The sequence below is a fragment of the Hypomesus nipponensis genome, chromosome 2 (assembly GCF_054491055.1).
Source record: "Hypomesus nipponensis isolate SF chromosome 2, ASM5449105v1, whole genome shotgun sequence".
Lineage (NCBI taxonomy): Eukaryota > Metazoa > Chordata > Actinopteri > Osmeriformes > Osmeridae > Hypomesus > Hypomesus nipponensis.
Window position 1 is genome coordinate 6,164,330 of NC_140362.1, and position 118,949 is coordinate 6,283,278.

The 118,949-nt window shown below is 40.8% G+C and overlaps 3 protein-coding genes, 1 long non-coding RNA gene and 2 pseudogenes across 5 annotated transcripts; 3 read left to right on the forward strand and 3 right to left on the reverse strand.

The window, feature by feature from the left end:
- The first annotated feature begins 959 nt into the window (after positions 1-959).
- LOC146300583 (uncharacterized) lies at positions 960-3,649 on the forward strand (annotated as a pseudogene).
- Positions 3,650-3,730: 81 nt separating this feature from the next.
- Positions 3,731-12,397, reverse strand: LOC146300584 (uncharacterized; annotated as a pseudogene). Its single transcript, XR_014766406.1, has 15 exons — positions 11,299-12,397; positions 10,604-11,202; positions 8,176-8,279; positions 7,980-8,075; positions 7,661-7,892; positions 7,350-7,425; positions 6,803-6,967; positions 6,560-6,644; positions 6,335-6,424; positions 6,026-6,223; positions 5,620-5,765; positions 4,915-5,507; positions 4,649-4,789; positions 4,259-4,373; positions 3,731-4,135 (listed from the first exon to the last, which is right to left on the reverse strand). The product of XR_014766406.1 is annotated as an uncharacterized LOC146300584 (transcript).
- Positions 12,398-15,665: 3,268 nt separating this feature from the next.
- On the reverse strand, positions 15,666-18,004 carry kiaa1143 (KIAA1143 ortholog). Its single transcript, XM_084703917.1, has 3 exons — positions 17,781-18,004; positions 16,785-16,926; positions 15,666-16,630 (listed from the first exon to the last, which is right to left on the reverse strand). Exons 1-3 carry the CDS (start codon positions 17,886-17,888, stop codon positions 16,437-16,439), a joined length of 444 nt encoding a protein of 147 aa, XP_084560043.1. The 5' UTR covers positions 17,889-18,004; the 3' UTR covers positions 15,666-16,436.
- A 2,499-nt stretch (positions 18,005-20,503) lies between these two features.
- On the forward strand, positions 20,504-39,399 carry LOC146300586 (transmembrane protein 42-like). Its single transcript, XM_084703916.1, has 3 exons — positions 20,504-20,875; positions 38,288-38,434; positions 38,512-39,399. The coding sequence occupies exons 1-3, from the start codon at positions 20,654-20,656 to the stop codon at positions 38,647-38,649; spliced, it is 507 nt and encodes a 168-aa protein (XP_084560042.1). The 5' UTR covers positions 20,504-20,653; the 3' UTR covers positions 38,650-39,399.
- A 2,945-nt stretch (positions 39,400-42,344) lies between these two features.
- LOC146300587 (uncharacterized) lies at positions 42,345-85,926 on the reverse strand. Its single transcript, XR_014766407.1, has 2 exons — positions 85,852-85,926; positions 42,345-43,061 (listed from the first exon to the last, which is right to left on the reverse strand). It is a non-coding gene; the product is annotated as an uncharacterized LOC146300587 (long non-coding RNA).
- mc2r (melanocortin 2 receptor) lies at positions 62,021-91,840 on the forward strand. The gene is made up of 3 exons (XM_084703915.1): positions 62,021-62,115; positions 90,536-90,615; positions 90,719-91,840. The coding sequence occupies exon 3, from the start codon at positions 90,780-90,782 to the stop codon at positions 91,704-91,706; it is 927 nt and encodes a 308-aa protein (XP_084560041.1). The 5' UTR covers positions 62,021-62,115; positions 90,536-90,615; positions 90,719-90,779; the 3' UTR covers positions 91,707-91,840.
- The last annotated feature ends 27,109 nt before the right edge of the window (positions 91,841-118,949 follow it).

A 118,949-nucleotide genomic window follows, 5' to 3' on the forward strand; every position in this document is an offset into this window, starting at 1 on the left:
CAAGGCGGTCAGTGCCGAGACGCACCTCTGCTGCAGAGACTCGGGCATCTCTGGCATGCACCTACTCTTGCAGTAGATGAAATTGGTGTTCTATGGCCTACCACCGCTGTTCCTGCTTTTCCGCCTGCACCTGCTGTGCCTCCATACTCTTCCGGACTACTTCCACCAAACTGTCAAATGACAGTGCAGGTTGTGGGGTCTGACTGTGTACAGCATCACCCCCAGAGGCTCCGTACTCCTCCCCTGTTCCGTCATCGCCAGGTTGGTCCTTTGGCCCGGCCCTGGTTTTCTGTCGTGTAGACATCTTGTGTCAAGCAAGCCTTTTTTGTGTCTCTCCTTGGGTTGTCTTCGGACATTTGACCACTTCAGCCAAGCAGGAAAAGAGAGAACCTACTCAGTGTCTTCTACTGGCCATCCCACCGCTGCCACCATATGTGAGGGCATGACCAAGAAGGCATACGAGAACTGAGTAGGGTGCCAAATTTTGAGGTTTATTACTTACATTTGAAAGGATTGAACACATGGACAAAGTAAATACAACTGAGTAGTAAAGTTAAAACAATACATGACGAACCAACCAATGCCTCATACGCACAGAGGTCTTCCTTCTAGGTTGGTTTTCCTTCTCCTCTCCTTGCGGTTGTTCTGTCGGGAAAATCGTAGCATATGGGTTTTGTTTTGTAATTGTAGACTACTGTTAACAACTATATATCAATGATAATCATACTCTGATTAATTTAGATTGAGATAGGCCTATGTCTGATGCCTAAACATTTGAAATCACAAACTAGGCCATATAGCCATACGTTTAACGTGGCGTGTATCAAATCATTGTTCATCCTCGTTTAATGCATTAGGATAAATGTGGTAGCCTATGTAGGCTATTTAAGTAGATTTTCTATCAATGTTGAACATTGATAGACTGATGAGAATAAGAAAATGAGAGCAATCGAGCCTCAATGCAATCGAACCAACTTCTGACCTATCAGAGCACAGACCTTCACTCAAGCACTCCGAGGAAGAGGGAAACCTTCAAGCTCAAGTCGAAGAGGATAAGTACGATGGCTACCCGTGACAGCAACCAGGCTTCGGTGAGTCAAATTTCGATGTGATCACATTTTATTTCATTTATATAGACCATTTCATACTAAAAGAAAACGCAAAGCGCTTGAAGCACGGTGGCCAAGTACTGTATGGAACCCCACATGCTAGCCAGTTGATCACTTTTGGGCCAGTACTAGTACTGTATGATCTGACTGGCCAAGGCAATGCTGGCGACCGTTTGAAAATACCTGTTCATTATTCAGTTTATATTATATTTCTTAACAACTTTCCTAAGATTTAACTATTTTTCTATGAAGAGAATTTAGAAAAGTATAGTCAAACTAAGTAAACTTTGGGCAAGACATACTACTAATTCAAGGCCAGTTGAATTTATAAGTGATGACCTGGAGTCAATAATAAACGTCTAGCTAAATGTCGAGCCCTAAGTGCATTATAACCCCTTGAGGGAAAATAATGGAAGTCGTTGCTTATTTATTAAAATCTTTTTGACACATTTTCTCTTTCTTAGGAAGCGCTGCTTGACCATATTTTGGGAAGACTCCGCTCTCGTTTAAAACATATTATTAGCCAAATGCCTTTGGATTTGGACTACTTAGAGTTCACTGTCACACAAGAGTATGTGTTTTTAAATGCTGTATCCAGTCGGGTGACTGCTTCTCCAGCAATTGTAGATGCCCTGACATCACTACACAGGCTTATAAACCTGGAAAAGGAACAAGTTGAACAGCCAATTTCAATGGTGCAATTTGAGCAAGGACTAGTTGGACGACCACGAATGGTCCTCTCTCCGGAGTACCTTAGCAGTCTTTTGGACCTTAACTTGTCCATCCCATGCATAGCTGCACTTTTGGGGGTGTCAAAACGAACAGTACATCGACGTATGGCTGAGGCTGATATTTCAGTCAGGATACTGTACAGCACTCTTACATATGAGGAATTGGATCGGTGTGTGAGAGACATCAAATCCAGGCAGCCTCACTCAGGTTATCGGATGATGAAAGCCCTTTTGCAAGCTCAAGGACTGCGGGTACAGTATGACCGTGTCAGAGTTTCCATGCACCGCATTGACACCGTTGGAGTCATATCACGTATGACCAACTTAGGTTGCATTGTCCGAAGAACCTACTCAGTTCCAGGCCCCCAGTCCTTGATGCACATCGACACAAATCATAAAATCATCCGGTAAATTACTTTCACAAAGAGCAGATTCATTCATTATTTTACCTAAATATAATGATGGGCTTATTCAGAATAACATCTTGACACATTTTCCTGCAGCTACAACATTGTCATCTTTGGTGGCATGGATGGCTTTTCACGGAAGGTAAATACAGTTTTCAGGAATAAATGTGTACATGTTTATCCTGCTTATATGTGTTTGCCTAAAACAAAAATGGTGTGTATGGTATTACAGATAATGTATCTTGGTGCAGCCTCCAATAACCTTGCATCAACCACCCTGGCCTTCTTCCAAGAATCTGTGAAGTTTGGTTTCCCTCTTAGGTAAATATGATTTTAAAACTTTGTCGGCCCCTCCATATAACAGCTTAAACACATGCATCATGTTTTGCAGTATTTGTAAATTTGATGTAAGATGCTTCAAACATTCCTATGCTGATTTCATAGCCAACCAACACTTAATATGGTCTTTGTTGTAAATGTTTGTTTTAGGGTACGGTCTGATCAAGGGGTGGAGAATGTGGATGTTGCACGCCTCATGTTTACAGTCCGTGGCACTGGAAGAGGCAGCTTCATTGCTGGGAAGAGTGTTCACAATCAACAGTTAGAAAAAAAGTGCAGATAAAGCTAGTTGAAATAGGGCACTCTACTGCTGCCATGCATCTAAACTTTTTTTTCAGAATTGAGAGGCTATGGAGAGACCTATGGACAGCTGTAACAAACATCTACTATAATGTCCTTCACTACCTCGAAGAAGAGGGCTTCCTCAATATCGCCAATAGTACACACCTCTTCTGTTGCCATTATGTGTTCCTACCACGTCTACAAGATGACCTGGACAATTTTCGCAATGGTTGGGACCATCATCCATTAAGAACGGAAGGCAATATGACCCCTAATCAGCTGTGGGCACTTGGCAGTATGTCTAAATATTCAACACTTTTGTGTTAACAATTGTTAAAAACAACCCCCCCCCCCACACACACACAATTATTAACGTTAGAAACAGTCTAATAGACCATATTTTGCTAAATAGGGATGTGCGTTTACTATGTAATATGTTGAAGCATTTGCTCAATGACCAATCCTTAGTTTTATGCTAATTTTACACATACTCTATAAATATACATATATAACTATGTTGCCTGTATAGATAATCAACACTGCATACAAGTGACATTTTCTTTTTTCCAATTTGTAGGGTATAGATATGCCTGTCATTGAGTGGGAGAACAGTGGACTTACTCCAGACTGCCACTCCAGCATCGTTGTCCCAGACATCAAAAGCCCACTGATTGATGAACAAATGGCAGCTTTAAGAGAGGCTGTTGACCCAAGAGCTTTATCCCAGGCTTATGGCTGTGAAACCTACATTGCAGCAGTTCACTTTTGTGAGAACATTTAAATAATGTTTTGAGCATTTTCATAAGAACTGGATCAACGATATAATAATACATCATATACATCATTAGATTCTTCACATCTCTCCTGAGTCAAATATTATTTTTTATTTCATAGAGATAATGGAACAAGCACTTTGCAATGTGACCCAGGCATCTTAACTCACTGGCTCATGCATCAAAGAAACATGCAGACATGCATAACACAAACTGTGTGGTGTAAACGTATTGTGTGTGTACGTCTCTAACTGTACGAGTGTGTATATCTGTTTGTATCAGCATATTAGATGAGACCAAATCCTGTTTGGCAACTGCCAATACAGGCTTAAAAGATGCATAGTCTTTGTAATGCCCTGGGATTCGCAGAGTTTCGTAACAGGTGGAGGCGGTGGGGAAGCTGCCTTTGACCATCTCAAGGGACAGATTCGTCCTTGGCAGAATCTCCCATCCAGTCCAGAATTTCACCAGATCTTGCAATTCATTCGGTGATGCTGTGCTGTAAACATATTAAATTATTTTACAAGTTACATGAAAAGTTGCTGTGGAGAGGTAATGATAACTAGATGACCCAACTGGTTCACGGTTTCTCGCATATGTTTACTCTGTCAACATACCATTTTCAATGAACTGTCGAAGATAACCTGATACGTGGCACATGGTGTCAACTGAAAAATCATTGTCATCTTCTTCTTCATCATGATGAGGCCAGGTAATGCGCTTCAGAAGTACCTACATTGAAAGCAAAAAAACCAACATGGGATAGACTTTCATAGTTTTTATTATGGCTTCTTACATTATATTTGGTGTGATTTCTTCAGGCTTTTGAACCACACACTTCAAAAACGCCACTGGTGGGTACTTGGGAAGCACGTTCCAAATCCTAAGAGCGCTAAATCAAGCACACAGACTAATGGGCACAATTAAAGATGCTGGATACAGATATGAAACCTCCACCCTATAGTAGTATTCAACAAACGCCTGGATTTGAAATAGTGTTAAGTTACCTCAGGGCTATAATCCACTGCTCCCTCTTTAGGGAAAAGCAGGGCCACTGTGTCAGGTCGTTAGGTCAGCACGGTCCACATTTGTGTCTCCTTAAGGCCACGTCTCTGCTGTTTCATTTGTCTTGTGACACGTCCAATGACCTGTTAATAACAACAGAGAGAGAAGGTGGAATACATTGTCATTCTTAATCCCCCCCCCCCCCCAAATGATTAGTAATGAGAAATTAGGTTTTGCAAACACAAACACATCCTAAGATTTTACTCACAGCATGAAGCAACATTATTTCGAAAAGCCATCTCCTGTTATTATTAGACAGGCAAGGGAGGTCCCAGGCATAGGCCAAGTCCTGTACTCTTTTTGCCTCTTCCTCAGAGAGTTCGGATTCACCGTGAAGCTTCAATACACAGAGGAAAACAAGAGGAAATAGAACATGTAATGACACTACATATCCAAGCGGGTCTATAAAGTCTCCTCTCCCTATTTGCCATTAAGTAAAACAAACTTTAAAACAAATGGTTGGGAAGGGACTTTTTATATCCACAAAAAAATATAAAAAGGGAAGAAATAGCAAGACTTTGAAAATGATTGAGGATGGAAAGCATAAAAGCCTGATTGTTTCCCGGATGTCCAGGTCTGGACAGTCTTCTAGGGCTACAGTTGCAGTTTCGGGACTCTTTCCAAGCAGGACATGAGCAAAGGCAGGGCTGAGCCCAGACAGGCACGGTCCACCATTAAGGAAGGAGTGGCCCATCATTCTCCCTGCCATGACGAACATATCACTTTCAACTAGGAAGTGAGAGGCTGACGGCACCAAATGGCCTGTCTCTCCATCAAACAGCCGTGTCACATCAGTATTTGCTGTTAAAGAAAATTCGTTTTAGAGAAAAGCCATTTAAAATATATTATACACAACCATTTAGTAAGTTTACATTTAGTCATTTAGCAGATGCTTTTATCCAGAGCGACTTACAGTAAGAACAGGGACATTCCCCCGAGGCAAGTAGGGTGAAGCCCAAGGACACAACGTCATTTGGCTCAGCCGGGAATCAAACTGGCAACCTTCATATTACTAGCCCGATTCCCTAACCGCTCAGCCATCTGACTCCCTGTATCAAACTGTAACAGATCGACATAATATAAAAAATATATTCAACCATACCTATTTAATAAGTCATCTTACACATAACTGCACTCCACTTTCCAAAGTTGATGCAAAACCCAGACTTCAACTTCTCAATGCAAGTTGAGAGGAAGAAGCGAGTTACACCCTTTCCAATGGCAACATCACCTGTAACACAATGCAAGGTTTGATATAGTAATGTCATACTTTTTGCAGTCCTTTGTCCTTGACCATTAGGACATGTGGCTGAAGCTACCTTCAAGTCTGCAATGCAAGGGTCGTGCCCATTCCACATTAGGTCGCTTGTAGAAGGAGAGGAGTGCCATGTCTTGTTCGGCAAGGGTTTCTCTAGTATCCATGCTGAGAACCAAAGCACTCTCCTTTTCATAAATGTGGAATAGGGAATCCCAAAACTGAGACATGGCCTTGGTAGGGTCTTGGATGGTGAGCCAGTCTAGTAAGAGGAAAAGATACAAATGTGACCAATTAGGCTTTAATCTAACACTTGACAGCAACCTCTAGATATGTTTTAAATGTAGATTGAAGCCGTATGTGGTGTTCATACCGTCTGTAACTGCTGCACTGCTTCTGGATGGTCCAGGCATTACTGCTTGCTCTTCTTCCATCACAGTACTACACTCAATTGCCTAATTTCCTGCAATGTACACAGTCACAACATACTTATAATGGTAATCTGTAAAACAGTTTTTATGTTGTAATAGCTCAAAGAACAAGGCATCTGCTGGTGAGTGAAACGAGTACGGTACAAGCAATAGAAAATTGGTGTTACCTTTCCCTGCATGAAGCAGCATGTGCCTCAATAATGTGACAGGGAAATATGTCCATGCACAAAGGAAAGGATTGCTGAACTGCTGCTGAGAATATGAAGTTAGCAAAGACAACAAAACAAACTGAAATAGGAACCACCAAAAAATGATTTAAAATCTGCTCTCATCAGGCATTTTGATTGCAGCATATTCATGTTCAATGTTATTAATTATATATTGAAAATGCTCCAATAATTCATTCTTACATGTTACGTCTTCCTGCGCTCGGTTTTCCTCCACATTAGCCGGGCAATTATCACTGTCAACATCAATGATGTTGCAAGATTTTAAGTGTTCGGTCAGGAGCGGCAGTGGAATAGCTGCTCCACATTTCTGACACCCTGCTTTTGGCATGCCACTGAATGCATTGTCTGTTAGTTGCAAAGGAGTTGTGCTTAGTTCTTCTTCAATTGGTGCAATGAAAAGAGTTGTTTTACCCCCCTGGCTTGCAAGCTTCATTATTTTGCCTGTGTAGCCAGTATCATCAGGTGTCACAAGAGACACAAAAAACCATTTCTGAGCATAATGGGAAATAAAACTATATATGACATAAGCACCCTTGTATAGACATGGATTACATTAAGCCTAGTCTTTAAGTAAGAGAAAAATGTAATGAAGATCTCCATTGAAAACCTTTTTTCTTCTGCCACTGTACCTATTACAGATGACCTATACACTGTTTGGATGAGCACTAACAGAGTCATCGTTGTTCCATATCTCAACACTAATAAATACAAACGTATACGTGCCTACCTGCTGATTTGTAAAGCAGCCAACCACCAGACACCGCCTCCAATTGTGGAAATACAACCTTGAGTGTATCACATAACTGTAAACCAAAAAGACTTAACATTAATTATTATTATTATACATTTATGTATTATTATGAATGCTGAAAAGGGTTGAGGTTAAACTTTTTGAAAAACCATGTCTTGCTAAAATGCATTAAAGCATTATATGTTTTAAGTAGTTGGTTTGGTTTGAAATTTCAGCAGAACATCAACACTAAAGCCAAAAGATTCAAATTTTCCAACTTTGTCATGCAGACTAAGACTAGTGCTTACCTCATCATGTTGTGCTCTCATCTAAATTGTGCTCTCATCTAAATAGGCAGTCCTGCGACCCAACCCTGCCTGCATGTGAACTAGTTGCTCTAGCTCAGTGGGAGATTTTTGATATTGTTTAGGTAACAGATGGAAAGCCACTTGAAGCGGTTTAGCTCTTTTAGCAGGAACAACATTTACTGCAGGAAAACGCCTCTTTCCTTTTGCCTTTGTAAACGTACCTGGAAAGGACCTTTGAGAAAAAATACAGTCTATTTAAACCTAAATACCATCAGACCATCAAGCTGTTCAAGTTAATGTATATAATCTAATGCTGAACCTTGTCATTTCAATTTGAACTGAAGGTCTTTGTGACTGATGGCTTCCCTGCTCATTCTGTCCTCCCTGCCCATTCTGTCCTCCCTGCCTCTGTTCCCTGCAGGGTTGTAACCAAAAATAGTTATTAGTGAGTCTGAAATTATTAATTAGATGGAAAACATAATTTTCATGTGTACAGTATTAAAAGTGTACTGAACCTTATATCCTGACTTGTACAAGGGACATCACCACTGCTTGCACCTCGTGATGTCAGTAAAGACAATAAGTTCCTGACAGATTTTACAACCTCAGCGTGATTACCCTTTCAACACAATAATAGAAGTGTAATTTAGAAAACACACCAAAGTTCAATTATTTTTTGATAGCTAGACCGTTTATAGTTAATTGCTACAATACATTCTCAATACATATGTAAAAAATAGTTAAATTTTCGGAAATGTCATTCATTCATGATATATAATCGTCGTCATATAATATAAACTGTAAATAAAGAACCTTTTAAAAACTGACTTTTCACGAGTGGCCCACATATATATATATAAAGGCCGAATAATACTACTGCGTTATCCTCGACACAGGGAACGCCCTCCGTCAAGGAACGCCCTCTCCGAGGGGCTCGGAGAGCTCTGTGTACACCTGATTTTCTCAACTGTCCATGCGCTAGTCCGTCAATTTACGGATACCCCTTGGCTGTGATTGGTCCGTATTGGAACCATAGATATATATAAATCTATACATATATATATATATATATATTAGTGCTGTCAGTTTAACGCGTTATTAACGGCGTTAACGCAAACCCAAATTAACGGCGTCAATTATTTTATCGCGCGATTAACGCTCTTTTTGGCCTAGCAAACTTTTTAGTTTTTTTCACATGCTGTTGCAACAACTACCGACGTTAGAAAAACTACAACACCACACCGGATCTAGCTAGACCGGAAACAAAACAACAGGCACGCCAAACACTCGTTTGGCTTGCGAGCTGGCTAAAGAGTAGTAGCAGAGCCCGTTTACGGATATTAGACATTCTCTGGTAGTAGGCTAACGTTACGTTTTGAGTGGATGACGAGCGCTAGATGCCGAAATGGATGCCAATAAGATTCTGAATGGAAAGTTTGCTTTTAAAAAGTTGCCAAATGGTTCTATTGACAAGACCAGTGATCTGTGTGTTTTGTCGTTGTAAACTGAGCTATCATCGCAGCACGTCCAGTCTGAAATACCACTTGATGGCCAAGCACACAGCTGATGCGAATTCTCTGCCCCCTCGTCAAAGCCAGGCGATTGCAATGTTGTTTTCAATAAAAAAAATATTTGCACAAAGCAATCCGAACCACTTTTCTATGTTGATAAGAGCATTAAAATTTGAAAAAAAGATTGGGACAAAAAGAAATCAGGGACATTTAGAATAGATAAAAATGTGCGATTAATTGTGATTAATCGCGAGTTAACTATGACATTAATGCGATTAATCGCGATTAAATATTTTAATCGTTTGACAGCACTAATATATATATATATATAGATTTATCATATATATATATATATATACACATGTATATATATATGATTGGAATCGCTTGCGTCAGGATCGGTCGCTAGCATTGCCTTAGCCAGTCGGATCATACAGTACTAGCAGAGAATGTCTAATATAGAGAGAACTGCCACTCTCGGGAAACTTCCGGGTTCTGAACTGGTTGAAGTTCCATGTGAGGGCGCTAACGAGCGAGTGCAGAATGAATGGAGGTCTATGGAGCGGTACCCCTCAAAATCCACTTTTCTCAGGATATGATTTTTTGTCTAGTAATTTGAATTCTAAATTCAAAAGGGGAGGCAAAAAAAATACACACTGCTGGCTGTTAGATTGTTTTAAAGTCACCTTTCTGTTCTAAAAAGCTTTTGAAAATGTCATTGACGTCATACACATTGTACGACCAGAGCTACTGCTTTATGGCAAGCTCTGGTCACTTACTTTTTTCTCTCAGGGCATCGACAACACAGCTGACAGGTTAGGCTCTCCCTGTCAATACACATGCTAGAAAGAGTTTTGGCTTGCTAATGTTGTTGCTAATGTTGCTAATGCTCTGACATTCTGATTCCGCTTCGGATGCCATCAAGCGTGAGCTCTGGTCGTATCAGTCCTTCACTAACCAATCAGCATTAATTTGCAGAATGCTAGCGTGTTATGGGCAACAACGACTCACCCTGTAAGAAATCAAAAGGACATAAGTACTCGTTCATTCAACTTTCGACCTATAATCTATGTTAAACATGCAAAAACTACAATCAAATCGGAGATTTCTCAACGACAATCAGGCAAAAGAGACAAATTTAGCCGTTTAGCTCCACAGACTGCCATTCAACATGCACTCGCTCGCGACCACCCCCACTGGAATTCTGGTGGAACTGCAGCCAAAGTCGGTACAATGGGGCTTTATAGGGAATGGCAAGGCTCTCCTTAAACAGGCTCTGGTACTAGTACTGGCCCAAAAGTGATCAACTGGCTAGCATGTGGGGTTCCATACAGTACTAGGCCACCGTGCTTCAAGTGCTTTGCGTTTTCTTTTAGTATGAAATGGTCTATATAAATAAAATAAAATGTGATCACATCGAAATTTGACTCACCGAAGCCTGGTTGCTGTCACAGGTAGCCATCGTACTTATCCTCTTCGACTTGAGCCTGAAGGTTTCCCGCTTCCTCGGAGTGCTTGACTGAAGGTCTGTGCTCTGATAGGTCAGAAGTTGGTTCGAATGCATTGAGGCTCGATTGCTCTACCTGTCCTCGATATCCCGGATGTTAAAAATTTTCAGCTCGAAATTCTTCGGGTCGAATTTGATAGGCTCAAATTTTTTCAGCTCGAAAATTTTGGGATCGTATTTGATAGGGTCAAGTTTTTTATGTTTGAATTTTTAAGATCTAATTTTTTAGGCTCGAATTTGAGCAACCTGAATTTTATTTCACATTGAAATATATTCAGATGAGAATTCAGTGTTGTTTAAATTTAAATATTAAGTATTCGATGCCTTTTAAAATTCAAAACATTATGGCACTGATTTGCTTCCATAGAACAGCAGCATGTTTAAAACAAGCAGGGACAACGCCATGATCCAGAGACAAATTGACTATATGCCACGGTGAGCTGACGTACTTCCGCCTAAAACTCTCAGTCACCGCGTTTACTTCCGCTGCAATGGCATCCATCGTCGATATTGATTGTCCAAAGCTAGTCAAGAGAAAAGAATCAACGAAAAAGTTCAAATAACACTTGTGTGCCTTTATGCCAGAACTCAAGTACAACGGTGTGCTTAGTTTTTTTTACCTTTCCTGTGGATGCGGAGCTCAGACGCAAATGGGTAGTCGTCATCCGCAGGGATCACTTCGTTATTACACCTCACACCCGGGTGTGTAGTCGGCATTTTAAAGAGGAGGATATACGAGAGCCTACATCAGAGAACGGGCGGCGATTACTTAAAAAGGGAGCTGTTCCAGCATTATTTGAGAGGAACAACTTCTCCCTTCCCCCTCCAAGACCGGAGGTCTGGGAGAGAAGACCGAGACCGCCATTTAAGGAAAGCCTTCCAGAAAGCACAGACGCATCAGGCCAAGATGACCATGACTACGTAGTTACGGTTAAATACATTATACCAATAAGACACTGGACAAAATACAACAGTAATAAGGATGATTAGTGCAACTGAGCGTTACAGTAACGTCGTTAGCTATTCTCGCTAACATGTACGCTAGGCAAACACTTAATTTTAACCTTACCTTCATAATTATGGACATAATTCAAAACGTAGAGTTTAAATCCTTTGTACTTTCTTGTGGTGGCTGTGGATGAATTAGCTTGGATAATTCTCCTCACATCTGTCAGGGATATTGTTGGGAGATCCAGGAGTGAGCGGGTGAAAAATGTAGCCATTGTTGTTGCGTTGACAGAGAGACAGGAAGTGAACGTGGTGGCTGGGACCGTGGAGTGGATGTACGTGGCATATAGGCAATTTATAATTGACTGGATACTAAGTCCAAGTGATGTAAAAGATTATTTCAAAACTATCGCTGGGACAATATCATGAGGACAGGAGGACGGCCTCATACCACTAATCATGTCACTAAGAGCAGAAAGGGAAACATGTTGGAAACTGGAAAGAACAGTAGAAACAGCAACCAAAGGCCGAACATTAACCACAGGGGATTAATCAAGAGAAGAGCGAATGGTTTAATTTTGTCCAGGAAAAAACACAGAAATGTGTCACAAATTTCACCAGAAGGAGCTACTTTATAATGACAGCTTGGATTAATTGCAGAGTTAAAGGTAGCCAATATAATCTTAGGTCTATTAGTGTGTGTATTAATTAATTCTATTATCTTATTGTAGCCATCTTAGATGCACTCTGAAAGCTCCTCAGACAGTCATTAAAAATGGGCTGTGACTATGGGGCGTGTTTCAACCAAACTCTTAAAACAAATGCCTCTACGCTCCATTGGATAGACCTACAACCAATCAGAGCAACGTAATATGTTGTTTGTTGAAAACAAATTCAACCCAAGGGCTCTTTCGTGACGTTGTTTATTACGTTACTGTTGATCATCTGTCCATCATCGTATAAAGCCCGCCCTGGCAATTTCATTGGTCCACCCAGATCCTGGTTTTATGTAGTTGTTCCCAATACGAGACCCTCCAGACCCAACTTCCCGACCACATTTTCTTGTGGACAGGGAGAAGTTGGGCTGGCAGCCAGGCTAACTGACCAGTGGACCTAACAGTAGATAAATGGCCATGCGTAAAAATATTAAAAACAATAGGCAAATGATCTGAGAAACTAGCACCCTTAATTTCAATACCTTCAATGGGGAAACCATAAGACATAATCAGGTCGAGTGTGCGACCAGGAACATGTGTAGACCTGCAATATGCTGAGTGAAACCACAAGAACTCAAAACATTATTAAAAAAGAGACCAAAGGTTTACCAGGACAACACACATGAATATAAAAATCCCCCAACAGCAGCAAGCGGTCATACAGCAGGACCACCAGAGATAAGAATTCCGAGAATTCTACAATAAAATGTTGTCACTCTTAGGTCTGTAGACCAGCGCACATAAAGTCGTTGTGGAAGCAGACTCAATCAGCACACACTGCAGTTCGAATGTTGAGTATGAGCCAACAGAAATAGTTTGAAGCTTATACAAGCTCTTGAAGACCATAGCTACACCTCCACCTTTCCCAGTGCTCCTCGGGGAGCTAATGAAACAACAGTCAGGTGGGCAGAGTTCACTGAACATTGTAGACTCCCTGACCTTAGCCCACATCTCTGTCAGGAATAGAAAATCCAGGTCATGACTGGTGAAAAAGTCATTTAAAATAGAGGTCTGATTCAGCGCTGATCTGGCGTTTACTAAAGCAATTTTAAGACAGGAATGCGGTACCTAAGCCTGAATTCGACCAACATACTCGAGAAGCTGAATGTTTGACAGGTTTATTCCCCCGCCTAGCAGACGCGGTCGTGGGGGGGCAATGAACACAGGTGAACAAGTCATGTCAGATGTAACAAGCACATGACAGGAATAACTAGGATCCAGAGAACGACGAGACAAAGATGGAGTGATATTCCATGGGAATTTAAAGGGTTGCAAAAAGGAGGTATTAACTGCCCTCATGATCCTCACGCGAATACCAGGGCGATTCCCCCTTTTCCTACGGCGCTTCCTATGGCGTGGAATCCAGCAAGGAAAGCGATTAGAGGTACTCACGGGAGATTGAAAGTGGTGAAACTCATAAAGAGTAGGGCATCCAGGTAGACGGGATTCCATCAAATGCTTTATCCAGATTAAAGTTTGTCTGTCATATGTCAACAGAGTATCCACACCAATTGGTAGTGACCACACACAGACTACAAACAGATAAAAGGCAAATAAAAATCAAGCAGACAGAAATGTTAGAGACAAATTAGGTAGACGGCGTGCCGACAAACACACTGGCGCCATCTTGGAATAAAAAGAAGCTGTGTTTGTTTCTGTGGTGTTACCAGGCTCTTACCATATCCTTTTCAACTGTTCATTCCCTTTTCCATACAATAAACACAAACTTGGATTATGTCACTCAGAAAAACATGACACATCACTCTGTAAAATGTAGCTAACATTATTCTAACCCTAACCCGGCCACCACAGCTGCCCTGCCATGCTAATGCATGCACATTCTGAGTCATGCCTGGGTGATTGTTCCTTTCTGACCTAGTCAAGTCATTACAATAGAGTTTAAATGGCTAAATGATACTGTTGCTGTTTTAAAAGTGTGCTATATAAATGAATATGAAAAAAACGAAATTGAATCAACTACACCAAGAAATGCGCTGTTAGCTCGGCCTACTAAGGTAGTGCTAACTGCTAAACAAAAACAGAGACATTTCTCTTATCTGAATCTGTTATGGAACCAAATTGCCAATATGCATCTTTTTCAATGGGTCTGCGGCCCAGCAACTCAACTTTCATAACACTTTGTTCAGGAAGCGTCGACCCCAATGCTAAACCTTAAAACGATAACTGTATTATGATGCTCGTTTTTCGTCGCTGGCGCTGTATCAGACGCTGGCGTAGTGATTTGTGACTGACTGGTGAACTGTGGAAATATCCTTGATTGAAAAAATGCACTGCCAGATGTCAAAAGAAACGCTTCTTTTAACAAGATAAATTAAATGTAAAATCAGCATACAATTGCCAGGGATAGCAAATTCCATTTTGGGGTGGCACCTGGGGTGGCCAGTCCGATATCAGGGGGGTCCAGTGCCACCCCTTTGGCTCCGCGACGGATATTCATGTACTTGTACGTACTATACTGGAACAATATTTCTGACAAAATCAAGCAGGTTATATTATTAGAAAAGAATAGTTAGCGTAAAAGTGTTTAAAATTTTGCAATACAGTGTGTAACTGGTTCAAACAGAGTCCAATTTTATGAACCATGTGTGTCGCATACGGTGACAGAAATTGGTTTTTATACACGATTGTATAGTTTTGAACAAAGTGTTTAATTTAGCAAAAGATTGGAGGTGTTCTGCTACTTGTGTGTCTAGTTGTGTGAATCGTCTGTTGTGTTTTGACAAAGTGAGCCCTGTTTTCAAAATTGTGCTTCAGCAATTGGAAAAAACTGTAAACTGCATACAGTTCCTGGTTCGTGAGATAATTGAGCCACAGATGCAGACACATACAGAGATAACTGGGGAGTCAGATGGCTGAGCAGTTAGAGACTTGGGCTGATAATCAGAAGGTTGTCGGTTCGTTTCCCAGCTGTGCCAAATGACGTTGTGTTCTTGGGCAATTGGCACTTCACCCTACTTGCCTTGGAGGAAATGTCCCTGTATTTACTGCAAGTCGCTCTGGATAAGACCGTCTGCTAAATGACTACATGTAAATGTAGATAACTGAGATTATACTTTGATCGCACATTATTATTACTGATTATTAGTTGTTAAGGTGATAGTGTCATATTTCTATTGTTAGTTCAATTGCTCTACCAGTATGGGCCAGCAACCTTTTCAAGACCTGTGAAGAAAGTTATAGCTTTTCCTTTTGGTTTAGAACATTTCGTTTTTTACCTTTCATGAAAGTTATTCATATTTCAGTATTATTATTACAGTTGTATTACATTGCACATTTCATGTCAGATAAAATTGCATAATAACTTCAGATTAATAAACCTGTCCATATTTTAATAAACTTTCCTTGAAAATAGTCTGTAGTCTTGGTGTAATAATATTATGTGTAGTCTGTAGGCAACAACCCTGGGCCTCATCTTTTATATTGTTTGTTTTCATTGTAATACAATCATGTTGCAACACAGAGCCAGAAAATGTTATCATGAACAGTCATTAGTCTATCATTGGTGTTGAAATGGCTAACATTGCAATTTGATGTCTGTATGAACCAGTGACATTCTTTTCCTCAAATTGTAACACATCTAACCATTATAATATTAAAAGTACAACACAAAACGCTGGTAAGTGATTTGATGATGGATTTAAACAGGTATAACATTTGTCTGTCACATTATTGATCTTAGGAAACTTCTAAGGATCTTAGAAAAAATCTATTCAACAAAAATGCATTAAATAAAAATGTGGCAATTCAATAATGCCTTATTTAATTCTAAATGCTGCTGTCACAGCTCAAACCTATACATCTAATGCCTTACTGAATGCAACTTATAACATGATTATTGTTTACATATCCTATAATGTTTTCCTGTATTTCTTTGATATAGAACTCAACTATCTGGCTTATCTTTATAACATTTGTAGTTCTAGAGTTATATTTCAGTTATTACAAACCAGATACTAAATGCCTAGCAAAGAGGACTGGCTAGTGATGTGTACATTGAGACCAACAGAAAGGACTATCAGTTCTATTCCCGATGAGATGTCACTCGTCTGAAATCTTCCATTGATCAATACCATCTAGTCCTCTTCCTCATCGTCTCCCCCAAAAGACAAAAGACTGTTGTTCTTTACTTTCTTTCCTGACTTCTCCTTCTTATCCTGTCCACTCTTTCTCTTCTTGTTAGAGCTTGCAGTGATGCCCTGGAACTTTTCAGAGAGGTTGTTTGTTGGCTTCTTGAACACTATCTTCCCGTCTGCTGCAGGCTCCTCCTCTGTGGAAAGGTGGACCAATCAAATTTTACTGTTAAACTCATACTGTTTCATCAATACTCAAAACTACAATATATCTTAAGGATCATATTAAAATAGCTTTGACATGAAGGCCCTGTACATATGATACTGTGAATCCTGATCCATTTATCTTACGTTTTGTGACACTTGCAGTGCCATTCTTTATCTTTTTTACTTCGTCAGCACTGAGATCTCCTGTTTTTAAGACAACGACTTGTGGCAATTCATCCTCATGATCACTCCCACTGTCATCATCCAGTACTGGCATCTCTTGGCGCTGATGAGAAAGAGTAAATTATTTGCAATATAATATTTTGACTATATGGCAACATATAGATTACAATGGCTCAACATCAACTAATATTTAATAATCACTGCAAGAGTCACGAATGTGTCACAATAAATAGCATGTCAATACAATATGCCAGGGGTTCCCAATCCTGATTCCAATGAATGGGTCGTAATCTAGTTATGCAGAAACATGCTAACGACCACTCATTTGAATCAAGTGTGTTGGAACAAGGAAACATCCAAAACATGCAGGGCAGGGAGGCCCGAGGACCAGGATTGGGAACCCCTGCTATATGCAAAAAAATCCAGGATGACCTAGCTACTATGCGGTAATTTGATTGCTCCATAAACTGTTTGCACAAAGACACTCGTATGCATTTCGTAGAAACGCACTTCAGTCAATACAAATACGCAAGTGTAAGCACACGTTTCCTTACACTTATACAAACCAACACAAAACAAGCCAACACACTTATCTTGGAGAGTACAGCGATGCAGCTAGTTGCTAGCTAGCTAGTTATATCGATTATGCAATGGTAAATACCAGTATGCAGCTTTTATATTAAATAAAAGTCTAAGTTTTGTTGGGCTACTTGCATACAACACAAAACTCTGCGGTAGATAGTCTATAGTTGTGATCATTTGAATTTGAAACCAAAATGTAGCCTCTGTCGTTTTTTGTTTTTAATAACATGATTTTTTCTTTCATATCGCAGCCATTCCCAAATGCTTTGGATTAATGTCGGATATGTTTTCCAACAGTCAGTCTAAAGCCGATAATCTGAGCAAATTAATACCTGAAATTTCGAAGAACAATGTAGTTTGCTTGGGTGCCACTACCTTGGCATCAATTGTGGGTCCTTCCTGGAAACCAACATCATCCTTGAACTTCTTCAAAAAGGTTGGCTCAGCTGGCTTAACCCATGTAACGTTGCTTTTCTTGTTCATCGTTAGCTTTATAAAATATACGGACCACAATATACTTTGTTGTCTTGACTGTTTATTTCACCTCGATGACAGACTAAAACAGCGTCAATTAGGAAACTCTTTTCCGGTAGATTGAAAAAGAGAATTTCTAAATAAAGGTCACGAGACAAAATCTTCTTTGTATGATTGGAAAGTGAAAAGTAAACTTTCGTTCCGAATCTTTTACTAAATACACAATATATATTTACAATGATCAACTAAATAAAACACTGTTAAAGATAATATATTTCAGATCAGTAACTCTTAAAATATATTGTTAAAAACTAGATTGTGTGCCCCATTAATATTGGTCTGACAGGATTTCCGGAAGGTGAATAATTAATGCTATTGGAAAGCTTATAGGCCTATATAGCAGGGGTTTTACTACAGCATACATTGATACTGAGTGGTGCATTGATACTGAGTGGTGGAAAAATTGGTGTCTGGACTAGTGTTGCTTTCGTCAACGAAAATTATGACTAAATATCGTCGTCAACTAACCTTTATCACGTGACGAAAATGAGACGAGACGCAATGCAAATAAAAACGGGACGAAATGTGGTTTACAAAATAAAAGAAAAACAAGACAAAATGTTACATTATTTTGTCTTGTTTAGTTGCGTTATTATTATTAGCCATCTCATGAGGCTGTGGTTAATGTGTCTCATTTTATCGTTAGCTTTAGACGTTAGCTTTAAACGCTAGCCACTGGACCCAAAAACGACTGAGACAAACATGTGTGACTATGGTGTGTGTGTTTGTTTGTGAGAGTGTAAAGTGGGTTAACATGTGACTAGTGTGTGTACTGTGTGTGTGTGTATTTGTTTGCATGAGAGAGTGTAAAGTGGGTTCTTAGTTCCTACCTGACTGACTGCATGTGTACTGTCCCTTGTTGGCCAAATACTGTAGCTAGTTTTGTCATTCACAATCACACTGAACTGAATTTGGCATCAACAACATGACTTTGAATAACTTATTGTAGATCAATACATACATTTAAACCAATGGTTTTGGCATTAACTGTCCAAGCACTCCACCCAGCTGTTCGCCCAAGCACTTGTCCTCTCCAAGTTGGACTACTACAACTTGCTGCTGGCCGGTCTCCCAGCATACGCAACCCGTCCTCTTCAGAGGATTCAGAACGCAGCGGCACGCCTGGTCTACAATCTACCCAGACGCCCCCATGTTACCCCGCTCCTCATCTCATTCTACTGGTTACCCATCACGGCCCGCATCAGATTAAAAACCCTGGTACTGACCTTCCGAGCAGTGTACGGGACTGCACCCAACTACATCAAGTCTCTCCTCCAGCCTTACACTCCCACCGGCCACTTACGGTCTTCTTCAGACAACCGGCCTGATGGTCCCACCGCTCAAGACCGCCCGGTCCCAACACAAGCTCTTCTCCTGTCTGGCCCCCCAGTGGTGGAATCAACTCCCCACCTCCATCAGAGACACTGACTGTCTCCCCACCTTCAAGAAAAGGCTCAAGATGCACTTGTTCCGGGAGTACAACGTTGTACTCCGGTGGTACTTCTGGTGGTACTCGGAATGGTTTGCTGGACCCGATGTTAGTTTCCTTAAGGATAGCAATGACTCTTGCTTAGAGACATGTTGCTATTGTTGGTTAGTGGTAACGGATTTCAATTGTTGTACTCACTGTGAAGTATTTTAGTTACTGTTACTTGCTTTTCCACAGGTACACTTGCACTTATAGCGATTCATGTTGTTTAATTATAACTTGTTTAACTACATGCTCTTATGGTTCTTCCCTTTGGCACTTATTTTGGTTGTTCACAATGTGTGCTTCATGTTTTGGCTACCTGTTTTGGGGGCTATCTTGTTGTTATTATCAGTGACCTATGCCCTTTGTAAAGCTCTATCTTGGAAGTCGCTTTGGATAAAAGCGTCTGCTAAATGAATAAATGTAAATGTAAAATTAACATGCCTCCCGAGAATACTACTTAGACTACTTCTGTTTTGATTAAAAAGAGACAAAAATAAAATTTTCATTGACTTAACTAGACTAAATGTCATCAGTTTTCATCGACTAAAACAACACTAAATGTTATCAGTTTTCGTTGACTAAAACTAGATGAAAATATACATGGATAAGTCTGACTAAAATAAGACTCAAATGCTCAGACTTTTAGTCGACTGAAACTTGACTAAAAAGAGTATGAACGTGACTAAAACTAATAAAAACTAAAATGATAGCTTGACACAAAGACTACACTAAAACAAAAAATCTAACAGGCCGCCAAAAAACAACAGTTTTGGACCTTCAGGACAGTGACACTGAAAATAGTACACATGTGCACCCAACATGGGTCTCCCACACCTGTGTAGATGTTAAAGAAGGTCGTCTCCCCACCTACCCCCACTTTGGAAATGCCAAGTGTCTTATTTTACATATCGCTAGTTTAAATAACCAGTCTGAAATGTCTTTTTTATAACATTCTACAAATTTTTATCACGATAACTTACAACTTATTAGTGGCATGCCATCCAAATTCATATTCTGGCACATTTTAGGCTACGCTCTTATTTTGAAGGCAACTTTGCAAAACCGGAAAAGACAGACGCCATTGCCTACGAGCACTGAGTTCGTCATCATTAACTGCCCGCTGTAGTGTACCTTCATCATGTAACGAATCCATACCTGCATGGGAGGTAGAACGACTGGAAATACTTGATATGATTCATGTGGAGAATTCATGCTGTAATCGGGCTGTAGGCTTTGGGTTATGAGAGAGCAGAGGTCAGACACAAGCACCGATTGGAATATTACTTACTCTACATCTCTAAACATGACCTCAGGAACATTCTACGCATTACTGGCTGGCTTCCTTGGTGCCTTTGCCTCCTCATCAGCAAAGCTATCCCTTGGGGCAGATTACCTCAGAGAGATATGTGAAACAGGAGTGAAAAATTGGCCTAATCAGAGTGACACAACTCTCTGTGAAAGGGTGAGATCATTTACTACTTCGTTCAACTGACGGAGAAGAATATTGGGGGAGCTTTTCAGAACTCGTGTCAGAACTCTGAAACTTTGAAAGACACAATTTGAATCCCCATAATGTAGAAAGAACAGATTTGCAAACTGGCAATACAAATTTGCAAGCTAGTAATACACATTTGAAAGCTTTAGACATGTGAGTTGACATGTTAACATGTTTTAACGTTTGTAAGCATAATAATTCAGTAACGAGTGTTCAAAACGTGTTTCTGCTGAGTTTCTGAGAGTTCTGATCAGGGTCGACAGTGTGGCATGTTGCCACGCCGTTAAAGATGTGAAACTCTGAAAACGGAGACAGATTAACCATGCTGGGTTAGGCACATTTTATGAAGCTAGCTATTTTAGTTTGTTTGACACGATTCAAACCAAATATCCCACCCCCTCCCGCCTCTCCCACAAACCCACTGTAACGCGCATTGATACCACTCTTGGTCTGTGTTGCCTACTTTGTATGGAAGCAAATCGTGACCAAAATTGAAATGAAAATGCATTTCCAGAAATGGGTCCGTGTACTTTGAGGCCAATGGATTTTCGTTTTAACATTAGAAAACCAAAATCGGGAAACAAGGTGTTCCCCGATTACCATTTAGAAATAGGAAAACAACCCGTTATCTGATTTTCTTTGATGTGCTTAAACATGAAAATCGGGAAGTAAAATAGTGTATGGAAATATTATTTCTCAATTTTGCATAGATTTTTGTGTAGTGACCCGGAAGTTGCTCCCACTAGCTTGAGTCATTCTGGTCCACATATTCAGGATGTCAGCAGAGGGCGCGCTGCCATTTGTACGAAAGCAAATCAGTGACATCATGTTTTGAATTTTAAAAAGGCATTGAATACTTAATATTGAAATCTAAACAACACCGAAATTCATATCTGAATATACATTTGAATGAAAGAAAAAAAATCTGACCCAAAAATTCAAGACTCGGAAATTCAGGTTGCTCAAATTTGAGCCCCCTAAAAAATTGGACCTTAAAAATTTCAGAGCCTATTAAGGGTGCTTTCACACCTATTAGTCCGTTTGCTTGGTCCGAATCAGTGGATGAGTTGCTACTTTGTTGCATTTTTCATTAGGTCCGGTTAGTGTTCACACGGTCCTGTTTTAAGCGAACCAATGTTTGAAAAAAAACCTGACATTTAAAAAAAGCTATGACACGCGGTCATACAGGTTGTTAATCTATTGGACAGAAAATGTGTGAGGGAAAATCACTTCCTTGTCACGAACAACAATGGAGCAACAGCAGCGTATTGCGATCGCAATACTATCTTTAATTGTTATTTGGTGTTGCACGACCACGTTTTTTGGGTTGCTCGTTGGTCTTTTACTCAGGATTATATCCAGGTTATCAAACCATGGGAATGATATGTTTTCGTCTGACGAGCTACCACTTTTCCATAGAACATCACGCACTTTTAGCTGTCTAAATTTGTAACTTTCAACCAACATTGGTCCACTGTGCAATATTGACGCTTTATTTCAGTACCTAGGCCTATATCAATAAATCATTTAAATACCTCGCTACTCTGTCTCCACAAGTATCTCTGCAATATGATCATCAGACCATATTTGCCGTTGCTTCACTTCATCATTGCCCCACTTTCCCTCAACTAATTTCGCTGCTAATGAACGGCTGTCTCCGCCAAGTGTAAATTCCTTTTTCAACCCACAATGCACTACATTTTGGTTTGCTTCCTGGAATAGGTCAATATTAAGTCCAATTACGTTCACACCTAAAGCGAACCGAACCATGGTTCACTTGGAACCGGACCGAGTCCGATCTTTTTAGCGGGACCATGGTTCGGTTGTTTGGTCCGCACTAGAGTTCGAATGCGTGTTCTCACCTTTCCAAACGAACCGTACTTTCAGAGAAAACGGACCATGGTCCGATTGAAACGGACCAAACATGTCAGGTGTGAAAGCACCCTAACTTTGAGCCTAAAAATGTATATCTTAAAAAATGTAAGTGTTATGGAACAATAAGTTCATTGTAATCAATAGGAAATCATTGTTTAAATAAGCTATGATTGGTATGATTTGTGTTTAGTTATGCATTGTGTTTGTGAATGATGTTATAATTGAGATGTCTGGTAAACCTTTTGAATATAAAGCTTTCTTCAATTAAAACTGTACTTATAGAGAATACAACAAGATCTGTAAAGCAATACCGGTACCATTATTGAAATGAGTTCAAAGCACATTGTGATATGTAAGAATAAGACCAAATGTTTTTATTAATAATGGTACTTTATTTGACAGTAAATGTAATAATACATATATTAGTGATGCTTTGAAATCTAAGCTTTTTTTATAACAGAGGATTATGCGTACGGGTTCCGAATATGGTTGCATTGTACATAAAAAAAAAAAACGTTTCAAATTCATTAAATGGCCCATTTCCCCAAAAGTCAAAGAAACTCACTTTAAAATAATTTATAAAATATATCCGGTCGCTGACTTTCTTAGAAAAATATTCAAATTTGGTGTAGAACCACAGAATGTTTAATATAATATGTCTAATATATATACATTTTAAACAGGCTTTGGTAGAACCTTCTTTATTTTGTGAGGTGGCTGATGAGACTCTGGAAACATGCTTCAGTCCGATGTAATCAAATTTTGCATTGAGGCATTTATCGTTCATCTGCTCTCCAATGTGCCCTCTGCTGACATCCTGAATATGTGACTGTCAAGCTGTGTCAAGATTTCCACACACTATATTACTTCCCGACTTCCATGTTTAAGCACATTAAATCAGATAACGGGTCGTTTTTTCGTTTTCCGTTTTTGTTTTCCTATTTCTAAATGGTAATCGGGGAACAGCTCGTTTCCCGATTTTGGTTTCTAATTTTAAAATGAAAATCCATTGGCCGCAAAATACACAGACTTTTTCATTTTAAGAATGTGGCTGCATTATTTGACTCATAAATAAAATTAGTAATCAATCATCCTATTTGCATTTTTATTTTCTTCTTTAAGACTGCTCATTCTTTCACTTAATTAAAATGAAAACGAAAAAGACATTTGAAATTTAATTTTCAAAATATGCCCCAGCAAGTAGATACCAAAATTCAATTTGAAATTTAAAATTCAAAAATGAAAATGCATTTCCAGAAGTGCGTTTTCATTTTAACCCTTGTGCTGCCTTCGGGTCACATGACCAAAAGGTTCATAACGAACCATTGTTGTGTTTACCCAATTTTACCCAATACAAAGGCAAATAAAAATAATTTTCTTTTAACCTTCGCAATGTGGGGGGTCTGAGACAGCCCAACAGTTAAAAGAAAATGCTTCACTTTGTTTTTGTATGTGGTAAAATTGTCGCAAACGAAGGTGGGTCACAATGACTGATGGGTCAGAATGACCCGAGGAGAACACAAGGGTTAAGAACGTGGCTGCAAAATCGTGACCACAATTCAAATGCATTTTCAGAAATGCATTTTCAAGAACATGGCTGCAAAATCGTGACCACAATTCAAATTCAAATGCATTTCCAGAAATGCTTTTTCGTTTTCGTGTTCTGCCTGCAAAGAACTGCCCATAATTCGAAAACGAAAATGCATTCTGAGCGGCGCGGCAGAGTGACGTCAGTAGCCTCTCTTCTTCAGCTCCCTGCTGACCGAGCTACCCATCTTGTTCGGTAGGGGGCGGTGTGCACATACGCATTGCATTACATGACAAAATTTGCCGGGAAATTGACTGAATTGCTGGGTCTTTAGAGGACGCATCACAGAGCATTGCGCTCCCTCAAATTGTGCAGACACTGATAGAATTACCTGAGCTGGTAGAAACTAATAATATATCTGAGTCTGATGCCCGTGACCGAGTAGAATAAACTGAGTTGCTAGTTGTTTGAAGAAGACCCAGATCATCTGGGATAGCACACATACGTCTTGCCGACGTCGGCCCGATGTGTAGAAGATACGTCGGCAAGATGTAGTATGGAGATAGTTGGTATTTGATCGAAACTGACTTCCAGACGATGTGTGGACGATGAATCAAATCACATCTGACCGCACTACAGATATATTCTGATAGATAACTCCTTATATGCTGTTAAATACTAGGCTATACTATGTCCGATCTCTCAGAAAGCAAATATTTCACTATCCATAACCGATATGAAATGTCACTTAGCAAATGAACATAGCCTATAAGCTGAACATTGACTTTGATAGGAATAAGGAGACAATGAAAAATATGCTTGACCATCCAAAATTGGCTATTAGCAATACAGTAGCTAGCTAGCGTGACTTGATTCAACCTGGATTTTCTGTGTGGGTATTATAATTAAGAGGCACAATTGAAGTTAATGATTTTATATCAGGCTGGATGTTGATGGCATCAAGCTCTTAAAAGAACTCCAACACAGAAAAGAAAACAACGAAACATAAATATATAGTCTATAGCTTTGCCAGTTGTTCCACGTCTTCCATCGGTCTCCGCCGCCCTCCGAGTCTGTCTTGACTCACTTGGTAACAGTAACTGCCGATTTAGGCAAAGGACAAGACACAAGTTTTTACAAGTTTCATAAGCACTTGCTCCATACTGTTCCTCCATCGAGCAACTGAGCTTTTGTTCTGAGGTAAAGTTTGGTCGTTCTGAAATCGTCTACTTGTCCCTGTGAAAGCAAGCTGTTTCACCTTTGGCCTATTTCAGACAAAATCTGAATTTCCGCAATCTGAATCTGAATTTCAAGAATCAGAATTCCTGCAATCTGAATTTCAAGAATCTGAATTTCTGCAATATGAATTTTTGAAATGTGTATTTTTGGATACAAATATTTCAGTTTTATGAAATTCGACACACAAATATTTCAGATCTTTCATATTCAAATCCAGATACTTTTGTCAGCTTTCTAACTCCATAAATCCGTTGCTTTGCATCCTCCGACGGATGGTCTGGTGGCCTACGCCGAACAGCTTTGTCCTTTATTTTTAAACCATTTAATAAATAGTTTTCGATGGACTCGAACGGGATGTGGATGGTTGGTCGTCCCCGTCCCATTCGAGGCTCCACAGCATCCAGCCGTTCCAGGACTGAAGAGAGGTTTACTATGGCAACCTCATTAATGTGTACGTCTGTGACCATAGACATATATATGTCTATGTCTGTGACAGCAGAGTATGCAGCCAAGCTCTCTGTGACTTGTTCTACTAGGTCACGGGCATCAGACTCAGATATATTATTAGTTTCTACCAGCTCAGCTAATTCTATCAGTAGCCGACTGTTTGGGTTCGTTTATGTTGCATTTATCATTAGAGACCAACATGGTCTTCGGGCACACTTTACTGTATCTCCCCCACACATAGCATTTCACTCCACTCACTTTCTTCCAACATCAGAACCACACACCCCTGTCACAATAAAATCCCTCAAGAAAATACCTTACAAGTATCTGCACAATTTGAGGGAGCGCCATGATCTGTGATGCGTCCTCTAAAGACCCGGCAATTCAGTCAATTTACCGGCAAATTTTGTAATGCAATGCGTATGTGCACACCGCCCCCTACCGGACAAGACGGGTAGCTCGGTCAGCAGGGAGCTGAAGAAGAGAGGCTACTGACGTCACTCTGCTGGGCCGCTCAGAATGCATTTTCGTTTTCGAATTATGGGCAGTTCTTTGCGGGCAGAACACGAAAACGAAAATGCATTTCTGGAATTGAATTTGAATTGTGGTCACAATTTTGCAGCCACGTTCTTAAAATGAAAACGCATTTCTGGAAATGCATTTTCATTTTCGAATTTTACATTTCAAATTGAATTTTGGTATCTATTTGCTGGGGCATGTTTTGAAAATTAAATTTCAAATGTCTTTCTCGTTTTCATTTTAATTAAGTGAAAGAATGAGCAGTCTTAAAGAAGAAAATTAAAATGCAAATAGGATGATTGATTACAAATTTTATTTATGAGTCAAATAATGCAGCCACATTCTTAAAATGAAAAAGCATTTCTGGAAATGCATTTTCATTTGAATTTTGGTCATGATTTGCTTCCATAACTTTGCGGCCAATGGATTTTTGTTTTGAAATTAGAAAACCAAATTCGGGAAACGAGCTGTGACAGGCTCTGATACAATTGCTAAAGAGCAATCGATCCTCGATGCAAAATTTGATTACATCGGACTCACTGAAGCATGGTTCCAGAGTGTCATCCAGAGCCTGTTTAAGGAGAGCCTGCCTACTCCCTATTAAGCCCCATTGGACCGAATTTTGTTGCAGTTCCACCAGAGTTCCACTGGGAGCGATTGCGATCGAGTGCAAAATGAATGGGAGTGAAACGAAAATCCGTTGGCCGCATAATACACGGACCCCTTTTCCACCGACACGTTTTGGGTGCTGGTTCAGAGCCGGTGCTAATCTCAATCCAGTTCTTTCTCTTTCGACAGCCTGAGAACCGGTGTTGGGCCGAAATCTCACTCCCCCCCAGAATTCCACTCCCCTACGCGTGAATGTGTGCACTGCCTTCCCAGCGTATTGCTATGCGTAGATTGGCGAACCAAAGCAAGTAAAATGTTAAGCCTAGGTTCCCTCGTTTTAGGCTTTGAGGAAACTGTCAGTAGGCTATTTTATTCATGTGTCATTAAATTATAAGTTATGTTGCGCTGCACTTGAGAGCCTATCCGATTTGAGTGAGGGGAAGTTATTTTCATATTCCACATTCGTCTCTCATTCGGAAGACGCTACTTTGCAACGTCGAGTTAGGGACCGGGTGAAAATTGCCCATACATTTGAAAATAATTATGACTTTTATAATATTTTTATGAATATAAAACCTCAAACAAACAGCAGAGTATTCCAACAATGTCTGGTACACTTCCACAGCCTTTACTTTCAAACTTTTTTTTTTTTGTTTTTTTTTCTTTTTTTATAGAAAATCGCTAACCTCAAAAATAGCATGAAATCCTCGCTAATCTCAATATCTTTTTCGAAATTATGTCAAAAAATCTCAGATATACACCATATTATCATAATAATGTTTGATCTACTTCCACACCCTTTACTTTTTCAATAATGTTTTGAATACAATTCCAATTAATCGCTAATCTCTGAAAATAGCATGAAATCTTCACTAATCTCAATATCTTTTTCAAACTTCTGTCAAAATATCTCAGATATACACCACATTATCCTAATAATGTCTGACCCACTTCCATACCCTTTACTTTTTCAATAAAACTTTTTTTTAAATGATAGAAAAACTGCTCATCTCTCAAAATAGCATGAAATCCTCGATAATCATAATTGGTGTTTATTCGCCATGAAAGTTTGCACAGACAAGGAATTTACTTTGGCAGGAGAGCCTACCGAGGCAGCCATTTTCGGCGCCAACTAGAAAGGTTACAGCATAACATGAGGAGAGAGGAGGAGAGAAAAAGGCAACCCCCAGACAATGCTCCTAGAGGAGTACAGTGTGGGAACAGGCAAAAACCTCAGCACATAAGCCCAATAACATTTACAAAGACACATGCAATGGGGAGTGGGGGGGGGTAGACAAGCAGCATCTGGACCTGCAGCCATGGTAGGCGCAGGACACAGACCCGCCAGCCACCCAGGGGAAACACGCCCTCGACCTAGGCCACAATCAGTCCGAGTCACCCTATGCAGGCAAGGAGACATCCTTGGTCATGACCCAGGTAGATTTGAGCCACTGCTCAAAGACCAATCTTTAAAACCTTTTCAGAAATGTACTGAAAAATGTCAAATATACACCAGATTATTCTGTCTGGTCTACTTCCTCACCCTTTACTTTTTCAACCTTTTTTTAAAATAAATACATTGCTAATTTCTGAAAACAGCATTAAAGTTGTGCTAAACTAAATTCTGACCAATGGTCACACAGCTGCATTTACAACCAGGAGCTAGCCTGTGGTTTTATTGTGACAGCATAACCAACGTGTATTTGGACCAATATGCTTTCCACCAAATGCATCAGTGGACAGCCAGGAAGATGGACATGAAGGGACCAGGAACTCTGTGTGGTCCTTCATAGGAGATCAAAGTCCACTTGGGGACCAGGTCCAACATTGTCACACCAGCATCCAGGTTGAAGACTCTGGACAGACCTGGTAAACCCAAGCGAGTAGTGCGGGTGAGATTGGACTGTTTGGAGGAGGCCCCTCAGGGCTACAGACTGCGACCAAATGGTTGCATTTTGCGACCAGTTTTTGAGACAGTGCGAGCATTTTTTACAAGCACTCGCGCATGTGCGACCTACAAATTTTGAATTTATTGGGTGTGCACAATGTCAGCACACGTTAGCAACAACGCATAGATCGACGTTCTAGTAAGACAGCGATATCAGCATTCCTTCTGCATTAGTACCGTTGCTAAAAGTCCAGGAAAGTTGAGGCTATTTTTTACTAGCTTCCTACGAACAGTGGGTTCCCCTTCGTTATTTTGGTGAGCAGTTTCACTAGCCCTTCTTACCCGGCATCATGGAGCCTAGCAGCTAAATACTTATTTAGCACTAGCGTTGCTACTGTATCCCTGGCTGTGTTTGAGTTGTTGCGCTGTTAAACTCAGGAAGTATCGTGTTGTGGTGTTGGAGGACTGATCGAAAGGTGCATCTTACATTTAAGTCATACTTGCATGTACAGTACGTAATGTCACATTAAATAATGTATTAAACTCAAGCTTATGGTGCGTCGCTGTAGATCAGTTGTAAAAATGACAGTAAAAAACGGATCCATCTGCAACCGACGCAGGCACACCCCACAATTTCCCCAGAAATTGTACCAGGGGCGATTCTAGGATCAGACCTTTAGGTGTGCTCAGCCCCCAATGACAGTGACATGAATAAAGTGCCTTGCAAAAGTGCTAAACGTAAACCCCCTTGCTAATATAAATCCCTAATTTCAATGGATAACAATTAATACATTTGTGTATTATTATGCAAAATATTGAATGAATTAAAAAACTAAGGATGTCCCTTTCTTCATGAACTACCAGCATCAATTTATAATAAACAATATAAAAATATATATTAATATTTTTAGAGATAAAATTTAAGGGTGCTTGAGCACTCCTAAAAAGGGTCTAAAATTGCCACTGAATTGTACCCTCTCTAGTTACATTAATTAATGCATTGCAGGTCAATGCATTGCAGATGACCGTGGCGTTATAATTAATCTGCAGAAGCCACAATGCAGAAGATGCTACCGTGTTCTTCAGATCAAGGGAGGTAATACTTCCAATTTAGCTAAGCAACTGAAAGATCGTCATCCAGATTTGTTTAAAGAATTCAAGGTGAGCGGTTCCAGAAGAGGCGCAGCACCGATGCTAACATTTGGCATCATACAAAATAAATCAATGTTCCTTGTGGTCGAAGTGTCAAGTTCAAGTACATGGAATCTTTGAAAATCCTCTTTTTTTTACCATGGTATCGAAATTGGCATCGAGAATTGTGTTATTTTACTGGTATCAGCACCGACTACTGAATTTTTTGTATCGTGACACTCTTTTTCGACCCATATTTGAATGGTCTGGCAGGAAAAGGTTAAGTTGGTTTGGGCATCTGGTAAGGATACCGTTAAGTAAAGGGTGTGGAAGCAGGCAAAGCATTATTAGAATAATCTGGTTTATATTTGAGATTTTTCAGTAACATTTTGAAAAGATTATTAAGATTAGGAAGTATTTCATGCTATTTTCAGAGATTAGCAATTTTCTATCATTCTTTAAAAAATATTATTGGAAAAGTAAAGGGCGTGGAAGTAGGCCAGACATTATTAAAATAATCTGGTCTATATTTTTTGACACAAGTTTGAAAAAAATATTGAGATTAGCGTTGATTTCATGCTATTTTCAGAGATTAGCGATTTTCTATCACTCTTTTAAAAACATTATTGAAAAAGTAAAGGGTATGGAAGTAGGCCAGACATTATTAGAAATATAGCTGCAAGCAGCGATGGGGGTTCCCCCGCAAAATGGCAAAAAAAATTACAATGTAGAAGGTCAAGAGTTGGACAACAAGAGAGCAACATGACTTCATGTTTGGCCAACAACAATAGGCTGAATGGGAATTTGAACTCACAAGCTTAAGGTTACAAGTCAGTCTCTCTTTCCTGTCTGCTACACACCAACTGTTGAGATTTCATGAATAAAAAGGGCAGAGTATTACCTTTGGTTAGCTTTGAGACAAAGGTTAAGAAACGGTCGACATTTCAATGTCAAATTGCACATGCTTCAGAATGATGTCTTTTCAAAGCCAATAAGGTTTGAAAAACCATCAATCAAAATGATTGCCCTGACATTTTAGGAGTAGAATTATTATTATACAATATTGTTTACACACTGCCAGTGAGCGAGCCGAGTCTGTCTCTGAGGCTAAGTCAAAACAATGTACCCCTGGGACGCAGTCTCACTCCACTTGCAAGTTTTCCACAAAGCACAAAAATAATCTGAGCATGTGGCTAAAAGCACAATTCCAACATCTCCTAAAGGCTGCCCTTCTCGTAATTTTTGGTGTCGACCAAACTGTAAAATGGTTAACTTATGAACACGACCAAAACATGGCTGCCGTCTAAGCCTATGCAGTCTCCCTGGCGCATAGGCTTATTACTGACTTTCAGGGCCCAAATCAAAATTCTGAGCCAACAGGTCTGTGGGGAATCGCTTGTTCTCCTAAAAGCTGCCCTCCTCTACCTTTCTGATGAATTTGCCGAGATGCTACATGATTCACTAATTACACAGACAGAAAAAAGCTAGCTACTTTTCGAGTTTGGTTTTCCGTCACTCCAAACTCATGATCTAAAGGTCTCAAAGTGCTCAAACCTTCACCATAATTCAAGAGTAGTGTACTTTCACGAACCCAATCATTGATTCTAGCAAAAAACAACAACGGCCGCAGAAAAAAAAAAATATATATATTCGTAACGGCGAGCTGCGATTCGAAGCTAAATGAAACAGGAGCTAAAGACCAAGGGTGGGGGCTTGGTCAGCACACCATTTCTAAAAAGGATGTGTGTGTGTCTCGCCAAGCTCACGCGTGTGTCAAGTACGGTGACCTCCTGTCCCACTTTGCGCTGTATCGAACAGCATTTTCAATATGCGACGTGCAGGACAAGGGGTGAAAATGCTGTGCAACACAACGCAAAGCGGGAAAGGTGTCAAGAAGCAGGATGAGCCTGTGAGAATTTGGAGCATGCGCTGTGGAGCAATTCAATTGAATTCAATCATATATTGACATACCAAGTCCAAATTATATTAGATGTATTGACACAAAGATATTGAGGCAATGTGGACATTTACATAATTACACCCCTTTCAGCCATTTTGTATTGCATTTCTTATTCCATGTCACCCGATGTAAAGATATGTATTCTACACACATGTAACACATTTCAAGTCGATTTGATCTATGGTTCATGAGGAGAAGGGTTCTGAAGGTTGTACCAAATGTGGACAGTACAAGAAAATTCATAAGTCTGACAATATGGGTCCTTGAGGCTTTTTTGTTCCCCATGAGAAATAAGGCATGTTTACCAATTTCCAGGCATTTTAGAGCAATGGGGCGCTGGGGAAATCACATAGACTTTGGGCGTACATGGGTTACTAGCCGTCTGGGAGTAATGAGTGACCTGTTGTATCATTGGGCCAAATTGGAAAAAATCGGTTCCAGGACTTTTGGAGCTATTGGGCCATTTAGCGGAGAAATATAATAATAAGAATACTAACAAAAACAATACCCTAATAAGAAGAATACTAACAAAAACAATAGGTTTCCTCCTTCCGGAGGAACCCTAATAAGAATACTAACAAAAACAATTGGTTTCCTCCTACCGGAGGAACCCTAAATATAGCTGCAGGCAGCAATGGCGGGTTCCTCCTTAACATTGCAAACCATTACCAAATTGACATGACACAGACACGTATTTCATACATGTACACAACATTTCAAGACAATTGGATCAATGGCTGATTTTAAGTCATTTTCTGAAATTCTTCACAAATTGTCACTGTAGAGAAATATCCATGCTGCCGACGTTCTTGATACTCTTTTGCTCCCCATGAGCAATATAAGCGTACCAACTTTTAGACATTTTGGACAACCAGGGTTAAAATGCCACCCTTTTGAAAGTGACAACTTTGAAGCGTGTTCTGTCAGGCCACCTGTGCTCTGGTCAGGCCCATCATGCAGAGATCCATTCTTTAAAAGCTTTGATTACAACAATAACTTTATGAAAGGGAAGATACACTTTAGTAAAGGACGTGTATGTAATGTAAGGACGACAATTACATTAAGGCCTATAGTTATAATTATATCAGTGTTTCCCCTAGGATTTTTTTTAGCAGTGGGGGCAGGTCTGTCCGACCCCTCCCCCCCCTCCCCTTCGGCCGAAATAAAGTTCTAACCCTATATTTTGGAGTAGGTTAGTGTAATAGTCTAATAACAAATGTAATATTGCATATTTTTTTGTCCTATTTTCCGTAAAGCAATACAGTTAGGCTACTTAAAGTATGTTCTAACTGGCAGAGATATGCTGCCAACTAATAATTGACGTAACCACTTGTAAATGTATTGTAAATGGTCAGTAGCCCAGCCTATCGATCAAGGTACTCGAAAGCATGTACACTGTCGGCTTCATTTGATCTTGATAGGCTAAGCATTCTTTAGCAAATAATAACAATATACCCACTATTAATTAAAACTACTTCAGCATAATAATGCACCTAAAATGCAAACGTGAGCAAGGGCAGCAATCGCTATCGAATCAACAGGCATGCAATTATGCTAGCAGGGGAAGAATACAAACAACGAAAATCACCAGTTAACTTAAATTTGCAATAACTGTAGACTAATACAATAACAGGGTTTAATGAACTGAAAACATAAGTTATACGACTTACAGTTCTCAAAGATGCACACACGCAATCTCAACTGCGCTGTGAAGCACGGGTCCTTGCTATTCTCCGACATGCACTCTAACAATCACTGCATAGACGGCCTGTCTTGTACAGCCCTATTTCTGATACCGTGGCGGCAGAAATTTAGCCGTGGCGGGCCACCACGACAAAATCAACATAGGGGAAACACTGTATATACTAATATTGTATACAATATAGCGATAATAATTCACCAACATTTTGAACAATTTTATGCTCAAAAACTTTGTGGGAACAGTTTGGAGATGGCCCCTTCCTGTTCTAACATGACTGTGCATCAGTGCACAAAGCAGGGCCCATAAACAGTCTGGTGTGGACGAACTTGAGTGGCCTGACCTCAACCCAATACAACACCTTTGGGATGAATTACAGCAGAGACTGCGAGCCAGGCGCTTGTTCGACATCAGTGTTGAAATTCACAAATACACTTCTGGAATAATGGTAAAACATGTCCATAAAACTCTTAAACCTTGTGGAAAGCCTTCGTAGACGGGTTGAAGCTATTATAGCTGCAAAAGGTGGGCCTATATCATATTAAATCCTATGGTTTAAGAATGGGATGTCACTCACGTTCATGAGCGTGTAAAGGCAACCGAGCAAATACTTTGGCAATTTAGTGTACAAAATAGATACAAATATAAAATGTTATCAAGAGATATATATACTATTTGATATAAGAACTATTTGACAACAATAATGTTTAATGTAACTGGCCTTTCTAACAGTACAACTGGGCCCAGCTTGGCACCCCAATGGTCTAGAACATCCCATAGTTGCATTGCGAATCAAAACAAGAGCCTTTTCATTAGTCCCAGTGGCAGACTCGTGCTGTTTGAGGTTGTCAAATATCACCAGACATGGACTTCTACCTAAATTGACATGCACTAACTCAGAGCAATGAGTTTCAACAACCATTAGCACAGTTATTCAATTTGTTGACTCTGCTCTTAATGCAAGACTATGTTTAAGTTATTGTCTGAAATTCTTTGTCGGCAACTGTTTATGGAGGAACCCTCCCTAACCAAATTGCTTCGGTCATGCTTTCTTAAAAGTCTAGTCCTTAGTTTAGATGTGCCAAAGAAGATGATAACATGACCAAGCTGTGTTTGGTTGATTCAACTCTATAGTTCTGAAGACTTTCTGTTTTTTTTTTTACAGTAGAATTAGCTGTGGCCAAACTAACCACAGAATGCCTACTAGTCTAAAATGGCTACTAGACTAAGGAGTAAAGGTGGGAGCTTGGTACTGTTGGGGGCATGTACTGTTATGGTTTTTGAGTCAAACAACTTGCTTTAAAGTTGCAATTCCAACTTTAAATGGTTAAAAGAGAGAATTAAACCTAGAGGTTTAAAAGGCTACGTTTGTCTAAACAAACTACAGACAGGATTTGGGGAAAAAGCTCTAGAAATTAGCCAAGCATACATATTTTAAATATTCACAATGAATCCACTTTTCATCTTACATTGAACTATTTTTCAGATTTGTGGGGCTGGTCGTTATAGGTTCTAGAGGCTTTTTTGTTCCTCATGAGAAATAAGGCATATGTAATGAATTTCAGAATTTTGGGACAAATGGGATGCAAATGGCATCACTTTGAAAATGGACAATTGGGGGGTGGCCGTAGCGCCACCTATGGATAATGGTGGGTCATTTGTGGTGTGGTAGTTACTCATGGCCTATACTATCAATGTTTCAGGAATTTTAGAACTTTTTACCATTGCATACAAAATCAGAAATGCAATACCATCAAGATCCACAAGGCCTTTGCTAGAGACTAAGGAATGAGTGGGGGCTTGGTCAGCCCACACTGTCCTGAAATGTTGCTTGTGCGTCTTGTCAAGCCCGCGCGTGTGTCAAGGGAAGGCTGAGTGTGTGAGGATTTGGATCATACGCGGGCAGGAGAGGGAGAGAGGATTTAGCAAAAAAGCTCTGAAATTAGCCAAGCATGTATATTTAAAATATTCACTAAAACCATCTTACATTCAACTTTTTTTCAGATTTGAATACTAAACATTCTCAAGAGTCTTCATATGAACTAGTGATAGTATCACAGTATCCGTTTTAGACCGGTGGATGTGTAAAGCATTATTTTAGCGTTGGCAATCAATTTGATTTGCTTTATATCAGTCATTTTTTAAGATATTAAGTCAATTTTTCACATGGGAACATGTTGTAGTGTCCTCCACCGATATACCAAGTTTGGTGTTGATACCTCAAAGATTTGCTGAGATTTTACCCAACTTCCTGTTTGGTTCCTTTGTTGATGATTTTGATTGGCTGTACCGGACAAACGATTTTGAAAATTAAAATTCCAGTGATAACTTTTGTGAGGCTCAGTCTGAAGATCATGTCTGGCAATTGTGAAAAAGATTTGACCAAAAATGTAGGAGGAGTAGCGAAAAAACGTGTTTCCTTAATCTTTATTGTACAGAAAAATAACCGAATTCGTGAAGAGAGAGAGTATGCAATGGAAGATTTCTTATATAAGTATATCTATTACTTCAAATTGAAAACGGAGAAGATATTTAGAGTAAAGACAAGTTACTTTACATCTGTGTTCAATATCGTCAATTAGAAGTAAAAACTTTCCAGTTACGAAGCTTTTGTTCTTAGGATTAACGCCAGCTGCAGCAAACACTTACCCCAGACCTGGTTTGGCTGTTCGTGACGGTCAGTTATGACAGTCGCGCCTCGATTTTTGCAGATTTCTCTAAAACTTGCAAAAATAAAAACGATCTAGCTAGATTATGTACACTTTAAGCTCAATGTAGCTACATACCTTCTTTGGCTGATTTGGTCGATTGTGGAAAAAAAGTCAAACCGTTATTAGTTATGGAGAGCCATCACGCTAGCTCGATTATGAGAAATGTAGCTAGAATCCACACCTCAAACAAGTTAACCTAGACGCAAAACTGCACGTCCAATCCAAAAAATAAGGATATTTTCCAAGACCCAAGACTCTGCCGAAACCATTGTTATCCTTTATGTGTCTGTGCGGTTAGAAATACAACTCTTAACAGTTTCCAAGACGTCACCCAATTCTGCTTTCACGGTGCGTGTCTGTTTGGTTGCCACGGTGATGGCGTAGCTGTGATTGCTAATGAGCTGGGCAGAGAGAAGCACGAATTTAGCTGGAATCCACACCTCAAACAAGTTAACCTACACGCAAAACTATACGTCCAATCCAAAAAGTGATTTTCCGAGACCCAAGACTCTGCCAAAACCAGAGATGTCCTTTATATGTCTGCCCGGTCAGAAATACGACTCTACCGGCAGTTTTAAAATTGTCTTCCGTTCGGAACCCTAATAATGTGGTCTATATTTGAGATCTTTTGACACAAGTTTAAAAAAGATTGAGTTTAGTAAAGATTTCTGGCTATTTTCAGAGATTAACCATTAATTGGATTTGTATTAAAAACTTAATTGAAAACGTAAAGGGTGTGGAAGTAGGCTGGTGGAAAAAAAGGGGCTGCTGTGTGCAAAAAATCTTCACAGAATTGAGAAGAATTTCCAAACAATCCGTGTACCCTTCGTTCTTTAATTTTTCCATTTCAAAACCAAACCAGACTTTGGTGATTTTGGCAGAAAAAATGTGACAATGTGTTTTTTATGTGACAATTATTTACCTCGGCAACTGCTGTCGACACATCTACTTCCAACTGCGCATCAGATTTTCCCTGCTTGAGTTTGTGACCATCACAAAATCTTTGCACACTCATCTCTGAGCACCCACGTCCCACGCCAATGTTTGTAAGGTGCTGTGAAATGTCAGCATGAGTCAAATGTCGTCTCAACATATCACTAATTATATCAGTTTATGCCTCAAGAGAAGCCATGCTAGTCATTCAAATCACCCCGTCAGATAATTCAAAAAGATTACCCGCCAGGTCATTGCCTAGGTTTTCCAGGTCAACAGCATGACCAGGTGGCCCATCCTTAAGAATTCATTTGAATGATGTTCTCTCATTATTGCATTTTCCCTTTTTTTATGAATCCAAATAAATATGCATTTGATACATAGAAACATGAAAAGGGTCAATATTTTTTTTATTTATCCTAAATTATATTTAAAAAACTATCTACTTTTCATTCAATTAGTGAGTGATTTTTGGAAAATCAAATACCACTTGTTTTTTGTTTTTCATTTCACTTTCAAAAATAGAATAATGAATGAACGCAAAAGTACACGGATTCCAAACCCGTATTATAATTCCCGATTTCTATTTACACGAGCATCAATGAAAAACGTTTTTTTGTTTTCAGTTTTTACTCGTTTTTCTCATTTTAAAAGGAAAATCCATTGGCTGTGAAGTACATGGTACCCGAATCGGAATCATTTCTTCATTCCTTTTTCAATTGAGAAACCAAAACCAAAAAACGAAACTGGGTGTGAGAGAATGGTGTGTAAAACATCTGTATGTTTTACCTCAAGTATATTATGACCATGAGTGAATAACAATGCAGCTCTGTGTTCCAGCTTCATATCCCACTACACCTGCTGTGTGGAGGTTTTCTGTTCATATGCAACACAGTGATGTGGACCTTCTTTTCCAAGGCCCTCAGACACTCCTTTTCCTCAGCCAGGGCCACTGTTGCTACTACTGCCTCCAACTTCATTTCTTCTGTAAGTAACACACAGTGTACTAAATGCAGAGGACAGCCATTTGAACAAAACTTACACTGTGTATGTGTTTTATTCAGACTTTCCTAGGTAAACTTCTCTTTGGAGAAACCCATACAGCACTTTGGTGGGTGGGCCTCTCACTCACCTTATCAGGGTTACTGGTTCTCCATGGTTGCCAAGCTGAAATTCAGCAAAAGGACAGGAAGGACCAATAATGGATGGCTTTCTACGCGTCCAGAGGAACCATAGCCTGGATAAAGAGACTGACTACACTCCTAAGAAAATGTTTTTGAAGTGGATTACAATGTGAGATTGCAAAGATAAGATGGTTGGTCTACTTGGAACCAAAAGCCATTGTCTTCATGAAGCAACTATGCTGAAAGTTGTCGCCATTACACCTGTTCCAATAGGGCCTAGGTGTAACTCGGTTTGGCCTGTAATGCTGGGTGTCACCATGCCCCCATCTCTCATATGCTAAAATCTGGAGTTTCTGGAGGTAGTCTCTGTTTGATGGGTCTCACACCTCATTGTGTAACGTACTGTCGCATTGCTAGTCATATGTTGATAAGTAAGGGTCAAGATGTGGTCTGATTGTTTTTTCTTGGGTGTAAAAGGAATTGTGAAGCATTGTTCTGTGGATTCTTAATTTCCTGAAGCCTGGCTTGTCCTTCTCCTTCTTCACCTCATGCTTTCTCTCTCTGATTTACAATAATCATTGTAGAGTTGGTAAGATTTAAAGCCTTCATTTTGTAACATGTTTGCCTTGTAATTGATTTCATTCATTTGCAATGTTATTAAATATATGTTCCCCCTACTTTGACTATTCTTGCTCTGATTTAACCCATAGAGTCAAAGAACTGTAATTATACTGGTATTGTTTTGGTTGTTTGGCCAATATTAAACCCCCTATAGGCCCCTAAATGTCCCCACTGAGGATTAATAAAGTTATCAATCTAATTAACTAACTGACTGACTACAGGCCTATTTCTAACTTCTGAAGTCTCATTTATAAAACTGTGCGTGGGATTCTTACTAAAAGTGTACGTACGCCCAAAAGCCTTAAAATGGCGTACGCACACAAAAATTCAGATTTAGAAAACCGTGCGTACGCACATCTGTACGTAATGTTCCCTTTATAAATCACAGATTACCCACAAGTATGCGTACGTGAAGCAGCATTGTACCCCGCCCTGAACACGCCCATTTTTAAACAAATGGTCAATGCAAAGCACCTCATGAATGCTAATCTAGTATCTCATCCTGACCCTGGCATGCAATTGTTCTTTACGGTGAATCATGGCACATGACAACTTCTCAGACACTGTTAGCCTATCGGTGGAGCCCGAAAACTCTGAAATATTGGTGGTAGATCACCAATTTAAAAAACAGTGTGGGTGATACCGCGAGTCGAGATACAATTTGAAAACAAAAGCTTTTTGTTATGAACAGTAGTCTATTTAAGTCTGGACTGATAATGAGGACGTAGAGTGAAGCGATTGCGCGGGATCTTAACGACTGTATTTCCAGTTTTTGACATATGATGGATGATATATGCACATTAAATACATATATTTAGTTATACACTGCGTTCTGCAGTTATTTAAAGGTAGGATATGTGATGTTATCTGCATTCCATGCAGTCGGGAATTTCCCCCTCCTGCACTCCGGTAGTGGACAATATGATGGTGAGACAGCGCTGAAATTTGATTTAAAATTGGAGTTAGATTGAACAAGGTGTTTATGGAACAATTATCACTCAGTACAAGCTCAAATAATACTGCTGGATTAAATCATCATGATAATGATGAAATTTAGTGAAAAAAACGTGTGTGAGGAAAACAAAATATATAAATATTACGAGTAATCGTTCTTTCCGCATTTACTTTCTGCAGTCTGACTACAATACGGTAATCCGCGTCGCCAATTCCAACTGTTTCCAAAATGTGCGTAGGCCTACGGGAGGGTCAGAGTTTGCGTGGAGGACTGCACATTGTCCCGTCAAGTTTGTTTTTTATAAATCACAACCTTTGCGTGGAAAGTGGCGTACGCACATTTTCAGCCCCGTTTTGTGCGTATAAGCTGTATAAATGAGACCCCTGCTTTCTTGGCCAAAGTCCTTGAATGTGTCATTTCCTCCCAGCTTCAAGACTACACAAATTCCTTGAGCCATTTCAAACTGGCTTTAGGGCTGGACACAGAGTGAGAGTAAGTAATGAACTCAGGTCAGCTGATACTAGAGTCAACAATATTCTCATACTCTTGGACCTCAGTGCTGCTTTTAAATACTGTCAGGGTGACAAAGACGTTGCTCTAGTGCCCCACTGCTGTGGAATGCCTTGCTAGAGGTACTGAGAAATGCCCCTATCCTTGACAGTTTGAACAAAATACTTATTACATTTTGCATGTACAGCTGTTTTGTTGTGGTCCCTGTGTTTTTATTCAGTGACCTAACTGTAGTGCCTGACCTTTTGGGGGTATTGTAGTTTTATGGTGTTCCCTGAGTTTTTTTTTACACTGACTTTTTCAAACAGTTTTGAAATCTTGACAACACATATAAGTTTGTGTTTTAATAGGCTTACACTTAGTGGAACGATTCCTGGAACGGCAAGAACTTATTACAGGTTTGGTTTTGGGGGTTTTGATTTAAATAGTTTAGAACATTAAACATTAACACTCTTGAATACTGATAAGAAGACACTCGGTATGTTTCATTAATAGTGTACATATTTTGTGTACATACATACATATTTTCTTTTTGCAGCAACTACACAGACCTGTATGCGCCTATCGTCATTGATGACGATGATGACAAAGATTCTAACTAGTTCTGTAAGTTCTGTCAAAGAAACAAATAAGGCATCTTCTAAAGAGCCTATGTGAGTCATGAGTGCATTCCTTGCACAGAGTAAGAGTAGTCATTAAATGAAAAACATCACTGTATTAAGAAACTCCAATGTCAGTTACTGTGGCAAGAAAAACTGTTGTTGAAAAATAGGTCCAGTAGAACGGTCTTTTTGAAAGGCCTTTTTGAATGTATTAAATGTAGCTTATTGTTTTACTAACTGCCTAGAGTGTGTCCTAAGGACTCAAAATCAAGTGTTATGAATACAATTTATGAATATGGCTGCAAGCAGCAAGGCGGGTTCCTCCGCAAAATGGCAAAATATAAAAAAAATGTACAATGTGGAAGCCAAACGACTTCATGTTTGGCCAACAACAATAGGCTGAATGGGGATTTGAACTCATGAGCAAAAGGTTACGAGTTAGTCTCTATCCTCTCTGCTACATAACACCTGTTGAGATTTTATGAATAGAAAGGGCAGAGTATTACCTATGGTCAGCTTTGGGACAAAGGTTAAGAAACTGTCTACAATCTCAAATTGCATGAAATTGCACATGGTACTACTTCAGAATGATGTCATCTCAAAACCAATAAGGTTTGAAAACCCATCAGTCAAAATGGTATTGTATATATTGACAACGATATTGAGGCAATGAGGACATTTACATAAATACAACCCTTTCTGCCATTTTGTATTGCATTTCTTATTCCATTTCACCCTTTACAAAGACACATCTGCCTACACACAACTTCCATCCATGCTGTTTCCCTCTCTCCCAGCACAGGTCATGTCAAAGGAGAAATGCTGCGGTGGCCACATGAGGTTTAGGGTAGTCCAAAAACTAACCTCCCACAATTGACACATTTTTCCCAAGATGGCTGAAAACAGCAGATATTGTAACTCTTCTTGAGTTTATCTCTTTCCAGAATCTCAGTCAATGCACAATTAACAATAGTCATATGGGCAACCGGGCTACAGCAGAACTCATGCTCAGCTCCTTGTGAGAATAGTCTATGGCCATATAGCAGCAGACTCTCTGGTCCTATTAAAATACACAACATGCACAATCAGGGTGACCAACAATATTATATTAACTGATAAACAATAATATTACAAACATCTAACTGAACACACACAACAACTGCAATCCCTCACACGGCTGTTGTAACCGCACTATTTTCCTAGTCTTTGCCTATTTGACAAACCGCACTGCATGCTGGGTACCAAAGACGCGCTGACGCTGATTATCTAGCTGTGCTCCAACTGTGATTTGAGTATTAGCTTTGGTCAGCTTTGGGACAAAGGTAAAGAAACGGTTGACATTTCAAGGTGAAATTGAACATGGTATATCAGAATTATGTTATCCTGTTTAACAGATAATCAAAATTATGACTGGCCAAAAGACTGCGGCTGGATTTGAACCTGTGACCTTGCAGTACACTGTCTTAGCCTACTGAGCTATACTCAGTGTTGACAACCATTGTGGTCAGTAACTTTACAGAAAAGTAAGCTATTTGTTCTGTGGCAAGCTTTATAAAATTTGGCTGAAGTTTAAACAGCTGTAATTTTGTGATCTTCTGAGATATCAAGGCAGGGGCAGGCAGGCAGGCAGGGCAGGCCAGCTGGATGAAGCTGTCTTGGGGGCAGAGCTGAAGAGAAGCTGTCCAGGTAGAGAGGGGTAGTCCAGCAAGGGGTCTGTGTTGCCCTCAGCATTCTCTATTGCATCCTCTCTTGTTTCTCTCATTATGCTCTGTTGCACTCTGTTGAGCAGGCCTCTGCATGAACTGTAAAAGTGAAAAAAGGGTCCATGTCAGTGGTGAAAAATAAAACTTTCCCCATCTACACTTGACACAAACTTCAGTTTTGACTGTGAAATGCAGTGGCATTACTTGAACTTGAATCCAAATGTGTTGACCTGATGGAGACCCGGCCATTCAAAGTCACTCAAAACATTTGTCTCTATTCCAGGTTCTGGCAAGAGTATTTAGCTCTAAACTGGTCAATAAATACACATCTGACCAAAGACCAGCTCAACCTTTGCCTGTAAACAGTGATTCTGACTGTCAGAGACCTTTAAATAGGCTGACCGAATGAAACTAGCCTTGCTAACGTAGGTCGCTTTCTCAGGCAAATTACAAATGAAATGGCTTGTTTTGAAAGATCCTATATACTGGCTGTCTTCAGCAAGCTCTTGTCTACAATAAGCAGCCCTTCCTGACGTTTTAGGAGTTGAACTGAGTGAAAGACAATATTGTTTACACACTGCCAGTGAGCGAGTAGTCTGTCTATGAGGCTAAGTCAAAATAATGTACCCCCGGGACGCAGTTGAGCAGAAAAATAATCACAAAAATAATCGGAGCATCTGGCTAAAAGCACAATTCCCACATCTCCAGAAGGCTGGCCTACTCAACATTTTTGGTGTCGACCGAACTGTAAAATGGTGAACTTATGAACATAAGTTGTGGCTGCCGCCTAAGCCTATGCGGTCTCCCTGGCGCATAGGCTTATGACACGACCAAAACATGGCTGCCGCCTAAGCCTATGCGGTCTCCCTGGCGCATAGGCCTCTTACAAAGACTTTCACGACCCAAATCAAAATTCTGAGCCGACAGGTCTGTGTGGAATCGCTTGTTCTCCTTAAAGCTGCCCTCCTCTACCTTTTTGATGAATTCGCCGAGATGCTAAATGATTCAGTAATTACACAGAGGGAAAAAGCTAGCTACTTTTCGACTTCGGTTTTCCGTCACTTCAAACTCATGATCTAAAGGTCTCAAAGTGCTCAAACCGTCACCACAATTCAAGAGTAGTGTACTTTCACGAACCCAATCATTGATTCTAGCTTAAAATGTGTAGAAATAGGACTTGCTGAACGTGGCTGCCTCCAACACGGCTACCAGGCGATTCCAGTTGAAAACAACAATGGCCAGGGAAAATAATTTATATTCGTAACGGCGTGCTGCGATTGGAAGCAAATGAAACAGGAGCCAAAGACCAAGGGTGGGGGCTTGGTCAGCACACCATTTCCAGAAAGGATGTGTGTATGTCTCGCCAAGCTCGCGTGTGTCAAGTAGGTTGACCACCTGTTCCTCTTTGCGCTGTATCGCACAAGTCTGACAATATGGGTTCTTGAGGCTTTTTTGTTCCCCATGAGAAATGAGGCATGCCTACCCATTTTTGAATAATGGGGTGCTGGGCAAATCACGTAGACCAGGGGTTCCCAATCCTGGTCCTCGGGCCTCCCTGCTCTGCATGTTTTAGATGTTTCCTTGTTCCAACACACCTGATTCAAATGAATGGTTGTTAGCAGGTTTCTGCAAAACTAGATAACGACTCATTCATTGGAACATGAACATGTTCAAAGCCTTCCAAGACAATGGCAACTTCTCTGGAGACTTTTTGGATAAAATCCAGTTCTGCTTCCTTGACCTCGTTCAGGTAACATGATTAATACAAAACTCAATTCAAGTGCAATGTTAAAATACCCTATGGCCTTATCTATTTGTGATTGGCGATAATGCAATACCCAATAGGCTACACCACATCAAGTGTAATAGTGGTTGTCCTGTAACTCTTGCAGAAAGAATTTGATGAAGTGGTGCGAACCTGGAATACCCATAAGATCAGAACCAGGCCAGGCCAAGATGTGCATGGAGGTCGTCCAGTCCCAGATGTACACAGTCCCAGAAGTGTACAGTGCTGAGGACAAGCTCAAAACGGTGGCGCTTGAGGAGGTGTCTGTGTGCAAGGACGAGTGCACACCCAAGAGTCAGTTCCCTTGTGATAAGACTGTTTTCGAGCTCTGTGTACTTCTAATGCAGGAAAATGGATGGGATGCTCCTGCAGATCCTTTTGATGCTGCAGAACTGTACACCTCACTTGGAACAGTGAAATTGCAAAATATCTAAAGATGGGCTTTACTTGTCCCCATATAAGCTACTGTGTTGCATTAATTATTATATGGTGTTACTCGTGGCTTAAACAATGTCTTGAGGCCAATGCAGTTAAAGCCTACTCACTAGTTCCTTTTTACTAAAGTCTTAATGTTATGGTATTCACAAAGTAATAATGCTTACTAAATCTTCCATTTATTCAACAACTTATGCAAACTAGTTTTAGTATGAACAACTTATTCAAATTAGTCTGATGATAAAAAGTATGATAAAAAAACATGGGTAGTTTATTTTGGAAAATATATGTATTAAACAAAGCTGCCGTGGCTTAAGTGTTCATGTTCACATTCATTTTGTACTCGAAAATACAGCAACACATATGCATATATTTCAACCAGGTGAAGAACATGCTGTTGAAAACAGCAAAGGTTAACAGAACAATACATATATATGTAGTACAATGTAGTTTATTTGGAGAAGAAAAGAGTATTAAAGATACCTGCCGTGGCTTAAGTGTTCATGTTCACATTCATTTTGTACTAAAGAATACAGCAACACATATGCATATATTTCAACCAGGTGAAGAACATGCTGTTGAAAACAGCACAGGTTAACAGAACAAGATAAAATGTTGTGGTTTGGCAATATCAGCCATAAGATGTCTGCCATCTGCCCAAAACAATGGAGGTCAATGGGCCTTCTTTTGTGGCGCTCCGAGCACCAAAATATTTGACAAAAAAAACAGTGCAACTGTGCAAAACACAGTTGAGCATGAGCTACACAATGTCCATAATCCAGATGTTGCTGTCCAACACTGCATTGAATTCGGATCGGAAGTCTGGGAAGATCTTATAGCAGTCAGCTAGTTCTAGAACCCTTCCACATGTTTGCCCAATAGGCCTTCTTGTGAATTCTGACATGTTTGAAAACAGAATCTCAATTATGCTACATGTGATCAGGGGTCTCATTTATAAAGCTTGCGTACGCACAAAACGGGGCTGAAAATGTGCGTACGCCACTTTCCACGTTGTGATTTATAAAAAACGAACTTGACGGGAGAATGTGCGGTCTTCCACGCAAACTCTGACCCTCCTGTAGGCCTACGCACATTTTGAAAACAGTTGGAATTGGCGACACAGATGACCGTACTCTAGTCAGACTGCAGAAATGGAATGTGGGAAGAACATTACTCGTAATAATTATATATTTTGTTTTCCTCACACACGTTTTTTTATTCAATTTCATGATTATCATGAAGATTACATCCAGCAGTGTTATTTGCGCTTGTACTGAGTGATTCTTGTTCCATAAACACCTTGTACAATCCAACTCAATTTTTTTTTTTTTTAATCAGCGCTTCCCCACCATCAGATGGAGTTCAGGAGGGGGAGATTCCCCGACTGCATGGAATACAGGATAACATCACATATCCTACCTTTAGATAACTGCAGAACACAGTGTATAACTAAATATATTTATTTAATACTGTGCAAATATCATCATATCAAATACTGGAAATACAGTCGTCAAGCTCCCGTGCAATCGCTACACTCTACGTCCTCGTTATCAGTCCAGACTTAAATAGATTACTGTTCATAACAAAACGCTTTTGTTTTCAAATTGTATCTCGACTCGCAGTATCACTGCCACAGTTGATGCCACTCGCACAGTTTTTTTAAATTGGTGATCTACCGGCCACCACATTTTCGGAGTTTTCTGGCTCCACCAATAGGCTAACAGTGTCTGAGAAGTTGTCATGCGCTATGATTCACCGTAAAGAACAATCGTATGCCAGGGTCATGATGAGATACTAGATTAGCATTCATGAGGTGCTTTGCATTGACTATATGGTTAAAAATGGGCGTGTACAGGGCGGGGTACAATGCTGATTCACGTACGCCCACTTGTGGGTAATCCGTGATTTATAAAGGGAACATTGCGTACAGGTGTGCGTACGCACGGTTTGATAAATCTGAATTTTTGTGTGCGTACGCCATTTTAGGCTTTTGGGCGTACGTACACTTTTAGTAAGAATCCTACGCAGTTTTATAAATGAGACCCCTGATCACTTCCTGTGGTGAACCGTAAAAACTTGCCAAGTTTTTCCTCATCCAATTCCCTGAGGTATCTTTTAAGGTGGTTCTTCACCTCCCTTTGCATTGGCGTCATCATCACAGGGAACTGAAGGAGTCCCTGTACTTTCTTAGGTGTTGGTTTGAGGTTGCCATACATCTCGACAAGCTCGCCATGGTGAACAGTGATATTTTGCTGTAACACCTCCCTCCAGCAATCTATCACAAATATTGGCTTTTACACAAGCTCTTTGTGTGCAATCTCTATCAGGATCTCTCTGAGCGTCTCAGCTGCGACTCTCATTCGACATTCATAGTTGTCAAGGATCTCCAGAAGCTCATCTACATCAACACAGGTAAAATTGTCAAGAGCCTTCTGGAGGATTTCATGATCTTGGCAACTCACAAACTGCATGAAGGTTTCAAGTAGATCATCCTGCACTGCCCCATACAAGACCTGTTCCATAAGAGGGAGCGACAGCTTGATTGGTAGGTATTGACATGTTTCATAACCTTTCAGAAGAATTCTGCCAATAGCCTTCCAAGTGTCACTGCTAAAGTTGTGTCTGATAAAAGGGACTTTCACTGTTGTTCCAACTGTACAACGATCATAGAATTCTTGCCAGAAAGAACTATAAACATCTCTCACAACTCCTGAGTCAGTGCCATTTTCTTCTGTATTATTAGGAAGTAATAATTTTATAATCAAGGATTGTGTCAGCACTGCTAGATACAAGAATTCATTGATCATTTCATTCAGGCAGTTACCATGGTGTATGGTTACAATCTTTGGCGGTCTTGACGTAGAGGGTGGCTGTTGTGGGGACCCATCTCTGGACAAAAGTGAAGTAGAGGGTGGCTGTTGTTGGAGCATGCCCTCAAAATCATATGGCTCTGTGTCATTTTCGTCACTTGAATGTGTACTGCCGCCTGGACCAAATGTAACTTCATAGTCAGATACTTCTGATGTGAGGTCAATGTTTGGTGTATTTTGCAGCACTATATCTGCTACAATACAGTAGTGATCAGTGATGAACTGAGCACCTGTGATATCATTGGAGTCAATGACTGATAATAAAGGCTTGTCCAATGAGCCACCTTCTATGCCATTGTTTAAGGATTCATGATCTTGCTCATGCAGCAGGAAAGGATCCTGTTCCTGAAAATAATTGGCACTCACTTGACCAAAATCATCCTCCTTCTCTTGAACTATACCAGAAGCATCCAGATGAAGTTGATCTAAATCACTATCTTCATCATAATCACTTATCTATCCTACATTACCAACACCTTCTGCTTTGGTATCATCTGTGGCTCTATCATTTTGTAAGTCCTTCTTGTTCTACTGTGGAAATAAATGCAAACAGTTCATCATATCAAAAATGTAAAAGAGTTTCATGAGCTCGTCATGCATGCTCCTTGGCAACTTGGATCAATCAATCCAAGCACCTACTGTACCAGGTTATCCTAAAACCAGTGTGCGAATTATGGGGGGTCGAATGGTTGGCCTGTTGAATCACGTCAGTGTACGTACCGGTACGTTCCGTGTCGTGAGAATATTTCTGTCAAGATTGTATTTGTAATGGCAATTAGCTGTAGAATATTCACAATAATGTTAATGATTGAAACATCGTTAACCACCAACTTATAAGTTAGCTATCGCTAGCTCTGTACTGTAGCTTCATTTATCTGTCTTATTTCTTGAATCTGTTAAGAGCTGATGAACAGTCAGATATGTTCTTCTGGTAATTTTGTACAAATTAACTTTTTATTTCAGAGAAAAAGTATTGTTTATAGTTTTAGTAGTGCGTTTGTGTGTTCACACCCATTGTCGTGCGGTTAGGGGGACCCCAATGGGGTGGCGGCAGGGATGAATTTCGTTGCGGGGGGGGCCCTGACATGACCCCCCGATTGTCATTGTAGAATTCGCATACTGCCTAAAATCATAGTTTTTAAAGGCAAAAAGAATTGGGGACAGTGATTTCACTACCTCACACCTCCCCTAACAGATGGTCCCCCGTCTTCATTATGATCCTCCCGCAACAATTAGTTTTACTCTTGAACCTAGCACACATCTGATACCTACACTGGCTGTAGCCTATGTAGGCCTACGGCTACTGTTTGCACAGTTCAAGAGCTGCAACCGTGTATTCATTTAGCTGAGAGATATTAGCTAGCGTTAGATACGGTGGCCCTGAAGTGCAAATCACCCCCCCTAATATGAGTACATCCCCCAAATGAAAACACTCCCCCCGAATACGAGTCAACTCCCCCCAAATCGGATGACTTGTTCACCTCCCCCCAATACAAAAACACGCTCCCCCAAATGGAAAACGACATTACATTAACTCTGAACGGAAAGGGTAGGTACTACACTTTAGCGCTGATTGGATGCAGTAGGCTAACTAACAAGAAATATGAAATTGATCGACAGAAGTACAAAATGAAATAGCCTGACAGAGTTACGTGCACCAGAACATTTGTTAGGCTATCGAAGAATGTTGCAAATAGTAGGCTACTTAGGCAAAAGTATTTCGTGTTAAATGTAAAAATCGATAGCCAAACAACTGTTTGGCTATCGATTTTTACATTTAACACGAAACAGAGTAACGTGGACCAGGATATCCTGGTCCACGTTACTCTGTCATTGTGGCATTTCGTTCTTCTGTAGTGGACTAATAGTTTGTTCTTCTGAAAAGTCCTGCCTTCAACTGCGTTTTTAGCGTGCACATAGGCTACTTATATTATGAAACGTTAACAGCATATCTGAGACTATTTCATAGGAATGACCCTGATTAAAATAAAGAGTAGTGTCATGACTCTGAATTGTAAACATTAATGTTTCCTCTTTCCTTCCAACCAAAACGATCAAGTTCATGATAATGACAGAGTTAGGTGGACTAGTTGTTTGGCTATGTTTAACACGCAATTTATATGCTTTTACATACGTAGCATATGCTACATGCTTCGATACCCAAATAAATGTCCTAGTGCACATAACTCTGTCAGGCAATTGCATTTTTTACTTCTGTCGATCAATTTATTAGCCTACTAGCATCCAATCAGCGCTAAAGTGTAGTACCTACCCATTCCGTTCAGAGTTAATGTAATGTCGTTTTCCATTTGGGGGAGCGTGTTTTTGTATTGGGGGAAGGTGAACAAGTCATCCGATTTGGGGGGAGTTGACTCGTATTCGGGGGGAGTGTTTTCATTTGGGGGATGTACTCATATTAGGGGGGGTGATTTGCACTTCAGGGCCACCGTAGTTAGAGCTAGCATTATCACAAAACAAAGATCTGTCAAATATTAGCTGCTTGACTCTTTATACGTGCTTGCGACTTGGCAAAAAAAGATTATCTTGGCACAATACGACCCGCAAACAGATTATCTTAGCACGTGTCACTCATTAAATTAATCATTCATAACCCACCTATACTTCATTAATTTCACTTTATAGGTACACTTACCGGACGCAGCCATATTCAATAGCCTTTTGCACCTCCTTGCTCGTGTCTGTGACATTCCCTGCAGTCTGTGTGAGGTTCCTTGACAAAAAAACCTCCCCCGCAATTATTCGCAAATGTACTAGTTTTTTTTCTCGCAAATTTGCAACTTTATAAACTCGGAGAATCTGAGTTGTTTTCTTGCAAATTTACGACTTTAATCTAGAAAATGTTTACTTTTTTTCTCGCAAATTTGTTATTTTATAAACTCCGAGAATATGAGTAAGCACAGTAAGTTTCAGGCATGTGACACTTTCCTAGTTAGGGTTAGGATTTGATGGTTCTTTTGATGTTGATACATGGTTGATACATTGTTTTTAGTACTTGTCTTTTGAAGGCTATATAGGCATGTGAACCTTTGGTCTCTTTTCAGGACAGCTGATTCTGGTTCAGAAGGCTGTTGTTTTCGACCTGTCTCAGTAACCCACCCTACGCACAGGCTAACTGCATTAAAATCGCATGCCTTTGAACCTATACATTAGTATGAAGAGCCATGCCATGTGCAATACTTTGAACCTGCTACACAAAATACATTTTGTGTAGCAATAATCATGATCATACTGGGGGGGTATATTTCCTCAGAATGCGATGTCATGGAGCAAGAATGTTGGTTTGCGTACTTTACTATACCGTTTGAATGACGAATTTTAAGGATTTTGTGTTGAAAATAGCATCTGATATTTACACAGATAACAGACATCCTTCTCTTGAATTCAACAACAAAGACGGTATAATGTGAGACTTCTGTCTCCCCTTCTTTTGGATGCGATATCAAGACGAAATCCTTAACTCTTTGAATCGCGCGCGCTCCCGCGAAGGGGTGCCAGTCTCAAAGTTTGAGACGTAATTTACGTGTGTAAATGGCAACGTGTCACTTGACACGCGTCAATTCGAGGCGAAAAAGACGCCGACTTTGTATGGAAGTCGGCGTTTTTTACGCGTGGTTGAGACGACTTTGCATGCCAAGTCGGCGTTAATTACGCGTGGTTAACACACGGGGGCGTCTTAATACTTGCCCACTAGGCCTTCCATAGAGTCATGCATCGGGTGATACAACACCGGCAACAATGGCGGCCAGATCATCCAGAGTCCGATAAATGTAATAATTTCGGTTTAATTGACTGATTTAAAAATTATGACTATATAACACTCAAACAAGACTGTCATGAACATATATGTTTGCAACTATTTCCCGAATTGAAACGTTTCTAAAAATCGCTAGTTTGGTACACTGCTGAATTGCACAATAGTCCCGCATTTCTTTGACTAGCATGTCTACAGTTTAAAGTAAACTCCATTAGCAGCGAATTTCGTTTAATATCAGTGCGTAACACTACTTGCTTTGGAGATATCGATACGTGCTAGATGACGTACCTGTAACCAAGTGGTTTCCCATTTCTTAGGGCTATGTAGCCCTTACCCCTTAGTTTCGAGGGCCAAGGGCTAGGGGTAAATTAAGGGGAAGGGGGTGTATTGGGATTCGGCCCAAGTCTGTCTGTAACGGTTCGATTGCTTGCCCTAACTTATGGATCTGGAATGGGACTTCAGTGACCACTGGTAAACTTCAAACTTCAGTATCACAAATTTATTACATACATCTAAAAAAACAGCAGATCGTAGGTTTTAGTGTCCTAATACAGTGTATGCTCCATAAGCCAATTCACACACACCACGGTAAAATAAGCACTGCAAAACACCCGTCAACGTGTTAACACCATCCTAGGTTAACACACGCACACAACACAGGCACACGCACTCTAAACGGCAGTGAGGTTACACGGCAAGCCAAGGTCTAGTGTAGATAACTACAGGTACAACACTGATTAAGACACTGACCATACATCTACGATTAAAACAAAATACAAAAGTTTAAAAGGTACCAATAAAACAAGGGTCGCAACTTCACCAGTCCATATTAATCGCTCCGCTGTTCCCTTTACTATGTCACCGTACAAATGCCCACCAATGTCCGCCCTTTTTCTGTGCCAACATGCCCCTTTTAAGGGACTTGTCCTTCATTAATTGGCATTGATTGTCTATCAGAAGCAGCTGCTGCCTGGCCACCTACTGGAGGAGCTGAAGGCTCGACAGCATGTATTACATCCCTCCAGACTTTTTCTATGCCACGTCCTCGTGGCATGTATGGACCAGTCAGAAAGTTCCTTAAATAGGGAAGGTAGCTGCCAGGCCGTTGCCCTGGAGGGTGGTGCTGTGATCGCCAGGCAGTAGAGGTGGGAATCGGCAGTCTCCCTCTGCATGGAGATGGGGGGCAATTGGCAGTCTCCCGCTGCATGGAGATGGGGGGGGGGGGAAATCGGCAGTCTCCCGCTGCATGGAGATGGGGGGGGGGGGGATCGGCAGTCTCCCGCTGCATGGAGGTGGGGGGGGGGGGGAATCGGCAGTCTCCAGCTGCATGGAGATGGGGGGGGGAATCGGCAGTCTCCAGCTGCATGGAGATGGGGGGGGGGGGGATCTGCAGTCTCCCGCTGCATGGAGATGGGGGGGGGGGGGAATCTGCAGTCTCCCGCTGCATGGAGACGGGGGGGAAAATCGGCAGTCTCCGCTGCATGGAGATGGGCGTCAACTCCCTTTCTTTGCGTTCCCACCCCAGCCAAAACTGGGGGGGGGCGAAAAACCAAGGCAGACACTGTCCCCATAAAACTCTTTCAACACACATTTAGGCAGGACTATTCCCTTCTCTGTCGTCCAAAGTCAACATTTGTCCTTTAGTTTTCCCCTCTAAACAATTAAAAGTCGAGCTGTACATTCAGGCACTTTACACATTTTAAACAGCCTTCAAATTAGCTTGCCACTCCCAACCCAACATCTGAATTCCTACCGCGGAATTTCTCCACATGTTTGCCGAAAAGAAAGGTGGCATAAACCCCAGTTGAGCTTCATCCACAGACATTGTTAAGTGTACACAGTTGTCACTGGAACCCAAACCAGATCATGCCGACTACGCCAGTTATAACGGTTCGATTGCTTGCCCTAACTTATGGATCTGGAATGGGACTTCAGTGACCACCGGTAAACTTCACAAACTTCAGTATCACAAATGTATTACATACATCTAAAAAAACAGCAGATCGTAGGTTTTAGTGTCCTAATACAGTGTATGCTCCATAAGCCAATTCACACACACACCACGGTAAAAATAAGCACTGCAAAACACCCGTCAACGTGTTAACACAACACACTAGGTTAACACATGCACACAACACAGGCACACGCACTCTAAACGGCAGTGAGGTTACACGGCAAGCCAAGGTCTAGTGTAGATAACTACAGGTACAACACTGATTAAGACACTGACCATACATCTACGAATAAAACAAAAAGTTATACAAAAGTTTAAAATGTACCAATAAAACAAGGGTCGCAACTTCACCAGTTCATATCAATCGCTCCGCTGTTCGCTCCACTATGTCACCGTACAAATGCCCACCAATGTCCGCCCTCTTGCTGTGCCAACATGCCCCTTTTAAGGGACTTGTCCTTCATTAATTGGCATTGATTGTCAATCAGAAGAAGCTGCTGCCTGGCCACCTACTGGAGGAGCTGAAGGCTCGACAGCATGTATTACATGTCTGTACAGGAAGACCTAACTTTCCTATTACTGAGAGAATATCAGATTTAGAAAAATGGTACTTTGTAAACTTCTTTTGACACTTTTATTATCTCTGAGTAGTGTGCTCAGAGTACATCATACACCAATTGTGCATTTTGACTTGCTCACAAGACATGATTACAATTGGTCTACACAATAAACACCAATTGATAGGTGAGGCAATCAATCATTACTTAAATTAAAAAATCAAATAATAACATGAACTGATATTCAAGCAAATAATGTGTTTATTCCAAACAGATACGGCTGTATAGTAAAAAAGTAATACCAACCTTTCTAAATAAACATATTGTAGTCTTCTTTGGTCTCATTAACATACTTCTGACTTGAACCAAATCTCACCTTGACCAACATATTGTCCTAAAAAGAAAAAAAATGTACATTCATGAAGAGTCTACAACTTTTTTTAAAGTCATGTTTTGTTTTTCCCTTACCTTTACTATGCCACCTGGCGCCAACAGTGTACGACTAAATCAAATGAATTTGCATCATGCTATTTTAAGTCACTTAAGCCCCTTTAATACTTCAAAAAATGTCCAGAGTGTGACCTGGAGAATGCGTGGCCCTACCCTTGAGGAGATCGTCTGTGGGACGTGTTAACATGATGCGGGTCTCTCTTATTGTTCACAGTCAAGACCGTCTATTTAAAGTGTCGGACAGAACAGCAAGCTTGCCTCTGACATTTGTATTTTTCTCGTTAGCGTGATATTGACACACATGCTAACAAACATTCTCAACTGTACATTTTAGCTTACCGAACGTTAGCCACATGGCAGCTACAGAATATATTGTGCTTATATAAGTTATGCATTGTGCTTATTAAAGTTATGTCTTATGAACTTAGAAGTTTGCTTAGGCTAAAACATTGTGTCTCACACAGGGTGTGGGGAACTGGCTGTATTTGTGTCTTAATCTCTTCATTACAGAAGCAACCTTGAAACCGGGCTGGGACGGCCCCCGAGCAGGTGGGACGCGCCGGCAAGAACAACTCCCTGATGCTCAACCCTCTTTTCATCTTTTTATCTTACTGCACAGTATAAGACTCAGTCGAACAAAGACAGGGAGTCTACCTGCGGAAGTCCACCGAGGAAGGCCGACGAGGCAGATCACCACTTCTGATAAGTATCAACCTATTCATATTTAGATTATATTCTACCTAGAGCTTAATCATAGCGAGCATGTGTGTCCTTAGCATTCCTGTTCATTACACTACCCGTAGACGTAGATACAGGCATTAAAACGGGTCAGGGGTGAAAAAGGTGAGAAGGATATACCCCTCTAAGGGGGTCCGGGTGCATGCTCCCCCCAATATTCCATATTTTAAAGCATCAATCTGAAGCATTTTGAGATACTTTTTTGCCAACCTGGGGAGAGCTGGAGAAACATAACTTAAGCCCTGAGTCAAAAATTATTATTGCCTCCTTACTAAGTATTATGCAAGCCATTTGATGCCAGCCTGTCACTGGGTCTAACATTTACAGTAAATGAGGCACAATGTGGTAAGGGCACCACAAATGGCTTAATGCATAACCCCCACAAGAGATGGTGGACATGCTGTAACTTAACTTGTCTACTCTTCCATCATGATTGACAGCCAATACAAGTACCAGCGTACTTTAAAGTCAAAATGCGTATCCGCTACACAAATTGCGTACAGGTTGGCAGGTCTGCTTATTGATAGAACGGCAGGGAGGGACAGGGACTAAAAATAGGCCTTGGACTTTGATCCAGACCGGCCCACCAGAACCGGTCCCGTATACGCCACCGCAGCGAGCGCCCTGCTAATGCATGCAAATTCTGCGAATTTTCAGGGGTGATTTGAGCGAAAAATAGTTTTTGGAGCTTGAAACAAACAAACATAGACGTTTGTCCAATTTGTAAAACGTTGTCTAGTGAAGGTAATTAGGTTTACGTTTCTTAGCCTGGTTTTCCGTCTTTATATAGTCTCAAATTAGCTTTCGATCTGTCAGTGTCACTGTTGTGTGTAGGCGGCACATACGTTCATTTGGAGCTTTAACTAGCTAGCTGGCTAACGTTGCGTTCTCTCCTGCTGTGTTCAATGACCCAATTCATCAAGCTGTAGGTAACATTAGCTAAATCTATGTCAACAGAGCTCCTGGGTAACTTAACTTAGATATACCAGAAAATATAAAAATGATTGAAACCATCATTCACCGAGGCCAGGTGCTTTCAGCTTCTGATGGTGGTTTGCACTGGTGATGCAAGGCCCTTCGTATTAATTTTCCATGCACTCGCACTCAATTCTGACACGCGCACCTGTTCGCAGTTCACTGAATATGAATACCCCCCCACCCCCAAAAAACATTTCTCATCGAATCTACACGATTCACGTAGGTCACCTGTTTTGGGTTCAAAACTGCAAATTTCGCCGAAAGGTGAGGGATTTTCATGTCTGTAGATATGTCACAAAGAATATATACAGTCAACTTTTAACCTTCACTACCTATCCAGATCTTCTCTACCTGCCCTCTCTCTTCTTTAGGGCTCTGGAACTGCCAGTCTGCTGTGAACGAGGCAGACTTCATCCCGACATTTGCATCCCATGCTTCTTTTCATGTCCTTGCGCTGAGAGAGACGTGGATCCGCCCAGAGAACACTGCAACTCCAGCTGCTCTCTCCGTCAACCACTCAACCGGGCGGGGTGGTGGGACAGGTTTGCTTCTTTCTTCACGTATTAAATACACATCCACACCACTCTGTTACTGCCAAATCATTTGAACACCATTATGTGATGCTAACTGATCCTATCAAAGCATGCTTAATTGTTCTTTATCGGCCACCAGGACCGCTAGCCGACTTTGTGGAGGAGCTGGACATGCTCCTCAGCATCCTCCCGGATGATGGAACCCCCGATAGTCCTTGGGGACTTCAATATCCACCTCCAAGGAACGCAGGCTGTCGACTTCTTGTCTCTCCTGACCTCCTTTGACCTGACGCTGCTGAGCACACCGGCGACCCACAAGGCAGGCAAACAGCTAGACCTCCTCCTGACACGTAACTGTATCACTGACTTAACCTCTGTAACCCCACTGCACATTTCTGATCACTACTTTATCCAATTCTCTGTCTCTCTCCCTCCAACTCCTCCTACCTCCCCTCCCCTCGTACCTTTCCGACGCTCCCTCCGCTCCCCATCCCCCTCCCATTTCTCCTCTATTGTAACATCCTCCCTCCCTCCCATTGACAAGTTCTCGTCCCCCCCACTAACACTGCCACCGACACCCTGTTAACCACTTAAACTGCATCACTTGACTCTCTGTCCCCTGTCAACCAGGCCTGCAATATTTTCTCCCTCCTGCCCGTGGCTTATGGATATTATTCGTGAAGAACAGTCCACCCTTCGAGCAGCTGAGAGAAGATGGCGCAAGTGCAAAGACGGTCTGGACCTTGATAAGTATCACTCCCTCCTTAAATCCTTCTCTTTTCACATAACTGGTGCTAAAACCCTCTACTTTCTTAACAAAATTAACTCTGCTTCAAATCCCCAAACTTTTTTCTACCTTCTTCACTCTTCTTAACCCACCTCCCCTACTCCCTTCACCCTGACAGCAGACGACTTCTCCTCCTTCTTTGAGAAGAAAGTCGCTGATATTAGCAGTCGGTTCCCTAAACCCACCTACCCCCTCACCCTCCATGACTGATTCAACTAAATGTCAGAACTCTTTCTCTCCCCTGTCCGAGGCAGAGCTCTCTGACCTCATTCTCTCTCATCGCCCCACCTCCTGTCCCCTTGATCCTGTCCCCTCCCCTCTCTTTCAAGCCATCTCCCCCTCCATCATTACTTTTCTGAACCATGTCCTAAACTCCTCTTTTACCTCTGGCACCTTCTCCTCTGCCTTGAAACAGGCCAGAGTTACCCCTCTACTCAAAAAACCCTCCCTTAACCCTGCCTCCAGAACTACAGACCGGTATCACTCTTACCCTTCTCTAAAACAATTGAACGTGCTGTATCTAGCCAACTGTAACTTTCTCTCTCAGAACAACCTGCTTGACCCAAACCAATCGGGCTTCAAGACCGGCCACTCCACAGAGACTGCCCTCCTTTCAGTCACCACTGCCCTCCAGTCTGCCAGAGCGGCTTTGAGGTCAAACGTCATCATTCTGCTGGACCTTTCTGCAGCGTTTGATATGGTTAACCACCAGATCCTGCTCTACAGACTTTCTGAGATGGGCATCACTGGCACTGCACTCCAGTGGATCTCATCCTACCTGTCTGGAAGATCCTACCAGGTCTCCTGGGGAGGCAAACTGTCAGACCCTCGCCAGCTCTCCACTGGTGTCCCACAGGGCTTCTGTCCTTGGACCCCTCCTCTTCTCTCTGTACACCACCTCACTTGGACCAATCATCACCTCCCATGGCTTCTCCTACCACTGCTACGTTGACGACACGCAGCTGTACCCGTCGTTCCCCCCGACCGATCCGGGGATCTCAGCTAGGATTGAGGCCTGCCTCGCAGACAATTCCGCCTGGAAGGCCGAGCACCACCTCCAGCTGAACCTCGCCAAAACAGAACTTCTCATCATCCCGGCCAAACTCTCCATCTCCCACGACCTCTCAATCACCCTGGGATCTGCGACGGTGACCCCCTCATCCTCTGCCAGGAACCTTGGGGTTACCATGGATGACGAGCTGTCCCTCACTGCCCACATTGCTGCAGTCTCCCGGTCGTGTAGATTCACCCTCTACAACATCCGGAAGATCAGGAGATACCTGTCTGAGCACTCCACCCAGCTGCTTGTCCAAGCACTTGTCCTCTCCAAGTTGGACTACTGCAACTCGCTGCTCGCCGGCCTCCCAGCATGCGCAACCCGCCCTCTTCAGAGGATTTAGAACGCAGCGGCCCGCCTGGTCTACAATCTACCCAGACTCTCCCTCCACATCCCTACCCATCACGGCCCGCATCAGATTCAAGATCCTGGTACTGACCTTCCGAGCAGTGAACGGTACTGCACCTGACTACATCAAGTCTCTCCTGCAGCCTTACACCCCCACCCGCCACCTACGGTCTTTCTCAGACAACCGCCTGGTGATCACACCGCTCAAGACTGCCCGGTCCCAACACAAGCTTTTCTCCTGCTTGGCCTCCCCAGTGGTGGAATCAACTCCCCACCTCCATCAGAGACACTGAATGTCTCCCCACCTTCAAGAAAAGGCTTAAGACGCACTTGTTCCGGGAGTACAACGGTACTTCGGAATGATTTGCTGGACCTGATGCTAGTTTCCTCAAGGATCACAATGACTCTTGCTTAGAGACTTGTTGCTCTTGTTGGTTAGTGGCAACTGATTTAAACTATTGTATTTGCTGCAAAATATTATATTTTATAATCTTGTTTTTATTTTTACTGTTGATGATTTTTCTACAGGTACACTTGCACTTACAAATTCATGTTGTGTAATTGTAACTTGCTTAACTACATGCTCTTATGGTTCTTCCCTTTGGCACTTATTTTTTGGTTGTTCACAATGTGCGCTTCTTGTTTTGGCTACCCACAATGCTTTGGGGCTATCTTGTTGTTATTATCAGTGACCTATGCGCTTTGTAAAACTCTCTCTTGGAAGTCACTTTGGATAAAAGCGTCTGCTAAATGAATAAATGTAATGTAATGTATAATATATGCTGGGGCAGGGACAGATAGTTAGTTGGACTTTGTGAACCAACCCAAACTCTGTTGCGGGTAGGGAAATGTCGACAACACCAGAGCTCTGTACTTCTTGATTTCCAACTGTTGCATTAAAGCTGATATTATCGGACCTCTGCGACTCCAGACCTCTTTCTAGAGCACAGATTTGTGTCATTGAATACCATCATTACATATTGGATTAGACACAAAATGTAAATCCTTCACAGACCTTCTTCGATACATGTTTTTACTAAGACGCAGATTTATACATGAAAATAACTTAATTTGCAAGTAGATGATGTAAAAATGTTAATACACTGACACTCCGTGTGTTTGAAATGACTCTACTCCTTCTGCCTCTGACATTTGAATTGTTCTAGTCAGTCTTGATATCGATACACACAAGTGCTAGTAAACATTCTCGACTGTCCATTGTAACTTACCGAGTTAGCCACATGGCAGCCCCACCCACAGATTTAGAGTCACGTCTTTACTAAGACGCAGATTTATACATGAACATAACTTAAATTGCAACTTAAGGAGATGATGTAAAAATGTTAAAACACTGACTTTCCGTGTGTTTTAAATAACTTAACTTTACATTTGAACCTAGACAACGAAAGTACAAAGAGCAGAGCAGAAACGTGGCTCACCGCGAAAAGTCCTGATACAAAGAGGAAGTAAAGCCAACGGAACAGTACGATAATTGCAGTCAAAATACAATGCTCTCAATACTTTTGCAATAACCCCCACACATTTCCCTTTATTTAAAAGTGTCTAACCTTAATATGAAGCCCAATATACTTGTTTAAACAATTTGATAAACACATTTGGACAAAATAGCAGCAAAAAAACGACTGGTGATGAGTGAGTAAGATGGCTCAGCGGATAGGGAATCTGGCTATTTATCAGAAGGTTGCCGGTTCGATTCCCGGCCGTGCAAAATGACGTTGTGCCCTTGGGCAAGGCACTTCACCCTACTTGCCTCGAAAGGAATGTCCCTGTACTTACTGTAAGTTGCTCTGGATAAGAGCGTCTGCTAAATGTAAAATGAAAAGAAAATAGTTAACAACATAGCATAATTGCTGATTGATACGGGCAGTGATGGGAATCCATTGGAGGGAGATTGTTTGATTGTTTTGTTCCATTTTATCTGCTAACTAGCGATTGATAGCCTACTCGCGTCACACCAGCAAGTAACACTCCGTGAAACGTGAGACTGGTTTTGCCACAACTGTTGTTCATAAAGTGACTGCCTCCATGATGTCCGCTAGTGTTTGTGTGCGCGTCACTCTAAAAACCAAATTTTCGAAGATGGAGCAGTAAAACTGTATTTTGCATAGAGAGGGAAAACTGTATTTTGCATAGAGAGGGAAAAAAAGGGGGGTGGGGGGAGTCCAGATAGGCAAGGTTCACCACTGCCTTTTACTAATGTCTTACTCGTGGCACTCACATAATGTCTCCTAGATAAAACATACATACAATCAGGGTCTGATCACCCTCTCCCGACTAATATAAATAAATCCTTGCCCCAGTTTTTCTTAGTGGTTGCGACAGCTGTGAATTTTTGGTTGAAGTTGTATCCTATACTGTTATATTTTATTTTTTATTCCCCTTAGTAATAGCTAGACCCCCCTAAGTGTTAACTAGACTTTGCTACTTTTGTATAGTTAGTCCACATATTTAAGTTTCAATATTCCTATATGTTTAATGTATGCACCTCCCTGCCAAAGTAAATTCCTTGTTTGTGCAAACATTCATGGCAAATAAAATCTGATTCTGATTGTTATACAATGGCGACAAAGTTGCTCATTTATCATACCCGATGTGAAATGTCTAGTTACAACATTTCACTATTGCACAAAAGGCCTTGTGACACGGAATAGATAAACAAGCAAACTTCACAGCCTTGGTTAAGCAGCTATTCAAGGGTAGCTGCACAGTGGTGACTGTCTTTTCCTCCTCTTGCCTCTTCACATAAAAAAATGTGAAATTATAATTTTTTTTGTTTATTATTGAGATTTTTGACATAATTGAAAATGTAGAAGTAGATTTGTCGTAAAAGGACACCTCAATTTCCGGTTGCCAGTAAGATAAAGGTAAGTCTCCTCTTCAGTGGAACACAGATACATTATTAACAATGGCAACAGGAGAAAAAAAGGCTCAAATAGCCTATTTCTCCCCGATGTAATTATAATTATCAATGACTGATTGTGCTGAATGAACCAATATTGAGCTAGAGAGGGTTCAATTTCTGGGGATATTGTGGGGTGTGCTTGCGTTGGTTGCGGATGGGTGTTTTTTTTTTAACTGAAATTGTACAAGTCATATTTGGGTAATTTCAAGTATGCATACTTATTATTTATGAAGCTTACGTCGATTAAAACATTTATATTTGTTGCTGCTCATTTACACTTGTAAAATAATGAAACAGGGTTCTCTTCTCACTTCCCTGAGATTCTTCTCACACCCTGCAAGAGGGGATGGTGATAGTCTGTCTGTGGCAGCCTCGCATAGTTGAAACAGTTTCATGAATAGGGAGAAATTGGGCAATCCTGTGTAAAAATTGTCCTAACCTATGTGACCCTGAAGTTGTTCCAGTATAGTGATTTTTAAGCATTTACTCGTTGCATTCATTCATTAGAACCCACTTTGAATCAAGCTGATTCTAACAATGTTTTCACTGGCAGTATCTCAGCTGGAATCCCTATTCCAACATTACCATCTGCAAACTGAAAATATGCATCCAAAAACGAAAATAAGCTTGAGATTCATTTTTGGAAAACTGGCTGATATAAGTATACAAGTTTACTGGAATGAATACTTGACAGTAACCAGTGCTTGAAGTGGGGGGGGGGGAGGTGCTGGTACTGTCTTGCATTGGCAAATCATTATGAAATTTGAGATTTCTACAGTGAAAAACAAAACTTGGAGATATTGCTGGTACAAAAACAATTTATTGTTAGCCTATTAATTAACAACAGAAATGCAGTGACGTGCAGTCAGGTGCCAAAATTCAAAACGTAAATCTTTTATTATTTTTTTATTTATTTAATAAACTTGTATTTTTACTGATTACTCTTGTTATTTATATATGCAAAATGTATGTGATTACAATTGTTTAGACGTTACAATGACAAATGTAGCAGTTACACATAATCTAATACAAAAAAAGTGGAAGAAAAAGCAATGCTTTTACTGTCCATTTATTGCGGACGACAAGCAAAAAAATATATTTTCAATTTTACGTTTGACCCGCATTATGATCAAGACCCCCCACCTGTGCATAAGTACTTCAATCCTGTATTCTTCAACATGTAGCCTACGTCGACAAGCACAACTCTCCTGTGCCTTTGCACGTAAATATGTTATGCCAGCAGGGGCGTTTCTACACGGGGGCCTACAGGGGCCAGTGCCCCTGTAAAAATGTCCCTGCCCCCCCCTGTGGCCCCCCTGAGCTGACAATTGTTTTTAAGTCTTTTTTTTGTTGTTTTGTTTTTCTTTTTACACGTTTTTCTTCTTCTAGTAGTCATCATGAACCGAGGAAGGGACATTGCAGCCTTTTTTGCCCCAGTAAATAAAAAAGTTAGAGAAAATATCACGGTATTGAGAGAGTTGAGGAGCTGGAAGAGGGAGAGCCAGATCATTTTGTATGATTTTAATGTAAAGCTAAATTAAAGTATTTAATGTTTAAACATCATTTGTTTGTTTTTAATGTGCCCCTGATTAAACACTGGCCCCCCCTTGGCCCCCCTAGTAAAATTAGTCTAGAACCGTCACTGTATGCCAGTAATCATCTACGTTACGTATCAAACATGGACCAATTAAAATCGAGATATTACTGGACATTTGCGCAGCTAACGTCATTACACTGGCTACGTTGTAAGCGTAATCCCCGCAAAATTCAAGTCAAAATGACAGCAGCGGTGTCTGCCGATATCACTCCAGTTGAGGAATTTCTCCAAGCCCGATTTGATTCAAAAAAGGAGTTTATAGCAAGAGGGAAAAAGGGACAACATGTTATCGATCGGTTCAAACTGACTGGTATGGAAGAACAATAAGATTACCTAACAATAAATGAGGTAATCTGGCTTTCATAACTCAGTGCCTAGCCTCTTACTGACATCACCACACTTCACTGCATAAATGCAGTTGCGGGAACATATTTTATCAGGGGGTGCCTTAATGTTGATGTTGGGGGTGGCAGGGACGGACTGGGAGTAAAAATAGGCCCTGGACTTTGATCCAGACCGGCCCACCAGAACCGGCCACCAGTACGCCACAACAGCTGCCCTGCTAATGCATGCATAGTCTGTATTTGATGTGATGCTAGTTAGATACTTAATGCGAGAATAACATTTTTGGCCTTTATTTGAGCGCAACATTTTTTTTGAGCTCTGTGTAAAAAAACCTTGTCTAGTGAAGGTGATGTATTTTTGTCTCTTAATTTTTCAGCCCCACCCTACATTTCTTAGCCTGGTGATCCATCGTTATTTTTCTCCCGGTGCTCCCGGTGGCCATTCCGCCACTGCGGGGCTGTTCCGTGGTGGTGGATTTTCAAGTCATATCATTTTTAATTATTGTGCTGTCAGGGAATGCTGCAGCACCCTCAGCACCCCTAGTTCCTGCAGCCATGCATAAATGGATGTATTTATTAAAGTTGGAAGCTCATGATTTGTAGCCTACCCGATGTTTCTGGTTGGACTTGGACCTCTGTTGACGTGTCTGGCTCTGGCACACAACTTCTTTAAGTGCCTTTCTGAAGCCAGGCTAACATAATGACTTACAAATAAACTTGTTTAGTTTGTAGGTTTGAAAGCAGAAATGAAAAATCTGTTTTACTCAGACATCAGCTGATGCTGTCTAGATAACTTTCTAACATCCGTGGGTAAGCGAACTTCTGATAGGGTGAGCCGACTGCTTGCCTTTACGTGATCGTCAAGATCTGAGGTAAGTCACGTAGTGCTAGTGCCCCCTGGGTTAGTGATGGGAAGTTTGGAGCCTTTTACTGTTCTTTGAATCGTTGAATCTCGTTCATTAAAAGGAACTAATTCTTTTTTCATTTATTCATTTTGCTCAACATTTTATGGCCAATTCCCTGGCAAACACGTATGTCATATTCTCATGTAGCGTAATTGTTTGCTGTGATAATTGGTAAATGTGATAATAAATTACCATTTCAAATCCTACAAACTGTCATGATACATTATTTTAATGCAGGAATTTCTTTTTCCTTTTTTTCTTTTCTTTTAAACTGTAAGTAAAGTACAAAAAAGTTCAAATCAAAACCTGTAATTACTACTTGTGAACGAATGTCATTCGCGTCTTACTAAACCTAATCACACGAAAGTGAATAAGGTAAACAAATTAATTCCTGTTTCTTCTTCTAAGCCTATGCAGGTCACGTGAAAAATTATCCAAACATCCGGTAACACTTTAGAATAATGGTCCGTTGTTAACAAGTAGCTATGCAGGAAGTAATAGGTAGTTCTACTTTAACACAGAATTTAATACTATTAAATAATATGGAACCAAGATTAACTAAGCAGTAAGTTGGTATTTGGTTATTACTAAATACATGTATCCTCTTGAGAACTACTTGTGGACTATCACCAATTAAGAAAGAATAACCAATTAATTACTAATCACAAAAGTAACATTTAGTTGTTTCACTCTTAACATGGTCATAACTTTTCAGAAGCTTGTGCCTCAAATGGGTTCTTCGTGGAAACCAGTATATGAATATTATATCCCCCCAAATACGTTAACTACAGGTTGAGATTTTGACTACTCTTACCAAAGAATGGATGTATGTTCTCTGTTTATTTCAAACTTAAACAAGGTGTAATACAAATAATGATAATTTGTTTAATATTTTAATAATTAGGAAGTAATGCTGACACTCATAATTGGATTAGTTTACTATTATGAGCTCGAGTGTCAGTTAATGTCTGACTCCAAAGACCTACCTTTATGTTACAGTAGCCGCCTGAGGAGGACTTCTCTTTAGGATATGAATATAAACATTGATGTTCTCTTGTCAAAAACAATTTGCATCCTGCATTTATGTTGCAATAAGCGCAAAACCAAATCTTCCAGATTTCAATGTTAGTTAGAATATCACTAGTGCCTAACAGAAATGTATGCCTGTACCGTATGTGTCAAATATAAAATAGACTTAATAATAATAATTATAGGCCTATTAGTTGTGAAAACCTAGCCTGGCTGCCAGCCCAACTTCTCCCCTCCCACCCAAAAAATTTGGTCGGGAAGTTGGGTCTGGAGGGTCTCGTATAGGGAAACAACTACAGAAAACCAGAATCTGGGCATACCAATGATATTGCCAGGGCGGGCTTTATACGATGATGGACAGATGATCAACAGTAACGTAATCACCCACGTCACAAAAGAGCGCTTAAGTTGAATTCGTTTTGAACAAACAACATATTACGTTGCTCTGATTGGTTGTAGGTCTATCCAATTGAGCGAAAAGGCATTTGTTTTCCAGGCTCGTTTGAAACACACCCCGTAGTCAAAGCCCAACGGAGAGTTCTCAGACTCATATTCTGACTAGAATTATGAGTATGACAACGTCAGGCTAGTGAAAACCAGTATAACTCCTCACTAATTACTCGAGCGTTACCTTGTCATCCTGCAGGAACTACTTGTGATGTGGACCATTATTTTAAAGTGACAAACATGTTAACTCCTCAATAAGTACTCAAGTGTTACATTGTCATCCTGCAGGAACTACTTGTGATGTGGAATTGATTGGATCGATTGATTTTTTTAAAATTATAGGCACTGGAAGATTTCCGTGAAATCTTAAAAGAAAATCCTACATAATCCAAAAACGCACATGGGCATGAAAGAATAAAGCATTTTTTAAATATGTCTGAATTAAACATTCATTGTTTGACACAATGATGAAACCTAGCATTTAAACAAAAAATTCTGTATTTTGGAATGAAACATTCAACACATTCAACAAACTGTGATGATAAACTGAGTCAAACATAATGGCTAAATAATTGATAAGTAAGTACATGGCTAACCCTAACCCAAATCAAGGTATAGGCCTACTCACTACACACAAGTCTAGTATTTGCCACTACTGCAAAATACAACAGCAACGCAATTCCAAAGGAATAAAAATGATGAAGAAAGAAAGAACAAATGGCAGGACTGTAAAATAACTTGCTAGATAACACAAATCAGAGAACAGGAACATGGCCCAAATCGAAATTGCAATCGAAATTCGCATTAATTCTACAATTCGAAATTTGCACTAATTCTACAATTTGAAATTCACCTAGTCGTTGTTATCGTATGTTAGCCAAATGCTGGATATTACCATCCATAAAAATGTGCCACTGACAAATGATTTCGCGCTCCTAACTTACTAACTGAAGTTGCACCAGTATAGATTTAGGGTAAACATGACATGGATTCAGGACAAATAGGTTTCGGTAAGCCAAGTCGACTGGATTTGGAAAATGGACCGGCCGTGATTTGAGCTGCAGAAAGACCTAATAGCAGACAGGGTTGTGTTATAACGTTAATATTCATAAACTGGTTTCCACAAAGAACTCATTTCAGGCACAAGTTTCTGACCATGCGTCTGTTATGACCATGTTAAGAGTAAAAAAAACACAATTGTTCACTATTTAGACCTTACTTTTGTGATTAGTAATTCATTGGTTATTCTTTCTTAATTGTTCATAGTTCACAAGTAGTTCTCAATGAGGATATATTTATTTAGTAATAATCAAATACCTACCAAAGAACTACCGTTGTACTAAATTCGCTATTACTACTTAGTTAATCTTGGTTCCATATTAGTTAATAGTATTAAATTCAGTGTTAATGTAGAACTACCTATTACTTCCTGCATAGCTACTCATTAACAACGGACCATTATTCTAAAGTGTTACCAAACATCCGTATCCGAAGACCCAGTCAAAAGGAACAAATCATTTTTGTTTTATCTAGCTACCAGTACTGAGCCTATGCAGGTCACGTGAAAAAGGATCCAAAGACTCGTACCCAGCAGAGGAACGAAACATTGATTCGAAGACTCGGTTAGCAGAGGAACGAAACATTGATCCAAAGACACGGTCAGGAGGTGAACGATTCGTTCATCTGCCGGGTACGAGTCTTTGGATCCTTTTTCACGTGACCTGCATAGCAGGGGCGTAGCCAGAAAAATATTTTGGGGTAGGCCTAGAAAAATATGGATAGGCATCTTTTCAAATTTACTTTGCGATGTGCACCCGGTGCATAATACTGCAGAGATATTTTAGTTTTTGGGTAGGCCTTTGAACAAATTGGGTAGGCCTGTGCCTACCCAGGCCTACCATTGGCTACGCCCCTGCTGCATAGGCTCAATACTGGTGGCTAGATAAAACAGAAATTATTTGTTCCTTTTGACTGTGTCTTCGTTGAGTCTTTGGATCCTTTTTCACATGACCTGCATTGGTTAGTTACTCCCGAGTCCTTGTAAGGATTCGTTCAAAATGAACAAATCGTTCACGAACGATACATCACTACTCTGGGTACCAATCTCTCTGTGACACTGATGCTTTCTGTCAGTGGTTGAGTATTCACCGGTACTCAGTACCAGCACCTCTAGGCTACATTTTACTCTTAAGCGTATTGGCACCTTTTCTTGCATACCGGTACGCAAGAAAAGGTGCCGATACGCTTAAGAGTAAATTGTAGAGGTGCCGGTACTGAGTACCGGCCCAATTTGAGTGCTGACAGAAACAACATCCCTGGTCTGGAGACTCAGTGCTCATGTGACAGGCTATCCACATTGTAAGTAGGGAAAAGTATGGGGCGCCAAGTTTGTGACCGTGATTTTTCACATAGAGGTCTTTCAAAATGGCAAGTCCTGAAGAGTTAGCGGTGATAATTGAAAGTGATAATGGGCCGCGCCATCGTTCCAGACCGACTCGTCTGGTCTTGCGCAGAAGCTTGAATGTATTATTTTCTCGCAGCCCTACTCTCAGGGCCTCATTTACAAACAGGATTGTCCCCATTTCAGGCGTAAAATAGCAGGTAAAGACGTATACCGTATTTACAAAGGCAGCGCACTTGAGTAAAAATGCAGATTACAGCTGCTGGGAGGGTATAAATTAAAGTGGGTGTGTGCTGCAAAGAGATGGGAGGAGAGGTGTATTTCTTCCTTGTAACATGTTAGCTGTTAGCCTGGCTGCCAGCCCAACTTCTCCCAGCCCACAAAAAAATTTGGTCGGGAAGTTGGGTCTGGAGGGTCTCGTATTGGGGAACAACTACAGAAAACCAGAATCTGGGCGTACCAATGAAATTGCCAGGGCGGGCTTTATACGATGATGGACAGATGATCAACAGTAACGTAATCACCCACGTCACAAAAGAGCGCTTAAGTTGAATTTGTTTTGAACAAACAACATATTACGTTGCTCTGATTGGTTGTAGGTCTATCCAATTGAGCAAAGAGTCATTTGTTTTCCAGGCTCGTTTGAAACACGCCCCGTAGTCAAAGCCCAACGGAGAGTTCTCAGACTCATATTCTGACTAGAATTATGAGTATGACAACGTCAGGCTACCAGTCATGAGCCCAACACACCAGAATGGGCAGGTAAGATTGTCATTGAGTAAATATAAGAATGAGAAGAACTAGCCTAATAGTAATGAGGAGCATGGTGTGTACACCTGCTCAATCAAAAATGCCCTGAGATAATTAATGATACCTGATGATTCAGCAATACATTAATGAAACTGACTTGACAGCTTTGTAAAAAGGGGAGATTTGTGGTGAGAAATAAATGTTTACAATTGTTTACAATTAATGATAAGGCTGCAGAGAACAGTGCACTAGTGCAGACTTGTATTCAACAGTTTTAATTACATTATTTTAATATAGTCAGTCATGAACTTAAGCGGGCCGTTCTAAGGCATGAAACTCCAGGACTGAAAATGAACTCCGGCCCTGTAGGGGAGTGTATAGTTTTCTAATATTTCACTCTATATACCAGCACGGACTTCATGTTCGTCTTCAAGTTCATTGAGCTCAGCGTAATTTATTTTAAATAAATGACGGATACAAAGTTGGGCTCAGTGTTTGAACGCAAAATCACCTGTTGTTAAAACAGCTAAATTGAAGCACAGTGTGAAACTGCAGTGTGTAGCTGTAATTATTCACGAACAATTAAAAATGCTATTTTGAGTCATTTTAGGTAGAAAAATTTTAAACGTTAACCATGAGATGTGCGACAGAGTCGGTTAAGAGTTTTTATTAAATTGATTGTCTTATCAGCAGAATTTAAGTCTCTCAGCAGCAGTTTTTAATAATGCATTTAATATTTCCCTCTATTTAGCTACCGGCAGGGACTTCATTATTGAGTTTATCAATCTCAGAAACCACATCATCCGTAAATTCTTAAATAATTGGCAAGTAATTGACGTTAACCCAGTGCTCAGTATTTGAATTTGCAATCACCTGTAGTTAACCCTGGTAAGTTGGAGCACAGTGTAGCTGTAATCACGACCCAATAGTGAACAATTGAAAATGCTATTGTGACTCATTTTAGGTAAGACAACATTAACCATTGGAACTAAATTGTTTCTAGAGAAAAAGCGAATATTCGCAAGTCAACCCTGTACAAACTCATGAGGGAGCACAATATCTCAACAGCAAAGTTTGCACAATTTAGTTATGATGCTTAATGGACAATTGCATTCCAGGGGCATTATGGTGCAGAGAAAGCGGTTAAGGGAGTCAATCAGAAGGGTTGATTCTTCCGGTGTTGAATTTAGGAGGATAACAACAATAACTTGACGTGTTTATTCTGTCCCGTGTCCAAATTTCATCTAGATAGCAATCATAAATTGATAAGATGGAAAATAGTCGTACATGGTGCTATGGACAGTGTTGCGCCTCAGGACCGGCACAAGGCATAAGCAAACTAAGCGGCTAGTTAGGGCCCCCGTGGCCACCCGAGGGCTCCCAAGTGCATATGAAATGACTTTATTGATTAAACGACGCACCAAAAATGAACATTGTGTAATAAACGCCGCCCCAGAAATAAGGTAGGATTAGCATGTCCTGAATTACCTATTAGCAGCATGTCATTTAATGAACATTCTCTAGCGTTGCACCAGGGGTCCACTGTTATCTAAATAAGTTTCAAATATCACATCAATATACTGTAAAGCTGGTTTACTATGGAACGCTGAGTTAGTCAAAATTAAATAAATAAATAGGCAAATAGATAGATAAATACATACATAAATATGGATATGAAATAAACTCTGAAATAAAACAAAGATGGCCATAAATATATAAATATAGCATTATATAATTATATAGCTGAATCAATTTACCAACATCAATAAATAAATACATGTATTTATTTCAAAATTACGTTTTTGTAAAGACAACATTTATAGGGACACAGATAGGGATACCTAGATCAGGTAGATAATGGAAGACATTAGCCATGTCAAAGATCGCATGCAGGCCTTATAGATCAAATTGATCAGCATGGCATGGATATATCATTTTAGCACACAGTAGATTTTGTAGAGGTACTTGGGCGGATAAGTGCTGTACAGAACATAGATATTTAAGTCTTAAATAGTTTGAGACTTATCGAGCACTGTTCGTGTGCAAGATGTACAGGTAGTGGAGGGTGATTGGTGCCAGGTAATGTTAGTTAACACAGCTAGCAACCGTCGCTATGCCTAACAAAGAAGACAATCACTGCCACCGCCACATCGCTCTGCTATTACGTGGATAGCTAGGTCGATAAGGCACCTAACTATAACTATCTAGCCTCACCATTATGCCATGCCAGATTTAGTGAGATGAGACCTGAAGTGAAGCCAGACCATTCCAGACATTACCCATACCTTTGGATTTACAGTACTGCTTCACCGGGGCATGGAAGCTCCTATTGGGTTGAACAAGGTGTCAATCAAAATGTTAGAGTGTAGCGGCCAGTTTAAGACTATCCGCGCGTTTGTACTCTGCTCACATCTCTTCCTATGAGCGATTGTTTGTGAGACCTTGGAAAAAATAATTTTGACGATGGAAGAATGAAGCAACAAGATCGTGGCTATGTGTGGATATAATTCATTGTTTGGACAATTACTCGACATGGTTTGATACTTTGGACCTTTAAGAATGTAAGCAGATGAGGTTTTGATGAGTTGTGTGCATACCTGGAAAGTTCCGAAGTAATCGTAGGTAAGTCAAACTTTTTTCTCTGGCATTGTTGAAGGAATGGCCACCGGACAAAGACGTTGACGGTACTTGCTGTTGCGAGTTGAGCTTGAATTGGTTTATTTCAATGAAAGCACAAGAATCGTAGCTTTCCAACGAGGTATCATATGTTTAGCCGTCTAAAAAAAATATTTGTTTTAATTGAGTACGTTCTCACTGAGGAAGGGGGCGCAGCGTAGGAACGGGAAGAGGTGACCATTCAGTGACAAAACGGGTTTGGCTGTTCAGGTATGTGCCAATACAGCACAACACTACTAGCTCTACAGTAGCTAGCTCTAGCTGAAATGGCCACACTGATGTCAACCTTTTATTTCACCAGCTAGCTAACTGGCTAGCCAGCCACTTGGCCTACAGTTGCCGACTTCGAGACCGGTGATAGCCAACATACCACCTAGGAAGATGTAGTGGTGGCAGTGATTGTTAGCCTTGCAGACAAGTTAGACGTCACACGAGCGAAAGCAATGTTTACAAAGGTAATTTCAGCGCTACCTCGTAGCTATCAAAGACCAAGTCCCCACACATAGGCTACTAGGTCACTGCCATCACTCCCATTGGGAATCAATGATAAAAAGGCAGAGACGACACAGACATTATGGGCAAAGCTTGTCTACATTGTATGCTTTTCGTCAGTGCGATGCCACTGTCACCCCACATACAGGTAGCATAGCTATCTGGGAATCTAGGTGTGCTGCTGCGTTGGTCTGAAGATAACCACGCCCCTCTCGTTTGCATGTCAGATCGAAAATAAATACAGCATAGAAATAAATGTGGTGTGGAAATATATGTGGAAATAAATGTGGTGCGTAAAAGTCTCAAAAGATAAATCAATGTGGCATTAGGAAATAAAAGTCCCATTAAAAAATAAATGTTGTCTTTACAAAAATGTCATTTTGAAATAAATAAATGTATTTATTTATCGATGTCGGTAAATAGTTTCAGCTATATAATTATATAATGCTATATTTATTGCCATCTTTTTATTTCAGAATTTATTTCATAGCCATATTTATGTATGTATTTATCTATTTTTTACCTATTTATTTATTTAATTTTGACTAACTCGGCGTACCATAGTTTACACAAGTTTGAGTGTTATTGGTAATTGGGGGAGATGTCTAGCCTGGTTTGGGTATTAGTGGAAAGGTTGAAAGGGGAGGGTTACCATACAGTTTTTTTGGGACCTGACCGGGTAAGCGGGGGGGGTTCTGGTTCTGAACGGGTCTGACCGGGTAGCTGTCGTGTTCGAAAATATATCTGGGCTTTTGAGCTATCAATTTGACAACGTGGTCTCTGCCTCTTGTGTCCTGAGTCCTGCCTGTTTTCCCCGCACGCTACAATACCTTACTTAGCAAATTACTCTAGCTAGCTAGAGACTAGCTGTTAGGCTGCATTAGAAGGGAAGCTAACAAAAAAATAGCCAGAAAACAAATAGCAGTCTAGACTCTAGCCTATTGCTAACGCCTGTCTAGATTATCTATTGAAAGAACTGGAGAAGCAGGTGCTCTTGCGTTAGCAAGCTAAACTAGTTTACAGGCTACAGTAGGTAGTCTAACTAGGTGTTTTCGCTATCTAGCCGTTCTTGCAAATCAGCGTTAATAAAAAGCAGATGAGAGAGCTAGCTAGTCTAACAAACATTGACATTCATTTGTTGATTAATCAGTGATTTAGACGACCGTACTGTTTTAGGAACATTTAATGTAGCAAACTAACACATCCTTCGAAATCCTTCGCTTAAACGCCGCCCTCGAATAAACGGCTCACCAAAAATGATGGAAAAAATGTTGTGTAATGAATTTAATCGAAGAAATATGGTAATTAAGAAAGAAAAATTATAATTGGCGATGCCAAGGGCCCCCCATAATTTTGGTGAACTGAACGTACTGTATTACTGCCTGATGAATGATACTGTTAACGCGTTCATTCTAGTGTCTGAACTCTTTCACTCTTTTTAATTTTGTTAAATAAGATGCCAGATTTCTAGAGACTTCCAAGCTAAAAACACCCCGTTAACAGTCCTGTATCCAGGGTTGCACAACCACTCAATCGCTGCGTGTTCTTTTGTTCTACTGTCTATGTCTGGCAAGCGTGAGCGCGCCAAAGTTGCGTTGAGGCCGAGAGTGTTATTGCAGATAGATATAATTTTTTGGGAAAAATAAATGGATATTCCTCCCCTCAATGCGAATGTAAATTCTGGTTGAATAAGGATATAAAATTGGATGGATATGAAGATGAAATCGGACACATCGTTTCAGCGTAAAACTAATAAAATAATTGCTGTCTGTGGTTCTATATGGGCTGTGGAAATAATTTAGAAAAATTATAGCTCGCAACATTGAAAAAAATTACTGAACTAGTTCATTTTTTGGAGCTGTGAACTTAATTCAAAATCTTGAATAATAAACTGAACCAGTTCATTTTAAAATGTGTGAACTATGAACTGAAGTAGTTCATGTAGAAAGTGAACTTTCCCAACACTGGTTATGGATTGATACAGTAGGATGCTCATGTTTCTCCAGTGCTCTAACAACAATCAGGCTCAAACTGAGAACATGAATTGGATCACTGGCAAGAGTTATGCCATAAGGATATGAATTTGCACTGACAACATTTTGGAAACTAGCAAAAGATAACATTTTGGAAAAATGATTTGTACAATGAGTGATACATACAGTAAGGTAATATATATAGATCACATCTAGCGGGATGTCATAAAGAATGGGATTGGTCCAAGGTGATTATGTCCCCAGATTGATAAAAAAAAGGGGGCCAGTTGTATGGCACGTAAGAGTTGTTTCAGTAACAAAATTGTTTACAATCAATCACTGATTACAAGTGGTGGTTCTTCTAATTGACAAACCAGTAGCATGGGAATGTGTAAGCAAAGCACAAAAAACTTTATTTATTATTCAGACTATTAACAATCAATGTTATCATTCAAAGTCACCTGGGGGGTGTTCCATCAACGTCGATTAAGGGAAAGCGAGACTTATTTCGCTCTTTCTCACTTACAGCGAGAGTTCCGTTCCATTAAAGGTGACATGACATGCTGTTTTTGGATGCTTTTATATAGGCCTTAGTGGTCCCCTAAAACTGTATCTGAAGTCTCTTTCCAGAAATTCAGCCATGGTGCAGAATTATAGCCACTACAAGTAGTCCCACAATCAGCTTTCCTCATAACGCGCTGTTTCTTTGTCTGTAGCTTTAAATGCTAATGAGCAGGAGAGGGGTGGCAACACGCGCTAATGTTTACAACAGATGTATTGCAATGGCTCGTAGCCCCCGTTGCTGTAAGATGCCTCGAATTTTGCCATTCTTATCTGATCACCCTGGGTTGCAGAGGTGCACACTCAGTCATTTCAATGTGGAGAAAGGCGGATATCGCGCACGCCATAACACCAACAGCAGAACGGTTATCCAAATAACAAAGAAGTGTACAACACTCGCGTTACAGCGTTTGAATTCACACACACACTTAATGCCATCTACCTTTACATTAGCGACAGTAACTCAGCTGGCTCGTAGCCCCGTTGCTGTAAGATGCTTCGAATTTGCCCATTCCCATCTGATCACCCTGGTTTGCAGAGGTGCACACTCATAACAATTTCAATGAGGGGAAAGGCGGATATCGCGAACGCCCATAACACCAACAGCATAACGGTTATTCAAATAACAAAGAAGTGTACAACACATGGTGTTACAGCTTTTGTATTCACACACACACTTGATTCCATTTGCATTTATCTTTACGTTAGCAACAGTAACTCAGCTGTTGGCTGCAGAGCTAATGTTACAGCCACATTCTAAGGGTAGCAAGCTAGGTAACCATATACAGTAAAACAACAAAATGATATAGCTTTAGTTAACTTACTTGTCCAAGGTTTGTAGCTTGACCAAGGAGATTTAGTAATGATCCAGAATTTAATTTCAGCAAGGCCAGCTTTGTGTTGGCTCAAGTTGAGGAAACAGTAGTGGCTGAAATTTTTGGCGCAGACATGCAAAACTTTGGGAAGTTGTGTCGGCGCATTTCCAGCGAAAATAAAATTGAGATATTGGTTGTGCAGAGGCTCGGATGAAGGAATTAAATAAAAGACCTGTGCTTGCATTTGTACATCCAAGCACTGAGCAACTGTTGTGCTCCGTTTGTTTGCTCGCCATGATGTCTCTCCAGGAAAAACCGATATCGCACTTGCCATTGCACGGTGGTAGCTCAGTTTCTCATGGGCGGGCCAGATGATCTAGGCGGGCAAAGCAGAGAGAGGGGAGGTAACCTTTCTCGTATCTACGTCACTTGGAGGACATTTTCAACCAGAGCGTTTGAGCCTTCATTTTGTCAAAGGCGGAGAAGAACACCCAGGGCTTTGTTTATCTATCGAAAATTTTAGCCACTGGGGGACCAAAGGCAGGCTAGGGGAACTCATATTAATGTTAAATAACCTCATAAAATGACGTTTTCATGTCATGTCACCTTTAAGGTGGATTATTCTAGTTCTAGCTACGTAACCAAGGATCGGGACTAGTCTGCTCCGTGTCAGGCTAAAATCAAGCTAAACTAAAATGTGTTGCAAATAATTTCAAACAGGCGTAAACAGAATCTCAAAAGACGGTTCCGTCGAGTAAATTCCTGCGCGCAAAGCACTTTAGTCCGTGTTCGGGAACATAAATTCAGACTTTTTGAAGTGCAGACATGAATGATTCACGTGTTTAGGCCTACTTCATCTCCAAAAAATATATTAATTTAAATTAACAAATTAATAAATAATGTCACTTTATCTGTTTTCAAAAGCCATTGGTTAATTTACAAAAAATAAGGCCTTAGAAACTAAGCAGAGCCTCAAGACAAGTTACAATCAATTATGGCGTATCCGTTCTTTGACAAGCCTGTGGTGGATGAAGGTGCTCAGATTAGACAAAGAGCATTTATCCCACCAGGCCCAAGGGTCTTCAGAGACATAAGTAATGCTTCCCTGACCAGTATCTGTGGAAGAAGTATAGGTTCAGCAGGCACAGCATAGTTTATCTAGATAGATTTAATTGTCATTCTCAAATAAAATAAAACTATATATATAATATAAATAATATATATATATATAAATAATATATATATATATATAAAATAACACTTTAGCAACTCTTAAGGATGGCAATGAACACATAAGAGCAGCCTACCATCCTTTGTAGAAAGTAATAGAAAGGAGAGTAGACTATAATAGTAGAAAGGAGGGTAGTAGACTGCAGTTTATGTAGGTAGGACTAGACTATGTAGTCTGCTGGAATCACACACAAGAGAAGCAAACCCACTGTAGCCAAGCCTTGACACTGTTCAGTCTGTCTGCATCTGTCTATGTCCTTGCATGTGGGACGTTCTATGAAGTAGTTATACGAACTATGCCAGGAAATATGAAGGGTATACTTTGCTCCAAGCAGTACCTGAATATTATCATCAGTTTTTCAGGTAATTCTGAAACACAAAGAATCAAGGAGACTTTTTATTCAATTGTATAAAGTATTTTCATTGTTTAAAGTAGCCTATATGTTGACACGCCTCTATATTACCTCTCCTCTGGCTTCCCCAATATTATAGGTGCAATATACTGTCCCCATGGGTGTTTCCAGGCCCATTGGAAGACTCATGGGGTGATTGCCTGGTGCCCCCATGGTTGAAAGTGTTTCTAAAATGCCTTAGAGTGGCAAAAATTAGACCAAGTGCCCAACTGTCTGCCATTCACATTGTGAAATTTGCTTGAGTGCCCAGGATGCCCCACGCAATAGATGACAGTGTGCCCTCTATAAATGTAAAAACATGTCTTAATGAGTTCCTTTATAGTATAGAAAATGTGATGCAGTACCCTATATGGTGCCCTTATAATGGCCTAAATTGGACTCTTCCCATGCCCTTACTTCCAATGGAAAAGGGTGCTGTTATGAAGTGCCCTTTATGCTGCCTGTACATGACAGTGTCCCACATGTTGCCCTTTCCAAAGAAGACAATTAGATGCTGTGCCCAACAATCTCCCCTAATGTTCCCAGTAGGGCATGCTTTCCCAAAATGAGTCTATCACTGTCCAAGCCCCCTCTGGATCTGTGGAGGCAGACTATGTTAATTGGAAATAGTCTGATATAATAATGATAGTCCATCCATCCATCATCTGCCGCTTGTCCGGGGATCGGGTCGCGGGGGCAGCGACCTAAGCAGGGAGGCCCAGACTTCCCTCTCCCCGGCCACTTCCACCACCTCTTCCTGGGGGACCCTGAGGCGTTCCCAGGCCAGCCGGGAGACATAGTCCCTCCAGCGTGTCCTGGGTCTTCCCCGGGGCCTCTTCCCAGTGGGACGTGCCCGGAACACCTCACCAGGGAGGCGTCCAGGAGGCATCCTAATCAGATGCCCGAGCCACTTCAGCTTGCTCCTCTCGACGCGGAGGAGCAGCGGTTCTACTCTGAGCCCCTCCCGGATGACCGAGCTTCTCACCCTATCTCTAAGGGAGAGCCCGGACACCCTGCGGAGAAAGCTCATTTCGGCCGCTTGTATTCGCGATCTCGTTCTTTCGGTCACTACCCATAGTTTGTGACCATAGGTGAGGGTAGGAACGTAGATCGACTGGTAAATAGAGAGCTTCGCCTTTCGACTCAGCTCCTTCTTCACCACGACGGACCGATGCAGAGCCCGCATCACTGCGGACGCCGCACCGATCCGCCTGTCGACCTCGCGCTCCATTCTTCCCTCACTCGTGAACAAGACCCCGAGATACTTGAACTCCTCCACTTGGTTCAGGATCTCCTCCCCGACCCGGAGATGGCACTCCACCCTTTTCCGGTCGATAACCATGGCCTCAGATTTGGAGGTGCTGATTCGCATCCCAGCTGCTTCACATTCGGTTGCAAACCGCTCCAGTGAGAGCTGAAGGTCACGGCCCGATGAAGCCAACAGGACCACATCATCTGCAAAAAGCAGCGACCCGATCCTGAGGTCACCAAACCGGACCCCCTCAACACCCTGGCTGCGCCTTGAAATCCTGTCCATATAGGTAATGAACAGAATCGGTGACATAGGGCAGCCCTGGCAGAGTCCAACCCTCACCGGAAAAAAGTTCGACTTACTACCGGCAATGCGGACCAAACTCTGGCACCGGTCGTACAGGGACCGGACAGCCCCGATCAGGGAATCCGGTACCCCGTACTCTCGGAGCACCCCCCACATGAGCCCCCGAGGGACACGGTCGAACGCCTTTTCCACAAAACATGTGTAGACTGGTTGGGCGAACTCCCATGTACCCTCCAGGACTCCGCGGAGGGTATAGAGCTGGTCCACTGTTCCACGGCCAGGACGAAAACCACATTGCTCCTCCTGAATCCGAGGTTCGACAATCCGACGGACCCTCCTCTCCACGACCCCTGAATAGACTTTCCCAGGGAGGCTGAGGAGTGTGATCCCCTTAAGTTGGAGCACACCCTCCGGCCCCCCTTTTTAAAGAGGAGAAACCGTTTTGTCAGAATAAAAAATAAAAAACGATGCCTCTGACTGGTTTTGAACCTACAACCCTTTGCTTACCAGCACAGTAATGGGGCGCTGGGGAAACCATGTAGACTTTGGGCGTGTTTTATAGCGCCACCTATGGGCGCACATGGGACACTAGCCGTGTGGGAGTAATGAGTGACCTGTTGTATCATTGGGCCCAATTGGAAAAAATCGGGTCCAGGACTTTTAGAGCTAGTGGCCATTTAGCAGAGAAATATAATAATAAATATAGCTGCAAGCAGCGATGCGGGTTCCTCCTGAAAATGGCAAAATATTATAAAAATGTACAACGTAGAAGCAAAACGATTTCATGGCCAACAACAATAGGCTGAATGGGGATTTGAACTCATGAGCGTAAGGTTACAAGTCAGTCTCTCTATCCTCTCTGCTATACACCAATTGTTGGGAACCATGAGTGATGTCTGAGAAGTCTTGTGCAGTTGTCCCACGTTGGCAACAAATCAAACTAAACCTACTATATTCAACCGTGTTGGTTAAACAGTACTAACTAGTTAATTCACTGTGTTAATGAAATGCACTGCTTCAGGACAAGCTCTCCCAGCTGAATGTGCCTGATTCCACCTGCAGGTGGATCACAGACTTCCTGTCCGACAGGAAGCAGTGCGTTAAGCTGGGAACACAAGTCTCTGATTCCCGGTCCATCAGCACTGGATCTCCCCAGGGCTGCGTCCTTTCTCCTCTACTCTTCTCCCCGTACACCAAGAGCTGCACCTCCAGTCATCCGTCTGTGAAACTGAAGTTTGCGGACGACACCACCCTCATTGGGCTCATCTCTGGTGGAGACGAGTCTGATTATAGGTGGGAAGCAGACAACCTGGTGACCTGGTGTAGCCAGAAAAACCTAGAGCTCAATGCTCTCAAGACAGTGGAGATGGTTGTGGACTTCAGGAAGAACACAGCCCCCCTCACCCCCATCCCTCATACAGGGTGTATGACTCCCCAATCAACACTGTGGAGTCCTTCCGCTTCCTGGGCACTATCCTCTCCCAGGACCTCAAGTGGGAACTGAACATTAGCTCCCTCACCAAGAAAGCACAACAGAGGATGTACTTCCTGCGGCAGCTGAAGAAATTCAACCTGCCAAAGACAATGATGGTGCACTTCTACACAGCCATCATTGAGTCCATCCTCACTTCCTCCATCACCACCTGGTACGCTGCTACCACTGCCAAGGACAAGAGCAGGCTGCAGCGTATCATCCGCACTGCAGAGAAGGTGATTGGCTGCAATCTGCCTTCCCTCGAGGACCTGCACACCTCGTGGACCGTGAGACGGGCAAAGAAGATTGTGGATGACTCCTCCCACCCTGGACATTCCCTGTTTCAGTCCCTCCCCTCTGGCAGAAGGCTGCGGTCCATCAGGACCAAAACCTCACGCCATACAAACAGTTTCTTCCCTTCCGCTGTTGGCCTCCTCAACCAGGCCAAAGCTCACACTGACTGAATGTCCTTTACTTTTTGCACTACACTCAACTCCTGTAATATTTGTATTTTATATTGTATTTTATATTGTAAATTGGCAACTTATATTCTACTTTATTGTATATTTTATTTTAATTGTATTCCACTTAGTATTGCTAGCTTATGTATCCTTAGTATAGTTAGACCACATATTTAAATTTAAGATTCCTATATGTTTACTGTATGCACCTTCCTGCCAAAGCAAATTCCCTGTCTGTGCAAACTTTCATGGCGAATAAATCCCATTCTGATTCTGCACTCCACGGCTACAAGCTAGCTAACGCTATACACAAGTCATTAACTTAATCATGCAAGCCCAGGTAACGAAACAGATGAGACCCATTCCCTTTTGACTACAATACCTCTGCTGTTAAGACCGTTTAAGAAATGTTGCAACAGGCTACAGTCTGAATCACGGATATAGCTCTATGACATAAGTTACAATCAGGGGGTAAATTGGGGTTTGATATATCGGGGGGTCTGTGGTTTCTGGGTTTCGATGGCACATGTGTATGCAAAGCCTACTAAACAGGTATCATACTCAGTTTAATGACTAACGCAGACTACCTAACTCACTACCCTTCGAATACATTTGAATAGTATTACTATGTGCCTCTTTCAATTATATCTTTAACATATGAAACTTTGAGATTGTATCATCTTGCGGAAAAAACGTGAAAAACTGAACCTAACAACAGCTAGGCTAGGCTAGCTCATAACATTCAGTTCTCGTTCTCGCCAAACAACGGTTAGGGTCTACTGAAATTATTACCAAACTTAACTTTACGCTAGTAACCTAACAAACTCATTCACTGTTGACTATATATATATAATATATTTAAGTTGTATGCATAATTTGTGATGACTTCCTTTGATTTAGTAGTTGCTTCTCTTAGATGCTTGTTTGCGTTCATACCTCGTGGCAGAAAATAACCGGAAATGACCAGACTTCACACCTGTTTTTAGGTCACTTAATGATTTAATCATAGATATTCTATATTATGTCTATGGATTTAATGGCCAGACATGGTAAAACAACAAAACTTTATTATTCATCAAATGCATACATTACATTTTTCTTTGGCATGTGGCAGCACAGTAAGAAAAAAGGCAGTAAACACATAACTGACAGCACACAAGCCTATAATACCAACAGTAGACTACATAGTAAATGGCAAACCAAAGGGTAGACAAGCAACAAGTGAAACCAACGATCAATTGTGTTGACTTTCTATAGAGCAAGCAAATCATGACTTTTATAGTTGTTAATTACGAAAGGCAATTCACCTTTATATTAACTATAAAATAAACAATTAAACTAAACATTTAAGTGAATTGCATACCTTTGAAAAGACTGACTTATTGTCTGTTCTAAACAAGAAATGTTAATCTTTCCATCAATCAAGCTGTTGTAGTGAATATATATAATTTAGTGACTTTCTAGAAAGTTTCTGAGAAAACTGTAGCCTTGTGTTTTTATACTTTGTGCTAATAATATGAACAAGACACTAATGTGTGCAGGCGGCTACAGCTGTATCTCCATGTATAAAAACCCTGTCTCTGGAGAATGTTTCATCAGATGCCGACAGACTACCCAATGTACGCTGTGTGTGTCGGGTCCTTTCTGCAAAAAGCTGTATTCAATAAATACTTACTACATTCTAGCAGCTTTGGGTGTATTCATTCTCAAATGTCCACCGCAATTGTCAATACCCCTAAGCCATAGCAACTACCATGTAAAAGGAAAACTTGCCAGTTAAATGAAAAAAGAGCCAGATTTAGCTATTGTGTAGGAATCCCCTCAGAATGAAACATTACCGTTACTATTTTGACTATACAGCTAGTCATACTGAGGTGTACCTGGACACCGGTTTAACTAAATAAATAATCAGTATCACAATGTCGACATTTACATAAATACACCCCTTTCAGCCATTTTGTATTGTACTGTCTGTCTCTCTCATGCAAAGTCACTCCAAACATTTGGCTCGATTCCAGGCTCTGGCAAGAGTATTTAGCTCTAAACTGGTCAATATACACATCTGACCAAAGACCAACAACTCGCCCTTTGCCTGTTAACAGTGATTCTGACTGTCAGAGACCTTTAAATACGCTGACCGAGTGAAACTAGCCTGGCTAACGTAGGTCGCTTTCTCAGGAAAATGACAAATGAAATAGGCTTGTTTTGAAAGATCCTATATACTGGCTATCTTCAGCAGACTCTTGCCTACAAAAAGCCCTCACTCCCTGACGTTTTCGGAGTAAAATTGAGTGAACTACAATGTTGTTTACACACTGCCAGTGAGCGAGCGAACCGAGTCTGTCACTGAGGCCAAGTCAAAACAATGTACCCCCGGTGTTACGTCCCAACTGGTTCCCAATTTAACTGGTTCCCCAGCTGTGCGTGCACCTATCAGTCTGCCTCTGTCACCAGATTCGTCACAAATTCACAAACATATTACTGGCGATTTTCAAGTCGGATCTCATATTTGCTGCGGCAAATATGAAAGTAGGCCTATAGGCTACGTGCGCACTACATTAGGCTACCATTCGCGACAAAATAAATGGAGACAAAATAAAACATTTGCAGACTCGCATGAAGTGGGATTCGATCGCACTAGAGTAAAAACATAAACGCACCAAAGTCCGTTGACTAACACCATGAGCTATATCAGCTCACAAAATGTGAGAGAATCGTTAGGTATTTCTTAACTACATTGGCCTTCAGGTAACATTTTGAATTGGCGTCTTCTGATTCAACTGGTTCCCATAGACACTACCCGAATGTAGGCTTACTATGCACGTATTTGGGGTTGTTTCGAGGCAATAGCCGTATTTTCCACGACATCACAGCTCCCTCTGACACCACATATTACAAATTCATACTAAGAACGTCGCTGCTAACCCAGACAATACGATAAAAATACGCGTAACACAACATGGAAACATTCGTTTCCTATGCGATTTCGTGTAGCCTATTGCTGAGTGTTTCTTCGCTATATCTTTTGAAATCAATTCATTTCATAATTGTATATTCTGAACAAATGGTGGTTGTGGTTAATATGGCTATTGCCTTGAGACAACTCCAAATACGTGATGAGTAGCCTACATTCTGGTAGTGTCTACGGTAACTAGTTGATTCAGAAGAACCTAAACAACTTGTTGCCTGAAGGCCAACGTAGTTAATCAAGTTGTGACTGAGTTCCTGAATTACTCATGTGCTCCAGTAGCTTACGGTGTAATGCACAGGATTGTCACTTTGTATGTGTTTTTGCTCGTGGGATCGAAGACCACTCGAATCTTTTATTTTCTTAGTTTCCATTTATTATGGCGTGAATGGCTGTAATGTAGTGCTCAGTACATTTGTTCAGAATATACAATTATGAAATGAATTGATTTCAAAAGATATAGCGAAGAAACACTCAGCAATAGGCTACACGAAATCGCATAGGAAACGAATGTTTCCATGTTGTGTTACGCGTATTTTTATCGTATCGTCTGGGTTAGCAGCGACGTTCTTAGTATGAATTTGTAATATGTGGTGTCAGAAGCAGCTGGGATGTCGTGGAAAATACGGCTATTGCCTCGAAACAACCCCAAATACGTGCATACTAAGCCTACATTCGGGTAGTGTCTATGGGAACCAGTTGAATCAGAAGAAGCCAATTCAAAATGTTACCTGAAGGCCAATGTATTTAAGAAATACCTAACGATTCAATCATATTTAGTGAGCTGGTATAGCTCGTGGTGTTAGTCAACAGACTGTGGTACGTTTATGGTTTTACTCTAGTGCGATCGAATCCCACTTCATGCGAGTCTGCAAATGTTTTATTTTGTCTCCATTTATTTTGTCGCGAATGGTAGCCTAATGTAGTGCGCACGTAGCCTATAGGCCTACTTTCATATTTGCCGCAGCAAATATGAGATCCGACTTGAAAATCGCCAGTAATATGTTTGTGAATTTGTGACGAATCTGGTGACAGAGGCAGACTGATAGGTGCACGCACAGCTGGGGAACCAGTTAAATTGGGAACCAGTTGGGACGTAACACCGGGACGCAGTCTCACTCCACTTGCAAGTTTTCCACAAATCACAAAAATAATCGGAGCATCTGGCTAAAAGCACAATTCCCACATCTCCTAAAGGCTGCCCTCTTCGACATTTTTGGTGTCGACCGAACTGTGAAATGGTGAACTTGTGAACATGACGCGAACAAAACATGGCTGCCGCCTAAGCCTATGCGGTCTCACTGGCGCATAGGCTTATTACAAAGACTTTCACGAGCCAAATCAAAATTCTGAGCCGACAGGTCTGTGGGGAATCGCTTGTTCTCCTAAAAGCTGCCCACCTCTAGCTTTTTGATGAATTCGCCGAGATGCTAACCTACATGATTCAGTACTGTAATTACACAGAGGGAAAAAGCTAGCTACTTTTCGAGTTCGGTTTTCCGTCACTTCAAACTCACGATCTTAAGGTCTCAAAGTGCTCAAACCTTCACAATAATTTAAGAGTAGTGTACTTTCACGAACCCAATCATTGATTCTCGTTTAAAATGTTTTAAAATAGGACTTACCGAACGTGGCTGCCTCAGACACGGCTTTCAGGTGATTCCAGTTGAAAACAACAATGGCCGCCCAAAAAATGTTTTATTCGTAACGGTGAGCTGCGATTGGAAGCGAAATGAGGGTGAGTGTGGGGCTTGGTCAGCACACCATTTTCAGAAAGGATGTGTGTGCGTCTCGCCAAGCTCGCGCGTGTGTCCAGTAAGTTGACCACCTGTCCCTCTTTGCGCTGTATAGCACAGCATTTCAATATGCGACATGCGGAACAAGGGGTGAAAATGCTGTGTGACACAACGCAAAGCGGGATGGGTGGTCACCCTAGTGTCAAGGGGCAGGATGAGTCTGTGAGAATTTGGAGCGCGTGCACTGTGGAGCAATTTAGTTGAATTCAATCATATATTGACATACCAAGGTGAAATTGTTTATGGTACTAGAGATTGATGTTGTATTGAACCCTATTAGGTTTGAAAAACAATCAGTCAAAATTATATTTGATTTATAAAAAAAAAAATATTGAGGCAATTTGGACATTTACATAAATACACTTCTTTCAGCCATTTTGTATTGTATTTCTTATTCCATGGCACCCTATGTAAAGACATATATTCTACGCATCTATAACAAATTTCAAGTCGATTGGATCTATGGTTCATGAGGAGAAGGGTTTTGAAGGTTGTACCAAATTTGGACAGTACAGCAAAATCTATCACGGCGGACCTTATGGGTTCTTGAGGCCTTTTTGTTCCCCATGAGAAATAAGGCATGTATACCAATTTTCAGGCATTTTGGAATAATGGGGCGCTGGGGAAATCACGTAGACTTTGGGCATGTTTTATAGCGCCACCTATGGGCGTACATGGGCCACTAGCCGTCTGGGAGTAATGAGTGACCTGTTGAATCATTGGGCCAAATTGGAAAAAATCGGGTCCAGGACTTTTTGAGCTATTGGGCCATTTAGCGGGGAAATATAATAATAAGAATAAGAATACTAACAAAAACAATAGGATTCCTCCTACCGGAGGAACCCTAATAAGAATACTAACAAAAACAATAGGTTTCCTTCTACCGGAGGAACCCTAAATATAGCTGCGAGCAGCGATGGCGTATTCCTCTCAAACATTGCGAACCATTGAAGAATTTATATTCTTCACAAATGTAACTGTATAGAAATATCCATGCTGCAGACTTACCAATGGGATACCAAATCTGACCAAATCCAAATATAGCTGCAAGTAGCAATTATGTGGCCAAGCAGTCAAATGACCCAAAAAACATTTTAGACATCCTCAGAAGAGGGTAACGAGTACACGCAGCAAGTTTGGTGTGAATCCATCAATGATTTGCTGAGATACGACCCAACTTCCTGTTTGCTGGCTTAAAGGCACATTTTGATTGCCTGTACCCAAAAAAACAGTTTCGAAAATAAAAAAAACATGTGATAGCTTTTGTAAGGCTTGGTCTGAAGATAATCTCTGGCAAATTTGGTGAAGATATGGACAACATGTGTAGGAGGAGTAGAGAAAAAACTTTTTCAATTAATTCAAAATGGCGGCCGCATCTATTCGGCTATTATCACAAATTATTATGAGTCACACACGGGATGTCCCAAGATATCATGAGACAACCATGAAAAATATATATTCCTGACAAATTGTAATTGTATAGAAAAATGGGGGGGGCATTTGTGGTGTGGTGGTTACTCTTGGCCTATACTATACATTTTTCAGGATTTTTAGAACCTTTTACCATTTTATACAAAATCGGAAATGCAATGACACCACGGTCCTCAAGGGCCTTTGCTGACATTCAATGAAATGTTGCGTGTGCGTCTTGCCAAGCCTGCACGTGTGTCAAGGGAAAGCTGAGTGTGTGAGAATTTGGAGTGCGCGTGCTGAGAAGGAGAGGGAGAGGGGATTTGGGCAAAAAGCTCTAGAAATTAGCCAAGTATGCATATTTAAAATATTCACTAAAAATCTACTTTTCATTTTACATTCAACTTTTTTTCAGAGTATCACTTTTTGACCGGCGGATGTGTAAAGCATATCCACAAAACAGTACAAAGTCACAAAGTGATACTGGTACAAGTCAATGAAACACTTTGTATTCATCAACGCACATGAACTATGTTAAACTTCTATCCTTTGGTTTCATGAACACAATTACTCAAATATCTAGCTTTCGCTCTCATCCCCTCTCTTTAATGCATTCTGCCTAATGCTAGCTAGTAAGGCTAACTATGCAGCTAAGTAAGCTAGCTAGCTACCATTTCCAAAAAAACACTTGCGCTGTAAAGACCGTCACAAAAACTTGGAAAGCACAAAATAAACAACAAAATTCCAAAACGCAATATGGAATAACCCAACCATACAGGCACGTACAGTACATTTCAAACGCCTTCTCACACAAGTAAAAAGGTTTTATAGCTTGCAATGCTGAAATACATAGCCTACTGTTTACTAGCAAAGATTAATCCCTAGCTCAACAAAACAAGTACAAAACGGAATAAAATAGTATTCAACCTATCCTACGAATTAAACACAATAATACATGTTGTTTACCGCTGTAATAGGTATGCTTTTAATACTTAAGGTCAAATGTAACAAAAATCTTCTGCACACAAAAAAATTGTGTTCTCTCAATATCAAAGATGGTAGAACCTTCTGTTTACCTTACACCCGTATATCCGGTTACATTATTATATTGCATTCCGGTTCCATTATTATATCCCCATGGGTGTAACCAGGCCCACTGTAAGACTTAGGGGGTGACTGCCTGGTGCCCCCACGGTTCAAAAAGCATTTTTTAAGTGTGTGACATAAAAAAAATCTGTAATTCAGAGTAGAAAATGCATACATTTTGGTGTTAAGTGTAGCGTAACTACATGTATTATTTGTTGAATACCATGCTGTCATTTTATAAATAAATCCAGCTGCCTTTGACTTTACAATAAATAATATGCTTTTTCCTTTGTTACATTGTTACATGAGGGTATTTTATGCTGGATAAGTGATACATTATTTACAAACTACATATTATTTAGACAGTAGTTACTATAAAAGTTACTATGTTGTTACTTTATTTTTTACAATACTGTCACATCCTTATTAACCTTTTGAGGAGTGAGTTATAAATATTACCGACGCTGCCAGCAGAGTGAGTTATTTTTTCAAAACGAAAGCTAGCTAGCTTTAGTTAGCTTCCGTTACCTAGCAACCTAGCATAATACTCGTAGCAATGGTACTACCTGCTAGCGTTACTTGTTAGCCTCCTAATTGTAAATTTTGAAGCCATACTATAGCGTTTGTCATATAGTTTTTGTGTATCGGAAAATAGTCGGTTGGAATGTTCAGAATCACATGTGTGACGGTACTCTCTGGGGCCCGCTTTCGAACGATCACATATACGTGACGCTACTAATTAACGGGTTAAAGGTCACATTATGATATGCAGTTTTTTGATGCTTTTATATAGGCCTTAGTGGTTCCCTATCTGAAGTATCTGAAGTATCTTTCCCGAAATTCAGCCTTGGTGCATAATTACAGCCACTACGAGCAGTCCCACAACGAGCTTTCCTCAAAACGCGTTGTTTCTGTGTTTGTAGATTTAAATGCTAATAAGGAGGAGAGGGGCGGCAACATGCGCTAATGTTTACAACGGATGTATCAATGGCTCGTAGCCCCGTTGCTGTAAGATGCCTCAAATTTAGACATTCTCATCTGATCACCCTGGTTTGCAGAGGTGAGAAAGGCGGATATCGCGAGGCATAACACCAACAGCAGAACAGTTATCCAAATAACAAAGAAGTGTACAACACTGGAGTTACAGCTTTTGTATTCACACACACACTTGATGCCTTCTACCTTTACATTAGCAACAGTAACTCAGCTGTTAGATGCAGAGCTAATGTTACAGCCATATTCTAAGGGTAGCAAGCAAGGTAACCATATACAGTAAAGCAACAAAATGATATAGCGTTGTTAACTTACTTCTCCAAGGTTTTGTAGCTTGACCAAGGAGAGTTAGTAATGATACAGAATTTAATTTCAGCAAGGCCAGCTTTGTACTGGCTCAAGTTGAGGAAACAGTAGTGGCTTAAATGTTCGGCGCAGACATAGAAAACTTCGGGAAGTTGTTGGCGCATTTCCAGCGAAAATAAAATTAAGATACTTGTTGTGCAGAGGCTGGGATGAAGGAACTAAAAAAATACTTTTGTTTTGATTTGTACATCCAAACACTGAGCAACTTTTATGCTTCCTTTGTTTGCTAGCCATGATGTCTCTCCAGGAAAAACCGATATCGCACTTGCCTTAACACAATCATAGCTCAGTTTTTCATGGGCGGGCCAGATTATCTGGGCGGGAAAAGCAGAGAGAAGGGCGGTAGCCTGGCTCGTTGTGACGTTTGAGCCTTCATTTTCTCAAAGGCGGAGAAAAATACCCAGGGCTTGGTTTACACCTATCGAAAATTCTAGCCTCTAGGGGACCAAAGGCAGGCTAGGGGAACTCATATTAATGTTAAATAATGTCCTAAAATGAAGTTTTCATGTCATGTGACCTTTAATGTTATTATAATGTAAGGTGTTGTCCATGCCCCTAACAAAAAGCTTTGTCAGGGGCAAACTAGTTTGTCTTATGTGTGTCAAAGACCTGTGAGTTGTGGAATTACTACAGTCTGTACAAATGTTTGTTTCTACAGGTGATCCATATGCTTGTCTTCCTTCCTTCCTTCCATAAATAACCATCAAGCCAAGGAAACGCTAATGGAGGTGTCTAAAAGTGGGTACTTTGAGTTACATAGCTCCTTTAAACAAAGGCCATCTTTTTATGAAAAGAGTGTGGTTTCTATTCTAATTCCTCTTTCAATTCCTATTTTAAACAGAGTGGAGTCACACAGCTGCATTGGCATTCTAAACCCGCAGTTTCAATAAAAACACAGTCCGATGATCACCAATATGGACACTTCGATAACGGATATTCCTAACTCCATGTCCTCCCCTGTCAACATGTCAGACTGCCCGGCAGTGAGAATCCCGAACCAGATATTCTTCACCATTGGTATAGTGAGCCTAGTGGAGAACCTGCTAGTGGTGGTGGCTGTCATTCGCAACAAAAACCTTCACTCACCCATGTACTGCTTTATTTGTAGTCTGGCAGGCTTTAACACTATTGCCAGTCTGTCCAAGACCTGGGAGAACCTCATGCTGCTGTTTGCAGACGTGGGTCAACTTGATTCACGTGGCAATTCAGAGCGAAAGCTGGACGATGTCATGGACTCCCTGTTGGTCATGTCTTTTATTGGCTCAATGTGTAGCTTTCTGGCGATTGCTCTAGATCGCTATATCACCATCTTCCATGCTCTGCGCTACCACAACATCATGACCATGCAGCGTGCTACCACCATCCTCGTGGGAATATGGATACTCTGTGGAGTGGCCAGTGTGGTCATGGTGCTTCATTTTGACTACACCATCATCATGATCTGCTTCATTGTGTTCTTCTTCATCTCCCTACTCCTTATACTTTTCCTCTATGTACACATGTTTCTTTTAGCACGCTTGCATGCTAGGAAGATTGCTACGCTACCAGGAACCAGTCAGCAGCGGAGGAGCAGTATAAGGGGTGCCCTGACTCTCACCATTCTTTTTGGGGTGTTTATGGCTTGCTGGGCTCCGTTCTTCCTGCACCTGCTCATCATAATGGTATGCCCCCTTAACCCTTACTGTGAGTGTTACCGTTCCCTCTTCCAGCTGCATGTCGTCCTCCTAATAAGTCATGCTGTAATTGACCCAGCCATCTATGCTTTTCGCAGTGCTGAACTCAGGCACACGTTCAGGAAGATGCTCTTTTGTTCCAATTCAATGCAGTGATTAACCACAGGAATACATTTTTTGTTATTTTTGTTGAATCCCAAAGCATAATACATGATAATGTAACCCTAACCCTTCATGACACAGTGACTTGCTGTAAGAAATGTCTCCACCAAAGTTTGCTGTGACTTCAAATCCTGAAATATGTGACATGCTCTGGTGAAAAGGGAGATTGTTGGCTAACTCATTTCTCTTTTTTTTTTTGATTACATTTATTCATTTAGCAGACGCTTTTATCCAAAGCGACTTCCAAGAGAGAGCTTTACAAAGTGCATAGGTCACTGATAATAACAACAAGATAGCCCCAAGCATTGCGGGTAGCCAAAACAAGAAGCACACATTGTGAACAACCAAAAAATAAGTGCCAAAGGGAAGAACCATAAGAGCATGTAGCTAAGCAAGATAGATTGTGAAAGTGGAGATTGTTCAAATGATGTGTCATACATCTGAAATAGTTGAAAAAGATATGCGTATCTGAATGTCGATCAACCAGGAAAGCTCAAGCCCAGATTTTTGTCTTCAAAGATTTTTGACCTTTTCATGCTTTGAGAGCTGTGATTGTTTTGTGTTAGTCATAAGAAGCGTAGAGCGGTGGTTATTTCACTGCAGTAAAGAAAAGACAAAAACTATATTCACACTCAATCAAATTCCAGGATCCTGTTTTCCAGTTTTTATCCTAGATGTGTGTTTTAACACCCAGTTTTATTGTAATGACTACATTTCACTGTACCTTGCCCGATTATGGTTCAAGTTGTGTTAACTTGTTGGTTCTTTACCTTGTTGGTAAATTGCATCTTCCGAAAACGGCCTGAAAGATTTATTCACGGTTTACCAGGTCAAACAAAGAAAAAATTGTCCTGTTCACAATGCAAGGCCCGAGATTAGAATATTCATTCAATTTACACACAGAAGACAACTACTTGTGAAACATGATATTTATGGGCACTTGACACCAAATCTGCCGATTCCCTACTTGATTATGAGGGGGGACGTAAAGAATATATTGTGCTTATTAAAGTTATGCATTGTGCTTATTAAAGATCTGTCTTATGAACTTAGAAGTGTGCCCAGCCTTAAACATTGTGTCTCACACAGGGCGGTGGGAGTCAGGGGTGCAAGCGGAGAAAAGGGAACAATCCAGACGAGTTTCGACCACAGAAAGTGGGGAAAAAGGCTGTATTTTGTGTCTCTATCTCTTCATTTTCAGAAATAACCTAGAAAACGGGTGGAGATGGCACCCAAGCAGGTGGGACGCGTAGGCAAGAACAACTCCCTGCTGCACAGGAGAACAATTTCATCCCTCTTCTTGGGTTTTTTGTATTACTGCACTGTATAATACACGCTGGGGCAGGGACAGATAGTCAGTTGGACTTTGTGAACCAACCCAAACTCTGTTGCGGGGAGGGGAACGGAGACAACCCCAGAGCTCTGTACTTGTTGATTTCCAACTGGTGCATTAAAGCTGATATTATTGGACCTCTGTGACTCCAGACCACTCTTTCTAGAACACAGATTTGTGTCATTGAATACCATCATTACATATTGGAATAGACACAACAACTTTAACTCCTTCAGATGGGATCATACTTTGTACAGACAAACACAGCCTACATATGAAATCATGGGCGTCGCCACAATATAACTTGACGGGGGTCACATCCCCCTCACTTAAACCCCCCCCCCCCTACATTTGCAATAAAAAAGTAGTGCATGAATGGTTTACTTCGCCCCTTCGGGGCAAAGCAAGACCCCTCTGCTTCGTATCGGGGTGCTGAAAGCCCTGTCGGGGCCTATTTTCCCGATAATTACCTTTCTTTGTCTTTTCTTCACTGGCGATGACAACAACTCAGCCTTCAACCAAGTATCAGAATCGCCATATTTCCTCAAAATATTAACATATCTCCTAGAGGCTAGATTTTTTTCCAGTAGGCTTCAGATTAGCTGACGTCGCTAAGCAACGGAATAAGCTGGGGTTGCTAAATTACCGGACTACTTGCGGAGTGCTACGAAAGACGTGAATCTGAGGCAAAAAGGCCACTTCCCCTGACAGCTGTCAATTATGCATAGCAACGGTCAAATATGGAAAAATAGTTGACCACAGAACGTTGGGAAGCCTCATTTAAGTGAATGGAGCATTCTACAACATTAAGTAGAGCCGTGTAATAATAACTACTTACTAACCGAGAGTGAGGTCATGCTGGGAAATATCAAACTGAGGCTTCAACATATCGACCGAGCAATAGCGAGATTGATACGGCAAAGCATACTTATTATGTAAAAATATTGCATTTTAAAAAGCATACATTTGTCGCTGCTCATTTATACTTCAAAATACTAAGAATGAAGTTGCTCCATCCATTGTCAACCGCTTATCCGGTTTCGGGTTGTGGAGGCAGCAGCTCCAGCAGGGGGCTTTCCCTATCCCCACATTGACCCTGGGAACGCCTTGGGGTCCCGAAGTCAGGGCTGGTCACCAAGAGTTAAGTGTAGCATAAAACAGGGTTGGCTTTTCCTCAAGAGACATCATGGTATGCAAATGACCAAAGCGTGGCAGTTATCCCCGCCTCTCTCCTCCTCATGGCATTTAAAGCTACAGACACAGAAATGGCACGTCCTAAGGAAAGCTCATTCTGGGACTGCTTGTAGTGGCTGTAATTCTGCACCAAGGCTGAATTTTGGGAAAGAGACTTCAGATACAGTATTAGGGGACCACTAAAGCCTATATAAAAGCATCCAAAAACAGCATTCCATAGGACCTTTAAACTTCCCCTTTTTAAGAATGTACTCATATTGCATTAATTAATACATAAAGAACACCCTTTGAAACAAGTATTTTCCATCCAGACATGATACAAATGATGGTTTAAGCATGTAAGTATAGTTGCAGTATTTCAACATGAATTAAATTGTTTCTGTTGTGGTCTCGGAAAACCTGTATTTTAGACATACACACTCATTTGGGGTTAGCTCAGGACACAGACCATGTGGAGGTCAGATCAGGACACGAGGCCTGTATGTAGCCTCTGGTATGACACCAGGCTGTACTCGACGTCCACATGCATGAGGAACTAGCTGAATCATTTTCCTGTGCAACAACATTCTCATAGACATTTCCTGGGATAAGCCAATTTAGTGATCTCATTGACGTCATCCTCAATGAAATGCTTTGTCCCAACAAGAGTTCTCTGAGTTTGGATGGTACAGAGTCAGGTCATTTTGACATTGAAACTGCCCATCCAGAGTAAACGGACCCTGGGGACTCATTAACAAGGCCAAACAAACATTCTTCCCATCTGTTTCCTGAGATTACCCAAGACTGATTGTCAATGTGTAACCAAGAATATATCTGTATGACGTGTAACTTTCTGTATAAATGTCTGCTGGATCCATGTTTAGTTAGACATCTCGGCTGAGACTGTCTCGCGCATGTATTCCCAGTCCTTTTGCAATAAATTGAAGCCTTTGCATCCGATCTCTGACTAAAGCCTATCCTTGAAGTTTGTGGCCATTTTTGAGTCCGCAACATTTCATCATCTGATGGATGCCTCTGTAGATCACAAGAATCACCAGTTTGATTCCAGTGTCTGCCAAAAGTATTTAATTTCAAATGATTCAATTTACACATTTAACAAATGTGTAAAAATAAATATTGAATCATACTGCCAGTGAAAGAGCCTGACTGAGGCGGACGGCAATATAGTATTGTCTAACTGAACTCACATTATCAATCAAAATACAATTCAAACACACCCCATGCAAGAAATCCAAACGCTGGCTAGATGCAGCATGATCAAATCTACAAAACATAACAGTCCTGGACAATTGTGGTGTAGTATCGAGTGAAATTTTCAATTACATTTATGGATTTAGCAGACGCTTTTATCCAAAGCGACTTCCAAGAGAGAGCTTTACAAAAGAGCATAGGTCACTGACCATGACAACAAGGTAGTCCCAAACATTGCAAGCAGCCAAAACATGAAGCATACATTGTGAAAAAACAAACAAATGCCAAAGGGAAGTCCCATAAGAGCATGCAGTTATACAAGTTACAAATTAAAACAACATGAAGTGCAACACTGTACCTGAAGAAGAACATTAGACAGTAAAATATTTCACAGCGAGTACAAGAGTTCAAGAGTTAACTTTGTTATAACTAACCTACAAGAGCAACAAGTTTCTCAATAAGAGTCATTGTGATCCTGGAGGAAACTAACATCAGGTCCAATCAAGCTTTCCTAAGTGCTGTTGTACTCCCGGAACAAGTGCGTCTTGAGCCTTTTCTTGAAGGTGGGGAGACAGTCAGTGTCCCTGATGGAGGTGGGGAGCTGGTTCCACCATTGGGGGGCCAGGCAGGAGAAGAACTTGTGTTGGGACCGGGCGGTCTTGAGCAGTGGGACCACCAGGAGCTTGTCTGAAGAAGACCGTAGGTGATGGGTGGGGTGTAAGGCTGCAGGAGAGACTTGATGTAGTCGAGTGCAGTCCCGTTCACTGCTCGGAAGGTCAGTACTGACCAGTACTTGAATCTGATACGGGCGTTTATGGGTAGCCAGTGGAAGAGATGAGGAGCGGGGTAACATGGGAACGTCTGGGTAGATTGTAGACCAGGCGGGCCACTGCATTCTAAATCCTCTGAAGAGGGCAGGTTGCACATGCTGGGAGACCAGCGAGCAGCGAGTTGCAGTAGTCCAACTTGGAGAGGACCAGTGCTTGGACTAGCAGCTGGGTGGAGTGCTCACACAGGTATCTCCTGATCTTCTGGATGTTGTACAGGGTGAATCTACATAACCAGGAGACTGCAGCAATGTGGGCCGTGAGGGAGAGCTCGTCATCCATGGTAACCCCAAGGTTCCTGGCAGAGGATGAAGGGGTCACCGTCGCAGATCCCAAGGTGATTGACAGATCGTGGGAGATGGAGGGTTTAGCCGGGATGATGAGAAGTTCTGTTTTGGCGAGGTTCAGCTGAAGGTGGTGCTCGGATCATCCAGGCGGAGATGTCTGTGAGGCAGGCCTCGATCCTAGCTGAGATCCCCGGATCAGTCGGGGGGGACGACAGGTACAGCTGCGTGTCGTCAGCGTAGCAGTGGTAGGAGAAGCCATCGGAGGTGATGTCAAAGTGAGGTGGTGTACAGAGAGAAGAGGAGGGGTCCAAGGACGGAGCCCTGTGGGACACAAGTGGAGAGCTGGCAAGGGCATGACAATTTGCCTCCCCAGGAGACCTGGTAGGATCTTCCCGACAGGTAGGATGAGATCCACTGGAGTGCAGTGCCAGTGATGCCCATCATGTCTGGAGAGCAGGATCTGGTGGTTAACCGTATCAAACACTGCAGAAAGGTCCAACAGAATGATGACGGATGACCTCAAAGCCGCTCTGGCAGACTGGGGGGCAGTGGTGACTGAAAGGAGGGCAGTCTCTGTGGAGTGGCCAGTCTTGAAGCCCGATTGGTTGGGGTCTCGCAGGTTGTTCTGAGAGAGAAAGTTTAACAGTTGGTTAGATACAGCACGTTCAATTGTTTTTTAAAAGAAGGGTAACAATGATACCGGTCTGTCGTTCTGGAGGACGGCAGGGTAAAAGGAGGTTTTTTGAGTAGAGGGGTAACTCTGGCCTGTTTGAAGGCAGAGGGAAAGGTGCCGGAGGTAAGAGAGGAGTTTAGGACATGGAGAAGAAAAGTTATGATGGAGGGGGATATGGTTTGAAAGACAGGGGAGGGGATAAGATCAAGGGGACAGAGGACTTCCGGTTACGCAATGGAGTGTTAAGACGTGCGTTGGCTGTGCTCCGATAACTTTCAGAATATTTTTACTAAAATACCCTATATCTCCATCTACTATCTAATTTCGAGTGCCTCATATGATTTCGACATTCAGAAAGGACAGAAATCAGAATCAGAAAGGGATTTATTCGCCATGAAAGTTTGCACAGACAAGGAATTTGGTTTGGCAGGGAGGTGCATACAATAAACATATAGGAATCTAATTTAAATGTGGTCTAACTATATTAAGGATACATAAACTAGCAATACTAAATGGAATACAATTAGAATAAAATATACAATAAAATACAATATAAAATACAATCTAAAATACAAATATTACAGGAATTGAATGTAGTCCAAAATGTAAATAGTTTTTAAGACATTCAGTCAGTGTGAGCTCTTGGCCTTGTTGAGGACGCCAACAGCGGAAGGGAAGAAACTGTTTATGTGGCGTGAGGTTTTGGTCCTGATGGACCGCAGCCTTCTGCCGCAGGGGAGTGACAAACAGAAGGCAAAAACCGGGCAGGTCGGGCAGGTCGGCAAAAACCAACAAGACGTCAACTCAAACTTCTACACCCAGTATTAAAAGTTGTCCAAGCAACATGGCGGATAGCCCTTCACCACTCGCTACTGAAAGTTTGGTTCAAGAACTCGACAAACGTAGAAAAACGATGACTGGCGAATTTACAACTCTACTAAAGGGCTCCCTGGAACCTATCCGTTCATCAATCCAATCGATTGAGGCGACATTATCCACCCAAGCATTCACAAATAGTGAAATGGAAACTGGCCTATCTGATCATAGTGACAGGAAAACCCAGATAGAATGTGATGTGAGTGGGCCACAATCCAACCTGGAGTTGGTGATTCAGGAGAACGTTGCGCTCAAGGCTAAATTGGAAGATTTGGAATCAAGATCAAAGCGTCAAAATGTCTGAGTGCTGGGGCTACCAGAAAATACTGAGGGGAAAGACCTTAGAGTCTTCATGGCGAAAATGTTTCATACCCTGCTTGGTGGATCACTCTCTGAGCCTCCTGAGCTCGATTGCGCTCATAGAAGTCTACAGCCCAAGTCACAAACAAGAGATGCACCGAGACCAGTGTTGGGTGTAACGCGTTACTAAGTAATGTGTTACTGTAATTAAATTACTTATCCACTGAAAAAGTAAAGTAAGGGATTACTGTTCATTTTTAGGTAATTGTATTACAATTACTTGTAATGTACTTGCGTTACATACCTACTGTAAGTTAGTCTAACAGTTCTGTATAAATAAATATTGAATTAAAATCTAAATGTATCATTTTAGGGTAAAAGTGAACGCTGCCTCTTTAAAATTGTTAGCTGTAGTGCAGTTGCACGGGAGACGCAAATTTTTGCTGCAAAAGCGCGGGCTCTAGCGGTGGAAGATTTCGGACTTAGCGGAAGCAAGTAGCCCTAGCTGTTTTACCAAATGGAAATATTCAAAGTACTTTACCTTTTTGTCACAGGTTAACAGGAACATTCATGTCAAGTGCAAGCTATGTCCTGGGGAGAAAAAACGATACGCGGCTGCGGCTAGCACAAGTAACCTACTGATGCACCTCACAAGGCAGCATCGACGAACAGTTTTGAGTGATCCATGTTCATCAGAATCAGAAAGGGTTTTAATCGCCATGAAAGTTTGCACAGACTAGGAATATACTTTGGCATCGACAGATAACACCTCAGCAACACCTGTTAAGCAGGCAAAACTTAATTTTACATCGCCAGTGCAGCAAGTGTTTGAAGGTGAGCTTAAAAAAATGATTGAAAACTAGATTGCAGGAAGAGTTGCTACTGCTGCGTACTGTAGAATCCTGTGATGTCATGTTTAACTTAAAGTTAAGCTTTTGTGTTATGTACACATTGTTTGGTAACTAAAGATGAAAGAAGGTTACACATGTTACTAAAATTTGAAGTATTAGTAGGCTATGTTTTACAAAGGTAAAAGGCTAAACTGTTCCAAGTTTGACTTGTATTTAATTATTGAAAGACTTTCCTTTCTGTTGTCTATCCAGTCATGGTTTATAGGGATTGTAAGAAGTAATGCATTACATTACTTATTGAGTAATTAAATTACTTTTCAGACAGAGTAATTACAAAAGTAATTTTAATACAATATTGATGAAGTAATTAGTAATAAATTACTTTTTTGAAGTAACTTACCCAACACCGACCGAGACCTTTTATGTTGAGATTCCACAGATACACGGAGAAAGAGATTGTACTGAACTGGGCGAAATCTCACAGGAACATTTCCTACAACGGTAATGGAATCCGTATATTCAAGGATTTCAGAGTGGCAGTGGCAAAGAAGCGCTCAGCATTCAACGACATCAAAAGACTTCTCTACAAACGAGGAGTGCTATTTGGTATGTTGTATCCAGCTCGTCTCCGTGTCACCTATGAACGCTGAATCTTCATGTTGAATGAATGTATTTATTAACATACTGAACTGATTTGATTGAGGTTCATGCATTTTTTGTTTCAGTGGGGAAAAAATGGGTAGGCTTGTTCTTCATTTAAGCCTGTTAATTTTGTCAGTATAATTTAACCATTATGTTTTGAGTGAGTGAATGTTAAGTGGCCGCTGCCACTTAACTCTGCTCTATCTTTTTGTACAGTTAGTGGCTACCATTAACTTGCTAGCATTAACATTTTCTCTAATGTAATTTTCTAGACTTTCGGACGTTTTGTTTCCACAAACTAGATATCATAATTGTGAGGCATAGTACTACATATTGTAGTACATAGTCTCAGTTTATTGGGTGGCTTCACTGCCTAGGGTATGGCATCAGTACAATATTAGGAGCAGATAACACTACATGAAAATTCGGTTGTATGTATGTGTACTATGGCTGCTCGCTGCCCTCTGCAGACGAGCATCAGACGTTCGTGCTACGTTTCCAGTTTACATTTAGTCATTTAGCTCTTATCCAGAGCGACTTACATTCCCCCCGAGGCAAGTAGGGTGAAGTGCCTTGCCCAAGGACTAGCCGGACTACCTCACCGCTCAGCCATCTGACTCCCTAGTTGGAATGGTATGATGTCCTATGTCTTTTTTGATGTTGTTATTCATTTATTTTTTGTTTTGTTAATTGTTTTGGTGTTTTTTTTTTCTCTTTTTATTTCTCTTGCTCCCTCCTCTTCCCCTCCACACTACACCATGGTCCAATACTTATGGCAGGGCTGGGCACCTTTCTTATTGACAGATTCCTGGGGTATTACAAATGACAAACGCTAATATGACACGAGGCAGTCAAAATGGGCATCATCTTAAAGTAGTTAACTGGAACGTGCGCGGCTTAGGAGGGCAAATTAAACGCTCCAAAGTTTTCTCACATTTAAAGAGTCTTTCTGCAGATGTCATCTTTCTACAGGAGACACATCTACGCATAGATGATCATATGAGACTTCGTAAGCATATAACTTGGGTTTCGGCGAATCAACCTCGTTAAAGCTCGGTCGTTACGTTAAAGCCTCAGTTTGATATTTCCCGGCATGACCTTACTCTCAGTAAGTAGTTAGCCTTCACTAGTCATCCTAGATCAAGAATGCTAGCAACGCCACCAGTGTAATTTTACAACAATAATTTTACAGCACGAGACATAACTTGAACAACAAATCGAATTGGTTACCTGCAGAAGAAGAGTTTTCCCTACTTATAGAACCGTTAGGGATCAAATTGGCCCTTGAGTCTACAGACAGGGACGTTGTTACTAACACGTAATGGCCGCAAGATGGGTCAGCCTGTCAGTAGCATATTTACACCCTGGGACAACATCAACATTCAAGGGTCTGATAGATACAGTTATCGCATTTCTTTGATAAAACGCCGCCCTCGAATAAACGCTGCTCGAAGCACTGGCAGACGCGTGGCTTTCTTGCTACAGGTTTGAAGCTTCTTCTCCAAATCCACCGTGAAAACTAAACCCACAGTATAACGAGAAAATAAAGACCACGTTAGCTTAATATGAACCATGGTGGCTGCTCGTCTTTCAAATAGGGGAAGCTCATTTTCGGCCTATATCATATACATTTTCCATGTATTTTGCTAGTTCACAGGCTAGTTCACCCCTACGACACAAGCCTAGCCTATTGTATGAATGAATGAATGAACAATCTAACAAAACAATATTAAACTCAAAGGAAATGTGGGAGTTAGGTTAAACTGAAACAAGGAATGTGGTGTATAATTGTATGAAAATAATGATGAGAATTGACTAGCCAATTCGCAAATACCAAGAAATAGGTTCCAGCTGTTTCACATTCGACCACAATTGCAAAATCCGCGATGGGACTGAGCTCGAAAAGCTTCGGCGACTTTTTGTAGTGCAAAATCGCTGTCAATCAAAATGAGATGCAGTCTTTCGACAGCCCCTCCAATCATCACGCAGAAGCCTGGCATCCAGGCCAGCCCATTCCTCAATTTACCCCCAGAGACCAGGGGCGTCATTAGAACCTTTTTACTGGGGCACGTGCCCCAGTATAAATTTGCTGTGCCCCAGTAATATCTAAAGTTTGAGTTTTAATTCAATTTACTTTATTAGTCAGTTCATTAATTAGATAATCCCAGAAAAAATAAACGCAGTATCCCAATCAACGCTTGTAAAAGTGTTAAACCAAAAACACAAACCGATGCATGCAGAATTCCATGTCGGCGCGCTCTTCTGAGCTTGCCCAATAGCCACTGCAGTACACACACAGAAGTCCTGGGGCCTCATGTATAAAGGATTGTGCAGCTTTCATACCAGAAGATGGCGTACGGCCAAAACTCGAAAAGTACCTACGCACAGAAATATTCACATGTATAAAACCGGTCGTACGCCAGGTCCTGCGCACATTTCTTTCATAAAGAAACGGCGTACAAAAAATGAACGTTAAACGCCGCAGCGTTTATTCGAAGAAATACGGTGACTGTGAGATCGAGGTGAGAACAGAGGTGATGGCGAGAAAATGTGTCCTGTTTGGCGGCCTGTCATCAGGTATTAGTGACAAAAGAAAGTCGGCGGAATGGAAAACTCACTATATGCGCCCTTTCTTGTTTTTGACCTGTAGCACTTTGAGATAAGGCTAAATAAAGTAATAATAAGTAAAGTGCATTACAAATACAAATATATAATGACTATCATAATCATTATAGGGCCATCAATGCTGTGGGTTCAGAAAACGGACCATGGCAGAAATTAAGAAGAAATGGTCCGATATAAAACTTAAAATGAAGAAACGAGTGGTGGCGCAACATAACAGCATGGCAGCTATAGGGTTAGCGTGACATGCATTTCCTGAGTGAATTTGTCGTTCGTTTGACAGCTTCAAGTTTAACAGAAGTTATTAAGTGGTGGCGGATTAAACAGAAGGCTAGATAGCATTTCCCGTTTTGGGTTTTGGCATTTTGATGTAATCATCCACATTAATAATCAAACTTTTATTTTAATGTTTTTTGAATAGTCAATGTCATAAACGCAGTAGTGGAAACTTTATTTTGTAATGTTTGGTGAGTTTCTGCACTTTTCAGTTTGAATTCGCCATGTTACAGAGCCAGACAAGACTTTGCGGATGGTCCGCACATTCTCACGTCAAGTAAATCTTTATACATCACAAAGTGTGCGTGAGAACCAGCTTACGCAACCTTTTTGTGCGTACGGAACGTTTATACTAGGCCCCAGGTGTCGGACTTGGCGAACAAGTCAGAATTGAGGTAAGAAAACATTACAAAAATAAAGATAGTTTCTAAATGATAGGCCTACCGATCATCTTATTTTGACTATACAAAAGCTCAGGGACGCAAGTTTGATATCAGCTTTGGCAGGGATTTTTTTCACATTCCTTTGAGTGCAAATACTGCTTTTTTTTTGCTTCATGTAATATTGTTTTTATGTTAAAAAGGGGCATAATTATGGAGTCAAATTACGGTCAATAATAATTTGCAGTTGCAGAAAACAATTAGCAGGAGCAGAAAACAATTTTCAGGAGCGGAAAAAAATGTTTTGCAGGTGCAGAAATAATGTATGGCTAACGCTAACAGGGTACTTAAAGGTCTGACTAAAGAAGTGTAATGAAAGTCATAATGTAAAAAAATGCTACAAATGCCAACAGCTAAAGATGCCTTTTTATTTCAATGTGATACTGTGTTGTGATACAGCCTAATACTGTTTCGTAGTATCTGAGTTGGTAGCCAGTCCCTGTCAGGGCGCAGTGTTACTTGTCCATGAAGTACACACTTTTTGCAAATTACTGTACCTGTTCAGGGTAGACAGGAGACAAAGCTGTGGTACGGTGTGGTAATTGGTGGTACGGTTGTAGCAGGCATAGTAGCCGAACCGCAGCTTTGGTGCTGCTTAGTGGCTTAGACACTAACTTATGTAATGATTGATTTACATCTATTTAAATCTTTACCTTTAAACAAGACATGAGAAAACTAGAGAGCATACAATTTCTGGGGAAATTGTGAGGGTGTGCTTGCGGCTGCCCCAGCTGCCCATAGTCTCCTGGTGTTTACATATTTAAAAAAGCATTTAAGTGTATGACTGCAGTTCTGACCATTGTGTTCCCTTGATAATAATTTTGTAAATATCGCTCAGTATATAACTTAGTAAATTGTATTCAGATATAAACAACTTGTTGGTTGCCCAACAAGAGGAAGACACAGCATCTGCTTCTCAACTCCTTAATCCTCTCGAGGCACCTGTTGCACCTGGTTATGAGGTTGTAGGTTATGGGACGTCTAATATTGCATTTGTCTAATTATGTGTAGGACAGAGTTTCTCAAGTGGTAGGACATATTGACTCATAAAAGCTATATAGAGTAGGACACAATGAGCTGAGCTCGCAATGTAGCCTACGTGACGCCGCTTTTTATGACACACTTCAAAGATGTAAAGAAAGTACCATTTAACCCTGTAAGACACCATGGTTGTAAAATTACAAAGGCACTTTGAACGGTCTAATTGTTCTTTTTTTTACATTTTGGGTGGCTCTTAAAAGAATCGTTGTTGTGTGTGCTGTGGCTAGCACAGGAGTTGTCGGAGTCCAACGCAAGTTGGACACCGTCGGGTCGGTACATCCACACGAAACCGTGTTGTATTTGGGAGTGTTGAATGCTCCCCATCCCACGGTCGGCCAAGAAGCGAGACACCGCTGCATTCACTCAACGTATTGCCCTGTCAATACTAGAAGCGCTAGTGCTCCTCTGATAGCTTACCTTCAGACGCAGCGTTCCAGGCGTACCATTATGTCTGGGCTGGGAAGCATGCCACGCTTGTCACAGAGCTAAGGCACAAGGTCTGCCCAACTCATACCCCTCACCCCTACCCATTCAATATGGCACTCCAGTGCAAGGTCAGGGTACAGTCCGACCTCCTCCGCGTGTCGCACAAGCCAGTATACCAACGAGTGCCAACGATCCAGACGTGGGGACAACTTTGGTTTTCCATGATCCAACATCCAACATCTGCCTTTTATATACCAGCTGGCTTCCCGCTTCTTCTTTTTCAAACAATGCAAGGCTAACATCTGTCTGTTTATTTGCCGCCTGCGTCTGTGTTGTTTTTATTCACAATATTCTCATTGGTTGGCCATGAAGACAAATAGCTCTATATTATTTCTGAGACACTCGCGTCCAATTTTGTAATTTTACCGCCCTGAACGGCATCATTTGAGTAATGAGGGCAGGCGCAGGCTTATTGATTACTTAAAAATGCTCGTGAAACAAAGTTGTTACTTCCCCTGCAAGAGGGAATGGTGATCAGCAACGGCAGACCGGTGTAAACATTGACCTAATTGTCAGTAACAAGGCAAAATGCGATATAGACCTGCTGTGTAGAGAAGCTGCCCCGGTTAATTGTAGGCTACTGCTACTGTATGAGACTGTGTTGGTAGCGTTTGCGTTGGTTGAATTCGATTTAACGTTACTTCCATTGTACGGTCTGCATTGGCATTGTAGGCTGAAATGAATTATTTTGATGAACAGATTGACAACGTTTAGGCTGTGGCAATGGAGTTCAGGTTAGTAGTCACTAGTCAGATAGTTTGACCCATTGAAAAACTTTTGATTTAAGTAAGGGTAGTGCCGAACATGTGCCGCCGTTTGACTTCCTACTAGTACTGTAAACAGGTGGAGATGTTTTTGTTAGCTACTAGACTAGGCTACAGCGTTGCAGTGAGCTACACTGGTTTGAAACCACAGGTAATGATAATTTCACCCACAAATCGTTTACTTGTAATCTAATGTCATAATAAATCCTACAACGAAAATGTATGTGAGGAATGTACATTTTAACGATTGAAAACAGATGCATCATAGACCACCATAGATTGTTTCCGAAAGTATATGTACTTCATTAATAATATTAGCTTGTATTGTACATTGCACATTACAATTGTGTGTCATATCACAAAGTAAAATGAGCAAATAGTTATCACCTAGGCCTCTTTGCTTGTGGCGTTTCTGCAGCTGCCTTGCAGTAAACCAGTTAGCCTAGCCATCTCCCAGAAGTTAACGAGCTGCTAAACTAATGTTTTGTTAGAGATAGTCACGCAAGTTTTCGTGACGTTAGTGGTGTCAGTGACTGTGGCTAGCAAGTTAACCACCGTTAGCTTCACTTTTTGCCACAAAAACTTAATTTCTACTTAAACCGTGCAACGGAACGTAAATCCCAATACAAGCAACTCAATGGCTACCAAGACAAAACGTTTGACACCTATGTAGTCCAAATATTGACAAGTTTTAGGGGGGCAAAAATATATAATAACTAGAAAAGGCTGTTCCTGCGAAATAGCAGTGAGAATGCTGAAAACCTTAATGGGGATAGCTGACCATGCTAAAAAAGCTGAAAATTGTGAACTTTTTCAGAAAGTTATAAGCTGAAGCTTCAAAGCGACCGAAAGGTATTTTAAATAGGGGCTGGAGCTGGGCAAAGGCATAAAACTACAGAAAAGAGAAGAAAAATGCTAAATAAAGTGAAAAAAATCTGAAAGAAGAGAAACAATGCATAAAAATATTAACATTTAGCAAAAAAATATTTGCTGGAGTTTCGAAAGGCCTGAAATGTATGTTAGAAAGGACCTGCAGCAAGATGAAGGCAGAAAAGTACAGAAAAGAGAAGAAAAATGCAAAACAAAAAGGGGAAAAATTCAGAAAGATGAGCTGCAGGAACATTTGAAAATTGAGCAGAAAACCAGTTGCTGAAGTCTGGGTTGAACGAATTTGAAGGTAAAAGGACAACACTGGATGATTTGAACTTACTGGAAAAACGTAGCAACCGTTGGTCATTAGCAACAGACTGGCAACATTTCTAACCTAGAATCTCAAAACGGAGGAGAAACTAATCATGCGTGCCTGCACACCCAGTCCTGTTCAGACACTTAATTTAAGGTGACATCAAAATAATAATTCATAGTGCAGGGTTGCCGATGTTGTCGTTGTCCCTGGTGAGTTTTTTATTCTAACCAGTGGATCACTTCTTACAAGTGTGTCAAAGTGGTATGTTTTAACACCGTAGGCTTGAATAATAACCAAAGGCGTGAAGCTAGAGGATGCAATGGAAGATTTCCTACATAGGCTAGATGTACAACTTAAAATTGAAAACGGAGAAGATATTAAGAGAAAAGACTAGTTACTTTACATATGTGTTCAATATCATCAGTTAACAGTAAAAGCTTTCTTTCTTTTTTCCATTTATTAGTAAAGTACTGGAAAAGATAGTTTCAGTCCAACTAAATTATTTTCTTGAAGAAAATAACATTCGGGAAGTCTCGCAGTCAGGTTTTAGGAAATATCACAGTACTGAAACTGCTCTCACCAAAAATAATTAGCGACCTCAGACTAAACTCTGATGCAAATAAAGTCTATCGAAATCCTTTTAGATCTCAGTGCAGCATTTGATACCATTGATCACAACATCCTAATCAATAGACTGGAAAAGCTTATTGGGTTCACGGATAGTGTATTGAACTGGATGAAATCATATATCACAGGAAGGAAGTTTTATGTAAGTTTAGGAGACAATAGGTCTAAGAAACATGAGAACTGCTACGGGGTTGCTCAAGGAAGCTGCCTAGGTCAATTACTTTTCTCTCTTTATATGTTACCACTCGGTGACATCATCAGAGAACATAACATGAATTTCTATAGCTATGCGGACGACACACAACTATATATATCCAGTGAACCCAACCCAACGGCCATCAATTCCATTACCAGCTGCCTGTTGGCAATAAACAAATGGATGAATGATAACTTTCTTAAATTAAATGAAGACAAAACTGAAGTCCTACTATGTGGCCCCAAATCCAAAAGAGAGATGCTTACTAAGAATCGAGGAAGTTTAACCCCCTGGCTTAAACCAGAGGTGACAAGTCTCGGTGTAATCCTGGACTCAGATTTGAATTTCAACTCCCACATTAATAGAGTGACCAAAACTGCTTTCTTTCACCTGAGGAATATAGCAAAGTTACGACCATTCATAGACCAAAATGATGCAGAGAAGTTAATTCATGCTTTTATATCCAGCCGGCTGGACTACTGTAACGCACTTTTCGCTGGTCTTCCCCAAAAAAACACTGAAAGACTACAGCTCATTCAATATTCTGCAGCTAGATTATTAACCAAAACTAAAAGGAGAGAACACATAAATCCTGTCCTAGCTACTTTACAATGGCTCCCTGTTACCTTCAGAATTGACTTTAAGGTCCTATTCCTCACATACAAAGCTCTACACGGACAAGGACCTAGCTACATTGCTAACTCTCTTATAAAGTACACACCAGCTAGAACACTGTGATCATCAAATGCAGGCCTATTAGAGGTCGCCGGAAGCAGCCATAAGAAGATTGGTGATGCTGCCTTTGCCAATTACGCTCCAAAACTATGGAATAAATTATGGAGGATTATAGGGGCCAAAACTAAATAAATAAATACTTGGATAAATAAATAATTATATAACACAAAGCTTAAATAAATGACACAAAATATATAAATGTTACATGTATTTGTGTGTATATATATATATATGTTTACGTTTTCATGTGTTTACATGTATTTATTTATACTTACATTTATTTATTTATACTTACATTTATTTATTTATCCTTACATTTACATTTATCCACGGCGTAACTTGCACACAGCAAAATAAATCTGTTGTCTCACGTCACCAAGTCAGGGGGCCGGTTAAAGCCTCTGATTGGTGGTTCAACTTGATTCGACTGCTTTTGACTAATCCAAGATGGCAGCACCTTGTGCGGATTCAATGAATGAAATACTGAATGCTACAGTGGTCGAGAAGTTGGCGGTAGCTGAAGAGATGGAGGCACCTGCCAATTCACTTCTTTTTTACATCATATTGAGAGCTTTGCTGAAATTATAGCAATAATATTGACCCTAACTGACACAGACATCAATGAAAATGTGTTCACGATCCTCTGCGAGATGATACAGCATAGGGGTGGGCAAATAGATCTCGAGACCGACCAACCAACGTTGGTATCAATAGCCTGATTGATAGTGTGATAAGATCGATACTTAAGTTTCAATTCCACATTGAGTACACAACTCCCTTTACACCAGAGTGGTTGTGCAAACACCGTCTAACTTTGCTCAAACTCACTTTGCCCCTCCCCTGCTAGTCTGAGTTGTTGCCGTGTACGTGCAGTTACACGACTCAGCGGTACACATTTGTATTTTTGACAAAACTCGTTGTCCTGTGTTTTATTATGATCATCATCATGAACAATTCATTAAAGGAAACATTTTAAATGTTCATTCAAATATTCATATTGATGATGCATTCACTTAATCAATTTTGAGGCATTGCTTTCCCCGACACGAAAGTAGATAAAATGATTTTCTAAGCCAAAAGTATCGGTATTGGCAATACTAGCCCTGTATTTACTCCTTGGTATCGGATCTATACCACATCGTACAGTGTCGCACACCCCTAGCAGCTGTAGAGAGATCCCTCTAGATTGAAGAGAGCTTGATCGACTGGTGGAGTCTGCCTGGTGTGTAATACTGTTCATTCACCAATCAGAGGCTTTAACCGGCCCCCTGACTTGGTGACGTGAGACAACAGATTTATTTTGCTGTGTGCAAGTTACGCCGTGGATAAATGTAAATGTAAGGATAAATAAATAAATGTAAGTATAAATAAATACATGTAAACACATGAAAACGTAAACATATATATATATATATATATATATATATATATGTATGTATATATACACACAAATACATGTAACATTTATATATTTTGTGTCATTTATTTAAGCTTTGTGTATTATAATTATTTATTTATCCAAGTATTTATTTATTTAGTTTTGGCCCCTATAATCTTCCATAATAAATTACCCATAAATATCAGAGAAGCAAATACGCTAGACATTTTTAAAAGACAGCTTAAAACCTACCTTTTTACCAAAGCATTTAACAAATTATTATCTCAGAAGGGCCTTACAACTGGTAGTAGTTGTATTATTGTTTTTACAGATTTGCTTTGTATTCCCGCAAAGATTGCGGCTTGTGTTTGACTTGCACTATTGCTTATGTGTTACATTTTATCAATTTTGTTGAGTTTTTGTTGAGTTATTGTATTTTGTTATTATGTAGTTTTTATTATTATTATAATTTTACTCTTTTTTTTTTATTTATTTATTTTTTATTCAGAAACGACAAAGACTGCAAGAGTGCATGTGTTTTGTTATATGTTTGGAAACCGCAAGTGCAGCTCGGATCTAAGACGGATTCGAGAGACCGCAGATAGAGTGCGGCTTGTCTGGGTTGTTATATGTTTGGAAACTGCACGAGGCAGCTCGGATCCAAGGAGGATTCGAGAGACCGCAGATAGAGTGCGGCTAGTCTGGTTTGTTATATGTTTTAGATCTTTTACTTTTATCACTTGTATTATTGTTTTTGTTGATTTTATGTAAAGCACCTTGAGCTGCAATTCCTGTATGAAATGTGCTATATAAAGTCTTACTTACTTTCTAGTTACTTAGCGTTTGTTCGTAGGATTAATGCCAGCTGCAGCAAACACTTACCCCAGCCCTGGTTTGGCTGTTCGTGACTGTCAACTATGACAGTCAAGCCTGGATTTTTGCAGATTTCTGTAAAACTTGCTAAAATAAAAACGATTCTAGATTATGTACACTTTAAGCTCAATGTACATATCTTGTGTGGTCAATTGTGGAAAAAAAAGTCGAACCGTTTTTAGTTATGGAGAGCCATCACGCTAGCTCGATTATGAGAAATGTAGCTAGAATCCACACCTCAAACAAGTTAACCTAGACGCAAAACTGTACGTCCAATCCAAAAAATAAGACTCTCACGAAACCAGACATGTCCTTTATATGTCTGTGCGGTCAGAAATACGACTCTACCGGCAGTTTAAAAACACGTCTACTTTCGAAATTCTCAGACGAATTTTACCCACCTCTCCATTGAAGTTAGTGAGAGAATTTGAAAGGCTGCTCTCGCTTCAAGGCTCAAAGCTGAAAATCTGTAAATGTGAGCTCTTTAGTAGTTACATTGGCTGAAAGAGTACAAGTTTTCCTACATTTTAAGGTAAAACTTGTTTCTGTAAGTTAAACTATATGAACGTCCGAGGAATTTGTTTGACAATTTAGTTGAATACCAGAAAAAGAGCTGCTCAATCATAAAAATCAAGAAGGAGCTACATTTTTAATTTGCACAAAAACCTTAATTCTTTAAAACGTATAAAAGTGAGAAATACCACAAGTCATAGCCATCATCTCCTGAAGGAGCTGAACGTTTTGATACAAACATTTTAGGAATCGGTGAAAGTATGCAGGACTAGTTAAAGGCCAAAAAACGGCGGAAGAACTGAAAAGTTGAAAAGCAATAGAGAATGCTTAACAGCATTCTCACAAATATATATGTGAGATAACAATGGTTTGTGCTGCCGAAGGAAAGCACACCCCAATAAATAATAATAAATATATATCCTTTATATATATATATATATAAGGGTGATTCTTGGAAAATGTGTACTTTTAGAGTCTCTGGTCATATTTTTTTAAATAATTGCAAGTTTGGACAAATACCTCTTTCTGTGTGAAAATGGTGATGAAAAAACTCTTTAAAAAATTCACCACCTCTTAAATATAATTTTTTAATACTTTTCATCCACCTGAAAGTTGCAAAATCACAGTTTTTGCCTTGTCACACACCCAGAGTTTCAAACTTCAACAATGAAAAAAAAGGTTACAAGTTTCACTTATATGACAACAAATGTTGATGCATTTGAATAAAGGAATACTAAAATAAATAACATATATTATAATATTTGATTTGAGTCCACAGTCAATATTACTTTTTATACAAAATATACCTGTCACACAGCATTGGCGTCATTTCCACCACAACGACTACTGTCCCTTTAAAAAAGGTTCTAGTGAAAGATTGTTTAGGTGGTTTCCATGGAAATGTATAGTGACATTAGAGCACATGCAGGACATGGGGGCCAGATAAATATCCATCCACAACTTTTGAAGAAAAAGCAAGGTAAATATCACTTGTTCAGCAAATATATTTATTGTATGTCATTTCCAAACATGGTGTAGTTCCATTGTTGTTTTGAAAAAGATTACAAATTTAACATGAAAGGCATTGTTTTGTGTACATTAACTGCTAGCTATCAATTCAGAGCAAATCAATGAAGCGACCATCCATTTTTTATCACAAAACTGTTGAAATGTCATTTCCACCACAGTCATTTCCACCACGCTTCCCACTGTGGTGGAAAAGACAGAACGTGGTGGAAATTACATTTAAGATTATATGAGTGGTATAGATTGTGAAAGTAAATATATTCCTTTAATAGGATCTAGGCTATTGTACTTTTATGATATATAGGCATATACTATACATTTTTTACAATGTCTTTTAATAATATTAGCCTATTTTATCTGTTTTTAAGATGCCAAAGACAACAAAACAAAGATCCCAAGCCTACAGGGACAAAATAAAGGCTGACCCGATAAAATTTGAGGAGAAGCTGAAAAGAGACAGAGAAAGATATTTGAGGAAGAAAGAAAAAGGTGTGGTAAAGTCAATTGCCAGTGCTACCAACCCGAGATGGTCACGTTCCCTACATGGGATGAAAAGATTCCCTCAGCCAGTACATCACATCCAGTCACCGTCCATCACATGCAGCGTATTGAGGATCTCAACGAGGGCCTAGTTGGTCAGTGGTGTGCTGCATCATTCAAGATGTTGATCGGTATAGTGGAGCTCTAGTGAAAACCATGAACCGTGTAGGTGAAAATCGGATCTTTTGGCCTCAAAGAGATGACAGTTTGGTATGAAACCATGCATGTCCTAGGCCTTATCCCTGAGCCTGTACCCGTCACTAAAAGGCACAAAGAAATTATTGTGCCTGTTTGGAAGGAAATCCGAGGGGCACTTTGTAAAAGTTGTCTATGACACTACAATCACTAGTTCTTTGAATACAAGTATACAAGTTAAGTGTTCATTGAAGAGAGACTCTCTATTGACTCAACAAAAAAAAATCTTCATTTATTTTAAGTATTCTTGCCAACCCACCAGTTTTTGGGTTATTTACAGCATGTACTGTTACAGTTCTGTGAGAGTTTGAAGATTTTGCCAAAAAGCCAGAAATTAGATGTTGGCTTATAGCAACACCAAAGTGAGTGGTTGGTTTTCACATGGTGTTGTAAATTAAGTTGAATGATTTATGTTTTTTCTAATAAATATATCTATGTTTTCTCTAAGTGTTTAGCTTTTGTCATTTCTACAACACCTTGTCATTTCCACCACAGCTCGTAATTTCCATCACAGCACATATTTTTCACAAAATTCTCCAAAATTAGTCAGCTCATATTAAAATCATGTTTACATTTATTGATGGCTTGCATTACTTCATGTAACAAACCAGATGATTAATTATTTACAAGGACCTACCCAAAGTAATATTGAATTTCACACTGTGAAAAGTGTACAGTTCAGCATGTGATCCTTAGGACAGTTAAAATAAGGTCATTAAAAAATGAATTATTGTTATAACTAGTAGTTACTGGTACAACTAGTTAAGCTAATGGTCCTAGAAAATTCTAGGATGTTTAAATTATTACACTGTTTATTTATAGGTGTTAAATGAAATGTGGTGGAAATGACATTTGTTTACTCGGGTCAGATAAAATTTGAAAAATAACAATTAGTCTTGTAAATTTAGTTTGAAATCTAATGGATCTCCATACTACACTAGTTATTTAAACATATGGAGCTGTGTAAGTTGAATTTGTATAATGTTTTTTTCACTCCACTTCACAAGGCCAAAAGTACACAATGTAAGAATCGCCCATATATCCCCCAAAAATGACTAAATGTAAATGTAATATATGTGAGATAACAATGGTTTGTGCTGCCGAAGGCAAGCACACCCCAATTACAGCACATTACATTTCAAGAGGGGGTGGTAGCCAGAGTATTTTCAGACAACACTGCCCTAGATCTGTATCTATTCGGTGAGTGTGCTTACTTGAGGTGAGTGTGCCTCATCTCAACTCCCCCATCCCCCTCAATGTCCTTTGTCTTGGAATGTGCTGTGAACAGCTCTCTTCTAACATGACTTTTATTCATGAGTCACTGTTGATTTTACATAACATGCTGGCAAACCAATGTCGGTATATTGTTAGTAACTAACGTTACTGAATAACTTTGAGAAGTTAACGCTATAGTAGTACCAACGTAACATTGCATTAGCGGCTACTGTACTAGTAAATACAGTTTCATTCATTCATACTGTTAGACTGAGAAGTCAGAGCGTGCTCAATGTTGAGTTTTCCACAAATAAAGAGATGAGTTAAATAACATGTTCATTCATGATTTAGCTAGCAATCTTTAGATCTATCCAGATGGATATCTTACCTCAGGGCAGATCGACGTGTACTGTAGTTCTCTCAAAAAATATTCTGATCTGAGATGCTTCTCTCTATTGCGTAAGAAAACTCTGAAACAGCGCCCCCCCCCAAATCCCCATAGTGGCCACAAATGGAAGTATTCGATATGGTTAAGGATAGCCATAGAGAATGAATGGGAAAAGTTAAAGGGGCGATTGATTGCAAAACCGATTTTAACTTGTCATAGTTGAATAACGACAGTTCGGTGGGTAAAATGAACATACAGTGTATATCAAAGTCCATTGACACCGCTTTCCTATGCAAATCTCAAAAAGATTTTTTTTTGCTGTAAAACGCTAGCTTTTCAACAAAGCCACCGGTGTGACGTAGGACCGGGGACCGCCCTTTTTGGCTCTGGTCTGTATCTTTGTCACGCCCCCAAATTTACATCCAGACCAGCCCGAGGTAGCGTCTATTTCCAATACTAGTTTAGCTGCACGCTGCTCTGTGTAGGCTACTTATAAGGAATTACAAAGAAGAACGTTTTGAATTATAACAAGGATATTTAAAATGGACCACAGTCGTAAATGCTGTGTTCCAGGCTGTACAGGGAAGGCTAACACTCACAGTCTTCCCAAGGAGCTAAACATCGGACAGGCATGACTGCTGTTGTCTATGAGAAGATTCCGGCGAAGTTCGACACTCAATCATTCATTTGCTCTGAACATTTTACCCAAGACAGTTTTGACAACCTTGGACAATTTCAAGCGGGATTTGCTAGGAAGTTGAACCTGGAAAGAGGTGCTGTTCCAAGCTATAAGGACAGTATGATGTTGTGCAAACAGTTATTAGCAATGCTAACGTGTCCTGTATATAGCATAGGTAGAATGCTAAATACATTTCTACACACATCCAATGACTCTAGCTAGACTAGCTGTAGTCGGCATTAGAAGGGAAGCTTCCGAAAAAATTGCCAGAAAACAAACAGCAGTCTGGCTTATTGCTAACGCCTGTCTAGATAATCTATTTGAAAGAACTGGAAAAAGGCAGGTGCTAGATACAGGATACATTAGCATTGCTAGTAACTGTTACTAGTAACACCTAGACTGTAGTAGGCATGTAAACTAGTTTAGCTTGCTAACGCAAGAGCATAGGTAGAATGTGTGATAATTTAGCCTAGTTTATTGGCAATGGGGCTAACGTTGTTTCATGTTCCTGACTGTGTTTCATTCAAATAAATAACCCGTGTCATGTAAATCTACAATTAACGATGCATGTTTGTCCAGATCTTTTGTCAGGTTATTTTTCAACAAGATATCTATAGCTAGCAAACTGAAGCCGAGTTGAATCACGATATGGCTTGGTTGCTAAGCCTAACGTTCTACCCACCCAAGTCAATCCAGTTTGCTTCAACAACAGAGGTGGAAACAAGTAATGTTATCATTTCAAATGATATGTAGTCCATCTGTTGAACACAGTGTTGCGTAGACATAATAGATTTATTTGCACGTTTTTATTTCAAGTCTCCACCTTCGGTGTTTCAGTGAGTGCTGCTGTTGGCCGTGTTGCGTTTTTGCTCCCCAGCTTCACTCGTTGAAAACCAACCAATCAGCGCGCAGCTTATCTAAATATTAATGAGCATACCATAAAAGGAGAAAAGCTAGTTTTTTTCCCCGGGAACATTTCAGAGGATCTATCAGGGGGCATAGAAGAGCACCCAGGCCATTTTCAACCCAACCAATGTTACATACCCTATTTGGAGACCTTAAGGAACAGTGTGAAATATCTCCAAAACCCAGTCAATCGCCCCTTTAAGGAAGTTAAGACTATTCATAGCAGACTGCCTCGCAGTAGTGACCTGTCAAGTATAAGGTTGTAGGTTTGAATCCAGCCGCAGTCTTTTAGCCTGTCTTAAATTTGAATATCTGTTTAGTTAAACAGGATGACATCCATGAAATACCATGCGCAAATTCATGCAATTCCACTTTGAAATGTCAACCGCTTCTTAACCTTTGTCCCAAAGTTAATCAAAGCTAATAGTGTGCCCTTTGTACTCATACATTCTCAACAGTTGGTGTAGCAGAGAGGCTAGAGAGGCTGCCTTGTAACCTTTTGCTCATGAGTTCAAATCCCCATTCAGCCTATTGTAGTTGGCCCAACATGAAGTAGTTTTGCTCTTTTGTTGTCCAACTCTTGACCTTTTACAATGTAAATTATAATATTTTGCCATTTTGCGGAGGAACCCGCATCGCTGCCTGCAGCTATATTTTTATTTTAGCGTTCTTTCACCTGGAACAGATTTCATGGTCCAACCGAGGGAGGCTGTTGCTGTCTTGTTGTGTGGGGCTGCATCAAATATCACTTTTTGCTCTGTGAAATTGCTGCACTCGTCCACACTTGACCGGTGGGGATCTCATTCTAATATGACTGTAACTGTTAACTGCTCCTGGCATTCTCTAATCCCTGCTCACACACACCACACACACACACACACACACACACGTCTCCATGACGGCCAACAGCGAATCTCCCGGTACTGTCCTACATCTATATAGTTCAACAATGTATTTTGGTGTTTCAAAACCCATTGACACTGTATGACTGTTTAGCCTGTGTTCTGCTCTTCTCTATCACCAACCGTCTCTGGAATAGGGAATCCCTCTCTGAATTGCTCCTCCCAAGGTTTCTTCCATTTTTTCTCCTGTAGGGAGTTTTTCCTTGTCTTCCTTGAGGGTTTAGGTTAGTTGAGGGGCAGTTCTATGGGCGGATGTGAAGCCCTCTGTGACGTGCTCGCGTGTAAAAAGGGATATACAAAGACATTTGATTTGATGAGTAGTTGAGTAGTCCAACTTAGAGAGGACAAGTGCTTGGACTAGCAGCTGGGTGGAGTACTCAGACAGGTATCTCCTGATCTTCTGGATGTTGTAGAGGGTGAATCTACACGACCGGGAGACTGCAGCAATGTGAGGGAGAGCTCGTCATCCATGGTAACCCCAAGGTTCCTGGCAGAGGATGAAGGGGTCACCAAGGTAAACTAAACTGTAGCACACTTTGCTTGGCAGAACAGTCATTTAATATGGCTCAGCATGACCAACAATATATAACTCTTATATTACATGTGCATATTTAGTCCAAATCCAATTATTACTATTCTGACTAAGTGTATGAATAGCTGCCCCATATTTCCAATTAACAAAGTGTGCTTCCACAGATCCAGAAGGGGCTTGGACAGCGGCAGACAGTGGCTGTTTGAAGGGGCAGGGGTGGAAACATTTAAAGGGCTGCTACTGCACGACATGGGCTCTCAACAGTGTAACAATGGGAATGGGATGACACCCCAAGTGTCGTCACAGCCTCACTTTGGGAAAACATGCCCTAGTGGGAACATTGTAGGGGAGACTGTTTGGCACAGCATCTAATCGTCTTCTTTGGAAAGGTCACCATAGGGACACTGTCATGTTGGGGCAGCATAAAGGGCACTTCAGAACACCACCATTTTCCATGGGAATTAGGGGCACAGGAAAAGTCAAATATAGACCATTGTAAGGGCACCTTCTAGGGTACTGCATGAAATGAATGTATCAAGGGCACACTATCATTTATCGTGTTAAGGGGCACCCTTTTCACAATGTGAATGGCAGACAGTAGGGCACCCAATTTTTTCACTGTAGAGAGCATTTTAGAAACGCTTTTTCAACCCTGGGGGCACCAGGCAGTCACCCCCTGAGTCTTCCAGTGGCCCTGGATACACCCATGGGGAAAGTATATTGCACCTAACATTGGGGAAGCCAGAAGGGGAGGATGAAGTAATACAGAGGCTTATCAACATATAGGCTACTTTAAACAATGAAAATGCTTTATACAATTGAATAAAAAGTCTCCTTGATTCTTTGTGTTTCAAGATTACCTGGAAAATTGATAATATTCAGGTACTGCTTTGGAGCAAGGTATACCCTTCATATTTCCTGGCATACTTGTCTTTGCTTAACCTTTTTAAGTCTCCAACCCCGTTCAAGAATGTCCCACATGCAAAGACACACAGAGATGCAGACAGACTGAACAGTGAAGAGCAGAGAGCGTATAGTGTCCTGCTGAAGTGAACATTGAGACCGATCTAGATTTAAAAAAAGAAAATAATTGGCCATGTGTAGTTAGCCGCAGCCTGTCCGAAGTACATTGACTGGCAAGGTGAATAGCGAATGGGATGTGAGATGAGTGGTTACGTGACACTGACACAGTACATTCAGAAAGGTAACATTTTCAAATAGGTTAAAATAAATATTGAAGTCATTCATTGTTGTAAATTACAAGTTAGCTTCATGTTAAAGTCTTTCAAAGTTGTAAATGGAGGTTTTGACTCGTCACCGTTGTTATGGTTACTTATTTCAGACACTTTGTACAGGCTCATATGCTATGTTGGCAGTGGAATCATTTTGAACTGTGAAAATACAGTTTTGCTGCAATGACGCAGTAGGTGTCAGTTATCACCCGATATCGGACACACCTGCAGCCAATCCGAATCAAGTATTCACTGAGACCATGGTATAATGTTGAATATTGTTACTGAAGGGGAGGAATAATCAACCGAAA

Bases quoted from the DNA above. Each gene is read 5' to 3' on its own strand.
- mc2r (XM_084703915.1), top strand. From the start codon at position 90,780: ATGATCACCAATATGGACACTTCGATAACGGATATTCCTAACTCCATG.
- kiaa1143 (XM_084703917.1), bottom strand. From the start codon at position 17,888: ATGAACAAGAAAAGCAACGTTACATGGGTTAAGCCAGCTGAGCCAACC. The intron at 16,927-17,780 runs GTAGTGGCACCC...CTTTCTCATCAG, and splicing joins GACCCACAATTGATGCCAAG to CGCCAAGAGATGCCAGTACT. The intron at 16,631-16,784 runs GTAAGATAAATG...ACCTTTCCACAG, and splicing joins CACTGCAAGTGTCACAAAAC to AGGAGGAGCCTGCAGCAGAC.
- LOC146300586 (XM_084703916.1), top strand. From the start codon at position 20,654: ATGAGAGAGCAGAGGTCAGACACAAGCACCGATTGGAATATTACTTAC. The intron at 20,876-38,287 runs GTGAGATCATTT...TCTGTGTTCCAG, and splicing joins ACACAACTCTCTGTGAAAGG to CTTCATATCCCACTACACCT. The intron at 38,435-38,511 runs GTAAGTAACACA...TGTTTTATTCAG, and splicing joins CCTCCAACTTCATTTCTTCT to ACTTTCCTAGGTAAACTTCT.